Consider the following 113,901-nt stretch of genomic DNA (forward strand, 5'->3'; position numbering starts at 1 on the left):
AAACCAGCTGCACTGACACGCCAGTTGGGGGCAGTTTCCTCTAGTGGTTAGTCGGGGTCAGGGCACTGGAGTGCTTGGCGGGCGTGGGACGGCCACCCGCAGGATCCTGCCCAACCTTGTTCCTTCCCTTCGCATCCCTCCCTCGACTGGAGCTCCAGAGGTATCTGCCGACAGCTCCCATACCCAGCTCCCACCTGTACCCTGCTCCCAAATGATTGTGCTTCGTGACCAAGTCCTCTGGGGCCACGCACCCAGCTATGAACTTGCAGGGCAGGCACCCTGCAGGCTTCACGCTGGCTCCTCTGCCGCTATCTGTAGACTCCACACTAAGGTCTGGCTCTGGCACCTGCAGCGGCCATGACTGTCTTTTTAAAATTCAAGTTTCTCCCCATCCCAACACACCTTTTCAGCCTGCCACAGCCACTCTGAGCCGACTTGTCCATTTCCCCTTGGGTGGAGAGGTCTCATGATTTCCCGAGGCCTCCTGGACTCATCCCAGGGCTCGTGCAGAGGAAGTGACGGGCGGTGGACATCAGGATGCAGGAAGCAGAACCTGGCCACCACGGAGCTACAGCGTGAGGGGTCAGGAAAGGCAGCAGAGGGCAGACAGAAAGCAAGTCCAGTGACAGACAGGAGACATCTCCGGTGGTCAGGGGCCTGACTTCCCCACACGGCTATTAGGGGACTAGAGAGGTCTCGGGGCCCATGTGCAGGCTGCAGAGACAAGCTCAGATTCTCAGTATCCATGGTGCTGCAGCCCAGATTCCTGCAATGGGGCAGTGGGCTGCGTGTCTGAGTACCCCTGAATGATGCAGCTCTGGGGTCACATGCCTGCCAGAAGTGACAGGAGGAATGATGGGATCTGCTGTCTCCTCTGCGCCTCCCAGAAGATGAAGATGGCTCTGGTGGACTCGTTTCAGGTATACCTGTGCATCTGCTGGTTTCCCTCAGCATAGATCCCTGCCCCGTGGGTGCTCTCTTCCTTGCTTCTGGAGGCTGCTCAAAGTCTGCCACTGACTGAACCTGTGGCAGAGTTCAAGCCCCAGGAGCCAGACCAGGCTGGGGGGATGACACCCTCAACGGAGTCATTATCTTGGTATTCACGCTCAACTTGTCTCCAAGAGGAGGATCTGGATGCCCACCCTGCCTTTCCATCCTGGCAGGGGGTCAGGGAGACGGCAGCACGGTTGGTAGTCACAGCCTTGGAGGCTTGGCCTGAAGCCCACCAGCCTGTGGAGCTGAGCCCCCCTGCCATCCCCCAGCTTGCCCATTAGTCTCCTGGAACAGGATGTTTACCATCTCTGGGAGAGCTGGGGGGCCTTGCAGCCTCAGTGATTGAAATCTTCACCCCTCACTTCAAGGAAGATAGGATCATGACCCTTTTGTCACATCCTTTGTTCTCTGCTATGATACAGAGGACCCCACAGAAGGGGCATCATCACCCCTTAAAAATAGGATAGTAATCCCCTTGAATACGTTAACACAGGCTGTGAGCCTTTGGCAAGGCCAGGCTTGATCAAGGGAGGCTAAGGGAAACACATCCTGGGGAACCAGGGCTAGGGTTCAGGGGCAGCAGTTGGATGTAAAGGATGAGGCTGAGAGTTTAATTCCCAGCACAAGTGCGATCTCACAACCAAGTATTTGGAAGACTGTCCCCCTCCCTGCCCTGGTAACCTCAGCACGACCACCAAAGCTGGAGAGGCAGAAAGCTGCTGAATCTTCCAACAGCCTTGGGCAAGGGTGGGCAGTCTGCATCCTGCACGCCCACCTCAGGCACCTCCCTCTAGTCGGAAGTGTCTAAGCCTAGACTCCCGAGTTTGCAGGCTTGTTTCTGGCTTTATATAAAATGGCTCTGAGAGAACCCGGGGGGGGGGGGGGGTCCTGTTTGTTTCTGCCCCAGCACAACAGGATGAACAAGTCCTGGGTATGCCCCCACCCCACCCCACCCCAGGAGGGCTGCTGGGGAGGCTAATGACATAATGCAAGGGAAAGCCCTTTGAGAAGGCTCCAGGGAGACAAGCAGAAACATTCTTATGAATAATAGATGCCCAGGGGCTTTGCTGCACTGGAGTGGGGGTTTTGGGGGACTGTATGGGAAGCTCCATTATTTCACTTGCCAACAGTTCCAATATGAGGGAGGGGGCGGCAGTGGAGTGTATGGGGATTGAGGCCAAGAGCCGGCCCCTGGTCGGACAGTGCTCTGTGGCTTGGGAGCACTCGACTGCAGAGGAGGACCCTTAGCTGCCTCCTTTGCTCTTTCTTAGCACAAACCCAAACTCACATTTCCTCTTCCAGCAGACGTGCCAAAAATGTTTGGTACCAGTTTCCAGGTGAGTAGGCATTTAAGGGAAGCAACTACAGACCATTAGCTGCTAAATGTATCCCAAGTCACTGTCAATAACAGCCAAGAGTCCGGGAGCCTGGAACTAACGCTAGGCAGGGCCCCAGGCAGTAGGTGACACCACAGGGACATGAGTCCATGATGATGAAATTGCCTGCCCTGGAGATCAATGAGCGTCAGACTTTGTGATGGATGAATGGGGCAGATTCTGCGGGGGCTGAGGCTCACAGGGCACTTTTCTCCATACGCTCCCATTAGAGCCTCACTAATATCAATTAAGCCTCAGAACAGAAGCAGGGAAGTCCCTGACTATACCCACTGCAGAATGAAGCAGGGGTGTGAATGCTGAATGTGGGTAGGACAGACAGAGCTTAGGGCAGAGCCCTTACAACCAGAGCAAAAAGTGGTTCTGACGGGAGCAAGGTCAAGCCAGAAGTGAGCTCAAAACCTATGGTGTAGACAGAGTGTATTGGGTTCTGGTGTGGCTGAGCTTTCTCCAGGCCTGGCCTACCACTGAGGGGTTGGGGTGGGGGGCTTTCTTCACTGACTTTCACTGCTCTCCTAAATTTGGCTCAGCATAGGGCAAAAAGACCTTCAAAACTGATATTTTTGGGCCCAAGAATATGGCTTAATATGTGAGGCCATGTGTTTGATCCGCAAAACTGCAAAGGTGACCCCCAAACTCCCCAGCAACTGTAAGAAGGAGGGAAAGGAAGACTAGATTCACACTGCCTCTTTCTCCCTTCCTGGAGTTCTTTTTTTTTTTTTTTTTTTTTGGTTTTTGGGCCACACCCGGTAACGCTCAGGGGTTACTCCTGGCTATGTGCTCAGAAGTTGCTCCTGGCTTGGGGGACCATATGGGACACCGAGGGATCGAACCGTGTCCAAGGCTAGCGCAGGCAAGGCAGGCACCTTACCTTTAGCGCCACTGCCCGGCCCCCTTTCCTGGAGTTCTTAACACTCCCAGGTTAAGGCTTGAAAATGTCCTCAAAGGTTTTGTGTGCAGTTCTCCATTATCCAAACAATGAGAAGGGATGATGCCACTGGGATGGCTCTGAGGGAGGAACAGAACAGGACAAGAACCCAGTTGCCTGGCAGATGTCACCCTGGGAAGAGTCCTCCATGAGAAAGGGCCGGGTGACCTGCTGAGGGCCAGGTGCTCACCATACCAGCAACGAAGATGGTGAAATCAGACAGATAAAGCCTTGCTGGTTCCAGGGGCTTATGACCACTCACCATAGAAAGTATCTTCAGACACCACAGAAAAGTGAGAGATTCCCAACCCCACTCCTGTCTCACATGTCTTATGACAAACACTCAGTTCTTCAAGGCAAAGCAGAGATATAAGTCTTGAGGTGGATGTGGGAAGCAGAACTGGAAGAAAGGCGGCATGTCTTCCCAGATCTGGGCCTGCTCGAACTCCCTCTCTGGCTAGCTCCCTTCCCCTCCATTTCTCCCTCTAAAAAGTCAGGGTCAGGACACCCACACTTTGGCATCCACTCTGTGAGAGGATAAACAATAAGCCCAGGAGCTTATTAATATACAATATTTGCTCAGAACTATGGCTTGTTTCTAATCCTACCACTTGTGATCTTAGGGCCAGTCCTTCTATTCTCCTTGAAGCCTCTTCTGCACTGCTTGCTCTATCCACCTCTGAGGGGCAGCTGCCATCATAGCAGGCTGTATAAACATCAGGGCTTTCCTCCAGGTGACAGCCGAGCTTCAGTTCAGAAAAGGCTCACCATATCCATCTCTTGCCATCCAACAACAGTGCTTGGAGTTCCCTGGTCTCTTAAGAGCACTTACTACAGACTGACACAGACACACTGTGAGATGCAGCATAGCCATCCTCCCTCTCAGAAAGCATTTTCAAGCCTCAGGCAGACACACCCAGTCCCTCTGGCAACATGCAATCCTGGAAGGAGACACCCCACTCTCAGCCAGCCCCACCCAGAACACTGAAGCCATTTCCACAGTCTCCAGGGATCTATTCTGTAACCGAAGAGCTTTCAGCCAAAACATTATGGAGCACAAGGCTCACACAGGCTGCTACCACAGCCTCCTAATTACTTCTATCCCCTCTTCCTCCTCCTTTTACTGCTACCCAGGTCCCACCACGACTTTTAGGTTTGGCCGTCAGTGAGGCTAGGGCTGCCCCCCCCCCCCCCCAGTTCACTGGCCTCCTGTGGTGGGGGTGACATAGTGCTGAGAGGTGTGCTCAGGCAGCAGCATTCAGGTTTCAACTCCACATTTACTTTTTTCCACTCCTAGAATTCCTACAAGTCTGCGGCTGTTCTTGCTGTTATTCCCTACAATCTCTCTTAAATCCTCCCACTTTTTCCTCTCTTCTCTCATGTTTCTTTTATTACTGGGGCTGCATACTCCTGTTTTGCTTTGCTTTTGGTTCACTCCTGCTGTACTCAGGGCTTATGCCTGAGTAGGCTCAGAGATCACTCCTGACTGCTTAAGGAATCATATGCAATGCTGAGGATTGATCCTGGGTCTACTACCTTACTCACTGTACATTCCTCTGGCCCTAGGAGACACAAAAGTGACAGAGTACATGTGTTCATATGCATTCCCCAGGTCCACCAACACAAAGAAGCTACGGTGGATTCAGGGGCTGCTGACTGCTTGAGTGAATGACCACTTGCCACTTGTCCATTCACTTTTTTTTTCCTTTTGGTGAGTCACATCTGGTGGTACCCAGGGGTTACTCCTTGCACCGCTCAGGAAACACTTCTGTTGGGCTCAGGGCAACATATGGCATGCCAAAGAAAGAACCCAGGTTGGCTGTGTATATGACAAATGTCCTACCCATTGTACTATCACCCTGGTTCTATCTATTCACTCTAAAACCTGTCCCCGGTCCTGAGAACACAGAATAATATAGCCAACAATGCCTTGGGACAAAAGCACACAAAACAGACTTCAGATAAGGGGAACCCGATTCATTTTTCTGAAGAAGTTAGAATAGCTAGTGATCTAACTCTCAGCCTTTCCATGATGCCGTCAGTCTGCCCTCCTGCCTTAAGCACCCCAGAAAACACCTTCCCACAGCCTCATCTCAAAGCTCGATTCAAGGAAAGCAGGTGGGCTGCCCTTGAGGAAGCCCAGTCCACACCGAGGACCTGTCAAGGGAGCCCTGTCCACCTAGAGGACCTGTCAGTTTCTGAATCACAGGCACAGCATCTCCTGTGTCCTACACACCCCACAAGGGCCTGGCATGTTGGCAGGAGTGTTCTTGGTGCCCATCACCACACATCTCCATGTCTAGGGAAGATTCTCCTAGTCTTTGCTCCTAAATTTCATCCAGGCCACAACAGAGATGGGTCCAGCAGGGTGCCAAAAGCACTGGCCTGAGCACTTGGGAGCAGGTGAGAAGCAGGATTCTCTGTGCCTGGCAACCACTGACGTACATAAGGACACCAGAGCCCTGCCCAGGGGCCAGAGAGAAAGCATGGAGGCAAGGCGTTTGCCTCGCATGCAGAAGGATGGTGGTTTGAATCCCGGCATCCCATATGGGTCCCCTGAGCCTGCCAGAAGCGATTTCTGAGCGCAGAGTCAGGAGTGACCCGAGTACTGCCGGTGTGACCCAAAAACCAAAAAAAAAAAAAAAAAAAAAAAAAAAGGCCTGTCCACTTTAGGAGTCGGGTGGAAGAGGAGAGAAAAGAGTGTGGGGCCAGGCGGTGGCGCAAGAGGTAAGGTGCCTGCCTTGCCTGCGCTAGCCTTGGACGGACCACAGTTCGATCCCCCGGCGTCCCATATGGTCCCCTAAGCCAGGAGCAACTTCTGAGCGCATAGCCAGGAGTAACCCCTGAGCGTTACCGGGTGTGGCCCAAAACCAAAACAAAAAAAAAAAAAAAAAAGAAAAGAAAAGAAGAGTGTGAGCAGGCGGATGTTTGACCCAGGCCTGGCTAGTTACTAAGAGCCCAAATAGTACCACCAGGAGAGCAAAAGAGAATTCCAAGCCTTTCCTAAGCAGGATTATGGGCATTATAATTTTTATAAATATCTATTCTTATAAATATAATAATATATACTATATTATACATAATAATAATATATAATTTTTATAAATTATAAAAAAAACACTTTTTACAAATTTTTTAGTTTTGGGCCACACCAGGTGATGCTCAGGGGTTATTTGTGATTATGTGCTCAGAAATTGCTCCTGGCTTGGGGGACCATATGAGACGCCGGAGAGTAAACCCAGGTCAGTTGTGTGCAAGGCAAATGCCCTACTGCTGCACTATCACTTCGGCCCCAATAATAAAAAACTTTTTAACATGATGATAATAAGCGAGACCACAGTGGATGAAAGCAGACCTGCATCTTTAGTTCCCTCTGGGTTTTGTTTGGGGGCTGCACCTGGTGATGTTCAGGGCTTAGTTTTGGCTCTATGCACAGTTGGTGGGGTTGCACTCTTGGTGGGGCTTGGGGGACCATATGTGGGACAAGGAACTGAACCCAGGTTGGCTGTGGGCAAGGAAAGAATTCTACTCACTGTATTTCCTCTGTACTCTGTCTCTCTGGCCCTGCAGTCTGCTTTCATTTTTTTTAAACCATGAATCTGTCAACTTAGCTTCCTTCTTCTCCCAATCACCATATTAGATTGATAAGACTTGCAGGGAAAATATTTAAAATTCTGCCCAATATGAGCAAGACAGGCAGAGAAAAGTAAGAATTTTTCCTCCTTTCTTTCAACTTTACATTTTTGGTTTTTGGTTCACAACTGGCAGTGCTCAGGGGTTACTCGTGGCTCTGTGCTCAGAAATCGCTCCTGGCAGGCTTGGGGGACCATATGGGATACTGGGAATCGAACCGGGATCTGTCCTGGGTTGGCCACATGCAAGGCAAGCACCCTACCACTGTGCTATTGCTCTGGCCCCTCTTTAACTTTAAATAGCTAGGTTTAAAGCTATAGAAAGGTTTTTATTATATATTTCATTACAGAATTAGAAAATTTCAAAAAATAATTGTCTGGAACCACAAATAATTAAAATGATGCATAATAATAGGCCCCATAAAAAAAGCACTCTGGCATATGTTAAGTTTGCCAGTACTTTCTGTCAAATTATGAAATGCAGCTGTTTATGCTTTCCAATGATTATTATAATATCCATGGATTCCTAGGATTTCTGAATACTTTGACATGATTTCCTTATTTCCAAATCACTTCTTCTTCAAGATTTCGGTCATTTCAGGAACTACCTGCCAAAACAAAAGCCCAGAAAGATCACTCAGCACCATGAGCCTTCATCAAGGTTGGTTCACAATTTACAACGTGGTTTCACCCAAAACAGAGATTTCCCTGCTCATCATTCTGTTTCACATGGCTCAGGATAGGCCTTCTGTCCTTACTCCTCCACCCAGGGTCTGGTCTCTGTACTCAATAAAACTGCAGTTCTGACAGGCAGCTGGCTCTCTTACTTGACGAGTCAGAAAGTTAACCACAGGTAAGTTACCCTCTCAGCCTGTTTGGATCATTTCCTGTGGCAACCTCCGTTCCAGACCCATATTCTTGAGGTGGAATCATTGCCTGGGGAGCCTTTACAACTATGATACTGGCTTAGCTCCTTTGAAAGTCCATAGAGGAGGAGCAGGAGAACTTTTGCAAGGTACAAAGTGCTCCTGTCTTCCCCCCAGCTTGGCACTGCTCTGCTTTCCTGGAGTGTCTCCTGCTGCCAGCAGGAGTCCCCCACATCGCTAACGGAGGGCTGATAGCCCACTCAGTAACTGCAGATGAAGAGGAAGCCTGTTTTTTCTTGTCTGTGCTGCAGGCAACACGCTTTCTACTTTCCTGCTTCCCAGGACCTTCCTCCTGCTGCCTGCTTTACCTCCGACTCCACCCCAAAGCTCTCTGCCACAACTCTTGTCCACTTGCTCTAACGCTTCACTGAATAAACAGTAACTGCTATCTCAACATAGGCCAATAACTGGGTTTTTGTTTGTTTGGGGGCCACACCTGGCAATGCTCAGGGATCACCCTGGCTCTGCACTCCGGAATTACTCATGGAGAGGCTCAGGGTGGCCATCTGGGATGCGAGAGAGCAAACCTGGGTCTGCTACATGCAAGGCAAGCACCTTATCTCCTCCAACCTTAGGGCTTTATCTTTTGGCATAGAAGAATAAGCAGCAGGTTGGGGAGATCGCTCAAAGGGCTGGAGCAAAGGTGGGGGCCCAGGTTCAATGCCTGCTCCCCCAAGCACTACTTGGAATGACCATCTCCCTTGCTTTGAACAGTAGTCCCCAAGAATCTCTGGGTATGATCCCCAGACAAAACAAAACCTCCTTACATGTTATATATTTATTTATTTATTTATTTATTTTTTTTTTGGTTTTTGGGCCACACCCAGTAACGCTCAGGGGTTACTCCTGGCTATGTGCTCAGAAGTTGCTCCTGGCTTGGGGGACCATATGGGACACCGGGGGATCGAACCGCGGTCCGTCCAAGGTTAGCGCAGGCAAGGCAGGCACCTTACCTTTAGCGCCACCGCCCGGCCCCACATGTTATATATTTAGTGTTATCTCTCTTAAAATTTAGTTGGCAGATGAATAAGAAGCCTCAGCAAGAGGAAACTGTCCAAGCTGGCCCCAAATTCTTATCCTCCACCAGGTTACAGAAATCTTTTTGGGTTCTTGAGCCACACCTGGCGGTGCTCAGGGGCCACTTACAGAATTATCTGGGGAATGATCTGGTGCCAGAGTTAAAATCTGGTTCTCCAGCAGGCAAAGTCTGCTTCCTGCTCTTTGAATGCTCTCTGTAGTCCTGGCCCCATTTTCAAAATAATTCATTACTAAGGTTTATTCTTGGCACCTCAGTGGCAACGACTAGAGCTTTCACTAGAGTGGGGGCATTGCTCTGGCAGCCTCGCTAAAACAGGAGAGCTGTGTTTGGGAGTTGCCGAGAAATGTCACGTGGACAAAGCCCACCTGAAAACTAGCCAAGCCACTCGTGTAAAATATCAATTACAAAGGTTTCCAAGGGGCTGTCAACTGCCTAACTCACGAGGATCCCAGCTGAACTTACCACTGATGAATACAGCCTCTCAATTATTTAAAAGAGCTACATTTCCATTAGGTGGAAAAAATGTGTTCGTACAAAATTTATTAAGGAAATTGTTGACATGTTGTCTCTTCCCAATGTCACTTTGTCTCCTGCCTATTAAAAGGCGAATGTTTACCATGGAGCCAGCAGGCATTAGTTCAGGGCAGCCTTAAGTGCTGGCATTCCTTCACCCAGTTCTCCTCAGTGGAAGTCCATGACCTTGTGCCAGTCACACAGAAGGTATGCTGAAGTCTCACAGGGCTTTCGTGTTTCATAAGAAATCATCTACTACAACTTCTTTGAAGTAAACATTAGTTTGGTTTAGAATATATAATTTTTACTTTCTCTTTTCCTTGAGTTTTTGGACCACAGCCTTTGGTGCTTAGGGGACTATATATATATATATATGTGCTGGGGAATGAACTTTGGCTGGCAACATGCAAGTGATTAAACCCCTATACTCTCTCTCTCCAGCCCTTAGGGAATATGATTTTAAGTAGCCTTTCTCCAATACTCCACCAAGAGGGAAAAAAAAAAAAAAAGAAAGTGGTGGGGTCTCTCTCTTGTTTTTTTTTTCTTTTTAATTAGAGTCACAATCAACTTTCCAAACATACTATACAATGCCTTATATAGAGAAAATAAAATGCCTATTCGTACCCAAGTACCCAATAGCCTGAACATACCAAAATGTTTGGATTCTTTTTTCTATTCTATTTTAGCTACTGTGGAAACAGCTTCCCACATAAGAACAAAGGAGTATGAGGCCAACTACAGAAAATTTACTGATACAAATTGACTATCTTTCACTCTTAATGATAAGTACTGTGGCAGATAGAGAAGTTCAGGACTAATCCCTATCCATAAAAATGAAGCTAGGGAACAGGAGAGCTTTGAATCACTAATCAAAAATATACTTTCTACTGTAAGAGGATGAGAGGAGAGGCAACAAATGTTCCAAATTCAGAAGTGTTGAGAGATTAGCTGAGGATTAATAAAAACCAGAATATTAATATGGAGAATAAAAGGATTCTGGCCCCCAAAATGAGGTGACAAGATATAAACATGACAGGTTTCAAAGAGAATAAAAGATCTGATCCCAGGTACCCTGAGCACTTCTAGGGGGCACTCCTGTGCACCACCTTTGTGGCCCAAGAGTACCCCCTGAGCACCGTTCAGTGTGACCCAAAAACCAAAACCAAAAAAAAAAAAAAAAAAAAAAAAAAAAAGTCTGTCTACAGCCCCTGGCTGTTAAGACTCAAACCATTTCACTGTGGCTCTATGTAAGGGGTTCCCACACCAGTAAATCAATTTCACCCCAAGTTTGGCTGCTATTTCAGAATATCGATTTCTGCACAAATAATTACTGCTCAATGTTACTGCCTAGAGGGACAAAAAGACCAGGCTACATGTGAGTTATAACCTTTAAATGTAGGTAAATAATAGTTAGTACTCATCTATACCACCGGTTTCGCTCAAAGGGAGGGCAAGTACAGGGTGGTAGCAGGTAGAAAGAACACATTAGAAAAAGGGAAGACCAAGAGGGACGAGAAATAAATGTTATCTCTTATGCTTGTCCCCCAGGCAGCTCTGGAACTCTCAAACACATCAAGCAGAGAATCCTGGTTGAGTCAAAATAAGCTAGAGTGCACTATTCCTCTGAAAAATCTAGTGTATCTCAAATGAGGAGATTTGATATGAGTTAAGGGACCTGCTAAATATGGTACTAGGTTATGATCATGTGAATCACAAGCACTGTGTATTAATTTAGTACTTGTGATTTCACAAGCTATGTGTATAATATGTATATTATATACATATAAATATATATATTTTTGGTTTTGGGGCCACACCCAGTGGCGCCTCAGGGGTTTCTCCTGGCTCTGCGCTCATAAATCACTCCTGGTATGCTCAGGGGACCATACGGGATCTAGGGTTTGAACCCAGGTTCGTCTCAGGTCAGGCTAGTGTAAGGCAAATGCTCTACAGCTGTGCTATCATTCTGGCCCCTCAGATGTGTATATTTTAAAGTCAATGTGGCCTCCTTAATGCCTTGACATTAATTTCTTTCAACCTTTTTCTGACCCTCGTCTCCTTTTGATGTGTTTCCTTCCCACATTTTGATCCTGCTGGCTGGCCTCTCCACTAACATAATTTTCACCTGTGGTCTTCTTGGAATATTCTGGGGGTTTTGGTTGAGAAATACAGCTTAATATAAACGTGTCTTTTTTTTGGGGGGGCCACACCCGGAGGTGCTCAGGGGTTACTCCTGGCTGTCTGCTCAGAAATAGCTCCTTGCAGGCACGGGGGACCCTATGGGACACTGGGATTCGAACCAACCACCTTAGGTCCTGGATCGGCTGCTTGCAAGGCAAACACCGCTGTGCTATCTCTCTGGGCCCTATATAAACATGTCAAGACAATTCATTTTAAATAATTCAAGATATCTGTTTTTTTTGTTTGTTTGTTTTTTGGCTTTTGGGTCATACCCGGCGGGCGCTCAGGGGTTACTTCTGGCTCTGCACTCAGAAATCACAGGGGACCATTTGGGATGTCAGGACTCGAACCATCTTCTGTCCTAGATCGACTGTTTGCAAGGCAAATGCCCTATCACTGTGCTATCTCTCCAGCCCTAAACAATTCATCAAGATTGTACACATACATTTGTTGTACACAGAAAGATATAAAAACACAGTATTTTCGATCATAGCTTCCCTCTGACTATATCCAAGATTTTAACCTGGGATGATAACCTATCTAACAGTGCTCATGCTCCCAGCCACTTACCTTAAATAAGTCTGCAACTATCCCATAATCTGCCACTTGAAAAATTGGCGCTTCTGGGTCTTTGTTAATGGCCACAATTGTCTGGAAAATAGAAATTAGTCTTTTTTAAAAAGCCACGTAGATTGATAGTTCTATTTTAATTTCCCTAATGACAAGTACAACATCTTAAAAATGTCTATAAAAAAGATTCATATTATATTCAGTTGTGCCAATATTTTAACTTTATTAGGAATTTCTGTATTGGTAATGGCAATATCATCCCCAACTCCTATACCACTAGCTCATTACAATATTGAAAAAAGGTTCTAAGTCATTGAGGTTTTTTTTTTTTTTTTGCTCTGTTTGTTTTGGTTTTTGGGCCACACCCAGCACACCCAGTGGTGCTCAGGGATTGGTCCTGGATCTGTGTCCAGGAAGCATTCATTCCTGGAATACTTAGGAGACCATATGGGATGCTGGGTACCTGGCAGTGTGCAAGGCAAACACCCTACCTACTGTACTATTGCTCCAACTCCTATTGACTTATTTTTAAAATATAGTTAATTGTCTAAAACTCAAAGACGACTCTGGAGAAATGACAAAAAAAGAAAGCACCAAGAGTCTGACTCCACACCAAGACAATGACTGCACCGGCCCATCCGAAACATTCTAAGGGCTAGTGTAAACATTTAGGGAAATCGGGAGTCTGCTGAAGGCTTGCAATTTTGTATGGGAAGATATGCCGGTAAAAAAAATTGTTTAAAAAAAAAAACTGTGTTAAATCTCAGGTCTCTGTCCACTAGCAGCTTCTCATCTTCCACCCAACACTCAGCCTCTGTGCACAGGAACGATATATACATATAAACTATGTGTGAACAGGAACCGTGTGTACACAGAAACCATGTGTGTGCAAGAACTGTATGCACACAGAAAACTTGTAAACAGGAATCATATGCAGAGACACTGTTTACACTCAAGAACTGATGTACACAGGAACTGTTTGAACAGGATCTGCATGTACACAGGGACCATTTGTGAACAGAAACTGTATGTAATAGAAATCGTATGTGCATCAGGACCATTTATGGTTTTTTTTTTTGGTTTTTGGGCCACACCCGGCGGTGCTCAGGGGTTACTCCTGGCTGTCCGCTCAGAAATAGCTCCTGGCAGGCACGGGGACCATATGGGACACCGGGATTCGAACCAACCACCTTTGGTCCTGGATCGGCTGCTTGCAAGGAAAATGCCGCTGTGCTATCTCTCCGGGCCCCAGAACCATTTATGAACTAGGTTTATGCACAGGAGCTTTAATGGACACAGGAACCATTTGTGCACAGGAACTGTATGTTCACAGGAACAGTATGGACACAGCTTCCACATCAACTGTGAACTACAGCAAGGCAACAAGAATCCTGACCTTCGGATACTGGATCCTTTTTTTTCTAACTTTATTGATTGATTGGTTGTTGGGCCACACCCAGCGGTGCTCAGGGGTCACTCCTGGCTCTGTATTCAGAAATCATCCCTGGCAGGTCGGGGGACCATATGGGTGACGGGAATCGAACCGGGTCCCTCCCAGGTCAGGCGTATGTGAGGCGAACGCCCTACTGCTATTCAAGATCTCCGGTCCCTGGGGATCTGTTTTTGATTGTCAACTGTTTCATCTGATCACACACTATTGCATTAGCCTCAATTTCGCAATTTCTCTTTCCCCTCCTTTTATTTATTTATTTATTTATTTATTTATTTATTTATTTATTTATTTATTTATTTATTTATTTATTTAGTTTGGTTTTTGGGTCACACCTGGTGGCGCTCAGGGGTTACTCCTAGCACTATGCTCAAAAATCGCTCCTGGCAGGCTCGGGGACCATATGGGATGCCGGGATTGAAACCACTGTCCTTCTGCATGCAAGGCAAACACCCTACCTCCATGCTATCTCTCCGGTCCCTCTTACCCCCCCCCTTTAAAGGGAAAGATGGGGCATTGGGCCACACATTTAGTTGGACACCACCATTCCCCAAAACTAGTAAGACTTGAAATTACTGAACAACTGAAAGAATAAAAACTGAAGAAAGACAAGCAGGAAGTACAAAGAATAGTCCAAATCACAGAGACAGAGTAGGATTGTGCTGGTCAGATGGAAACTGGGATAGACAGTTAGATGTGGACAGTTTCATTTCCTAGAATGAAAGCATTCTGGGGATGGAGGTGATGACTGCACTGGGTGTGCCTGCAGTTGGCAGCACCGTGAAAAAGCACTTAAAAGCACCTGGCTTTTTACCAGGAGAAAACATTAAATGTGTTGGTTCTACTGCAAGTTACACTTCAATAATGTCTTGAAATAAAATGTAACTAAAATTTTTGTAGGACATTGAAAAAATGTTGGACACATAAAAACCCATCGATGAAAAATTAAATTACGTACTGTTTATCTACTATGTTTTTTTTTCTTTTAGTTTTTGGTTTTTGGGTCACACCTGGCAGCGCTCAGGGGTTACTCCCAGATCTGCGCTCAAAAGTTGCTCCTGGCAGGCTCTGGGGACCATATGGGATGCGGGTCATCTGTCCTGGGTCAGCTGCATGCAAGGCAAACACCCTACCGCTGTGCCATCTCTCCGGGCCCCATGTTTTTCTTTTTCTGTTTTTTGTTTTTATGCCATACCTGGCAGTGCTCAAGGATTGATTATTCCCAACTCTGCACTCAGGAATCACTCCTGCTGTGCTCAGGGGACCATATGGGATGCTGGAAATTGAGCCCAGGTCAGCCACATGCTAGGCAAGCATACTCCTCTGTACAACAGTACAACTGTAATTATTAATAGTAAGTAAGACTAAGTATTTACTATATTATATTAATATATATAAATATATATTACATTAATATATAAAATTATAAAATTACTCAGATCCCAATTTATATGGCCTTTCTGGCTTAAGCAATTTTTCCTGTATCTACTCTATTACATTTTATATTTTAAGATAACTATTCTGAGTCTACTGCAATGTAAAATTTAATTAACCTAGACAGGCTGTTATTAGAACTTTAAAATAAAAATTTATCTGGGGCTAAATGATAGCATAGGTAGGGCTTTTGCCTTACACAAGGCCTACCCAGGTTCGATCCCCGGCATCCCATACAGTCCTCCAAGCACTGCCAGGAATGACTCCTGAGCACAGAGCCAGGAGTAACCCGAGTAATGCTGGGTATGGCCTCAAAACAAAACAAATTATCGTATGTATGCAGTGTGTAAATGAAATAAAACAATTACTTTATTATTCAATACTTACCAAAAAGCTACTACATCTTCTATACAAATTTTGTGGGTTTTGTTTTGTTTAGTTTTGATTTGGGGCCATAGCTGGCAGTGCTCAGGGCTTATTCCAGGATCTGGAAGTATTCCTGGTGGGTCTCAGAGGACAATGTGTGATGTTGAGAATTAAACACAGGTTGGCAGTGTACAAGGCAAGTGCCCCACCTGTTGTACAAATGCTCCATCTTTTATACAAATTTTAAATGTGAAAGTCTATGTCAGATTAGCAACAGAGTAAGAAGAACTCATTCAAAAAGAGAGGCTGTGCTTATTTACCAATTATTCATTAGTATCAAATTTGCATAGTATAAATAGCTCAGTTTTCCCCACAATCACAGGCATTTCTAACACCAGTTAAGTAGAATAAGGTTTTTTTAACTCTAATGTTCTACTTGGGTGGGGGGAATTTGGGCCCGATGATGCCCATACCCCTGGAATGCCAGGGATGGAACCCAGGTTGGCCATGTGCAAGGCAAGTGCCCTACCTGCTATACTGTCACTCTGGCCCTAATATTTTATTATTTTGATAGGTCATATAATTCAAACCTCTAGAAGGAAAGTAATACTGCCCATTACTATCATGCAAATAGTTTTTTTTTTTTTTTTTTTGGTTTTTGGGCCACACCCGGCGATGCTCAGGGGTTTCTCCTGGCTGTCTGCTCAGAAATAGCTCCTGGCAGGCACGGGGGACCATATGGGACACTGGGATTCGAACCAACCACCTTAGGTCCTGGATCAGCTGCTTGCAAGGCAAACACCGCTGTGCTATCTCCCCAGTCCTGCAAATAGTTTTAAAGCATTTTTATCTTTCCAACAGAATATGGGCTAAAAATATACAATTCCCCTTTGAGGCTCTCAATAGTTCTCAGAGAAATGGGCAGAATATCCTAGACTATCTGCGACTGGATCACTATACTGCTAATGAGCAGAAGCCTGCTACATTCTATCCCTTCCTCCACACCCCAGGACATGTGCTCTGAGATAGGAGCAAAGGTTTTGGTAGAAGCCACCTGGGTGAGGATTTGAAATGACAAGCACTGACTTGCTTCTCTTCTGGGACTTGTAGCTTACTTCACTGCTACCAGCAGAGATTTTATTTAATTAACATAGTTGATGATTTTCCTGGAATCCACCTAGTCAAGCATCTGACAGTTTAATCACCTGAAAGCTTTCTCATTTCACTCTATAAAAGTCATTTTTAAAGAAAGAGCAGACACACAACTATGAGCCAGGAACTACTAACATTTACAAAAATGATCTAAGATCTGGGCTGGTGATATTTCATATTTTCTAAAAGAATATTCCTGAATTATAAGTCTTATAAAATCTTGTTTGTATCTAAAACTCTTACCACGGCTGTATTAATTTATGTTCACCCTACTTAAAGAGCTTTGAAAGCAGACTGCATTCAGCCACACCTAGCAAGGCTCAGGGCTTATTTTGGCTCTGCACTCAGAGATCACTCCTGGGGACTCAGTGGACCATACAGGGGTGCCCAGGATGGACATCAGGTGGGTCATGAGCAAGGCCAGGGTCCTGCATGCTCTCCTCTCTTCCTGGCCCTGACTATACATGTTACAGAATATGTAGCGCAGTTCAAAGAGTGAAACGATTTCACTGTATCAACTTCACTGAAATAACAATAACATTTTATATTCTTTCAATAATGCTAACACTGAAGCTTGTATCTAATGTAACTATCAGATAAGTAATCCTAATGACAACATCTTATTTTGTTCTGTTTCGTTTTGGCAGTGCTCAGGGGTTACCCCAGGCTCCGCACTTAGGAAATCACTCCTGGCAGGCTTGGGGGAGCCATACGAGATACCATGGATCGAATCCCAGCTGTCCACACATAAGTGAAGAACAAGCACAGGCTGTACTTTTTCTCTGGCCCTCATTATGCCTCTTAAAAATCTAACCAACGTTCTCACCAGACACTTGTTTCTCCTACACAACAGAGTGATGGTAGGGACGATGCTATTTTTGTTTAAGCAGCCCCAGCAGTACCTCGTACAAAGTACAGGTTTAATATATATTTGCTGACTTGTGAAATAGTCTTGACTCAAGTTTATTTTTATGGATTTCCCCCCAAAATTAATCTCTTTACTGCACCAACTACTCCTTTTCCCCTCTCATATATACTAGTCCATCACACCAATAATTCAGGTTTATTGGTGCTAAATGAAGATTTTTCAACAGTATCTTTGACAACCAGAATATTTTCTCTTAGAAAGGGAGAATTCTATTGAATATTTCCTCTGGCCTTCGATTACAACACTCAGGTTAGCAAACACAGGGGTGAGGGTGAGAAGTGAGAATGAAGAGCTGGATTAGAGGTTCTGGATTGGAAGTTCTTGGGGACTCTGTGGTGGGAATAACTTTGTACATCAAGATCATAAAAGTTAACTCCACTGGAACCTAAATCATAATTTTACAAAATATAGATCTGGAGAGAGTGCAGCAAGTAGGCTGTCTGCATTACAGGCTTCCAGCCTAGGTTCGATCCCTAGCTCCACATAGGGTCCCCCGAGCCTTGTTAGGCATGATCGCTGAGCATAGAACAAGGAGTAAGCCTTTAGCACCATTGAGTGGTTCCTTACAAAATAAAATTAAAAAGATGGAAAGTTGGGGCCGGAGAGAGAGCACAGCGGTGTTTGCCTGCAAGCAGCTGACCCAGGACCAAAGGTGGTTGGTTCGAATCCCGGCATCCCATATGGTCCCCCATGCCTGCCAGGAGTTATTTCTGAGCAGATAGCCAGGAGTATCCCCTGAGCACCACTGGGTGTGGCCCAAAAACAAAAAACAAAACAAAACAAAAAAGATAGGAAGTAGCACAAATATAGGCTAGTATATGGTTGGGTCTTGGATACATCATCTATATGAAAGACAGATATTAATGGTAGGATTAGTGCTGAAGTATTGTATGCCTAAAACTCAATTACTAATAACTATATAAGCCATGGATCTTTAAATAAAAAAAAAAAGACAGAAATACACCAAGTACATGAACTATGCCGACTAAGTATATCCATAGATACAGAGATTGAAGTTAGTAGAGCTCAAGGAGGGAGAATGATATGCACAGGGACTCTTGGTGTGATTAAAATGTTCTGAAATTAATTATGAACATACCAAAAACACTGAATTGTGCATTTTATAAGGGAGGAGAGCTTTTAATATGTGCTACATCATCACAAAGTGTTATTTTAAAAAAGAAAGAAAGAAATGTGGGCCAGAGAGATAGCAGAGAGGTAGGGCATTTGCCTTGCACACAGCCGATCCAGGACGAACAGTGGTTCGAATCCCGGCATCCCATATGGTCCCCCAGACTGCCAGGAGCAGGAGTAACCCTTGAGTAATGCCGGGTATAACCCACCCACCCAAAAAAAAAAAGAAAGAAAAAAATGCAGATTTCTAGATAAGTCTTAAACATTTTTTTTGAAACCTGCTAATGCCAATGTTTTTATTTTTTAATACAGTAGTAATATTTTCCTTCTGGTACTGCTGTTTTCACTGACCAGTCCAGAAACATGCCATCCAACTGTGAAATCAGATTGCTTTAGAGCCAATTCATTTAGATGTTCCAAGTTGGTAGTGTACACATTCTTCAGGCTTGAAGTCAAACCTGCTAAAAATTTTATTGCCCTTTTCTATCAGACTTCCACCTGGATGGCTAAAAGTGGAGTCAGAGGCATCTCTGAATTCATGAATGACGACGTTAATAATTCACACTACACAGTTAGGCACGAAATACATGTTCACAGGGTCATTACACAGGACTTCCAGATAGGGTCCAAGTAGCAAGCGACAAATCAAGTGCCTCTTCTCTCTGTAGCCTTTTTTTTTACAATGACTGAGGTACTGCCAACCCAGAATGTGACAGGAAAGGAGAATCTTGCTGATCTATTAGAAGAAATGAGTGCTGGGGGCACAGGACGAAGCACACAGAGAATCAGAGGTCAGACCATTGACAGGTTAGGTGTTAAAACCTCAGAGGATATGGTGTTTTGGTTTTGTTTTATTTTTGAGCCACACTTGGTGATGCTCAGGGGTTAATCCTGCCTCTGCACTCAGAAATCACTACTGGTTGGCTCAGGGAAACATATGGGATGCTAAGGATCAAAGTGAGGTCAGCCCAGGGCAAAACAAGTGTCCTATCTAAGGCAAAGTGCTATGCTATCACTCTGGCCCTCAGAGGATGTTCTTGCCCTCCACTGTCTACCCAGGAACTGTCAAAGGGATCTTGATGCTCACCCGGAACGAGTATTTTACAGCCAGAACTAAGGAGCAAACAGGACACACCCTGTAGTGACTATCAGTGGAGCTGCAAATCTAGTGCTGGGTTCTTTCCACACGCAATAGCACTGGATCTTTCAATGCTACGTTCGGCACTGAACAACAGTGTCCTTTCCTATCTTAGAAACACAATCGGGTGAATGGTTCAATTACATACACTGTAACCACATGAAAACATACTGTGAAAATCATCACAATTTAAAATACAAGATCTTTTCTTATTATTGCTTCTAGCTTCTATTGCTTACTTACCTTGCTGTCCTTCATCCCAGCTAAATGTTGGATGGCCCCCGATATTCCGACAGCAATGTAAAGTTCCTGAAACAAATGAAACATTATTAGTTTGCATTTTATTGTATTATATATGTTATAATTTTCAAATTTTTTATTATTAGCAATTTAAATGTTGAACAGGTTACATTCAATAAAAATAAAATAGTGCATTTATATTATTTATGCTTCCCTTTTTCCCTCATCTTGCTACCACAGTTCTCCTTCTCTTCAATGTCCTATAGTAGTGATATAATACGTGGATAAGTATCAAGGAATTAGCTCAATTGATATAGTACATGTCCAGGATGTGTGAGGCCCTGAGTGTGATCCCCAGCACTGTAAATTTCCACAGCAATGCTGGGTATGGTGCTGGTAGACTTGAGCACTGTGACCCCCTTCACCCTTTAGCACCCCGGACATGGCCTCTCTAAAAAGTAATGTGAATGAGAATCAAGTAGCAATAAGTAGGTGCCAATTACTGCTAGGCATGATACAACAACTATTTCACTTAATTTTTTGGGATGCAGCAATTCCTGTCTATAGTACTTGCTTGGTTCTTGTACTTCAGCTCATAGATACTGTTTCTGTCTCTTCACAGCATGCACATACTGCAGACTTACGCACGGATACATATACCCGCACATAATAAATATACTGTGACTTAGTTGGTTGCCTTTCACAAATGATTATTTGTTTAAATGATACTGCTAATGATATTTTTATTTAAGCATCATGATTACAAACATGTTTGTAATTGGGTTGTGTAAATGATAAGTAAATGTCTAAATGTGTCCGAAATAACAGAACATTGATTTAATAAACAATTAAAAGAATTTAGCCACCCCAGTCTATCTTCAAGGTATGAGTAACTTTTGACTGAAAAGCTTCTCCCTTCTACAACGAAGTAAGGTGCACATACTTTGTAGCCAGACTGACTTTTGGGGTTTATCATAATTAACAGTAGTTTTTCCTTGCTATGAAAAGAATGGGATGCACTGACAGGCTCTATCCCATGTCCACTCAAAGGCAGAGTGTTCAAATTAACGAAGGTCAAGTGGCTCTGCCTTACTTCAGCACTTCTCATGATCTAAGTTAACTACTGACTCTAAAAGAAGAGCATTTCAGTTAGGATCTGGAAATGACATCATTGCTACGATGCTATGATTTTCAAAACCACCTGCACACAAATCCATTTCCCTTTTCTTTCAGTTTCTAGCTGAAAACAGACTGTAACTCCTTCCTAAAAGTTCCTCCATTTCATCCAACGTGGAATCAGAGCTGAGAAACAGTGAAATAGATGATCCCTCAGTCAGTAATTTTAAATATATCAAGTTTGTTTTCTGATTCAATTTGTTTCATTGCAATCAACACAACTCTGCTTGATTTGGCTCACTAATCTGATATGGGTGAGGAGATCTACCACGCAAAGTTTCACAGAGCAGTTTCAACATTCCTTAGACAGAATGCTTGCAAGGAGGAGAAATTTCTTTTCTCTGCAAAAGCACCACCGTTTTCTAACATATACAAGTGCTGACAATGGATAACGTTAACATAATCTTAATTTACTCTAAGTAGCATTTTTATAAAAAATATTACTTGGGGCCGGGGAGGTGGCGCTAGAGGTAAGGTGTCTGCCTTGCAAGCGCTAGCATAGGACGGACAGCAGTTCGATCCCCCGGCGTCCCATATGGTCCCCCCATGCCAGGGGCGATTTCTGAGCGCATAGCCAGGAGTAACCCCTGAGTGTCAAACGGGTGTGGTCCAAACACCAAAAAAAAAAATATTACTTGAATTATTAAAATAAGGGCCCGGAGAGATAGCACAGCAGCGTTTGCCTTGCAAGCAGCCGATCCAGGACCAAAGGTGGTTGGTTCGAATCCCAGTGTCCCATATGGTCCCCCGTGCCTGCCAGGAGCTATTTCTGAGCAGATAGCCAGGAGTAACCCCTGAGCACCACCGGGTGTGACCCAAAAACCAAAAAAAAAAAAAAAGAATCATTAAAATAAAATACACTTAGAAAGTAAAGTTAGGTCACTGAATTTTTATGCAAAGATTTGTTTTGTTTTGTGGCCGCACCAGCAATGGTCAGGGATTACTCCTGGCAGTGCTCAAGGACTTATATGGGATGTAGGGGATTGAACCTGTGCCAGCCACATGCAAAACAAGCACCCTAACCGCTGGACTATCACTCCAGCTCTTAATGTAAATGTTTTATTTATTTATTTATTTATTTATTTATTTATTTGTTTTTGTTTTTGTTTTTGGGCCACACCCGGCAGCGCTCAGGGGTTACTCCTGGCTGTCTGCTCAGAAATAGCTCCTGGCAGGCACGGGGGACCATAAGGGACACCGGGATTTGAACCAACCACCTTTGGTCCTGGATCGGCTGCTTGCAAGGCAAACGCCGCTGTGCTATCTCTCCAGGCCCGTTTTATTTATTTTTTAATTTAGTTATTTATTTGGTTTCTGGGCCATACCCAGTAGCGCTCAGAGGTTACTCCTGGCTTTGTGCTCAGAAATCGCCCCTCGCTGGCTCAGGAGATTATAGGGGATGCTGGGAATCAAACCTGGGTCTGTTCCAGGTCGGCCTCCTGCAAGGCAAATGCCCTCCTGCTGTGCTATTGCTCCAGCCCCAATGTAAATGTTTTAAAAAGCAAACTTAGAAAACAGACATTGTCTCACTACTCTCTAAGCAGGGTTCTCAAAACAAGCATTGGAAAGCATCAATAGGTTTGTAAATGAATCTTTCTGACATAAATGTCTACATTAAAATTCAACAAGTCCTTGAAGCCCTCCGTGGCAGTACAGTATCAAATGCTAATTCACCCTGGCAATAAACAACTACATCAGTATAATACAAATGAAATTTACTTTACTGAGAAAGAAAGAAATGCTATTGGCTTTAACCATAAACTTCACCAAAAAAAAAAAATACAAAACCAGATTCTGGTACAAAGTGAATCAAAGGTAGTTGCTCTGGACTATTGTGCCCTTTGAGGACCATTTAAACAGTCTAAGTAGGTCCACATTGACCAACAGGGCCTTACTTTGTTGTCCTGCAAACATGGTTCTTTAAATAAGTATGAAAGCATTGAACAACAGTCCCAAATGAGTGGGATTTTGGCTGCTGTCTGAGATCTGATAGCACTCAGGCAGGAAGACAGGCTTTTCCCTTTTTTTTTGTTTTAATAATATGCACAAGTCAATTAGATTAATATCATAGGATGCTTCCTCATGATCCAGAAAGCATATTTTTGTGTTTCAATAATAATAATAATAATTAGTATGTATCAAACTCTTCACACACTAATTTATGGAGCACTTTAGACACAGTTTCACAACAGAACAAGGCAATCCCTGCCCTGAGGCACTTTCCTCTAAATAAGAAAGATAATCTAGAGAGAAAATTAAGAGGCACTTTGGAGGGGAGAATAGCAATTAGGAGTTCAAAAGAGATAGGATTCAAAAAGGGGTGGGATTAAAGGAAGGCACAGACACAGAAAGAAGAGTTCTGAAATAAAATCCTAACCTCTTTAGCAGTGGGCGAATGAATAGAAAAGAATGACACTAGATAAACCTTACAGTGGCTGAGGTAGTTTAGTTTGGACTAAACTTCAGGAGTTTGGAGTGGTGAGGAGTCAAGTCAGAGAAAGGAAGGAAAACCAGGTTATTCTGAAATAGAAGAAACAGCACTTGCTTCGATACAGACAAAGACTGGCCAGGCAGCACAAATCCTCTTTTGACAAAAACTAAAAAAAAGACTACACAGTTTTTCATCCAGAGATATTAGGGGCAAAGAGCTAAATGGTTTGACAAGGCGCTAAGCTGAAAACAGAAACAGGGCTGAGAAATGCTGTGGTAAAGGCCCTTAGAGAGCTTCACAAGAGAAGTGTATTTCTGGGCCTAAGTACCTATATTCTGAAGTAACAGGGCCGAAGCTGAATCCCAGTTCTTTTTCCTGATGCTCATGGACGGTGGACCAGTAGCCTCTCTGTTCCAGTCCTCAATGTGCATACCTGAAACACTATTCAGAATTTCTACACTTCACAGGGTTACCATGAAGGTTTAATCCTTAGCAGAATATCTGCTTTCCCAGGAAGCAGTATTATGGTGACCATAGGTCACCATAGGCATGCTGTTAGGCCCCAGAGTGACTAAGTGGACTCTTATGGTCCTAAAGCAATCACATAAAGCTGAGTAGGCATTAATCATCATCAGTCATTAGAGCATTGTTTTACTATAATAATTTCCAATGTTTTTTTCCTTATTCCATATAAAACAATTTGACAGACAAGCAGAATGGCTGGGTACCCTGAACCCCTATGATACAAATACGATGTAACTTCCTATTACCTTACTGTTGTGGATAATGTCATGGTACCTTACAGGCAAGAGAGATTTCATCTTTGTCTTGTGCCATCAAGATCCTCACCATTTAATAGAGATTAAAGTTAAAGTCATACATATCTGAAATTTAATACAGACAAAAGTAAAACCAGCCTACTAGAGTTCTGGCCTCTATGCAGTGTCCTACCCTCTGAGCCTTCCACTAAGATGTGATAAAAGGGAAGGTCTTTAGATGCAGGCAGTGGAGCAGGAGATGAGAGCCCATACCCATCATCAGCTCTACTCTGCCTGGCATGAGTCCACTCTCTCAGCTTATCCCGTCTGTCCTGCTTCCCTCTCACAAAAAAGTTAAGCTTTTGAAAGCAGGTCTTATTGGTCCTAACTTGACGACATAACTCCATGTCTGAGAAACAGGAAGGGGGCTGGAAAGGAACCTTAATACTTTCACAAAAATCTAATCAGCCCGTGGAATTATACATGCTCAATGTTCTCAGGAGGAGGAAAGGGATTTGGGCAGCATTATTCAGAGAACAACAAAAATGGAAGTCGCGCCTGGAATCCAAAAAGTCGTATTTGGGTCATGTTCTCCAGTGGATTTGAATGTAAAAATGAAGGAGAAAACCTTTATCTCTTGTTTACTTTTAAGAAATTTTGCTCCATGTAGTTGTTGCATCCAAAAGAGATGTAAAAAAATCTAATATAAGTCTCAGAACTAAAAACTTAGCCACATTAAATTATGTACAAAGAAACAGAGAAGACTGGGGCCGGAGCGGTGGCACAAGCAGTAGGGCATCTGCCTTGCATGTGCTAATCTAGTTTGATTCCCTGCTGTCCCATATGGCCCCCCCACAAGCCAGGAACAATTTCTGAGCACATAGTCAGGAGTGTCACCAGGTTTGCCCCCCCCCCAAAAAAAAACCAGAAAAAATTGATTCTAATATAAAACCTCAATTCTCCCCATTACAGGTCCCCAATGGCCACATGTGACTTGGCATGTCAAATCAGAATCATGGTAATTATAGAACTAAAAAAGGAAGACGAGACCTCCAAGGTGTCTCTCTCTCTCTCTCTCTCTCTCTCTCTCTCTCTCTCTCTCGCTCGCTCTCTCTCTCCCCCCCCTCAGTTTATGCTTGCTTCGCTTATACCAACTCCAAAAAAGATCATTTAGACAGTTAGAGTGCTTTTGCCACCACTCTGGTCCCAATTTTCTCTCTATCTCTTCCTCTCTCTCTCTCAAAAGAGGCATATATGGCTGGCGTGAAATTGCAGCAGTAGGGATTAGAGGCAGAAGACAACTATTACATCAATCCACCATAAGAGGATATCAACACCTGGAGTAATTCCTAAGTACAGAGTCAGGAGTAACCTTGATTACAAGTTACACTTATTTTCAGATAATGTACACTTATTTTCAGATAATGTATTGGGAAATTTTCATTGATATTTGTAGCTTCCCTTTTTCATTGAATACCAATTATAAACTTAAAATCTCTTGCAACTATAACTGTCAGACATCACAGGCTGACCTAAGATGCTGAGGAAATTTCTCTACGTAATTTCAACACAATTTCCACAGCAATACATTTCCTAGATATAGGTACCACGACATATCAATGGTCACATTAAAAAAAAAATAAACATGAGCTTACTTAAGTTTATGCTATAAACACATATACTGATTTTATTCTGGAACTGGAACAATATTCTGCCTGCAGAAACTTCAAATCTGATTTAACTTTAAACATAGAAAGGAAATATTTCAACATTTACTTTTTGTTTACATGAAATATGAATGTAAGTAAGAGTTGTTAAATCTGCAGCTTTCAAAGCAGAAAAACTAAGCCAGTGTTGCTTCCTCTTTTAAAAAACCAGGCTTGAAATTCCTTTATTCCCAGAAGAACTACCTTCTAGATCAGGGGTCTCAAACTCAATTTACATGGGGGCCGCAGAAGGCAAAGTCAGGGTGAGGCAGGGCCACATAAGGGATTTCACAAAAAAAAAAAAGTCCTCAAATGTCATTATTAACAGTTTTAATTATTTCTTCTGAACATGAATAGAATATTGAGTGAAGATCATGAACAGTTCTTCTGAACATGGCATCTTTTGCCTATTCCTTGCTGCCAGAGACTTGACAGCGCTTCTTCTCACAAATCTGAACCACATTTGGCTTTAGTGAGGAAGCAGTTGAGACCCTCAGTATGGCTTGAAGATGATCATCATTAAGTCTAGACCTGTACTTTGACTTATTGAAGTTTAATGTGGAGAATAACTTTTCACACAAATATGTGCTCCCAAAAAGGCACATTGAACATTCGGGAAAGCTCAGGGAAGCTGGGGGGCAATTCTCTCAAAAGTTGCCCATGCATGTCTGCTTTTCCACTACTCTCTCTGAACTTGGCTTTGAAATCAGAGTTGCATTGCAGGTCAATGAGCTCCATTTGAAGCACAGGAGGGGTATCTTGCACATCAAAGGAAAAGGGGTCCACAACAATTTGGAAAGTGGCTCTGTGCTTTTTGAAGGCTGCATATCTGTGATCAAATTCCTTCTCTAGCTTAAAAATAGCATCAACATATTTCTCACCACTGAATGGTATGCCTGCACCCACAGATTCCTTGCATGCTGGGAAATGGCAAAGGTTTGTCTGAGAGAGCTGGGATTTCCATAACACAAGTTTTGTGGAGAATGCTCTCACGTTGTCATAGGCAGCACTGATAAGCTGCCCCGGGCCTTGTAACATCTTGTGTAGTACATTCAGCTTATGTGTGATGTCAACAAGAAAAGTTAAGTCCATGAGCCATTTGTGATCACTCAACTCAGAAGCAGCATTCCCATCCTTCTCCACGAAGGCTTTCACTTCTTCTCTCAACTGAAAAAATCTTTTCAGGACATTTCCCCTGCTGAGCCAACGTACCTCGGTAAAATAGAGCACATCTCCATATTCTGACTCCATGTCCTCTAAAAAAGCATGGAACCTCCTGTGCTTTAAGCCCCTGGATCTGATTTGGCTGATGCATTTCACAACAGACATCACATTGTCACACGGCAGGCATTTACTGCAAAGGGCCTGCTGATGGATAGTGCAGTGAAGAGCAGTGGCCTTCTCTACACCCTCCTCTTCAAGTTTTTTTTGAACAAGTGCCACCAGTCCATTTTTCCTCCCTGTCATCAATAGTGCTCCATCGATTATTATTCCAACAAACCTCTTCCATGGCAAACCTGCATTCTCAATGGCATCACACAGATGCTGAAATATCTCATTAGCGGTGGTCTGGCCATGCATTGGAATTATTGTGAGCGGCTCCTCTGTCAATTCAAAATTGCAATCAACACCACGGACATAATTTTTGAGCTGCGCAGTGTCTGTTATATATGTGCCCTCGTCAAGAGCAACTGAGTATGCATCAAAACATTTGGCTTTCTCACACAGTTGATGATAAATGTCACTTGACATGTCAGAAATGCATTCTGCCACAGTGTTGGCAGAAAGGCTGATTTTGCTAAACTGACCTTTCTTTTCCGGACAGATGATACTTGCAGCCTGTAACATGCATTTTTTTTTTTTAAACAAACTCTCCTTCTGTGAATGGTTTCCCTGCCTTAGCAATCATCTCACTAACCATGTAACTAGCTTCGACTGATGCCACATTCTCTTTGGTTGCTTTCTTGAAGAAATCTTGTTGCCTCATTAGACATGCTTTAAGACTGGCAACCTGCTAGGCTCTCATTTCCTTGAAATTCTGAACATTCCTCAGCATGTTTAGTTGAATAACGGTGTTTCAAGTTGTATTCCTTGTGCACTGCAACTTTCTCTGAGCAAATAAGACATGTGGGGATGCCCCTGTGCTCAACAAAGAAATGCGGCGTCTCCCACTTTTCCTAAAATTGTCTGCGCTCGTCATCAATCTTTCTCTTCACTGCAGGCTTTGATGAAGTCATGATGAAGGTATGACACCCCTGAGCGTCAAATGGGTGTGGCCCGAAAAACCAAAAAAAAAAAATGACAACTGTTTACTTAGGTCTCTTTACTCAAAGACCTTCAAAACACACACACACCAAAATAAGTAGTGGAATTTATAGGATTTATCATATAATACAATGAATGTCTCTTTGTGAAGTATACTGAAATACATTTTCTGATTTTTATTTAATATTTTGGTTTTACTGGCCACCCAGTGATGCTTAAGGGTTACTCCTGGCTATGTGCTCAGAAATCTCTCCTGGCTTGGGGAACCATATGGGACGCTGGGGGATCAAACTGTGGTCCGTCCTAGGCTAGTGCCTTACTGCTCTGCACCACTGCTCCGGTCCCACATTTTCTAGTTTCTTTACCAGATAGACATATCTATTGGTACTAGGTTTGGATTCCTTATCCCAAGCAGTGAGGCAGTCTATTATTTTTCAAGTTTTCTAACAACTACCTGCATGTCACCTGCCTGTCCTTAAAACTTGTCTTGGGGGCCGGGCGGTGGCGCTAAAGGTAAGGTGCCTGCCTTGCCTGCGCTAGCCTTGGACGGACCACGGTTCGATCCCCCGTTGTCCCATATGGTCCCCCAAGCCAGGAGCAACTTCTGAGCACATAGCCAGGAGTAACCCCTGAGCGTTACCGGGTGTGGCCCAAAAAACAAAAAAATAAAAAATTAAAAAAAAAATAAAACTTGTCTTGACAGACCAGAGCAATAGTACAGCAGGTAAGGTGTTTACCTTGCATGCAGCCAACCAGAGTTCCATTCCCAGCATCCCATATGGTCCTGAGCACTGTCAGGAGTGCAGAGCCAGGAGTAAGCCCTGAACACTGTCAGCTATAACCCAGAAACCAAAAGATAAATAATATTAAACAGATCTTACACACACATGGGAGAATAACTTACAGAAGAACAAGCCTGAGGAATTTACTTCTTGCTTGTTATTTATTATTAATATTTGTTTCAGTATATCTGATCTGAACAGAAAGCTAGCTAATACTTTTGGATCAAAACTTTGATCTGGTTTTCAATTAAGTCAGTATTTTGTTCCAAAGAACTGTGAAATTTTCAGAGTACTGACTTACAGAAGTGATGCGGAAGTCCTCATCTGATCCACTGAAAGCTCCTTACATGAAAGGACATCCTACAGTTCAGTTGATACTGGACTGTTTATTAGACAGAGAATATGTAGCTTGAAGTTTTCTGTCAAAGATTCTTTGAAATCCTAAATTCACCCCTAAGTATAAATTCCTCCATGTAGTCCCTACTGAATCATACCCCACCCCCCAAAAAGGAAAATATTATCTTCATAACTATTCTAGATAAAATATGCTCCTGACTGGAGAGATAAGGTGCTTACCTGGCCTGTAGCTGAACCTGGTTCTATCCTTAAAAACAGCTGGGGGTAACTCCTGAACCAGGAATAGGTACTGAGCACCTCCTAATGCAGTCTCCATATTCAGTCCGCCAAATTTGTCCAAATCAGGTGGCAATTTATACTACTATATATATCTACATATATATATCTACCAATGTGTACCTCTTTTTTTTTTTTTTTTTGTTTTGTGGTTTTTGGGTCACACCCGGCAGTGCTCAGGGGTTATTCCTGGCTCCAGGCTCAGAAATTGCTCCTGGCAGGCACGGGGGACCATATGGGGCACCGAGATTCGAACCGATGACCTCCTGCATGAAAGGCAAATGCCTTACCTCCATGCTATCTCTCCGGCCCCGTGTACCTCTTCTTTTCATTCAAATATAAATCTAGTCACATAGTTTTTCAAATACAAAGGTAAAATATTTTCTTAAGAATTCACTAACGGGGCCAGTGAGGTGGCGCTAGAGGTAAGGTGTCTGTCTGCCTTGCAAGCACTAGCCAAGGAAGGACCACGGTTCAATCCCCCGGCGTCCCGTAGGGTCCCCCCAAGCCAGGGGCAATTTCTGAGCGCTTAGCCAAGAGTAACCCCTGAGCATCAAATGGGTGTGCCCCCCCCAAAAAAATAGAATTCACTAACAAGGGTTTGGAGCAATAGTAGAGTGGGTAGGATGCCCCCCACACACACACACGTGCTACTGAGGAGCCCAGCAACCTCTGCTCAAACCCAACATCAGCAGAAAAACGGCCCAGCTCCCTACCAAGCTCCAAAAGACAATTAAAGATGATCAATGCTTCCCAGGTACTTTGGATCTTTTCTCAGAATGGGTGGGGGCAAACTGCCCTTCCTGCATGAAGCCACATCAGCCCTTGCCACACCCTCCACCCTCCATCAGAAACAGCCCAGCTCCATTTCATCTTATCAAACTTCCAAGCCACCAAATTTATTTCAGATCTCTAGATCCTTGACAGCGGCAACCACTTGCACACCTCAAAATTCCATAGTAGTGGGGCCGAAGAGATAGCATGGAGGTAAGGCGTTTGCCTTTCATGCAGGAGGTCATCAGTTCTAATCCCGGCGCCCCATATGGTCCCCTGTGCCTGCCAGGAGCAGTTCCTGAGCCTGGAGCCAGAAATAACCCCTGAGCACTGCCGGGTGTGACCCAAAAACCACAAAAAAAAAAAAAAAAAATCCATAGTAGTGTCAGCCCAAAAGCATCACAGAAAATCTGATGGGAAAGTTGCATAAAAATCTACCAAGCTCAGTGAGCCTAAACAAATAATAGAGAAGGCTCAACTAGCACCAACCACAGCCCAATAAATCCTTAGAAACTAACCTTAGTAACACCATGGAGAGATGTAACAATTATTTCAAATTGACCCTGTTAATCTAAGTTTTGATAATTCATCACTTGCCTTTGTAACAAACAATAGAAAGTGAATTTGTGCCTGCAACGGTGCAGGCTAGGATGGTGGGTAGGAAAGTGGGACACTGGGGAAGGGAAGGTCGCATCAGTAGTAGGATTAGCTATTGAATATTTAATGCCAGAAATGACTGTATTATGAACAAGTTTGGTAAATCGCAGTGTTATAATAAAAAATTAAAAATCTATATAACATGGGGCCAGAGCACAGTGGTAGGGCGTTTGCTTGCACGCGGCTGACCTAGGACAGACCTCAGTTCAATTCCCGGTATCACACGTGGTCCCCTGAGCCTGCCAAGAGCGATTTCTTTGTGCAGAGCCAGGAGTAACCCCTGAGCACCACCGGGTATGGCCCCAAAACAAACAAATCAAATTATGTGGGATGTGGGCTGTATCTGTGGAAGAGTGCATTTCTTGCATGACTGAAGCCCTGCATTTGTACACAAAGCTTAAAACAATGTGTAAGAGGCTAGAGGAGTAGTACAGTGGGTAGGGCGTTTGCCTTGCTTCCTACAAGACCCAGCACCCCACACAGTTCCTGCGCTCGTCGGGAGTGATCCCTGAGTGTGGAGCCTGGTGTAAGTCCTGACCATCACCAGGTATGGCTAAAACGGAAAAAGAACAATTTGTGTAGGAATTTATAGGAAAGAGGTGGTGGGGCCGGAGCGATAATGCAGCAATCAGGCGTTTACCTCGCACGAAGCTGCCCAGGATGGACCTCAGTTGGATCCCCGGCATCCCATATAGTCCCCTGAGCCATGAGCGACTTCTGAGCGCATAGCAGGAGTAACCACTGAGCATCAACTACAGTGTAGCCCCAAAACAAGAAAATGCTACAACATGAATTACAAAAACGTGCTAAATGAAAAGAACCAGAGGGCATTTTATAATTACATGTTTATAAAATACCTGGAGTGGGCACGCAGAGATTTGATATAGAGATTTGTAATTACCAGAGGCTATTCATGGGTATGTATATGTTGATGAGAGTTGTGATAAATTCTCTATCAAGACAGTGATGATTATGCAATATTGTGAATATAATGCTACTGAATTATACTCTTAAAACAGCTATCATACAAAAGGCAAAAAAGTTAAAATGACTAATTTGGTTATATTTTACCACAACAAGAAGTTACTAAACAGCTATGGCCTTATCAGAAATGATCAAACAATTCTTTATCTTCAAAAAATGCAAGCACCTTGTGGTTCTGGCAGGTCTCCAAAATAAACATGTCAGCACATTTGCTCCCTGGGTCTATGCGTCCACATGTGCTACCTGACCATAGCTCCCTCTTGAGATGTAGATTTTCCTTCTTCCCTAGGTGGTTGTGCTCTCTTGGGCTCATTACTCTCTTTCTTATCCTTTCCCTCCCTTACCTCTGTACCTCCAAATAAAACCTGTTTTTACTTCAGAAAATAAAATCATAGCTCCCATATGATCCAGCTATACCACTCCTAGGAATACACCCTAGGAACACAAAAATACAATACAAAAAAATCCCTTCCTTACACCTATATTCCTTGCAGCACTATTTACCATAGCCAGACTCTGGAAACAGCCAAGATGCCCTTCAACAGATGAATGGCTAAAGAAACGGTGGTACATATACACAATGGAATACTATGCAGCCGTCAGGAGAGATGAAGTCATGAAATTTTCCTATACACGGATGTACATGGAATCTATTATGCTGAGTGAAATAAGTCAGAGGAAGAGAGAAAGACGCAGAATGGCCTCACTTATCTATGGGTTTTAAGAAAAATGAAAGACATTCTTGCAATAATTTTCAGAGACAAAAGAGAGAAGGGCTAGAAGTTCCAGCTCACTTCATCATGACAAAGAGTGATGAGTGTAGTTAGAGAAATAGCTACTTTGAGAACTATCCTAACAATGAGAATGCACGAGGGAAGTAGAAAGCCTGTCTCGAGTACAGGCGGGGGTGGGGTGGGGAGGAGGGAAGTTTGGGGCATTGGTGATGGGAATCTTGCACTGGTGAAGGGGGGTGTTCTTTACGTGACTGAAACCCAACCATAATCATGTTTGTAATCAAGGTGTTTAAATAAAGATATTAATTAAAAAAAAGAAAATCATGTTAAAAAATATAAGCAAGCATATAAACATATGTGAAACCAGGTACAAATGTGTGGGAATTCTCACTACATAGTTTATCAATAAATCTAAAACTGTCTAAAAGAAAACATTAAAAATAAGAGCAGCCAGAGTTGTACAGTTCAATCCAAGTTACTAAAAGACTCCTTAAAGCAGCTTATAGTTTTTAGAAGAACTTGAAAAATAAAAAAGGGAGAGGGGCCAGAGCAATAGCACAGCGGGTAGGGCATTTGTCTTGCACATGGCCTACACAGGTTTGATCCCCAGCATCCCATATAATCACACAAACCTACCAGGAGTAATTTCTGTGCACAGAGCCAGGAGTAACCCCTGAGGATTTCTGGGTGTGGCCCCCCAAAAATAACAAAAAGGGGGGAAGGGGGCTGGAGTGATGGTATAACAGGTGCAGAGCTGACTTGCATGCAGATAACCTGGGTTTGATCCCCAGCACCTTATACTGATCCTCTGACCACTATCATCATTCCTGAGCAGAGTCCTAAGCACTGCCAGGTGTAGCCCTACTTTCTCCCCCACCCTGCAAAAAATAATTTGAGAAGTAATAACGTAGAAAAGAGTATCTGTAAGCAATAACAAACTAGAGACAACTTAAATAAGTCAGGGGTGGAAGCTTTTCTCTACTCAGGGCTCTCTGGATACTATGACATCATTAAGGGGTCATATAATAGCAATGAGCAGCAGGCATGCATTCATGTTTGTCCTGGTCTATAAGGGTCAGACCACATGATTTTACAGGCCATTATAAGGTCTAAGGGCCCAACATTGCTTTCTCCTATTCTAAGTAATCTCACATTTTTAAAGAATGGAATACAGTCCCTTGCCCCAATACCACTTACCAAATCTCTTTTAAGACTATCTAGTTAATACTGATATGATCACATTAAACTAAGTTACTTAAATATTCATTTGTATAAGATTTTAATCATATTTTTAGTTCTGAAATGAATACAAAGGTGGAAATACAGGTTAAATAATCAATTATTCACTGAATAAATATTACCTTGAATAAATAAAATATTACATTGAATAATAGTGCAGAACCTTAATTCCTCAGATTTATGTGTATGTTTAGCAAATCTCAGTTACATAACAGAAAATTAGTTTTATATGAAAGAATGAAAACTATAGCTACAATTAGAACAAAAATTTAGAATATTTTTTTCTTCTGAACAACCATAGCAAGATAGTTAAAGATTTGCTCTCTATTCTTATTGATTCTCGAGTCAGTTCTTAAATTATAAGATCAACTATAAGACAAATCAATTTATCCTTTTAGTAGTAAAATCAATTTATCCTTTTAAAACAGTCACAATATGTAGAAAGAATTCAACAGTCTCCAATTTTTTTTTTTTTGTTTTTGGGCCACACCCTGCGGTGCTCAGGGGTTACTCCTGGCTGTCTGCTCAGAAACAGCTCCTGGCAGGCACGGGGGACAATATGGGACACCGGGATTCGAACCAACCACCTTTGGTCCTGGATCGACTGCTTGTCAGGCAAACGCCGCTGTGCTATCTCTCCGGGCCCCAGTTTCCAAAATTTAAGTTTTCAACTTAGGGGGTTATTGAGATAGCTCATAAGGCTGGGCATGTACTTGACAGGCAGAGGCCCATGACTTGAACTCAAGTACCGCTAGGGCTGCCCATGCACCAAGTTGGGAGTAATCCAATCCCCAAGCACTGCCAGGTATAGTCCAAAAAACAAAGACAAAATTCCAACTTTATATATAAAATGGTAAGAGATAAAAAAAAAAAATCTTCTTAATATTGGTTCAGAATACACAGCTCAAGAAAATAGCTGAAACTCAAAGATACAAACAGGAATAAGTTTTTAGTCAGTTTTTAACTATCATACAACCAATTCATGCACCCAAAGTACAGTTTATAAATTGTGTAACTTCTTGGTCCTTTTCAGCGGTCAAGGGCCGTGGTCATCTAGGCCATGTAATTACCTCTACGAAGCATGTTTAGGGTGCTTGCTGGACTGCAGGCCTAGACAGTATTTCTTCTTATTCTCTTGGGAACAGAACATCAATTGCTTTCAGCTAAATGCACTTAGATATGAATATTTCAGTACAACTTAATGCTTCTGTATCAACCCCATAGGAATAAAGCATCCATTTGTGAACATGGTTCTCCTGAAGTTAAAAGCTAAGCTGGATAATGCAGTAAGAAATCTTTAGCTTTTTAGCAAGTCAGAAAAGCAGGCCACAAATTCAGCCCCAGATGCATACAAAGAACTATAGTTTGTTCTTACACAGACTTCCCAACATTAGGGAATTTCCAAAGGAGAACCCAGAAACAAAATTTATTCTCTGAGTAAATTCTCCCCAAATGGATTCTTAATCTGGTCTCAACACTATAAGTGGAACAGTAATCTCTAGTAAAATACCAACGTATAAGTCATTTACTTTCACTAAGAAGCCATACTACGTATAAAAAGGCATTAAAAATTCTTTAATGATTGTAATATGTTTATGTTATATGCTCAGGTGACTATTCTAATAAAGTTATTAACAGGGCCTCTAAAAGGCAATTTAAAAAAAATGAAAAATTATAAAGTCACAACTAAGTATGTCTGGCTTCAAAAGTCCTGGGAAGTCACAAACGTAGGCATCAGTCTGTACCTGGTCAGCTCCAGACGCAATCTTTTCTTGAGATATAAACCAAGTTGCGGAAAGTCATGGGAATACTGGCCACATGGATGAAAGCTGGCAATCTTGGGAGCAGGTGGGACAACTTCCTGCCCTGCTCAAGCCATGCCTGCTGTACCTATCAACCACAATGGCTATTTTGCCTATGGCCCTGCTTCACCACTCCTCATGGCTCTCTGCAGACACCAATCTGACCAAAACTCTAGGTATGCTGGTATTTGGACTGACATCACCAGGACTATTTTTGAATACAGGCACCCTCCCACTTGTACTTCCAAGGAGACATGGAAACCAAAAAAACACATCTCCACAAAAGCTGCAGCATCAGCAATGATGCTTTGGATTCCTGGATCGCGAAGCCACGACAACTTACTTTTCTTTAAACTGTCAAACTGTCACCCCTATAGGAATACACCAAGTTAGATGCCAATGTGTAGATGAAGTCACTTAACATTCAGAAACAAATGAAGTAACAGAATGGTTATAGCTAGCAATAAGAACTTACTAAACCTTCTTTTTTTTTTTTTTTTTGTGGTTTTTGGGTCACACCCGGCAGTGCTCAGGGGTTACTCCTGGCTCCATGCTCAGAAATTGCTCCTGGCAGGCACGGGGGACCATATGGGACGCCGGGATTCGAACCGATGACCTTCTGCATGAAAGGCAAACGCCTTACCTCCATGCTATCTCTCCGGCCCCTTACTAAACCTTCTGACAATGACTTGATGATCCCATCGAAGATACAATAATTTTCACAAATTTGCTTGTCACTGGTATTATTCAATTTTCCCTCTTTTTTTTTTTTTGGTTTTTGGGTCACACCTGGCAGCACTCTGGGGTTCCTCCTGGCTCTACACTCAGAAATTGCTCTTGGCAGGCTCAGGGGACCATATGGGATGCCAGGATTCAAACCACCGTTCTTCTGCATACAAGGCAAAAACGCCTTTTCTCCATGCTATCTCTAAAAAGGAAGGGGCCCCTTTCCCCTCTTTTTTTTTTTTTTTTTTTTTTTTGTTTTTGGGTCACACCCAGCAGCGCTCAGGGGTTACTCCTGGCTCTACGCTCAGAAATAGATCCTGGCTCACTCGGGGGAACATAGGGGATGCCGGGATTTGAACCACCGTCCTTCTGCATGCAAAGCAAATGCCTTATCGCTGTGCTATCTCTCCGGCCCTTCCCCTCTTCTTTTTAAAAATAATTTTTGTTCTCACTTATCTAGAAACAAATGTATCACGATCAACTATGTCTATTTAGTGATACATGCTCTTTAAATAATTAAACAAAAAATTATGCCTGGAACCCAGTGTCAGTCCTATGCCAGAAAACTTCAGGGATAAGGTCTCTTTGTATTTAGGCTCAGGCTCTTTTTTTTTTTTAACCCAAATTTTGCTGTGCCAATGCAAACAACAATTGCCACTCTCACACCATTATTACTGTATTTTTTTTAACTCATTCTTTTTTATTTAAGTGCTTACTAAACTTTCTGCTGCTGCTTCAATAAATTTATTTTGAGTCAATAATTTTCAAAAATATTCTTTCCTTTTTCTTCCATCTCTTTAGTTTTTCTTTCAATTTTCTTTTTTTAAAAAAATGTTGCTTTTGGTCTCCCTAAAAAATGTATTATCAGTTATGTCAACTATGTAATGCATTTTCTTTAAATATATTTAAAAAATAAACGGGGGAGTAAAGGGCACTAGAAAGATAGTACAAGGGTTAAGATCCTTGTCTTGCAAAGTGGCCAACCCTGGTTCAATTTCCAGTACCATAGTAGGTGCCTAGAGTACAACCAGGTATCCCTCTGAGCAAAGACCCAGGAATAACTCCTGAGCACCACAGAGTGTGATCCAAATCTCTCCTCCACTAAAAAGCTAAATTCTGTAACAACATAAATCTGATACTGTTAAGCTAAACAACAATTAATGTGCATAGAAAAGCCAATAATTGCCAGGCATCAGTTTAAATAATAGTTAAGACTACAATACTGTGAATAATTTCAAAGGAAAAAAAATCTCTCTCAGCAAATGAATATTTTTAATTCTAATTGCAAAAATATTAACACATAGGACTTGTACCAAATATACTAGGCAAAGTTTACTATATGTCATTTTTAGAACATTTAACAAAGATCATTAAAATTAGCATTATGGGGGCCGGAGAGATAGCATGGAGGTAAGGCGTTTGCTTTTCACGCAGGAGGTCATCAGTTCAAATTCCGGCATCCCTTATGGTCCCCCGTGTCTGCCAGGAGCAATTTCTGAGCATGAAGCCAGGAATAACCCGAGCACTGCCGTGTGTGACCCAAAAACCACACACACACACACACACACACACACACACACACACACACACACACACACACACACACACACACACACACACAAATTAGCATTATGTAGTTCAAAAGCTGATTAAGAAATGATGTGTCGGGGCCAGAGAGGTAGCGCAAGGTAGGGCGTTTGCCTTGCACATGCTAATCTAGGACGGACAGTGGTTCGATCCCCCAGCGTCCGATGTGGTCCCCCTAGCCAGGAGCAATTTCTGAGCACATGGCCAGGAGTAACCCCTGAGTGTCACCAGGTTTAGCCCAAAATAAAAAATAAAAAAAAAAGGAAAGGAAAAAGAAATGATGTTTCCAAGTCACAGGGAAAGTAAACATAAAGAGCTGAATCCCTGCAAAGTACTAGAAAGTTTGAACTTTATCAATAAATTTAGCTAAATGACACTGTCTATTGAATCAAACTTTTTTATCTGCTAAAGATATTCTATCTAGTGATACAACATACCTATATCATACCTACTAATACAACACTAGAATTTATTTTAAAGAGCCAAAATGTTTATCATCCTCTCTTCTATTAACAATGTTCACTTAGCCATCACTGACCCAATTAAGTGTAACATAAAAATACCCACTTCGGGGCCTGCTCTACTTATAGTCAACTCACTCAGGTTCAATGACCAGCTTCCTAATTACCTGGTCCCTTGAGCACCAAGAGTGATTCCTGAGTGCAGCACCAGAAATAAGCCTAAGTGCCACTAGGTCTGGCCCAACCCCCATAATTATGGTCGTAATTCAAAGATATGAACTCTTCCCAAATTAATCTGCACATTCAAGTCCCCCTACTTGAAGAATTTTTGCTATCTGAAGTCACTACTCCAAATCTTTAAAAACTGTTATAAATTTTCATTAGTACGACAGCTAAAGTACCCATGAATCAGAGACACTGTCCCTTCTATATAGCAGCTATTTCTCAGTTGTTTTCTTGACAAGATCGCAGCTTATGTTCTAGGGAACATACAGAGCTAACCAGTTTTAGATTTTTTTTTTCACCTCACTGTGTATTAATCTAAAATCTTTGAACCACGATTCAGACCTATTGTTCTGGAGTACCAGAACCCACGAGAAAAGACATAACTTCATGGTATCTTGCTCTGAGCCACCAAAGAGCTTCCTCAACTTCCCTCTGAACAGATTGGCAATTACTGCCTGCTTTCCCACTTTCATCCAGGCAAACCCTTGATAGGTAAAATGTGTTTAATTAACTTTGGTTATTAGCTAAGCTTATTTGCATTTATATGCATCTTTAGAGATTTTTTTTTTTTTTTTGGTTTTTGAGTCACACCCAGCGGTGCTCAGGGGTTACTCCTGGCAGGCACGGGGGACCATATGGGACGCCAGGATTCGAACCAACCACCTTAGGTTCTAGATCGGCTGCTTGCAAGGCAAACGCCACTGTGCTCTCTCTCCGGCCCCACATCTTTAGAGATTTTTACATCATGTATTGATATTAGCACGTGTTTAGAGCATTTTAAAAGAAATCAGTACTGTCCAGTGTGTCCACTGTGTTCATAAAAATAAGCTAACAAATGTGAATAACTGGTATTTGAAATACTTTATATGTGCATTTATTATTAGGGGAAATGAATGATTTGAGATGTATTGGAAACCATTATTAATAAAATACATGGGGCCTGAGCAATAGCACAGCAGGTGCCTTGCACGCTGCTGACTCAGGTTCTATCACCAGCATCCCATATGGTCCTCCGAGCCTGCCAGGAGTGATTTGTAGCGCAGAGCTAGCCAGGAGTAGCACCTAAGTAATGCTGGGTATGGCCCAAACAAATAAAATAGAATTGGGTTCTATGAAGCTTAAGTAGCTACACAATGTCAGAAACAGACTAAATTGTGGCAGGCAGGCCAACATTTAAAAAATAGTATCCAGAACATAACTAGAGATATTAATATTAAGAAAAAGATCTATGGGGCCAGAGAGATGGTATGGAGGTAGGGCGCTTGCCTTTCATACAGAAGGATGGTGGTTTGAGTCCCAGCATCCCATATGGTCCCCTGAGCCTGCCAGGTGCAATTTCTGAGCATAGAGCCTGGAGTAACCCCTGAGCGATGCTGAGTGTGACCCCAAAATAAACAAAAAAAAAAAAGAAAAGGATCTATTTGATAAATATAGATCCATTGGGTTTTCAGTTTGCATCATTATGCTTTTTGAAGTGGGCTTAATGGTCCCCCTCTGTTCCACCAGGAGTGATTTGAGCTCTACTAGGTGTAGCCCAAAAGTCAAAAGGAAAAAGGGGTGATAATTCACTTCGAATTATCAGTATACGAAAAGGGCAAAATAAAAATTCAGTTCAGGGGCCGGAGAGGTAGTGCTAGAGGTAAGGTGTCTGCCTTGCAAGCGCTAGCCAAGGAACGGACTGTGGTCCGATCCCCCGGCGTCCCATATGGTTCCCCCAAGCCAGGGGCGATTTCTGAGTGCTTAGCCAGGAGTAACCCCTGAGCATCAAAATGGGTGTAGTCCCCCCAAAAAAATTCAGTTCAGGTGAATTTGTGGAAAACTGTCTAAGGCTGTGAAATCCAACCCATATTTTCTAAAGAATAACTTGTTCATTTGTTTTTGGTTCATTTTTGCTTTGGGGCCACATCCAGAGGTGCTCAGGGGTCAGTCCTGGCAGTGACAGACCATATAGTATCAGAAATTGAATTGGGGTCAGCTCTTACAAGAAAAGTGCCTGGGGCCGGGAAGGTGGCGCTAGAGGTAAGGTGTCTGCCTTACAAGCGCGCCAAGGAACGGACCGACCGCGGTTCGATCCCCCGGCGTCCCATATGGTCCCCCCAAGCCAGGGGCGATTTCTGAGCACATAGCCAGGAGTAACCCCTGAGAGTCAAACGGATGTGGCCCAAAAACCAAAAAAAAAAAAAAAAAAAAAAAAAAAAAGAAAAGTGCCTAACCTCTGTAAGTCTTTCCATTTTTTTAACTAAATAAATGGCTTTTATTTTATTTATTTAAAACCAAGGACTGGCCTAAGTTGGCCGTGTACAAGGAAATGCCCTGCCACTGTGCTATAGCTCTGGACCCATATAAATGGCTTTTAAAACGTTTCAGGACCTACAGACATCCCATAGCCATGAACATATCAGCTCACAGAGCAGGCCAACTCCAAAGATTCATGTTATTCCTGGAAGACATGTCAAGCTAGATACAAAAATGCCCAGGCACACTATTCTTATGACTGAAAATTCTGGGGCACCCTCAGGAAGGGGATCAGGCCATGTTCTCAGCCTACCAAAGCTCTGGGAGTCACACTCACACCCTACAGCCACAGCCCTGCCAATGGTCCAACTTAACTGCTCCACCATAATCTCTGCAGAGACACCTAACTCTCAAGTTATGACAGTGTTGGAGCTGAAAACTCTGGGGTCTTCTCAAGAGCGGGGACTGAAAGCCTTCTCCTATCCCTCCATTTTTCCAGAAGTCCTGTCAGCCACAGCCACATCCCACAGACACCGACATGTAAACTCATTGACCCGGCTCAGATCCAGAAATTCCTGGAGTATGTGCCCATGTAACACCCCCAAATTCCTCAATACTGACATCTCAGGAGATATGCACTAAGTTAAATATGAAAGCATAAAAGCCACCTAAACTCAACGAACAAGAATGACTAACAAAAACGGCTTCGTAAACTTTTAAATAATGATTTAAGGACTCCACTATAAGATTAAAACTTTTGACAAATTTTGTTGCTGAAATGTTTTCTATAATTCCATTACGATTTAGTTATGACAAGCAATATGAAGTAAATTATTTTGTGCCTGCCAAGCTGGAATGCTTGAAAGTAGGTGAGAACACGGAGACAATGAAGGAGAGACTATTACACTGGTGTTGGGTGTAACACACCAGTTTCTGGAAGGCCAGAAACAACTGTATTGTGAACAACTTTGTAAATCAATGTTTAAATAAAGTAATAAAAATTTTTTTTCTCATTCAAGGTCATTTATAACATCATCTGGAAGCAATCCTCTACCAGGGAAGACCCTACCACTGCTCTGACATTGACCTGCTCAAAAGAGACTTCCCTCAACACTAAGAAGACTTGACAACAACGTCCTGCTTACAGGACAGAGCTCTCTGCATTGCTCTTTTATTGTGAGGTGATACTAGAGGATGCTCTACACCATCCTGACTTCAATTTAGGATATGCAGATTCCAGGATCTTTAATACAAAAACATGATACCAACAACAGACTGTGAAAAATAAAAGTGTATTGGCACTATAGACAATGACTTGGATTGGACAAACTAGTTTGCCTGGAACCTAGAGTTGGTCTTCTACCAGGAAACTTCAGGGGTAGGGTCTCCTTGTATTTAGGCCAAGGCTTTCCTTTCCATGTCCCTCATATTTTGGTGGGCCTATGCAAACAATAACTGCAACTCTAATACCATTTTTACGGTGCTCCTTTGACTCTAATCCTTAAAAAAAAATACCCACTTAAACTTTTGAGGTTAACTTACACCAATATGCATGTGCAAGGAAATGTAAGAAAATGCTATGCCTTCAATGTTTAAGGAGTTACGTAAGCTTTATGGCCTTAGATTGCTTTGTGTACTGCTAAGAAATGTTATAATGTACTACAATCTGGGGACTTGAGGGACAAAGTAATTGTACATGGGTTCTGTTTTATTTTTCTTAATGTTCTTTGGCTGAAAGTTCAAAATTAAGGCATCAGCAAGGGGTTTTCTTCTAAGAATTCTGTTTATGGGTGATTGTCCTTCCACTGTAACTTTACCTTTTCCTCTTTCTTTGCATCTTTGTTCTCATAATTAAAAATAAAAAATAAATTCTTTAAAAAAAATGTTCCTGACTGTGAGTCACTTTTCTGAGATACCAGAGACTCTGCAAAGTAGAGACAGAGAAAGAGCTTAGTAACATTCTTAGTACACTACCTCATATCTCCATTTTGGATGGGGCTTCCTGATAAAGATTTCATTGGAGAAAAATTCTGTAATGAACTCACTAGTCAGAAATTTATCCTAGAATAAGCCAGAATAGCAAACCCAAAGAAAAAAACCTTGGCTCCTCAGAAAAAGGCACTAAAATATTAGGCAAGGATTGACAAGCAGTCATATATGAAAAGCAGTCCTATGAAACCACTATCTAGAATAAAGACATTGCAAGATTGTCGATCAATAGTCTTGATTTAAGGGCTCAGGAGATACATGTATTTCCCTGATCTTGATGTTGGGCCAAATTATGCATACCCTGTGCAATGTTTGTTTGCACCTTGGGGAAACTGTTCATCAGGACACAAATCTTGTTTTCCTAATATGACCTGGCACCTAGTGCCAAATTTTCAGTCTACATCTAGTAAATGAACAGTTTATTCTTTCAGTTCTCTTAGTTTCAGTATAAAAATATTCAACTTTTGTTTACCCTTCTTTTTTTTTTTTTTTTTTTTTGGTGTTTGGGCCACACTGTTTGCCGCTCAGGGGTTACTCCTGGCTATGCGCTCAGAAATCGCCCCTGGCTTGGGGGACCATATGGGACGCCAGGGGATCAAACCGCAGTCCATCCTACGCTAGCGCTTGCAAGGCAGACACCTTATCTCTAGCGCCACCTTCCCGGTCCCTTTTGTTTACCCTTCTACCTGAATTTTCTCCAGTTCCAATAGAAATAAAAGGCAGGGCTTGGCTGCAAAAAGTAGGAGCTTTGGGGAATAGCAAAAGAAACATTAAGAAAGCTCTGCCGTGAGTCCCAGATACAAAGGGCCTCCCCCGAGTCTGAGGCTAAACGTGAGCCAACTTAATACAATATTTCATCCTAACTTGGATTCTGTCCTGAGATAGGAAAGAACTACATTTAAGAGTCATGATGTTATGGTAAAAATAGTTCAGAAAATAAATATGCAAATACATACACAAATGTGGTACTTTAAAAATGACAACTTTATGGTAAAAATAGTTCAGAAAATAAATATGCAAATACATACACAAATGTGGTACTTTAAAAATGACAACTTTGTTAAATTTGGTATTTCCAAACAAGGCTAATTAAAAACTAAAGAGTCTTTACTTCACTAATAAATTGTTAACTTACTGTATTTTTTCTCATCATTAGAATCACTGAGCCTGTATTATTGTAGTGAGAATAAATCAGCAAATAGTTCCATGCGTATACATGCATTCAGTGATCTTCCTTATATATCTGTAAACTACTGTGATGAGCAAATAAAAATGTATCTAAGGGGCTGGAGAGGTGGCGCTAGAGGTAAGGTGTCTGCCTTGCAAGCGCTAGCGTAGGATGGACCACGGTTCGATCCCCCGGCGTCCCATATGGTCCCCAAGCCAGGAGCGATTTCTGAGCGTGAGGTAAATTATTTTTATAAGAATGACAGAATTGGGCCCGGAGAGAGAGCACAGCGGTGTTTGCCTTGCAAGCAGCCGATCCAGGACATAAGGTGGTTGGTTCAAATCCCAGTGTCCCATATGGTCCCCGTGCCTGCCAGGAGCTATTTCTGAGCAGACAGCCAGGAGTAACCCCTGAGCACCACCGGGTGTGGCCCAAAAACCAAAAAAAAGAAGCATAGAGCCACATTTAGTAAAGATAAAGTGTCTTTATCTTTATATCTTTATAAAGAAGTGCTCGCTTCGGCAGCACATATACTAAAATTGGAACGATACAGAGAAGATTAGCATGGCCCCTGCGCAAGGATGACACGCAAATTCATGAAGCGTTCCATATTTTTAAAAAACAAAACAAAACAAAAAAGAAACACTGCATTATTACTAGACAAGGAAGACAGTTCCAATGGTGCATGGGGTGGGGGTGGGGGGCAAAACAGAGGGATTTCATATAGCCACAAATATAATATGGGCAATACAATGCCAAGAGTGAGATACAGCTGCCAAAAGGCTAATAAAATATCAAGTTGTATTAATTAAAATAATACTTAAGATAGTAATGATAAAACTTGGTACCAGTCACAATACACGTAAGGTAATGCACTCAGTTTGGAACTCAGAACTCTTGCTTATGACCCTAAGGGCTCTGATTCTCCTATAAAGAAAAATTGTAAACCTGGCTAAAATCCAAATAGCAACTGTTTAAATACATTAGAGATCAATCAGAGAAGACAGGTTTCTGTGGGAATTGGAGCCTAGGTACTGGGGAAAAAGCATAATGTAGTGAACCTACCATTCACTTCTACTTTCTCCCTCGTTGTATTTGTAGGCCTCCCACAAGATCAGTTATTCTGGATAGAAAGGAAGGCAATGTTTCCAGAGAGAATTAGTGAGAAAAATCACAAACTTTGCATATTTATTTGGCTCAAAGTTCTGGGTGAGCCTACACTAGACATGTCAAGTGGACACTGAATGAACTGATGAGGGTAATAAAATGGATTCTAGGGTTCTGGTTCAGCCAAGTTAATACTGGCTAAAACAAATTATGATATTCTTAATAGGCTTATAAATGAATCCATAATCTCTATAGCTTACTCAAAGTCTATAATACAATACAAAAGCACTAAAAACTGATCTCAAAATATGAGAGGTACAGATGCCATAAATCTTTTCAGGGTTTCTAGTTCAATACTAATTTCATGGTAACACTAAAACATATCCGCCCTTTCATTTCTCTTATTATAAACATTCAGTGTTTTTCAGAACCTACGTGCTTGAGGAATTCATCACCCTGAAACATACACACCTGTATTTTCATCTCCTAAAAAAGTTTCAAGGTTGTAGGGTTGGAGAAACAGGACAGGCCGATAAGGCACTTTTCACTGCAAGAGGCTGACACAAGTCCCGTCCCTGGTAACATCCCATATGATCTCCTGAGCACTGCCAGATGTGATCCCTAAGCACAGAGCCAGGGGTAGCTCCTGAGCAATGCTAAGTATGACACAAAATCTGGACCCTTCCAAAATATATATAAGAATTTAGTTTCAAATATAATTTCTTTTTTTTTTTTTTTTTTTTTTTGGTTTTTTGGGCCACACTCAACGTTGCTCAGGGGTTACTCCTGGCTGTCTGCTCAGAAATAGCTCCTGGCAGGCACGGGGGACCATATGGGACACCGGGATTCGAACCAACCACCTTTGGTCCAGGATCTGCTGTTTGCAGGGCAAACACCGCTGTGCTATCTCTCCGGGCCCTCAAATATAATTTCTATGTTTGGAGATATTCCGTTTTTTTCTCAGCCAGATGACTATTTGTGTTCTTATAAGTTGTTTATTGATGTAATTTGTATAGCCTCATGTATACAAAATATAAAGATTCATTTTGTTATTCTTTTGTTATTCTAACATGTCAATAACATTTGAGAATTTTTGAAATTTTCATATGCATATTAAATTTTATCTGAAATTTATTTTCTTTTAATGGTATTTATAATAAAAAACAGGAGGTTCATTTCTTAGCCTGGCTCTTCAACAACTACATCTAATAATGCTGAAAGAGATGGAACTGGTTGGAATTCTCTAATATATGGACACACAACTATTCTGAAAGATAATGCATAAAACACTGAGCCACTAAAAAATTACTAAAAACAAAATAAGAAAAGAGGAGGGCAGGGGGAAAAAGCAGACAAAAACAAGAAAAAAGATTACAGAAATAATGAATGATTGACCTAAATCAACCATTTCACTCCAGACCAAGCTAGAAGTTTACCATTAAGTCTGAAACCCTAAAACAACTGGACAAAATTTCATAAACACCCTCTGAAACGATCTGAAGAGCAAAGCTCTCTAAATGAGGAGAAGGAAGCAAGACCCTGTGATTGCTCCACCTCACTAACTGCAGTGGATTTCCAGGCTTCAGTACAGATAGGATACCTAAACGGAGTTTAATGATGTCTAAATTTAGAAGAAGCTGGAAATCTGGAGAGCCAATATGGCTGGAACCTGTGAGGAAGAGAATAAAGAGGAGGGAATACTAGTAAGAGAGCCCTGAATAATTCATCCCTCTAATCTGTCTACAAGGGAGCACTACAGAGCTACAGAGAGTCCCCCTCAACCTTTAATGAGTACTCATTAGCACAAGGCTATAAGGAAACTACTCAAGGCTAAGGGAAGAGCAATCAGAAGAAAACAAGAAACATCCCCAGGGCACACACAAACCCAGAAATAGTTCATGTTCCTACCCATCAGAGTGAAAAGCCTCATAATTCATGAGACATTGTGCAAAAGCACTCAGAAAAGCGCTGTCTCAGTCCTAGATTACAGAGTGCTTCTCTCTCTTTCCACATAACAAAAATCAAAAGCAAACTTCAAGAGGCTCAAACTATTTCCAAACAACTCCCAGAATCTCAGAATAAAGTTCAAGAATATTTGTAGTTACACAAAACCAGATTTTAAAACAATTTTTAAAAAATATTCTCAAAAAACAAAAAGAAAAAAATATTCTCAAATCAAACCCACATGAAACAGAATTTTCTGAATTTCAGGCAGCTAAACAAACTCCAGAAATAAACGAGGTGTTCATTAAAATATGAGTATAGGCCGGAGTGATAGCACAGCAGTAAGCAAATGTTTGCCTTGAATGTCACCAACCCTGGACAGATCCCGGTTTGATTCCTGGCAAACCATATGGTCCCCCGAGTTGCCAGGACCGATTTCTGAGCGTAGAGCCAGGAGTAACCCCTGAGTGCTGTCGAGTGTGACCCAAAAACAACAACAACAACAACAACAAAATGCTAATCTGAATCTATATATATGCCATTTTACCAATTTTCACTTGGTGATGTTATATGAATTTAATAAAGTAGCTCTGCTTTAAAGATTTTTTGTTTTTAGAGTACCAGTGGTTCTCAAGGCTAATCCTGGTTCTGCACTCAGGAATCACTCCTGGGGGCTCTGGTCACCATCTGGTATATTGGGGATTGAACATAGGTCAGCCATATATAAGGCAAGTACCCCCTACCTACTGTACTATTGCTCCAGCCCCTTAATATTTAGAAAAAATAAGAAATGTAAGAACTACTAAGCATTTTATTAACACAAAAAAATTTCCTTAGGGTTGAAGCAATGGTACAGCAATAGGGCGTTTGCCTTGCAAGCGGCTGACCCATGACGGACCATGGTTCAATCCCTGGCATCCGATATGGTCCCCCAAGCCAGGAGCAATTTCTGAGCGCATAGGCAGGAATAATCCCTGAGCGTCACTGGGTATGGCCCAAAAATCAAAAAAATGAAAAAGAAAAAGACGTTTCTCGAGGCCGGAGTGGTGGCGCAGGGGTAGGGCATTTGCCGTGCATGCAGCTGACCTAGGACAGACTGTGGTTTGATCCTCCAGCATGGTCCCCTGAGCCAGAAGCGGTTTCTGAGTGCATAGCCAGAAGTAACCCCTGAGTGTCACAGATTGTGCCTCCCCCCCCCCCAAAAAAAAAGCCTCATAACTTATTAGACAGACTCATTCACTATGGTAGATGACTATTAGGTATACTAAACAACATAAATCACTGAGATTACTTTTACTTTTTGGCAAATATACATTGTTCTTATCCCTAAAGAATTCCACATACACAGTTTATTGTAATACTTACTGGTGCTACTATTTTTCCTGTCTGTCCAACTTGCATATCATTGGGAACAAAGCCAGCATCAACTGCAGCCCGAGAAGCACCAACTAAAGGGGAGAAAATGTTAGATTTAAAAGTCTTATTTTCAGCTCATTGGAATATTTACTGATAACTAAAAAAAAAAAAAAAAAGCACACACAACTATAATACAGTTAGAAATTCATTTTATCAAGGTCTTTTCTAACAACTAAGTATGAATTCATTTTATTACTAAGTTTTTATTCTTCTTTATGCTTACTATTTATACTCAACGATTTAAGACTTTAAATTTGTATTCCCTTCTTGGTTTATGAGAAAGACATGCAGACATTCATAAAACCTCCAGAACATTGTATGCCATGTGGTACCTTCACAATTTTAAGGTTGTAATAAAAACTGCCTCTATTATAGCATTACCAGATAAAGCAAAAAGTCAAATATAACATGAGATAAAAAGTTTAGTCATATTTTCTATTTAAGATTTGTTTTTTAATTTAACACTGAGCAGGAGTCAATAAGGATCCTGACACTGGAGTGCAATCATCTCTCCTGCAGGAGTTAAGAATGAGCTTCAGGGGCCGGGAAGGTGGCGCTAGAGGTAAGGTGTCTACCTTGCAAGCCCTAGCATAGGACGGACCCGCGGTTCGATTCCCCGGCGTCCCATATGGTCCCCCCAAGCCAGGGGTGATTTCTGAGCGCATAGCCAGGAGTAACCCCTGAGTGTCAAACGGGTGTGGCCAAAAAAAAAAAAAAAAAAAAAATTGAGCCTCATGGGCCCAGAGAGATAGCACAGCAGTGTTTGCCTTGCAAGCAACCGATCCAGGACATAAGGTGGTTGGTTCGAATCCCGGCCTCCCATATGGTCCCCCGTGCCTGCCAGGAGCTATTTCTGAGCAGACAGCCAGGAGTAACCCCTGAGCATCGCCGGGTGTGGCCCAAAAAAAAAAAAAAAAAAAAAAAGCTCTATATTATTAGTCATCTATCTGGGAAATGTGAATCAAAACAGCAATGAAATATCTCACTTCACTGAGACTGGCACACATCACAAAGAACAAGAACAACCAATGCTGATGTGGATGTGGGGAGAAAGGGATTCTTATTCATTACTGGTGGAAATGCAGTCTGGACCAGTCTTTCTGGGAAACATACGGATATTCCTCAAAAAGCTGGAAATTGAGCTTCCATGCAATACCACTCGTAAGGATATACCCTAGGAACACAAAAACACAATACAAAAACAAAAACAAACAAACAAAAAAAACTCTGCACTCCTATGTCCATAACTCCTATAAGTTAAGACATAAAATTAAGGATCTAGAAGAAGTACTCGTCAAAGATTATCTAGGTGACCCTAAATTCATATGCATCCTTATAAGGAGGACACAGAGGAAAAGTCAACACAGATTTCAAGAGCATAAGTGATTATGAAGACAAAAGCAGAGACTAGAGTAATGCAGCCATAAATCCAGAAATGATGACTACAAAGGAATCTAATAAAGTTTGGTTCCACTGAAACAGAAATGTAACTTCATTGAGGGCAGAGATTTTTGCTAATTTTTGTCATTGTTGTACACCAGATTAAAAAATAATCTGTCCAATAAAAGTAAGATTAAACCACACTAAATCTCACCATAGAGTCCAGATCAAATCTTTATTCAAACTGAACTATTATTCTTTCTATATGTACATGCATATTAAAAATATTAGTGTACAAAACATCTAGAAGTTAGAAGCAAAACTCTTAAAAGAGGAAAAAACAAAATTGATATTTATGTTTCAATATATTTACATAGCAATTATGTAATTTTAAAATAAAATACTCTAAATTTTCTTATTTTAAAAAACATGCATTCATTAATGCAATTAACAAATTCTTTATGTCCTACAAATGGTTAAATACAATGAAAGAAATAAGATTAAATGCATTCTATGTGTATGAGAGATTTATATCAGACCTGCAATAAAGAGAAAAAACAAGGGCATTTCAGAATCTGTAGCAGGTACTTATGCTGACACTTAATATTTTAAAAAAAAAAGTCATTAATATTTGACAATTTTTGTCTCGGTGTCACTTAAATGCTAAAATGGAAGGAAGCTGTCCTCTATTCACATATATTACATTTACTTGGAGGCCAAAATGAAAAATGATTTCAGAGAGCAAAATTATTTCAGAAAACAAGTTTCAGCCTACATAGGAATGAAATAATCTTAAAGGAAAAGTACTTACAATGAAAAGGAAAATAATTTTACCTGCAGCATGTAGTTGGTCTGCCAGGTCATATAACAGCTTAAAGTTCTCTCCACTCTTCAACCCCCGACCTCATTAAGTGGAGAAAAAATAAAGTAAGCAGCCATAATTCTATTAAAACGTCATTACTTTATATATAAGTGAACCTTACTTTTAAACTTTCAGAACTGCCACATTAAATACAGCACCCACTCACTTCTAGGACACCTATGAACTCCCTGACAAAGCATCCAACAATACTATTGCTAATTAGGTAACTAAGTGTAGAATTAGTCTTTTTTGGGCGGGTTGGGGACGTCTCCTGGTGATGCTCAGGGTTACTCCTAGCTTTGCATCAGAAATTGCTCCTGGCAGGCTCAGGAGACCATATGGGTGCCGGGGATCAGACCAGAGTCGGTACCAGGTCAGATTCGTGCAAGGCAAATGCTCTACCGCTGAGCTATCACTCTGATGTCTAGCGTAAGTCTTTAACAATAGTCTTCTTCATTAGAATAAAGCTCTAACTACAAGACCCATATCTACGCAGGTCACTGTTCAAACCACAGTATTTAAAACAAGTTTCATTGAATGCAGCTGACCTGGGATGGATCTGGGTTCAATCCCTGGCATTCCATCCCAAACCTGGCAGGACCGATTTCTGAGCGCAGAGCCAGGAGTAACTCCTGACTGCCGCTGCCAGGTGTGCCCCAAAAACCAACTCAACAAAAATGTTTCATTAAATGAGTGAAATTATTTATATGAAAGTCATTCCACAAGTCTTAACATCCCTTAAGAGCAAGCAGTTAGGGCCGAGTGATAGTATAACAGGTAGGGCACTTACCTTATACATAGCAAACCCATTCCGACCCCTGTATCCCATGATAGCCATGATATTAAAGTTGCTGAAACTTCCAGAGGTCTCCACAGAGACCCAGACAACCCTCCAATTATTTTTCTGACATAGTAGCCAACAATACTCTTCAGAATAACATAGAAGTCCTTCAACATAGTAAAAGCAGCAAAACTGAGATTTGCACCATTTTCCCTCTGGTGCCAGTGATTCCGATTTGCAAAAGTAAGCTAAATTTTATATTAAGTCCATAATTTTATTTTCCTACTTGGTAAAATTAGAATAGTTCTACTATTTTACCTACTTCTAATGTTTGAAAAATATTCATGGCTTCTCTAAAAGAATCATTCTTTTTATTTATTTATTTATTTATTTTGGTTTTTGGGTCACACCTGGCGCTCTGGGGTTACTCCTGGCTCTAAAGAATTTTTAAGTTTTGCCCTTTAAAATAAATTATAATGTTTTACTTACCACCAGACACCACCACTTTGGCACCTGTAAGCTCTGGGCGATCACTTTTTGTTAATTTCTGATCAAGCCATTCTGATATCCCAGCAGGAGAAGTACTTGATGCTGCATATATTGAGGTGGAGATATATATATCATATTTTATTATTGATCCATAAATATATATTTATATTCTATGTATTTGACTACTATGTATATGTATATGACTGTATAATGTAAAATACTGTATAATTACATGTACAATGACTGCAAGTTCTAGTTGCTTGATGATTATTTTGAGAAAAAATTTAAAAGTTAATTCCATAAAATTTAAGTTTGGCAGTTCTATGTTCCTAATTTCATTCTCTAATTTTAGAAAGACAAAAAAGGACTACTTTCCAGTCTTCATGCTATAAATTATATGATTTTTAAGAAGACACTAAAATCTGTTTACCTATAAAATTCTTTTTTTGTTTTTTGTTTTGTTTTCGCTTTTGGATCACACTCAGCAGCGCTCAGGGGTTACTCCTGGCTCTACGCTCAGAAATTACTCCTGGCTCGAGGGATCACATGGGATGCCGAGATTCAAACCACCATCCTTCTGCATGCAAAGCAAATGCCCTACCACCATGCTATCTCTCTGGCTCCTAAAATTCTTTTTGTTCAAATAAGGTATTATATATTCTAAGATACTATATATGTTAAATATAACACCCTCTAAGCATAGTTTAATTATTATGCTTCTCTATAGCACTGTATCTCCAAAGATAACAGGAAACAATAATAGCAAAACCCTTAAGAGTACTCAGGGTTTTAGAGTAGTACTAAGAGTAGCACCAAGCTCTTTTTATTTTTTAAGCCAGTCAAATTGAGCAGTGGGGGGGGGTTATATACCAACTTTTGTGATACTAACGTTAATAAGTTCTGATTAACTACTGCCATTGAACCAGCCAGCACCAAGCTCTTGCCTTGCAGTGATAGGCCAAAAATTTGGTACCTAATGTACCCGACATGGACCAAACATAGTGCTGGAGGTTCTGTTACTTGGAATCTCCAGTGTCATAATGAAGGAAGCAATGTCTGGTCCACAGTCAGATGAGTTTGAAGACTCACCTGTAAACCCCAGAGGTCCACTGGGATGGACCACCAGCAAACCCAGCAGGAGAATAAAAATTAGGAGAGAAGGGAGATAGATACAACCAACTCAGACTCACTCTCTGGAATGACATGGCATCTTGGGTAACCATGGGGCACCTCAGCATAGCAAGGCCCAAGTAGCACCACATCCTTGAGCCCTATCACAGAGCCATTGTCCTGCTTAGCCAAGGATAGCTGAGTGTGGCCCCTGGGCTTGCTGAGCATTTACTAGGAGATTCCTACCCCCAAAGGGATGAAAAAATTAAGTTAAAAATTTCAGGGATAGCATGGAGGTAAGGTGTTTGCCTTGCATGCAGAAGGATGGTAGTTTGAATCCCAGCATCCCATATGGTCCCCTGAGCCTGCCAGGAGCAATTTCTGAGCATAGGGCCAGGAGTAACCCCTGAGTGCTTCCGGGTGTGAGCCAAAAAACAAAATACAACAACAAAAATTTAATTCAATATGAATCTAATAGGATCAATCTTAATGAACTCTCTCCCATTGCCACCAAAGCAACTATTCTAGTACCAAAAATGACAGAAAGACAAGCTTAAGGGTATAATTTATTTAGCTTGAGATCTCAAATACCATACTATAAAATTTAAAGAGGCCACTCTTATCTTAATTATAACTATGTACTAAAAGGCAAGAAATAAACAAACTCCAAAATGAACACTCACCCTTTTCTGAACTGGCACTACCTCCACTTGTTGCTGCAGCTTCAAAAGATGTTCCTCGAACAGAAAACACTTTCACCTTTTCATCACACTTCACTGTACAGACAGCATTTCCTGAAATACCATTTTTAAAAAGCAATTATCAAAGGCAAGAAGAGAAGCACTCTTTTAAGGTTCAGAATTTACTTCAAAGCCAGAGAAATAACTGTTTTTTAGGAATAGGAAAAAGGATCAAAACACAAAAGAAACCTATTATAGATCCTTGTATAACTCTGTCTTTAAAATAGGACAGGTACTGACTTGCCTATAAGCAAGAAAGGGGACTAAGTGTTTAGACTAGCAAAGTATGTTCTTCCTACATATATAAACAAGAGCTCCTCCCATTCTCGTCCCCAATAAAACACCCCACCATCACTACCCATCAGAAAACCCAACAATATCAACTGGAACAAATAAGTATGAAGCGACTGTGTATGCTGAAAGAAGAAATTAAGTAAAAACATGATCAGGAATAAAGAACACAAAATGTGATGGTGCCAAGATTTTAAAAGGATTTGAGACATTTCTTATGGATTAGCAATCACATTTAGAGTTAGCTAAACTATCTTCAAATACTTCCCTTCACATAATACTAACGATGAAAGGTCTGATTTGAAAATTGATCATTTCCACTGAAACATACAACTTTAATCAGAGAGAACAAAGAGTTCAGTGCCTTACCAAAGACCCACTGAGAGCAGTTTGCTTTAGCAAAAGATCAATCAACTAAAAGAGATACTGAAATGCATTTCTTAATGCAGATGGAATAGGAGAAACAAAGAAGATTAGGAGTACTATTTTTAAAAACTAAAAAGTTTTGCTTTTCCAGGTGCCTTTTAGGAAATGTATTGAATAATGAATCTAATTTTTATTGATGACTGGAAATTTTTTACTCAATAAAATGATGTAGCAACTGGAAAAAAACTATATTCTGAATCTATTACAAAATCATGTCACAGTCTACCAGCAATTTCAAACTAAGATTCTTTTCCCCAGAAATCTTTAAGATGGTCCACTGAAAGCAACTGAAAAACTTAAAAAAAAATTTTTTTTTAATCTTCAAGATTAATTTACTAATTTAACAGGTTATTTTGGGTGAGAGTACTAACCTGCATAGATAGTTCTCACAAAAGTGTCAGGTGACTTGATCTCAATGATGTCAGAAATTGGGGCAACATCGAGTTTGGCTGCTAGTCGGGGCAAAAGATTCTAAAAGCAAAGTACAGTCTGTGTTACAAATACACAGGCTATGAGCAATAACATTCTACCAAAATTTTAATGCAAATATTTTGTACTTCTCATGCCTCTTCAGACAAACACAACTTTAAGCACATTTGGGAAGTGCTTGAAATTTAAGTGAGTCTACAATTACAGTAACCACATGAATCTTATGAGTTTTACAGTAATATACTAGTTAAACTCAAGATGCTAAATCATGAAATATAATATTTACTTTAGTTAACATCAAAACTGGAGAGATGTAGATCAATGAACATAATTTCTTTAAATAATATAGAATTAACTTTTTTTTTTTTGGCTTTGAGTCACACTCGGCGGCGCTCAGGGGTTCCTCCTGGCTCTATGCTCAGAAATCGCTCCTGGCAGGCTCATATGGGACCATTGGGATGTCGGAATTCGAACCACTGTCATGCATGCAAGGCAAACACCTTACCTCCATGCTATCTCTCTGGCCCCATAAGTAACTTCTTTTTTTTTTCTTTTTCTTTTTCTTTTTTTTTGTGGTTTTTGGGTCACAACCGGCAGTGCTCAGGGGTTACTCCTGGCTCTATGCTCAGAAATTGCTCCTGGCAGGCACGGGGGACCATATGGGATGCTGGGATTCGAACCGATGACCTCCTGCATGAGAGGCAAACGCCTTACCTCCATGATATCTCTCCGGCCCCATTAATAACTTCTTTAACAGTTTTCTGAACTTTAACTGTTCAGGAAATACTGAAAACAGTTTTCTGAACATAAGTTCTCAATTACTGAAATAAATTTTGTAGAACTTACATGAAAGAAAATATTTCAAAGCAAATATTTTTACCCTTTTTGTTTTGTTTTGTTTTGTTTTTTGGGTCACACTCGGCAGTACTCAGGGCTTACTCCTGGTTCTGTGCTCAGAAATCGCTCCTAGCAGGCTCGGGAAACCACATGGGATGCCAGGAATCGAACCACTGTCAGTCCTGGGTCAGCCGCCTGCAAGGCAAATGCCCTTCCGCTGTGCTAGCTCTCAGGCCCCTATTTTTACCTTTTCAAAAACTGACACTACATGGGGAAAAAAAAACCTAAAGATACATCAACACGATGTATCGTTTTATTAATTATATTTACTATTTATAATTCCTTAATATAATAGAAATTAATTAAAATAACTAAAATTAACTAAATATTAACTAAAAAAGGCAAAAAAAGGTTCTATAGACAGTACAGTCTACATAAAAAAAAAAGAATAAAAATGGGGTCCAGAGAGATAATACAGACAGCAGTGCACTTTCCTTGCATACCACTGACCTGGGTTTGACTCTGGCACCTTATATGGGCCCTGAGCACTGCTAGGAATGGTCCCTAGTACAGAATCGAGAGTGACCTGAGCACAAAACCAAATCCAAAAGAAAACCAACCTTTCCCTTGTATGTGCAGATAAGATATCTAGACCAGACATGTGATAGAAAATTGTCTTCATTAGCAGGGATCACAGGGAAAGACATAGAATCCCCAGATCACCTCATTTCTCAATGAGAGAATCACGCTGTGACTAAGGGCTCTAAAATTTGTGACCTGAGGGCTCTAAACAGAGGGGTGTATACTCATGAGGACTAAATTCAAAAGTTGTTCCACAGGATGACATCACCTCAGTGTAATTACAAAAGCCAAGTATTGCTTTTGTTACATAAAGGGCAAAGCTAAATTCTATACTGCTTTCTACAGTTTATGCCAAGGCATCATTGGTTCCATCAGTGGAGGTCTCACTATGCCAGTATTCTAGGTCCCTCTCCTGATTCTATCCCAAAATTCTCTCAGTTCTTTAAGAATTTTTCCAGGATTGATGTCTAATTATTCTTTTATTTTGCATTCTCCCACATGCATGTGCAATTTAATTATTTAACTGCAATTAGGATATTTCCTTCTATATTCATTTAAATATACATATTAAATGACCTTAGTTAAATGTACAGCACCAGTGTTTCCTGCCTTCTACTTCAGGTGTCCTACCCCATTTCTAATAAATAGTTCTATGTAAGTGGGCGCTAACAAATGCTGACAGCCTACGTCCATTTCCCTCTTAAATTTCCAAGATTTCCTAATTTTCGATTTGTTATTACCCATTTTACAGTAATCTTTCAACTACAATAGGTTACTGAAAAGTTTCAGTTTATAAAACCACAATTAGAAAAGCTGAAGAGCTTAGAAGATAAAGGTTCTGTGCAAATAAAAGTGCATTAAACACGGCCCGGAGAGATAGCACAGCGGCGTTTGCCTTGCAAGCAGCCGATCCAGGACCAAAGGTGGTTGGTTCGAATCCCGGTGTTCCATAGGGTCCCCCGTGCCTGCCAGGAGCTATTTCTGAGCAGACAGCCAGGAGTGACCCCTGAGCACTACCAGGTGTGGCCCAATAACAAACAAACAAAAAAAAAGTGCATTAAACAGTCCTCACTTGATAAAAGAAGACATTTATTTATAAACCAAAGTAAATACGTTGGTATGTAAAGCCTGATTGCTAAGTAACCTAGTTGCCTAGATTATATTCTTTTACTTCCAAGTAGTCCTGAAATATTATCCTTACTGAGCAGATTCCTATACAAATTTTACCATGCAAAGTCTGCCTTTGAAAAATTGCTTGAAACTTAATATCCTCTAATTCCACTATCCCTTGATTTATTTTAGCATATCTTAAAATATATAAACCACTTAAAGTGTCTATGTTTTTCTGATCTTGCATCTAAGTGTCCTAAGAGGGGAAACGTTAAGTAAATATGTCTCTACACTGACCCACAGGAAGCCACGCTTTCAGAAAGAAGAAATACCCAAAAATGGCAGAAACGTAAGTGTTCTTTATTTAGAAAAGTAGTTCTCTAACCCACTCTGGAGCTTCCCATGCCTTTTAAGAGAGGCAAGTCAGATGCTTTGTTATGGACTTGTTATGATTTCTTATGGTTTGTTACTGTTAAGAGCTGAGATTTTGGGTTTTGTGAATCGAGTGGTTTAAAGAGTTCTTGTCCTGCTTGCCTCTTAGCTTTATGTGTTGTGAGAACTAAAAATCTGTCTTCTCTTTCTGTTTGTTTCTAAGCAACAATAACTGGCAGTTCTCAGGGTTTACTCCTGGCTCTGTGCTCAGGGATTATTTCTGGTGTGTGTTAAGAAGCATATGGGGTACTGGGGATTGAACACGGGTGGACATTGTGCAAGATAAGAGCCCTACCCGCTGTGTTCTCTCCATGAATTCTGTCTTCTGTGTTCTAAGTAGAAAAATCCAAAGCAGCAAATACCGGTAGTTGTTCTAAGCTGCAAAAGATCTAAGGCTTAACACAAACTGTTAATATGCTGATTTTTTTTCTTTTATTCTGTATTATGGTTTGTGAACTTTTTTTTTTTTTTTTTTTTGGCCATTCTTGGCAGTGCTCAGTGCTAATCCAGCAGTGCTCAGGGCGTACTCCTGGCTCTATGCTCAGGAATCACGCCTGACAGCACTGTGGGACCATACAGGGTATCAGATATTGAATCCTCACCAGCTACATACAGACAAATGCTCTACCTGCAGCTATACTACCGCTCCGGCCTTGCTGAATGAACTTTTGGATCTTTTGGACAAGCAAGAAATTGTTGATCTGTTGGATCATAATTCAGTTAGAAGATTTCTAAATCAGTACTGGACATCTGAAAAAAATTGGCATTTTCAATTAAACTTCTTATTGGGAAACTATTAAATGGATTGTAAAGATAAGTAGATAAGAGGCCAGAAACAGAGGCTATAAGATGCCTGACTTCTAAGCAGCTAGCTCCAGTTTGATCTCCAGCACCACACTGGTCCTTTATCACAGCCAGGAGTGACCCTGATCACAGAGACAGGAAAGGCCCCTGAACACCACCAGATGTGCCTTCTCCAACCACACTAAAATAACTAAAACTATCACAGTAATTAAAATGACTCTTTAAGACTTGAGATTGTATTTTTTTTTTTTTGGTTTTGGGCCACACCCGTTTGATGCTCAGGGGTTCCTCCTGGCTAAGCGCTCAGAAATCGCCCCTGGCTTGGGGGAACCATATGGGGGATCGAACCGTGGGTCTTTCTTGGCTAGCGCTTGCAAGGCAGACGCCTTACCTCTAGCACCACCTCACCGGCCCCTATAGCATGTACTTTTTAAATACAGAATTCAAATCCTCAGACCTGGCTTTCGAAGGCTCCAGCTTTATTTCCCTCTATATTCTAAGTACTAAACCTTACCTCTAGCGCCACCTTCCCGGCCCCAGAGATTGTTATTTTAAGAACCAAAAATACCTCTTTAGGTTTCAGTGGCCTCCAAGAGACTCTCTTAAGCACATTTTTGTCTGTAGTTGTATCACAATCATATGATTATATTACAGATTTCTTAACCTGTCGGTTGTCTTCAAGACCACAAAGCCCTTTTATCAAATACCCATGTATTTCTGGCCTTTCTAAGCATTCACCAGTCACCCAAATAAGCTACTTCTTAAGTTACCACAACATTACCACACACATATGTAAACACAGAGTTGAGTATTATTTACAAAGAAGTAAAATTTTAAAAAAAAAATACAGCCTCAAATTTTCACCATTAAAAAGTTGCCTTTCGTTTCCTTTAATGTATAAATTATATAAATTAATAATAATTAATAAAAATAATGTATAAATATTGTACAATGTTTTCTCCCTACATAATTGTATCCGCCACACTTACTGCATTAAAAGTACTTTTACTTATTTGTTTTGGACAGTAATAATATAAGTAAATATACAGTTACTGTTTTATATATGTATGCTGTAAATGTGCTACTCTTCAGAATGACCAATAAACAACTGACAAGGGCATTAAAAAATTGTTTTAGGTAGGAATATAATAAAATATGCTTTAAAGAAGAGAACTATTGCTAAAAAAAATTTAAGTCTAGAAACAAATCAGCTATCTATTTTGTTGTTGTTGTTTTTGGATCACACCCGGCAGCGCTCAGGGGTTACTCCTGGCTTTGCACTCAGAACTCGCTCCAGGCAGGCACAGAGGACCACATCAGTATCAGAACCACCATCCATCCAGGCTCAGCTTCGTGCAAGGCAAGCGACCTACTGTTGTGCTATTTCTCTAGCCCAGATCTGCTATCTAAGCAAAAACGATTGTACAGTTCTGCCCCCAGAAATCTAACCCTTCCTAGGAGTGACATCAAGTTCCATGTTCTCAATCTTCTCACCTTTCCAAAGGCAGATGCTCCAGCACAGATGTGTGTGTAATTGAACTGCTTCTGAGTTGCCAAGATCAGTGGTGTCAGCTCCTCTGAGAATTAAAGACATTAAGTAAGCACGATTCATAATATTTTCACACTCATGTAGTCAAGCATAAATTTAGTCATTACATTTATCATAGTAAAACATCACCTGGAAGGAGGCCTTTGTATGCATCATGCTGGGCTACCAGAACTTTCGCTACACCTGCTACTTTGCAGAGATCTTGTGCCACCTATGAATAAAGAAGTTTGAAATTCATCAGTGATATATCACTCATATGTGATATTTAGGATAACTACAAAAAAGTATAACGATTTGAAAGGGGATTGTGAAGAACACTCTAAGCCCCAGAGTAAGAAGAAAGAAACTGAGTAGAGGAGGAGAAAGACAAATATGAAAGGACAGAGGAGAGGGGCCAAGGGTCTCAGGTGCATTCGTGGTGCTAAGAAAGGACAGAACTAAATATCCACGCCAGAATTAACAAAATAAAACCATGAGACCCAAACTAACAACCAAAATTTAAAATGGACCTGTTCTGCTGGCAGGCTGGGCCATGGGGTAGCATGAGAACACTGGTGGAAGGAGGTTGACAATGGTGGTGGGATTGGTCTTGAAACATATTGTATATCTAAAACCCATCTATGAATAACTGTAAATCACAATGGCTTAACTAAAAAGTTAAAAAATTATCAATGATGCTAACAGAGAAACTATAAATACCAAAAGAACATAAAGTATTAATAACTATGAATAATTTTTATGACAGTGAAGACCACACGTTAGTGCTCAGGATTCCTGGCTTCGCTCAGGGAACATACCTGCTAGGCTTCAGGAGGCGCATTTTGGGAAATCAAGCTGAACCAGAGTTGACGGCAAGGCAGGTAAATTTTTTTTTTTTTTTTTGGTTTTTGGGCCACACCCGGTGACGCTCAGGGGTTACTCCTGGCTATGCGCTCAGAAGTCGCTCCTGGCTTGGGGGACCATATGGGACGCCGTGGGATCGAACCGCGGTCCGTCCAAGGCTAGCGCAGGCAAGGCAGGCACCTTACCTCTTGCGCCACCGCCCGACCCCGCAGGTAAATATTTTAACCTTTGTATTATCTCTCTGGCTCCTAAAAGTCATTCTTATTATAAAATGGAATACTTATAAAAAGAAATTATTAGAGGATAAAGCAAATCTTTTTTTTGTTTGTTTTTGTTTGTTTGTTTTTTTGTTTGTTTGTTTGTTTGTTTTTGAGTCCCACCAGTAATGCTTAGGGCTTACTCCTGATTCTGCACTCAAGAAATTATTCCTTGCGGTTCTTGGGAGATCAAATGGGACACCAAGGATCAAATCCTGGTCGACTGCATCCAAGATTATCACCCTCCTCACTGCTCTACACTAAGCAAATCTTATGCTAACTGATCTCACTGACTGAGTTTACTACTAAGGATTTTCAACAAAAATTCCTACTTTGAAAAATAAAATTATTAATTGATAAACCAAAATTTAGATTCAGTTATAAACAGTACCTTACTTTTTTGTTCAATCTAAATTTCAGGTGTAGATAAAACTAAATCCAGTTAGATTGTGCTTCTGACCTTTTGCTCAAAGTTTTTTTTTGTTTGTTTGTTTGTTTGTTTTTAATTTTGGGGTCATACCCAGAGTCACTCAGGGTAATCCTGTCTCTGCACTCAGAAATCGCTCCTGGCAGGCTCAGGGGACCATATGGAATGCCGGGATTCGAATCACTGTCTGTCCTGGATTGGCTGCGTGCAAAACAAATGCGCTATCACTGTGCTATCTCTCCAGCACCGTTGTTCAAAGTTTTATAAGTGATGAAAATAAATTAATGATTAAGTTCTTCATCCATCTCTTAAAATAACTTATAATCAATACAGCTTGGAATACATCAGGATACATAGTACAGTTCAGTGTACTAAAAGACTTTACAAACCATTGTACTGTATTTGGAAATACAGTTTCTGAGGTATTACAGAACCTGGGCAATAAAACTTAACAATAAATCTAGGCAGCACAGCCTATTGTAAACCACTGAGTTTAAATATATGTACTATCCATGTACATATATTTTTGTTTTGTTTGTTTGTTTTTGGGTCACACCCGGCAGTGCTCACAGATTACTCCTGGCTCTAGACTCAGAAATCGCCCCTGGCAGGCAGAGGGGACCATATGGGATACTGGGATTTGAACCACCGTTCTTCCACATGCAAGGCAAATGCCTTACCTCCATGCTATTTCTCTGGCCCCACGTACATATATTTCTATATAATAAAGCAAAATGTTTTTATTTTAGCTCCTCGGATTTCCTGTTTGGAATTAGGATTGGGGAAGCTTTAGGACAATTTAGATTTCCCATATGCAGAAGACAATTAATATTCCCCCCCCCCATTTAAAATCTCAAGAATTATAGCATGACTGGTTTTCACTTTAGCAGAAACACAGCCATCTTATTATTACCGTTTTGTCAGTACTGTTCACTATCATGCTGATTCACTGAAGATGGTACATAAAAGGACATGCCTCCTGTCTCCTTGATTGGACAGCAAGGATAAAATAGCATACATTGAAGAGATAACACAGCATTAAGTAATCAGGACCAAATGATCCGAATGTGCTACCAAAGTTTTTTTTTTTTCAGTGGCAAAAACTTCGGATACAACACAAAAAAGCCACTTACAGTTTAGCATAAGGAGCTGCAATCAAATCATGGAGGGCCAGAGAGAGAGCAGCAGTAGGGTGTTTGTCTTGCAGGCAGCTGACCCAGGACCTATGGCGTTTCGACTCCCAGCTTCCCATATAGTCCTCCAAGCTTATCAGGGGCAATTTCTGAGCAGAGCCAGGAGGAACCCCTGAGTGTTGCCAGTGTGACCCCAAAAAATAAATAAATGAATAAATAAAATTTTAAAAAGTTAAAAAAAACAAAAACATCAAATCATGAGGCCAGAGAGATAGCACAGTGGTAGGGTGTTTGCCTTGCATGTGGCCAACCTGGGACAGACTCAGGTTCAATTCCCAGCAAACCATATGCTCCCCCAAGCCTGGCAGGAATAATTTCTGAGCACAGAGCCAGGAGTAACCCCTGTGCACCACTAGGTGTGGCCCCAAAACAAAAACAAAATAAAAATCAAATCATGAGGTCCAGGGATAATTGGGTGATAGAGCTCTGTAAACTTGAGGCTGCCAAGTTGCTCCCCAGTACCACTCTACATGCCAAACGCCATCTCAGCAACACAGTCATTTATGGTCCTGGGTGCCACAACCAAGTGGGCAAACAAATGTGTACAGAACACACCTTAAAGCCCTCCTCCATTTATCGATGCAGTAGCAACAACAACGAACAGAAAGGGGGGTTGTAATGAGGGCTACTGAGAGAGTTCAAAGGGATACAACACTTCCATAAAATGCAGAAGGCTCAAGTTCGATCCCCAGCATCTCATACTCCACCACCACCAAGCGCCACACCAGGAGTGGCCACTGAGCACCACCTCTTTTCTTTTTTTTTCTTGGTTTTTGGGCCCCACCCATTTGACGCTGAGGGGTTACTCCTGGCTATGCACTCAAATGCAAGGCAGACACCTTACCTCTAGCGCTACCTCTCCGGCCCCATGCCAGGAGCAATTTCTGAGCACAAAGCCAGTTGTGTGCAAGGCAAACACCCTGCCACTGTGCTATAGCTCTGGCTCCTGGATTATGTAAAATCAAAGAAAAATAAAATCAGGGGGCCAGCGAGTTGGCGCTAGAGGTAAGGTGTCTGCTTTGCAAGCACTAGCCAAGGAAGGACCGTGGTTCGATAACCGGGCGTCCCATATGGTCCCCCCAAGCCAGGGGCGATTTCTGAGTGCTTAGCCAGGAGTAGCCCCTGAGCATCAAACGGGTGTGGCCCGAAAACAAACAAACAAACAAATAAATAAATAAAAATAAAATCAGAGCTTGTGTATCTGAAGCAAAGAAAGCAAAACAGATACCTTAGCCATGACATCAAACTATGGCTAATATCAACAGTATGAATATAAGTGGCATAAAATCAATAATGTAAGACTCAACAGCTGTTACCAGAATTGAGGTGAAGATTTCATGTAATCTAAGAATTTATGGTAGAGAGGTAGTAGAAGGGGCTGTGGGGGTAAAGATAAAGGAGCCCAGTCACTCAGGGGAGTGGGCATACATAAAGCAATAATAAAAGTTCTATATCAAAACAAAAATAATTCAGGGGCTGGAACAATAGTGCAGTAGGGATGCACTTGTCTTGCACATGACTAACCCAGAGTTGAACCTCAATATCCTTATACAGTTCCCTGAGCCCACCAGAAATAATCACTGAGAAAGGATAAAGCCCTGTGCACCCCCAAAACAAAAACAAAGATCATTAGAGAAAAGAAAAGAACTTCATATAATTTAACTCTAAACTTCACAGACATCATTCTTTTTTATTTATTTATTCATTTATTTATTTTGGTTTTTGGGTCACCCGGCAGTGCTCAGGGGTTACTCCTGGCTCTATGCTCAGAAGTCACCCTTGGCAGGCACGGGGGACCCTATGGGAAGCCGGGATTCGAACGACCATGCTTCTGCATCGAAGGCAAACTTCCCACTGTGCTATCTCTCCGGCCCCAGATATCATTGTTTTAAAGTACATATTTCAGAGGCTGAAAAGATACTACAGGCATGAAGGTGCTGGCCCTGCATGCAGGTTTGATCCCTGGCACCACATGGTCTATTCAGCGCCACCGGGACAGCCCTAGAGGTCTCCAGTGGGTTTGTCCGAGCACCACCACATTCTCGGGCCATCCCAATGCACTGCCGGTCCAGCTGGTCAAGAATCACACGTGGCCTCTGCATATCCTACACACAGCTTGTGAAACTCAAAATGTAATACTAATTTGTTTAATTTTTTGTTTGTTTTGGGGCCAAACCCGGTGGTGCTCAGGGGTTATTCCTGGCTCTGTGCTCAGAAATCACTCCTGGCAGGCTCAGGGAACCATATGGGAATTGAACCCAGGTCAATCCTGGGTTGGCTACATGCAAGACAAATGCCCTACCGGTGTGCTATCTCTCCAGCCCAACTTTTTTGTTTGTTTGTTTGTTTGTTTGTTTTGTTTTGGGGCCACATCTGGCAGTGCTCAGGGGTTACTCCTGGCTCTGTGCTCAGAAATCACTCCTGGCAGGCTCAGGGGACCATATGGGATGCCAGGAATCGAATGACTGTCCTTCCTGGGTATGCAAGGTAAACAATCTACTGCTGCGTTATCTCTCCGGTCCCAATTTTTTTTAATGTTTTTAAGATACTGATTTCATACAAAGAAATTAGACCAAAGTGATTATCATCATCCTGAATCTACCTCTGTCAAAGCTATGCACCCATCATTTGATTTTTTTGAAAACTGTAAGTAAAATACTGTGAATATATAAAATGCACTGTATGTAAGCAAACTTTTCTCCAGAGTTCTTCCTCTGAAATACAAGTACCCAATTATAGCCACAGAAATTCCCAACTGTGTGAGAAGGACCTGGAAGCTCAAACTAGATAAACCTGCTTGAAGGAAGCCAGATTTCGACACCACAGCTGGTAGCACAGAATACCTTCTAGGAGGTTAATTTACAAAGCTGTCAATATCTCACTGCAATAACAAAACCAAGATCATCTTGTTTTGTTTAGTTCACCATCTCGCTAGACTCAGGGATTACTCCTGGCAAGGCGTGGAGAACCACGTGCAGTGTTAATCAAACCTAAGTCAGCCACATATAAGGCCATACTCTCTCTCCACCACCAACATTATCTCTTCATACCAGCAATACAGAGTTTGGAAAGCCCAGGACCTACATTTTAATTCTTACACTAATTTAAAATTAGTATCTCTGATATTCTATTCAGCGTTAACCACTTTTGTGCTCGCTTCGGCAGCACATATACTAAAATTGGAACGATACGGAGAATATTAGCAAGGCCCCTTCGCAGTTAACCACTTTCAAGAATTAAAAGCAATTAGTGAGTATATTCATCAATACTAAAAAGGATCAGCAATTAACCTCTAAGGAGATTCAAATATTATCATTCTACTTGGTACCTGATGGCATATAATAGTGCCAGTGAAACTAAATCAAGTAATCTACCTCATTTCCAAAGATAAAATGCTTACTAAGCAAACCTTTTAGTTCCTTTTTCATGTGGAGTAACAACTGTACCACCACTATGTAATGAGGATTAGGGCCCAGTTTGGGTTACAGTCCTTTGCATAATTCTCATGTCACCATCTTCCTTGTCTCTTGATAGAGATTATATTTGCTGTGTTTGACCTTAAATATTTCTCACCTTGTCACATTTGGTTCCAGCTACTAAGCAAGACACGTCGCCTCCAAGACGCTTGGCTGCAGTGATGGTATTTAAGGTAATGGGTGCTAAGGCATCATTTGCATGCTCAGCTATTACCAAGGTACTCTGAAATCGTAGCAATGAGGCCTAAACAGGAAAAACAAAATGAAAGAGATTACACAAATACATCATTTTATTCTTTTTATTAAGCACATGTATGTTAAAGAGCATTGCACAGAATACTCAATCCAATAAATGCACTTATAAAATGCTTTCACATTATCAAAATCTGGACATTTTGTATTATTACTCTATTATTAACATTCTTACAAACAAAAATTTTAAATTAGGAGCCAAAGTATTAGTACAGCAGGTATGGTATTTTTCCCTTGCACGTGGCAAAGCTAAATCCAATCCCCAGCACCTTACAGGGACCCCCAAGACTGCTAAGAATCATGCCTGGGCATAAAGCAAGAAATAAATAAACCCAGAGCACCATCACGTGTTACCCCAAGAAAAATTTAAATTAAATATTACTGTTACATTAAAAAAAAGTCTTAGAGCCTGGAGAGATGGCATGGAGGTAGGGCATTTGCCTCTCATGCAGAAGGATGGTGGTTCGAATCCTGGCATCCCATATGGTCCCCCGAGCCTGCTAGGAGCGATTTCTGAGCATAGAGCCAGGAGGAACCCCTGAGCACTGCTGGGTGTGACCCAAAAACAAAAACAAAAAAAAAATTCTCAACAGGGGCCAGAGCGGTGGGGCAAGGGGTAAGGCGTCTGCCTTGCCCATGCTAGTCTAGGACGGACTGCGCTTTGATTCCCTGGCATCCCATAGCCAGGAGCTATTTCTGAGCACCTAGCCAGGAATAACCCCTGAGCATCACCGGGTGTGACCCAAAAACCAAAAATATGATTCTCAACTTCCAATAATCTACATTCAATTAAAAAAAAACATATTTTGAGACTAGATTAATAGCACAGCAGACAGGGCATTTGGCTTATGCACAGCAGACCCGGCTGCAAACCCCGTCATCAGATATGGTCCCTGAGCTCAGCCAGGAGGAACCCCTGAGTGCCACTGGGTGTGGCCCAAAAACCAAACCAAACAAACAAAAATTCATATACAAATTTAAAAGACTTTGACCAAACATAACAAATTTCAAACTAGGAATTAAATGACAACCAATTATATTCAGTTGCAGAATTCTGCTTAAAAGTTCAATATATGGGGCCGGGCGGTGGCGCTGGAGGTAAGGTGCCTGCCTTGCCTGCTCTAGCCTAGGACGGACCGCGGTTCGATCCCCCGGTGTCCCATATGGTCCCCCAAGCCAGGAGCAACTTCTGAGTGCATAGCCAGGAGTAACCCCTGAGCGTCACCGGGTGTGGCCCAAAAACCAAAAAAAAAAAAAAAAAAAGTTCAATATATTAGAAATACTGGGTTGAAAACGCATTATTAAAACATTTCTAAAAAAAAAACATTTCTAGAGCCGGAGAGATAGTTCGGGGACTGAGTTGCTTACCTTGCATCCATCCCACTGACCCTAGTTAAAACCCCAGAACCATGTTCTGTCCCCACAACACTGCTAGGAGTCTAGAGCCAGGAATAGCCCCTTAGCACTGCCAGATATGGCCAACCAAGTTTGATCCCCAGCATCCCATATGGTACCGAGTCTACCAGGAGTGATTTTAGAGCATAGTGTCAGGTATAATCCCTGGGCGGGTGTGGCCCCAAAACTAAAAAACAAATTACAGAAAGATGGTAAGCAGATAGGGTGCTTGCCCTGTAAGTGCTGCCCTGACCCTGTTTGATCCCCACAATCCCATATGGTCCTCCACGCACCACCAGAAGTAATTCCTGAATATAGAACCAGGAGTAAGCCCTGAGCTGGCAGGTGTGGCCCCAAACCAAATGATGATAAAAGGAGTATCAGGCTGAAGCAATAGTACAGAGTATAGGACGCTTGCCATACATGGAGCCAACCTAGGTCCAGTCACTGGCATCCCACAAGTCCCTCAAGCATCGCCAGGAGTCATTCCTGAGTGCAGAGCCAGGAGTAAGACCTGAGTATCATGAGGTGTAGCTAAAAAAATATTTTTTATTGTGCAACGTTGTATAGTGACTTACTGTGGTTTCAAATGTTCAAAAATGCTTCTTAATTTTAAACAGTTTATAGAACTAACTGATATTCACGCATATCTACAGTGAACGATCAAGAAACCAACAGCCAATGTCATCAGAAATGACTAACTTTAGAAGTATGAAGTATTATTCCTATGTTCAAAGATCTTAAGGGAAAAATAAGACTTGTTCACCTGCAGCTACACCACTGAGTCATGCCAGACCCCTATAACATTAACAGGTTTTGTGTGCGTGAAGGTGCAAATGCAAGGCCTCACACAGCCAGGCCAGTACGCTAACACTAAGCAACATTCCTCGCCCAAGAATGCAAATCATGAAGTTCAGAATCAAGAAGAAAAAAAGAATAGGGGTTCCTGTCATGTGAAAAGATGACCACCTCACACCAGAAACTGGCATTCATCAAAAATAACCACCACCACCACCAGTGCTGGCATGGATTCTGGGGAAAGTAGACCCTCTTTTGCTGCTGGTGGCAATGTTGACTGGTCCAGCCTTTTTGAAAGATAATAAGTACATTCCTCAAAAAACTAAGAATTGGGGCCGGAGAGACAGGAAGCAGCCGACCCAGGACCTAAGGTGATTGGTTCAAATCCGGGCGTCCCATATGGTCCCCGTGCCTGCCAGGAGCTATTTCTTTTTTTTTTTTTTTTTTTGGTTTTTTTTTGGGCCACACCCGGTGACGCTCAGGGGTTACTCCTGGCTATGCGCTCAGAAGTCGCTCCTGGCTTGGGGGACCATATGGGACGCCGGGGGATCGAACTGCGGTCCGTCCTAGGCTAGCGCAGGCAAGGCAGGCACCTTACCTCCAGCGCCACCGCCCGGCCCCCCAGGAGCTATTTCTAAGCAGATAGCCAGGAGTAACCCCTGAGCACCGCTGGGTGTGGCCCCAAAAACCAAAGAAAAAAAAAAAAAACAAACAAACACTAAGAATTAAACTTCCTTAAGACTCAACAATTTCACTCCTGGAAATATATTCCAAAGGCCTAAAAACACAATGCAGAAAAGGCTTCTGCACTCTTATGTTCATTGCAGCACTATTCACAATACCCAGAATCTGGAAACAACCCAGGTGCCCAAGAATAGATGAGTGGATAAAGCTGTGGTATCTATCCATAATGGAATACTACTCAACTGTCAGAAAAAATGAAGTCATGCAATTTGCCTGGATGAATCTGGAGAGTATCATGCTGAGTGAAATGTGTCAGAGGAAAGGAAAAACGTAAAATGATCTCTCATGTGTGAGATATAAAGAAACATAGTAGAGGAATATCCAAAGCCAAAAGGCAAGAGAAAAGAAGAGTCAAAGAACTGGTCCTTAGTAAGAAGTTTGTAACTAGGGGAAGGAGAGGGGGAAAGTTATGATTGAGGGAAATGGTCACTGTGACCAAGGACTAGATGCTGAAAGGAGGTAACGTGACATGCATGATACCCTATCAGTAACAGTACAGTAAAACAGAATGCCTATAAAGCGGTAGGAGAAAGAAAAAGAAAGTAATGTCTTGGGGGTTGGGATAGGAAAATGGGACAATGGCGGAGGGAAGTGGACATAGGTGAAGGGATTGGTGTTTTGGAATATTATATGCTGCAACTCAATCATGAATATCTTTGTAATTTATGGTGATTACATTTAAAAAATAATTTAAAGATGAACACAGAAAAGGAAGCAGTGGTCAAAAAGACCCAACTTCATATAAAGGAGTAAACTTCATATAAAGTTGGTATAAAGGAGTGGTAGAGCTAAATACCCAAATCACAGAGTAAAATCACACACTTTAAAGAAGAGATCAAGTTTAGATCTTGAACAACCAAAATTTAAAATGTTCTGGTCAAGGTGACAGACTGGGGATGGGATCTAGGGGTGGAAGGGACTGAGGAACCCTGTAGAGCAAGGGTCTCAAACTCAATTTACCTGGGGGCCGCAGGAGGCAAAGTCGGGGTGATCCTTGAGTGCAAAGTCAGTAGTAAGCCTTGAACATTGGGGGTGTGTGACCCAAACAACTAAAACAGAACCAAACAAAAAAAGATTCCTCTAGGGCAGGGCCACAAAATGTTGTACGGAGGGCCGCAAATGGCCTGCGGGCCGTGAGTTTGAGATCCCTGCTGTAGAGGAAAAATAGGCACTGAAAGTAGGATTGGTGCTGGAAAGGTGCTTAAATAAAGATAGGATTTAATTAAAAAACTAAAGAAAAAAAAACAAAACAACTATGAATAACTTTGATATTCATGGCGCATTCATTAAAAATCTTTTAAAGATGATAACTACATTTGGCCAAAGCTATATTACAGAAGGCATTTGGCCTTGCACAAGGCCAACCCAACTTCGATCCCCAGCATCTGATAAGGTCCCCTGGGCCCACCAGGAGATATTCCAGAGTAGAGTCAGGAGTGAGTCTTGAGCACTGTCAGGTGTGGCCCAAAAACAAAAGAACAAACAGTGATGTACACCACTATAGGCATGAAGAAAAACAAAAAAACGTTGAAACTATTCTGGTGAACAGTGAGAAAAAGCAGCAACGAGGATGAAAATGCATAGTCTATTTGATTCAGCAAGAATACTTATAGCTGGAGTTGGAGAAAAGGAAGCATAGTCTGGGACTAAGAACAATGGCTCAAAGAGCTGGAGGAAACTCAATCCCAAGAAGCACATGTTTCAAATTATCATCAAAATCAACCCTCAGACACCAAACTCAGAACTTCAGACCCCAGCATCACTAGGGATAGCCTAAAAAAAATAAAATACATTGTAAAATTTTCCCAGAGGTGAAAATTTGCAACAATGCATGAATGGAAACCAGGCAAGAATTGTAATAATCCAAATTTATGGATAAGAACATCTTTTCTTCATGTAATTATATTGAAACAATTGCTAATTTTTATATGCTTCATTTTTTATCATTGTATATGAGCATAGCAGTTTAACTAGTAGCTTCATAATCTTTTGGGGTATTGATAATTTCTGTATTACTATAAATGATACAGAGAAGGTGTCCTTGTAGCAAGATCTTTGTATTCATCCTGTTCCTTTCAGCCTACTCTTCCGACTGACAACAGCCAAAATGTTCCTGACTTCTCTGATTTCATAGAAGACTAAGCCAGACGGCATAATCTCTAAACTTCTTACCTCCAATAACATTGTATCCGAGCAGGAGTGATAGCACAGTGGTAAGGCATTTGCCTTGCCAACACAGGATGGACCGGTTACCGGTTCAAATCTCGGCATCCCACAATGTTCCCTGAGCCTGCCAGGAGCAACTTCTGAGCACAGAGCCATGAGTAACCCCTGAACACCTCAGGGTGTGAACCAAAACAAACAAACAAACAAAAAACCCAATAACATTGTAACTGTAAACTCTTATAAAGAACTCTGTAATAGGGGCCGGGCGGTGGCGCTGGAGGTAAGGTGCCTGCCTTGCCTGCGCTAGCCTAGGACGGACCGCGGTTCGATCCTCCGGCGTCCCATATGGTCCCCCAAGCCAGGAGTGACTTCTGAGCGCATAGCCAGGAGTAACCCCTGAGCGTCACCGGGTGTGGCCCAAAAACCAAAAAAAAAAAAAAAAAAAAAAAAAAGAACTCTGTAATAAAGACCCAATGGTATAACTTATGACTTAAATCACATCTCAAAAGAATTGCTAGTAACGAACTATTACCTATATATATATATATCATATTTTATAATTTTTATTACATTTCACACCTTTCATTTACCATAAAAATTATAGGACTGGGCTGAAGCGATTGCACAGCAGTCCCTTGCCTTGCATGTGGTCAACATGGGACGAACTCAGGTTCAATTTCCAGCATCCCATATAGTCCCAGAGCCTGCCAGGAGTGATTTCTGAGTGCAGAGCCAGGAGTAACCCAAGTGCTGGCAGGTTTGACCCAAAAACAAATAAACAAAAAAAATCATAGGACTTCCATCACCATTTGAAGAATAAATCAAGGATTTAGTGGCAGAAGGTCCATATTTGTTGTAAATTCTATGATAAGATAAATTGGGTAAGTCTCCTAAGGAATTGTCAGGTTTTTGGGGTTTTTTTGTTTGTTTTTTCCAGAACTTCCAGGGATTATATAAGCACATTTAAAAGAAGTGCTCAAAATTAGACTGATAAAAGAACAAAATACATTAAATCAACTAAGAACAAATTCAAAACAGCCATAAAGGACCAGAGAGGTAATACAGCAGTAGGGCATTTGTCCAACCTGGGTTCAAACCCCAGACTACCCTGGTGTAGTCATCCAAGGACTGTCAGGAGTCATGCCTGAGCACCATCAGTGAGCCCCCTTACCCCTCAAAAGAATAGGTACAAATGGACCAGAGAAACAGTATAGCAATTAAGGTGCTTGCCATGGGGCCGGGCGGTGGCGGTAAAGGTAAGGTGCCTGTCTTGCCTGCGCTAGCCTTGGATGGATCGCAGTTCGAAAACCCGGTGTCCCATATGGTCCCCCAAGCCAGGAGCAACTTCTGGGCACATAGCCAGGAGTAACCCCTGAGCGTTACCGGGTGTGGCCCAAAAAACAAAAAAACAAACAACAACAAAAAAAAAAAACAAAAAAAATGTACATAAGGGCCAACAGTGCACCAAAAATATCTAGATGGTTAATAAACAGACAGAAAGAAATTCATTATCAGGTCATTAGGGAACTACCAATTAAGTAACACGGCTCCACACCTATTACTATTAGAAGAGCAAAAACCCAAAACACTGATATGTGCTAGTAAGGATCTAGATAAGAACAACAGGAAGTCTAGTGGCAATTCAAAACAGCCAGTTTGGTAGTTTTTCTCAAAATTCAGTACATTCTTATTCAATGATTAAAAACTCGCTCTCTCTGATGAGAGAGTTGCTGAGTTTATATCAGTACAAAAACCTACGCAGGTATGGATATAAGCAAACAAACATTGGCAGCAAACAAAATGTCCTTCCATAAATCAACAGATAAACTGTGGTGCTCAAGGGGCCAGAGAAAGAGTACAACAGGTAGGTACTTGCCTCACACATGGCCAACTCACAAGTTCAATCTCTGACATCTCTATGGTCTCCTGAGCCCTGCCAGGAGTGATTCATGAGAACAGAGCCAGCAATAAACCCTGAGCAATGCCAGGTGTGGTGCCAGAACAAAATAAAACAAAAACCTGTGATGTTGTAGTAAATAGAATACTTGTCATTAAAAATATAAAAGCAGGGCCCGGAGAGATAGCACAGCGGTGTTTGCCTTGCAAGCAGCCGATCCAGGACCAAAGGTGGTTGGTTCGAATCCCGGTGTCCCATATGGTCCCCCGTGCCTGCCAGGAGCTATTTCTGAGCAGACAGCCAGGAGTAACCCCTGAGCACCGCCGGGTGTGGCCCAAAAACAAAAAATATAAAAGCAGAGAAGAACCTTAAATGAGTTGCTAAGTGACAAAGGGATGATCCCGAAAGAGATATACTGTATGGTTCCATCTATATGGCATACGAAGACATGATGGGGAAGGCACTGGGCTTGGGGTCAGAGGCTTTCATTGATGAGGACTCAAGTTCCATCCTTGACACCGCATAGCCCTCCGACCACCACTGGATGTAGCCAGCTCCCAAGCACTGTCAGATATAGAATCCTGGCACCACAGGGTAAAAGCAGCATCACATTCTCAGGCCCTCGCATTGAGCCACCCAACATGGTTAGCCAAGTATTGCCAGGAGATACTTGATGGGGCAAGAGACTTCTTAACAGCAAGCTTTACAAGGCTTATCATTCTCCATCCATTCAAAGCCAGTTCCTTAATAGCAAGGTCGACAAACACCAGCTCTACTGTTCCATGGTCTCCTCCTGTGTTCACAGCATCTTGTGTTCCACGGCTACAACAGGGCAGAACCCTTTAGTCTCAGTCACCAACTACCAAGTCACAGCTAAGTGCAACAATCCTGATGATCCTCTTAGTTTGACACAAAGAGCCAAAATTTTAAACTGTGAGAGTCAGAGAGCCACACCAAGTAGTGACCTGCCAAAACAGACAAACACTCCCACAAAAGCATCTCATTTTAACAACAATCTATGAAACACATATTGCATTTTGCCATTTGGAGAGAGGGTCAAAATCCTGCAGTGATGGTGAGGGTGTGCTGCATCCTCCACACTAAGAACCACCGGCAAAAGGGACCGGAGAGATAGCATGAAGATAAGGTGCATGCCTCGCATGCAGAAGGTCGGTGGTTCGAATCCCTGCATCCCATATGGTCCCCTGAGCCTGCCAGGACTGATTTCTGAGCATAGAGCCAGGAGTAACCCCTGAGTGCTGCCGGGTGTGACCCAAAGAACTACTGGCAAGATGTGACACAACATGTGACACACGGGTCCCCCTGCAGTGGTTTCCGAGGGATGGGAGACGGGATGACACAGCCTGGGGGCGAGACTACGCTCAGAGGTCCCTCCTCAGAAGTAGCACAAAAAATTCCAAACTTGGCAGAGCTGCAGTACACAAAATCATGAGAAGAGGCAAAGAGCAGCATTCATTTTGGCCGGAGCCACATGCAGCTCAAGAGCCGAGTGTTCGCCACCCCTGCTCTTACTCAACCTTAATCGTCTGACACTGCCTTTGCTTTACAGGCCTTTTAAGGGGAAACTTTTAATGTTGCGCTTCTGCTGTGCCTATGTGAACAACTCTATGTTCAGGAAGTTAATCACCTGCAAGTGTTAAAAGGGAAAAGAAAAAGTTGGATCTAAAGCCAGAGCCATAGTACAGCAGGTAGAGTACTTGCTTTGCATGCAATTGACTCAGGTTCAATCCCTGGCATCCTATATGGTTCCCCCAAACCTGCCAGGAGTAACATCTGAGCACTGAGAGCTGTGGACCAAAACTAAAAAGAAAAATAGGGGCCGGCGCGGTGGCACTAGAGGTAAGGTGTCTGCCTTGCCAGCGCTAGCCTAGGACGGACCACAGTTCGATTCCCCGTCGTCCCATATGGTCCCCCAAGCCAGGAGTGACTTCTGAGCACATAGCCAGGAGTAACCCCTGAGCGTCACCGGGTGTGGCCCAAAAACCAAAAAAAGAAAAAAAAAAAAAAAGAAAAAAAAGAAAATTGAAAACATATACAAACAAAAAAAAAGTAGTAATTTTAATAGATTGTCCCCAATCTTCTTGGAAAAACTTTGTGGGTTAAGAAAAACGAGTAGAGATATGAGGATCTTTTTGCTTAACTAAAAAAAGGAAAAAGAAAAACCTGCTACTGCAAAAAATAAGTCAGAGGGGCCAGAGAGATAGCATGGAAGTAGGGCGTTTGCCTTGCAGGCGGAAGGTCAGTGGTTTGAATCCCAGCATCTCATATGGTCACCAGAGCCTGCCAGGAGCGATTTCTGAGCATAGAGCCAGGAGGAACCCCTGAGCGCTGCTGGGTGTGACCCCCCCCCAAAAAAAAGAAAAGAAATAAAAAAATAAGCCAGAGAATATTTCCAACTTTTCTACTCAAAAAATAACATAATTAAAGTCATCTATTCCTATTTTAACACACATTCTGTAATAAATTGTACATTACATTTCTGCACTTAAGCTAAATAACTTACTTTGACCTCATAATAAAATAGGGAAGCTTTTAATCATGTCTAAAAGTGTTATGTGACATTGATTAGAATATTAAAAACAGCCTCTTTGCCTCACTTTTAAAAACAAAGACCCTTGAAGAGACACAGAGGCAGGCAGCATAATTTTTACAGAATTTACTTCATACAATAAATCTTTCAGAACCACATTCAAAGTGGACACCCTTTCTTCATTCAAATCTGCATATAAATTACAGCATTCACTCTCATTTATCATAGCTAGGCAGTGGGGGTAGGGGGAAGCTAGGCCAGGAATTTTGAAAACTATCATGCCCCTTCATATTAGTTTCACAGTTCACAAATTAGAGAGTCTTGTCTGGCAAGAAGGCAAGAATGCACAAATGACCTTGAGAAGTATTGCTTCACTTTCCTATTTTTGTTCATATATTCTCATAGCCAAAAAATCTATTTCAATGGCTAATTACTAAAATATAAATATTCAGATTAATAGTCCTGGGCCTGGAGAGATAGGACCAAAGGTGGTTGGTTCGAATCCCGGTGTCCCATATGGTCCCCCGTGCCTGCCAGGAGCTATTTCTGAGCAGACAGCCAGGAGTAACCCCTGAGAACCGCTGGGTATGACCCAAAAACCAAAAAAAAAAAAAAAAAGAACAGATTAATAGTCCTGCACAAATTTGACTACATATACCTACCTATTTTTCTAAGCCAGTCTCTATCTCTTTATGGTGGATGGAAAACACCACCTTTCTTAACAAAAGACAATGAGGAACTCATCAAAGTTAGGACTTTGTTACATAGCAGAAATCACTCAAAAATGGAAACAGCTACATCCCAGATATAACTGATTTAACTTACAGTCCAACAAATACAACTTATAGTACATGGAATATTTTCAATTAAACCAAAGAAAAAACCAATACCCCACAAACTTAAAATTTATCACCTTTACTTTTTTTTAAGTGTTATTTAGTACTGTTAACTATATTCATTTCCATTGTTAAATCAATAGCTTAACACAATCTTTTGATAGGTTTAACTTGAAGTTTTTTCCAATGAAGCAAAAGCATTTAATTGATGCATCAGTAAAATGTGAGGGGGCAGAGAAAAACATGAACTATCCTGAGGCCAGAGAGCTAATAGTTAAGGAGGATTAGTTAAGGTGCTTGCTTTGAGCCCCTCTATCAAACAGAAGTTCCCAGAACACCCCAAGGAATGACCCCTGAGCACAGTCAGGGGTTAACTCCTGAGTAACAAGAGATATGATCCAAGAAACAAAAAGCGAGTGCACACACAGCCGGAGAGAGTGCATGGAGGTAAGGCGTTTGCCTTGCATGTAGAAGGATGGTGTTTCAAATCGCAGAAGGAAGGTGGTTCGAATCCCGGCATCCCATAGGGTCCCTCGAGCCTGCCAGGAGCAATTTCTGAGTGTGGAGCCAGGAGTAGCCCCTGAGTGCTGCCGGGTGTGACCCCAAAACAAAAACAAACAAAAAAATCTAGCTTTCTAAATTCATTCCTGCTTTGCTACAGAAATTTTTTTTCTTTCAAAAGTGGGAATTTCAGATAAGCTATTCTGACTTTATAAGATCATAAATAGAAGGGCCGGGAAGGTGGCGCTAGAGGTAAGGTGTCTGCCTTACAAGCGCTAGCCAAGGAACGGACCGCGGTTCGATCCCCCGGCGTCCCATATGGTCCCCCCAAGCCAGGGGCGATTTCTGAGCACATAGCCAGGAGTAACCCCTGAGCGTCAAACGGGTGTGGCCCAAAAACCAAAAAAAAAAAAGGATCATAAATAGAAGAGAACAGGGGCCAAATTGAGACTTCTACGTTAGAAATATGGAAGAAGTGAGAGCCAGCTATAAAGCACAGGCTTCAAGGCTATTTACTGCCTTGCATGCAGGCAATCCTGGTGGAATCCCGCCGGGATCCCAGCACTACAAATGACCAATGACCTGATACAGAGCCAAAAGTAGTCCCTGAGAACCAGTAGATATAGTCCAACAACGCCACACCTCCCCGCACCCAATTAAACAACGGTAGCACTAGAAAAGTGGCAGTGTTTTGCATTTATTAAACCTCTTTTGGTTCGTTTTTGTTTTTCGTTTTGGTTTTTTTTTTTTGGTTTTTGGGCCACACCCGGCGGTGCTCAGGGGTTACTCCTGGCTGTCTGCTCAGAAATAGCTCCTGGCAGGCACGGGGGACCATATGGGACACCGGGATTCGAACCAACCACCTTTGGTCCTGGATCGGCTGCTTGCAAGGCAAACACCGCTGTGCTATCTTTCCGGGCCCTCGTTTTTGTTTTTTTAAGGGGAGGCCTCCCAATGGGGCTGAGAGCCACAAGGAAATCATGTTGAGTAAGAGATCAAATCCTGGACAGGACCTATGCAGATCGGGCATGCTCCCAGCCCTTTGCAATATCCTTGCCCCCAGAGTTTCATATTTATATGGATTGTCTAACTCCTAAAGAAGAAACCATGAATACATAAAATATATAATTTATCAAGAACGTTGTTCATTATAGGTGAATGCAAATAAATGTAAGAAAAGACGTGAAATTAAAAAAACTGCCATCCTAGTAATCAGTTCTCAGGCAAGAATCATCAGCACAATGTTTATTTATTTTAGTGGGTGCAAAAGTCTAACAAGAAACAGGAATTACCCAGTCTCCATGCCTCTCTGACTTGTGAAGCTAATTAAATGTCACAAGCAAGGGAGGAGCGATTTAAAAGGAGAGAAACCTGGTGAACAACACTGTGTGTGAAGCAAGTAGTAGTTACAATTACCCTCATCAATAAGGAGATTCAAGCAACATTACAACTTGCTTAACAAGATGCATTAAAAACACAATTAACACTTAGTGAGAAGTATCTGGCCGGAATCTAACTCTGAAGAAACACCAGGCAAAACTACCATCTGCCAGAAAGCTAAGGACAGGTAAGAAGCTTGTCTCACAGATGACAGAGCTGGGTTCAATCCTTGGCACCCCATAGGCTCCCTAGAGCCCTGTCAGGAGTGATTTCTGAGTGCAGAGCCAGGAGTAATTCCTGAGCACCTCCAAGAATGTTCCCAAAACTTCTCAACAAAGTCAATACTAGGAAAGCCAAAAAAATAAATCAATAAAAATAGAAAAGTTTTCTAATAGACTACTAAAAGGATATGAAACCAAATCAAAAAGGATCACCCTGGATTTACCTAAACCAGAGTAAGAGAAAATGTTATGAGAATGGGAAACATTAATAACACCTGTAGATGACGTAGCATTGCAGCACCAAATTTTATGCTTTATCAATTATATTGAGCTCTGAAAGTGAACCACCTATTCATAGCAAACACACACTGAATTATTGAGGAGTAAAGGGCACATAAGCAACACTCAAATGATTCATAAAGCTTGGTAAAATTCTCAACATCTGGTGCTTTCATTTGTTTAAGAAAAGGGAACTGATTTAAAAAATAGGGTATGGGGGAGATAACTGGGTTTTTTTAAACAGAACAAGGAATACGAGTAATGTATGAAAATAAGTCAAATATGCCAACTGGTAACAGCTGGTGAAACTCAGCAAAGAGTTGTAAGAGTTCTTTATAACATTGTTGTACTTTCCTTGGGCCAGAGAGATGGCACAGTGGGTAGGGTGTTTGCCTTGCACGAAGCCAACCTGGGTTCAATCCCAGTCATGCCCTGTGGTCCCGAAAGCCAAAAACAGTGTTGTACTTTGCTGTATAAAATGATTTCAAATTTTAAAAAGCTTTAAAGATGTACACTTACATATCCATCCTACAAAGTGTTCCGTGTTTGAATGTCCAATGTCTCAAGTATTTCTTAATGACTTTAGAATTGCTTCTCTTCTTAGCCTGACTTCACATACTGAGAGTGTCAAGGGCATGTCCTTGGCAAGCCACAGTCAAGATTTGGAAATTTGGAAATTATGCCTATGCATGTAGACTGGCAAACTGCAAAACAATAAAAAACTACTCAGGCTAATCATTTCTTTTCTTCTGCTAACTCCTACATGACCCAAGTGCATAGGTAGCACTTTATTCGTGTTTGGCTCTAACACCTGGAATTTCTCCCAAAAAATCTGGTGCTTTAATTTGTTTAAGAGCCTTGAAGAGAAAAAAAAAAAAAAGAAAGTTCTCTTGAGTGAAAGAACACTTGACCTAAATAAAATGGGACGGGTTCGAATGGAAGAAGCTAAGAAGTGGGATTTCTTTGTAACAGAGCAAGGAATACACAACCTGACAGAATTTCAGAAAGATTGGCAGCTGTGTCCTACAAAGAAAATCCCAGAGTAAGATGGGAAACACTGTGTGTGTTTGTTTGTGTGTGTGTCTCTGTCTGTGTGTGTCTCTATCTGTCTCTCTGTGTGTCTCTGTGTGTGTGTCTCTCTCTGTGTGTGTGTCTGTCTGTGTCTCTGTGTGTGTGTCTCTCTGTGTGTCTGTGTGTCTCTATCTGTCTGTGTGTCTGTCTGTGTCTCTGTGTGTGTCTCTGTGTGTGTGTCTCTGTGTGTGTGTCTGTCTGTGTGTCTGTCTGTGTGTTTCTCTGTGTATGTGTCTGTGTGTGTCTCTGTGTGTGTGTCTCTCTGTCTGTGTGTGTCTCTGTCTGTGTGTGTGTGTCTGTCTGTCTGTCTGTGTCTCAGTACAGAAACACGGAGAAAGTTTCTGATCCCACTTTCAGTGTCCTGTCTTCCTGGTGCAAGATCCCGCTCCAACTGAGTTTTAAGCCGGAGGAAAGCATGTGCAGACTCTTCCCCCCCAAATGCACAAGCGCAGTCAGTGCCGCGCTTGGGACTGGGGCTGACTCGACTCCTGGGTGGGCTGGAGCCTGAGCGCCGGCCACGGCGGCGGCTGCTTCGGGGCCGCGCCTGCGCCTGCGCAGGGCCGACTCTCCCGCCGCCTTGACCTTGAGCCCGGCGGGGCGCGACCCCGAGGGCGCCGCGCGACCGAACTGCGCAAGCCCAGACCGCTCCCGCCCGCGCGGCCGCCCGCACTCACCGCCCGCCGGAGCCGCCCGGGCGCCGCCACTCGGAACATGCTGCCTGCGCTTCGCTCCCCGCCGCGGCGTCCGCCGGTTCCCTCGGAGCGCCCGCAGCAGCCCCCGCCGCCCCCAACGCTCGCGAGACCCGGAGCGGGACCGGGGCGGGGCGGGACGAGGCGGCCGCCCGTTGGGCAGAGCGCGACGGGGCGGGGCCGGGAGCTGGGCCGAAGGGGCGCGGAGAGGAGCCGAGCCGAGCCGAGCGGGGCCGAGCGGGGCCGAGCGGAGCCGAGCGGACCCGAGCGGACCCGAGCGCGGAGCCGAGCGCAGCCGATCGCGGAGCCGAGCGCAGCCGAGCGCGGACCCGAGCGGACCCGAGTGGAGCCGAGCGGAGCCGAGCGGCCCCGAGCGGCCCCGAACGGACCCGAGCGGCCTCGTGGCCCGCTCGACCTCTTGGCCCGGCTCTCGCCCCCAGCGCGACGCAAACGACCTTGCGACTCCTTGAACTGGCCGAGAGGCTCCTGCAGCTCCAGGGCTTCGCCTTCCACTCTGGCCTGGCGCGAAACGCTCCTCCTTGGGGACTTTGGCGACTCTTTCCCTTACTTGGTTCGAGGCTCTGCGCAAAACCAGCTTCTCAGAGCAAGCTCCCACTCCAGGCACTCTTGTCATCTGGTTGACCATTTTTCCCCTTGGCACTTACTACCCATGAACAAGACACACATTTATGTGTATGCCAACGGCTATCTGTTTATTTGTCTACTAATGACCTCCCCAGTTAGAAATGCAAAACTTCCCTAGAACAAGCTCTTGGAGGCCACAAACATTCTCCAGGCACTGACTGTGCTCTGCTTTGGCTTGCGCTCTTAAAATTCCCCTTCCCAGAGGCCTAGTCTACCTGTCAATACATGTCCATGACATTTCTGCTGTTCTCTAAGATGGCTGATTCCTTTCCCTCACTATTGCTCTGGGTGAACAAAGAGGAGGAAACCCAACTGGACTCGAAATTGTGTGGCTTTAGATACGTATATACCGACATGGTAGACTGCAGTCATGCTTATCCCCATCCCCATAAATCTGTATGGAGAGATTTATTTCTTTGTGAGAAAAACAACTTATTTTGTTTCTCACTATACTTGCCTTTCAGCTTAGCACCTCACTGGATTTATATCCAAGCCCTACAACATTGAAAGCAAGAGGGTTATGTTATTTAAAAACAACAATATAGGCACCTGAACGAAATTACAATGGTAGGGCATTTACCCTGCGTATGTCCGACCCAGGTTTGACCCCCAGCATCCTATATGGTTCCCCAAGCCCTCCCAGGAGTAATTCCTGAGCAGAGAACCAGGGCTAAACCCTGAGCACCCCTGCCTGTGCACCCCAAAAACCAGAAACACATATATATTCAAAAGCACGTGAAATAGGGCAATAGCACAGCGGCAAGGCATTTGCCTTGCACACGGCCAACACAGGACAGACCTGGTTCAAATCCCAGCATCCTATATGGCCCCCCCTCCCCTAAGCCTGCCAGGAGTAACTCCTGAGCGCTGTTGGGTGTGACCCAAAAACAACAACAACAAGAAAGCACATGAAATAATCTTATTCCCTGCCTCCTAACTATAGAAAGCAAAGCTCAAAGGTGAGAGATGCTTCTCTAGCCCTATAGCCACCCTCACCAAACAGCTTTGGCATCTCCAAAGCCAAATGAATCAGCAATAGCAGTCATGCCAGCAGAGGAGTCATGCCCATGAAACAGAGTGATCGATGGCAAGCTGAACCAAAGCAGAGAAAGAAACAGAAAACTTCCTGGGTCTGAGAAAACTGCCTAACTGCTCATGAGCATATATGAGATGTCCTCTAGACTTGGGGAAGATGCATCAGAGGGTTCATATTTACAAGAGGTTCATTATCACCAAAATGACATGTACTAAAACATAGCTTAGATGATTTCCCTAGAGATATTTGAGAGTCTCTTTTCTGCTTAGTAATGAGGTGCTTTGCTCGCTGAATATTATTTTTAGCATCAGCCCATACAAAAGGGTATTTAGAGAGCATTATACATAGGAATATTTATCCAAAGGGAAAAGGAAAGAAGAAAGGAGTGGGAGTAGGACTGGAACATTAACATAGTGAATCCTTGCATTCTTAATCCATCCCAGCAGGGAAAAATTGTCCCCTGTCTTTCCTCTTCATGACTCCAGTTCAAGAATAGCTCCTCCAGAATTCCTGGTGCATACCATCAAGCTTGAAATGAAATATCAAGGTCTTGGGGCTGGGGAGATAGTACAGGGGTTCAGGTATTTACCTTGCATATAACTGATCTGAATTCTGTCTCCAGCATTCTCTATAGTCTCCCAAAGCTTGCCAGAAGTGATCCCTGAGTATAATAGAGCCAGGAGTGAGTTGTGAGCACTGAAGGGTATGGCAAAATAAATAAATAAATAAATAAATAAATAAAAATAATGACTAGTCAAATTGAGCTTATTTGTAACAGTAAAAGAATTGCAAGACAGGACAAGCAAAATATGGCAAACCATCGACCCATGAGCCTAAGGAAGGACTGGATTTTATTAGGCTTTTAGAAGACATGGAAGAGGGGTGTTAGGGATGAAAGTTCATCGGAATCTAGGGTTCTTGTGGTTTCTCAGTGACAATAAGTGATGAGCAGCTTGTGTCTGGGCAGGAGCTTCCTGTCTGTGACAAGAAGGGATCATGCATGAGAGCATTCTCGCCTAACTGCTCACTTTCTCCTTGAATATTTTCCTTTATTTCTTCTCTTGAAACTTAGAATAGGAAAGTTAGTGAGATGAACTATGCTCTCTCCCAAAGGGTGCTACAATCCGTGTATCACCACAGATACTAATTATCTTCCTTGCTATTCATCCTATGTTCCCTTAGCATCTACTATGGTCTCAGAAGCTTGGTTTAGGATCTGAGCCCCTGACCACCTGACCTGTCTCAGGTCAAGCTTGCTGTAGTTGTTTGTTTATTGTTATAGTTGAGCAAGAGAGTACTAAGTAGCATGGGCCTGCTGTACTATCTCCCCAACCCTTACATAAAATATGTTGAACTAGTTGTTAGCCATTGTCTCCCAGTGTCAATGGCAAATACTTTCATTCTAGGCACCATTGTCAGAAGCTACCTACCACAGAGTAGTCTGACTATACTGCGCTGGTAAGGTCTTATGGCAACTTCTAAGCTCACAATCTAGATTGAAATTATATTCAAATATTGATAACAGTTGAATTTATGACAGTCTCACACTTGAAATAACTCAAATACTTATGAACTGGCTAATATATTAACTGGTTAATATAGTCATGCTCTACTATATTTTATTGTAGGGACAAAATTGGTCCCTTAAGTTTTAATCACCCAGTATGATGGTGTTTAAAGATAGGGCCTTTGGGAGAATTCAGGTTTACAAGAGGTCATGAAAGCGGTGCCTCCAGGTGGAATTCCTTCTCTCAGGTGAGGATGGAGAGGAGCAAACTGTCTACAAGCCAGGACAAGTATTCTCAAGACCTGGCCATGCCAGTCTCCTGATCTCAAAGTTTGAGAACTGTGAGAAAATGTTGTATATACCGCCTAGTCTATGGGGTTTTATTCTAGTGACCTGTGATAAAAATGTTATTATATTTGTATTCTTATAAAATTCATTGTATTTTATATTGTAATCTTATATTCTTGTATTCATTATAATCTTATAAAACAATAAAGAAAGATACCCTATAATTACATACAACAACATGAGTCAATCTCTAAATCATTATGCTAAGTGAAAGAACCCAGAAACAAATGACATATAATTCTATTTACATAATTGTCCAAAAACAACAAAATTATATGAACAAGAAGTAAGTATTTGGCTGCTAGAACCTAGGGGTGGAGAATGTGGATGGATAGCAAACATCCCAAGGGAACTCTCTGGGAGATAAAAATATTCTATAACTATATAAATTTCATAGAAACTATATTTCATAACTATATAAATGTATCAAAACTTGGGAAATGTTCTTGCATGTATACTTTGCCTTAGTAAAGTCATTTAAAACATATCTACATACAAACATACATAGCAACCATTTATAGTTTGTCCTTTCAAAAGATGTTATCAAGAAAAAAAATTCACAGAATGGGAAAAATATTTTCAAGTTGTGTATCCGACAAGAAATTTATGTGCAGAATGATGCTCTCTAACTTTATTAAACAGACCACTGGTATAAATGGAAAAAGTCTGAACAGACTTTGTTCCCATAAAGCATGTACAAATAAGACTGGAGAGACAGGGGGCTGGAGAGAGAGCATGGAGGTAAGACATTTGCCTTGCATGCAGAAGGTCAGTGGTTAGAATCCCGGCATCCCATATGGTCCCCTGAGCCTGCCAGGAGCGATTTCTGAGAGTAGAGCCAGGAGGAACCCCTGAGTGCCGCCCAAAAATCAAAAACCAAAAAAAATAAATAAAAGACTGTAGAGACAATACATAAGGTAGGACATTTGCCTTGCACATGGCCAACCCAGGTTCAAACCCCAGCACCCCATGTGGTCCCCTGAGCTCCTGTGGGAGTGAGTCCTGAGCAGAGAGCCAGCAGTAAGCCCTGTGCACTGCTGTGTGTCACTCTAAAAACAGAAAATATACACACCCGGCAGTGCTCAAGGGGACCATATGGGACGCCGGGATTCGAACCGATGACCTTCTGCATGAAAGGTAAACGCATTACCTCCATGCTATCTCGCCAGACCCTAAATAATTGTTAAATGTGCAAATTGCATGGTACATACAGAGAGATCACAAGGGTATGTCCTTTCAATTATTTTTTTTGTTAAAAACAAATAAACAGGGTCAGAAAGATAGCACAGTGGTAGGGCATTTGCCTTGCACACAGCCCATCCAGGATAGAATGTGATTCGAATTCCATCATCCCATATGATCCCCCATGCCTGCCAGGAGCGATTTCTGAGCACAGAGCCAGGAGTAGCCCCTGAGCGCTGCCAGGTGTGGCCCAAAACTTAAAAAAAATAAGTTGATTAATAAAAAAAAATTTGAAAGGGTGGAGAAATATTACAGCTGGTGGGGTGTTTGCCATGCATGTCGCTGGGTACATTTCTGGCACCACCTATTCCCTAAGCCCTCCTGAAATGATCCCTGAGTGCAGAGTTTACAGCAATGAGTAAGTCCTGAGAACAGCAGTTTATAACCCTCCTATTAAAATTATTTGAAAATATACAGGGCTGGAGCGATAGCACAGCAGGAGGGTGTTTGCCTTACACGTAGACAACCTGGGATAGACCTGGGTTTGATCCCTGGCATCCATGTGGCCCCCGAGCCTGCCAGGAGTGACTTCTGAGTGCAGAGCCAGGAGTAAGCCCTGAGCGCAGCTGGGTGTGACACACCCCCCACCAGTAAAAAAAAAAAAACCATAGAATTATTTGAAAATACAGTAATTTAATTTATAATTTCATTCTCTAAAATATGGGTCTTTGTACAAAACCTACCCACCTCTTTTCTTCACCATTTCTGGACTCTGGATGAAAGTCTGCTTTACTCAAACTTAGCACCTTGAACACCCTTCAATGCACCTTCTAGGGCTGCTACAGAATAATGGAAGTTTGGGTTAAAGTTTGTTTAGACAGGTAAGGATCCTGAGGGTTTGCTCTGAAACTGAGTTTACACAGTGAATCTACTATGTCACTGAAAGTGTGAATGAATTGGGGGTTGTTGAAGATTGGCCCTCCAGGGCTTGCTTGTGGCAGTCCCTTCTCTGCTTCAAAGAGGATCTTCTAGAAATGAGTGGAGTTGGAGAGCTATCTTAAAAGTTAAAGAACCTGTCTTGTACATGACAATTCTGGTTCAATCTCCATTACCACGTAAGATCCCAAAACTACCACCAGGAATAAAGAAAGAAAAGGAGGAAGAAAGGAAGGAAAGAGGGAAGGAAGGAAGGAAGGAAGGAAGGAAGGAAGGAAGGAAGGAAGGAAGGAAGGAAGGAAGGAAGGAAGGAAGGAAGGAAGGAAGGAAGGAAGGAAGGAAAGGAAGAAGGGAGAGTGGGATGCAGTGAGGGAGGGAGAGAAGGAAGGAGGGAGGAAAGAAAGGAAGGGAGGAAGGGAAGCATAAAAAAAGGAAGGAAGCATTAAAAAAGGATGGAAGGAGGGCCCAGAGAGATAGCACAGCGGCGTCTGCCTTGCAAGCAGCCGATCCAGGACCAAAGGTGGTTGTTTCGAATCCTGGTGTCCCATATGGTCCCCCGTGCCTGCCAGGAGCTATTTCTGAGCAGACAGCCAGGAGTCACCCCTGAGCAATGCCGGGTGTGGCCCAAAAAAAAAAAAAAAAAAAAAAAAAAAAAAAAAAAAGGATGGAAGGAAAAGAAAGGGTTAAATCGTTTTTGATTGTCTTGTTTCTGTTTTGGGGCCCCAAAATCAGACCCATTGATGTTCAGGTCTTACTCTTGGCTGCATCAGGAAAATCTTCTGGCAGTGCTAGGGGACCAAATGAAAATCCAGGGGTTGAACCCTGGATTAGTCACATGCAAAGCACATACCCAATAGCTGTGCTGTCTCTTAGGCCCAAGACCTTGAGTCTTAAAACTGGTTTCATATTGTTGAAGCATGTTCCACATTCTCAACAGAGAAATTACCCTTTGTGTGTGTGTGTGTGTGTGTGTGTGTGTGTGTGTGTGTGTGTGTGTGTGTGTCACACCCGGCAGCGCTCAGGGGTCACTCCTGGCTCCAAGCTCAGAAATCGCTCCTGGCAGGCTCCGAGGACCATATGGGATGCCGGGATTCGAACCAATGGCCCTCTGCATGAAAGGCAAAACGCCTTACCTCCATGCTAGCTCTTCAGCCCCGAGAAATTATCTTTTAATAACATTCTACCTTTCTAAGCACAGACCAAAAACATACCTACTTTTCTAGCAATGTCTGCCAACAGAACTTTTTTTTGTGCTAAAAATACTTGCAGATGGTTTTAACTGCACCAATTTTAGACACTCCTTTCAACTTATCTGTTTTTCCCCTGATGTTGTCATTTCCTTGTTTGAAAGTCATGACCGTGAAACCTCTAAAATTTATGGGTTATGCAAACAGCTTCTTTTAGTATATTTTTAATAATTACTGGTCCTATTATTACCAGATGTTGAAATCCCAGATGATACCAGAGTGACAGGTTTTAAGGGTAAGATTATTGGGTAAGAGAAATGTAATATTTTTAATCTTTACAAGAGAGCAGGTGTCTGACATGAGTTTATGTCCTGAATAGTGTATTTTTTCCATTTTTAATTGAGATATTCCTTCATTTCACTGGTTGTTTTTTAATGTCTTCATTGGTCAAAGAGTACTGCTAGCACCTTCCTGGTGATATAATGGTAAAATTATTTGTGGTACTCATTAAACATGTCTATCTGAGAAATTACCTCTAAGCTGTAGCCGCCTAAAATAACACTTTAGTGATTTGTTTTGTTGAAATTTTTCACTCTTTCGGTGACGCCTCCAGTGGTATTCAGGCATTAATACTAGCTCTGTGCTCAGAGATTACTCCTGGTGAGGATCAGGACCTCAGGCTCAGGGGTGGCTTTTTGTGCAGTGAATACGCTGTGTCACTGGTTTTGCTAAATATATGAACATTAGACGATGCTGACAAAATTCACTCTAAAGGCAAAGTCAAGGAAGCATATGGATTGGATCATACAAAGATCATACTAACATTATTCTGTTCCAAAGTATCTCCAACTATAAGTAATCAGTAAAATGAAAAACTGTTAGGAAGCTGATGAAGTTTGTTGTATAGGTGTTCTTTTGGGGAAAATTGCTTTCAAATATTCAGGGGTATACAGCTGGTAGGTCATTTGACTTGCATGTGCCCAGCCTATTTTGATATCTCAGATGGTCGCCAGAAGTGAGCCCTGAGCTCAGAGCTCTAAGAAGTAAGACCTGAGCATAGCAGGGCATGTTATTTATTACCAGATTACAACATATACTGTGGGGTATTTTTAGTTTATACATATATATTGCAGTCTTATTTTAAGCTTAATAAAATATGTATATGTAGATCTTTCCAACATAGTCAAGGACGCTGGAACTTTTGCTGATGCAGAACCTGCAACTGCCCAAGGGATTCCCACTGAAATCCCACAGGACAGTTGTTCTCATCTCTAATGCCTGTTAGAAACTGGTCTCTAAATGGAACCAGTCTTTCCATCTACCCAAGATTCAATGGCTTGGCAGCTTTCTGCTAAGCTTGCAGCCTCACCAGTGTTGTAGATGTTGTACAGGAGAGTGGCACCTTCTCTTGTCTAATGGATTTCATGACATATTTGTCCCAGAGTGTCCTTTTTCATGAAAAGGAGCAGAGATTACATCTGCATAATTGTAATCACATTCTTAATGCTTAGGTAAGGGATTTCAAGCCACTTTACTAAAGTCCTTGAGAATTAAATTGTCTCCTGGCCCCTCGACATCTTCATTCTCTTCATACACCCACAGGTAGACATGACACAATAATGAAAATAGTGGGACTGAGCAGTGGGACCAGATTGTCCACTATACAGGTTTGGGGCTCATTCCTGTCGCCTAACCTTGCTTCTGGAGTTTGATGCTTTGTCCTCACATCTAAGACTTCAGCCCAGTAGTTCCTATTTTGTTGTCCTAATGAAGTTTTTAGCATTTTGCAGCCAGATGAGAAAAATAAAAGACTGCAATAGTTTTTCCACCAAGTTCAATGAAAAAGTGCTTTGAATTTTTTTCTGAAATCTCTCTTTGCTTTTTGGGTATCACTATATTACTGGTATAAAATGAAAACATTGTTTTATTACTTTTTATTTTTTGTGGGGGACATACTGCTTTCTCCTGGTTCTGTGTTTAGGTGATCATATGTAGTCCAGGGATCAAATTTAGGTAAGCTGTGTGCAAGGAATGGACATCTCTCCAGCTGGGTTGCATTATTTTATTTATTTATTTATTTATTTATTTATTTATTTATTTATTTATTTATTTATTTATGTATTTTTGGGTTTTGGGCTACACCCAGTGAGGCTCAGGGTTTACTTCTGGCCATGCACTCAGAAATCACTCCTGGCTTGGGGGACCATATGGAACATCAGGGGATCATCCGTCCTAGGTCAGCTGCATGCAAGGCAAATGCTCTATTGCTGCACCACCTCTCCAGCCTTCGGTTGCATTACTTTTTTTATCTTACTTTGTGTCATAGGACACTGGTAGCCCTATGACAAATCCTATTTTTTTCTCTTGGTTCTTGAAGACCAATGAGAATGTAGTACTGAAGACACTTTTATTTCAGTTCATCAGAAAGACTTTGAGCATGTCTAGGTGAGTTGAGCCCCAGGATTTGGAGTTACAGATGAGATTGTAGATTACTGCCATCATTTTGAAAAATATTATAGATTTTCCTTAGGAAACTAAAAATGGATGCACACAAGTGGTAAAGCACAAGTTTAATATGTGATCCTCCTCATGGTACCCTGGAATATTGTCAGAAGAAAGCCCTGATAATCCCTGAGCTTCACTGGGTGGCTCTTATATTTATATATACTAATATATATACTAATAATATAGTATATATATTAGTATATATACTAATATATACTAATAATATAATATATAAATATTTTATATAATATATAAAAATATACATCCCAATGTTTATTGCAGTGTTATTTACTCCAGCTAAAATGTCGAAGCAATATGGGGCTGGAAAGATAGTACAGCAGGTAGGGTGTTTGACTTCCATGTAGCCAAGCGGAGTTGGGTCTTTGGCACTCCATCATCCCTGACCTTGTCAGGAGTGATCCCTGGGTACAGGACTAGGAACAAGCCCTGAGCACAGTTGGGTGTGTCCCAACATCCTCCCCAAATGCATTTTGAGAGACTTTTGGATAAATAAGTGTGGGACATTTATTATTTGAATACAATTCAACTATAAAAAGATTAAATTGGGGGGACTTGGTAAATAAATCAATAGGCAGGGTGCCTGCTTTGCATGTGGATGACCTGGTGCTTGATCCCCAGAACCTGATATTGTTCCCTAAACCCTGTCAGAGCTCAGAGCCATGAGTAAGCCCTGGGCACCATTAGATATGTCCCCAAAACAAAAAGAACACAAAAGATAAATTGCAATTGCAACCAAGTAGAAGGAGCTCTAGAGAATTATGCCAAGTGAAATTAGTCAGAAAAAAATAAGTATTGAAAGATTTCACCTATGTGCTCAATATAAAGACTTTTAAAAAATAACAAATAGGTGCTAGGAGATAGCATGATGATTAGGGTACATGCTTGTCTTGCTCCCAATTGGGTTTAGTTCCTGGCACCATGTGGTTCCCCAAACATCATCAGATGCAGGTCCAGAAGCACCCAAGCACTGCCAACTGTGACCCTGGAACCCCCATCACTGCTAGGTGGAGGGTCCTCCTACATTGCAAAGCCCAGCAGCTTTTTACCCTTGGGTTGCACTGAAACAGTGATTCAATTGACCAAGCATCATTAGTGGCCCCCTGGACTATGGAGCACCTTTTGGAACTCCCCTCTACCCCCCCCACCAATACTTTCTAGTAACACAACAAAATAAGGAGTAGACATTGACAATTGCAATGGAATTACTGACAAGAAGAGGTTCAGGGAGGGGAGTTAGGGTAGGAGGCTTTAAAAATATTTTTTGATTTTTTTTTTTTTGAAGGGGGTCACACCCGCCTGCTATATATATATATATATATATATATATATACATACATACATACATACATGTATATGTATATACATACATATATGTATATGTATATGTATATACATATATGTATATGTATGTGTATATGTATATATGTATGTATGTGTATACTACTATTGTAGGCTCTGGGGAACCATATGGGACGTTGGGATTCGAATCCTGGTCTGGCCTCTTGCAAAGCAAGCCCCATGCCTGCTATACAATCTCACCAGTCCCTTATTTGAATCCTTAATACATAAAGGCTTTGAGGGTATCAACCTCTTATTTATCATAAATAATAAATAGATATTGTAATTTCACATAGTCATAGCTATCTTTATTCTTTCTTCCCTTTCTTCTTTCTGTCCTTTGCCTGCCTTCCTTTTCCTTTCTTTCCTTCTTTCTTTCCTTTTTTTTTTCTTTTTGTTGTTGTTTTTGGGCCACACCTGATAATGCTCAGGTATTACTACTGGCTATGCACTCAAAGATCTCTCCTGGCTTGGGGCTCTATATGATACCAGGTCCATTCTGGGTCAAAACAACCTACCACTGTGCTATCGCTCCGGCCCCATCCTTTCTCTTTCTTTCTTTCTTTCTTTCTTTCTTTCTTTTCTTTCTTTTCTTTCTTTCTTTCTTTCTTTCTTTCTTTCTTTCTTTCTTTCTTTCTTTCTTTCTTTCTTTCTTTCTTTCTTTCTTTCTTTCTTTCTTTCTTTCTTTCTTTCTTTCTTTCTCTTTTTCTTTCTTCCTTCCTTCTTTCTTTTTCTTTTCTTCCTTCTTTCCTTTCTTTCTTTCTTTCTTTCTTTCATTCTTTCTTTTTTCTGTCTTTCATTCTTTCTGTCTTTCTTTTTCTTTCTTTCTTTTTCTTTCTTTCCTTCCTTCCTTTTTCTTTCTTTCTCTCTTTCTCTCTCTTTTCTTTCTTTCTTCCTCTCTTTTCTCTTTCTTTCTTTCTTTCTTCTTTCTTTCTTTCTTTCTTTCTCTTTTTCTTTCTTCCTTCCTTCTTTCTTTTTCTTTTCTTCCTTTCTTCCTTCCTTTCTTCCTTCCTTTCTTCCTTCCTTCCTTCCTTCCTTCCTTCCTTCCTTCCTTCCTTCCTTCCTTCCTTCCTTCCTTCCTTCCTTCCTTCCTTCCTTCCTTCCTTCCTTCCTTCCTTCCTTCCTTCCTTCCTTCCTTCCTTTCTTTCTTCTTTCTTTCCTTCTTTCCTCTTTCCTATACCCCTCAGTGCTTAGGGTTTACACCTGACTCTGTGTTCAGGGTGGGTTCTGAGGACTATATAGGGTTTCAGAAATCAAGCCAAGGGCAGCCTTGTATGAACAAGTACCTTATCTGCTCTACTATCTCTGGCACTTAGTCACATACTTTTCATCTAGTATCCCTGTGGCTTTGTCTTTACATTTAAGTCTTTAATCACTCTCAGCCCGCGGGTTGTTTCCGGCCCTCCATACAACATTTTGTGGCCCTGCCCTAGAGGAATCTTTTTTTGTTTTGTTTTGTTTTAGTTGTTTGGGTCACACACACCCCCCCAATGTTCAAGGCTTACTACTGACTTTGCACTCAGGGATCACCCTGACTTTGCCTCCTGCGGCCCCCAGGTAAATTGAGTTTGAGACCCCTGAAAGGAAGTTCTTATATCTGGGGTGAGTCAGAGAAGTCAAACTTGATTCTCAAATTTACCAACAATGTCTATGGAATAGCATTTGCTTTCCCATGAAATTTATATCAAATCCAAAAATCTAACTTTGGCCTTCTTAATTTGTCATTTAGCTCTTAACACATTATTCTACATTATCAGAATGTGTAATGAATTTGAACACCTAATAGGGAAATCCATACTTTACTTTTTATTAAAATGTTATTGAAGCACGGTATTTAACTAAAGATATTATTTATTTTTTTTTGTTTTTGTTTTTTTTTGGGGGGGGCCACACCCAGCAATGCTCAGGGGTTACTCCTGGCTGCTCAGAAATAGCTCCTGGCAGGCACAGGGGACTATATGGGACACAGGGATTTGAACCAACCACCTTTGGACCTGGATCATCTGCTTGCAAGGCAAACGCCGCTATGCTATCTCTCCGGGCCTAAGAGATATTATTTATTAAAAAATAAAATGTTATTGATTTACAACATTTTTCCTCCATTATAAACTTTTCTCACTATTCTTATACATTTTTTGTTTCTCTTAGATTATATTTGCACTGCTTTAAATTATCTACACAGTTTTACATGTTTTTTTTTGGGGGGGGGGCACACCCGGCAGCGTTCAGAGTTACTCCTAGCTATCTGCTCAGAAATAGCTCCTGGCAGGCACGGGGGACCATATGGGACACCAGGATTCGAACCAACCACCTTAGGTCCTGGATCGGCTGCTTGCAAGGCAAACACCGCTGTGCTATCTCTCCGGGCCCACAGTTTTACATGTTATAACTATTGGTATTAAAGATGTGGGGACGAAGTGGTGGTGCAGTGGTAGGGGGTTTGCCTTGCACATGCTAACCTAGGACGGATTTCGGTTCTATCCCCCGGCGTCCCATATGGTCCCCAAGCCAGGAGTAATTTCTGAGCGAATAGCCAGGAGTAACCCTTGAGCATCACCGGGTGTGGTCCAAAAGAACAACAACAACAAAAAAGATGTGGCTCAAGAAGCAATGTACATGCCTATTGTCTGTAATATCTTGGGTTTGATCCCAATGCCTCATGGAATTACACATGTCACTGGGTGTGTCATGGTGGCCCCTGAACATCCTTGCTTCAAACAAGGTGTGGCTCCACAATCATTCTTAAAGATGAAAGCAGGTAGATTAACTAAAGATAGGCAGATAATTAATTGAAAACTCATAATTCTATGCCAGAACATGTTTTGTTACTTTATATACATGCTCTCTTTTGCATGACTCTAGTAAAGGTAGCTTTATTTATACAGATCTTGCACATTTTGAGAGGTTGAATTAGACACAAGATTTAAAATATTTTTACTTAAAATAGAATAACTTACCTTGGGAGCACACTCAAGACTTTCTCTTGGCTCTCCCTCCACTCAGGTTTTACTTCTGGTGCGGATCAGGGACCATAGGGGTTGCCAGAGACTGATCTCAGGTCAGCTACCTTCAAGGCAAGTTGTTACCCGCTATTAGTATCCCTATTCTAGAAAACTTTTCTATTAAATGTTCACTGCTAGATGATACAAAAGATAGTCGTGTTGTTCACTTACAGTAACATAAGCTTGCAAGAACACAAAAATAAATAAAAACATTTTGTAATAGTCAACTGTTTCGGTGAAATTTATAACATGAAGTACTGTACGTTTAATTATTATTTGTTCTTTCTTTTGCTATGCTTTCTTTAGATCAATAAAATGTACAATATACCTATATGAGGTGAGGTGAGACGTACATGTGAAGGCTGAATAAACTGAAACTATAAATAAATTCTCTTGCCTCTAATTGGTTCAGGACTTGACAGACTTAAGTTTGAATCCCGGAAGCAGATAAGAAAAGGAGGCAATGATGTCTCAAACCCCTGACTTGTGGATCTGCCCTGCTCATGCTAGTCTGAGTCCTTTTTTTTTTTTATTTATGCTGTTTGAACTGAACTTTGTGATAGAATCTAGCCAGTCCTTGGGTATAAATGTGACATGAAGTTCTGGCCAATTACCAGGCTAGGACAGCTGCTCAGGAAGTGACAGAGCCTTCTTTCCTTGCATAGATTTCAGTCTTTGGGCCCGGAGAGGTAGCACAGCGGTGTTTGCCTTGCAAGCAGTTGATCCAGAACCTAAGGTGGTTGGTTCGAATCCCGGTGTCCCATATGGTCCCCCGTGCCTGCCAGGAGCTATTTCTGAGCAGACAGCCAGGAGTAACCCCTGAGCACCGCTGGGTGTGACCCAAAAACCAAAAAAAAAAAAAAAAAAAAAGCTTCTTTGAGATTGACTCATCCAACTCTCACATACTGTTTTCTGAGACTGTGCTTTCCTTGATCTGGGCCTATCTCCTCTTTTTTTTTGGCCACACCCAGCGGTGCTCAGGGGTTACTCCTGGCTGTCTGCTCAGAAATAGCTCCTGGCAGGCACGGGGGACCATATGGGACACCGGGATTCGAACCAACCACCTTTGGTCCTGGATCGGCTGCTTGCAAGGCAAACGCCGCTGTGCTATCTCTCTGGGCCGGCCTATCTCCTCTTACAGAGGAAAACTGCCCAAGTCTTGGACAGGTTGTTCAGATCCACCGGCCCCCTCTGCTGGCTCCACTCAGCCTCTGGCTCTCTGTAACATCTCAGTGCTCAATGAACTTGCTAGTCTTTTATCTGCACTTCCTCTTGCCTTATTTTTATATACTGTAGAGGCCGGAACACAGTTGAATGAGACACTTAAAAATATCAAGAGGAGTGTTATTATTTTGTTCTGTAGACCTTTACAAGAGTAAGACATGTCAAAGTGGCTATAAATAATTTGTATTGTCCATAACTCAAGCTGATCAAAACAGACCTCATCACAGTGATGCGGCAAAATCTGGTACAAGCTGATTTTCTGCTGCCTCCAAACCAATTACCCATCTAGAGAAGATGAAATTCTGACTGGATCCCCTCCTGAATCAGATTAATGCCCCATCCTCAATCACATTAATCACAATCTGTCTGTGACTATACGTCAGATAATCCCATTGGACAGGAGGTGACAACCCAGATTCTATTATCTCATTTATGAGTTATTTTTATGAATCTGCCAGGAACTCTATCCTCAGAAGATGATTTTCTGTGAAAGAGAATGGTAAAGTGTTACAACTCTTTTAGAATTTGTCTAGCAGGCTTCCTGGTTGCTACCAGAAGCCTCCACCCCCTACTCCACCCGCCCAAAACACGCTAAAAGATTTTCTTGAAAAAAAAAAAAAAACATCACTTGGTGAATTTTTGACATTTCATATAATTTATGATTCCTATTTTGTTACATGGGAGATGAATAAACAAAATAGGTTCTAGCAAAGATTAAAATATTGCTTTTAATGAATGTGTATTTGGGAAAAAGCATATCTTTTTAAATCTTTAAAAGGTTATGACAGGACTGTAAATATAATATGTTAAGGTGCTTATTCTGCATGCAGTTGACCACAAATAATCTGCCAAGCACTTCCAGGAGTCACAAAGTCAGGAATAGCCCATGTAGCCCCAAGTCTTTCCCCAACTATATGGCAATAACTTTATGAAGAAGCAGCCTCACCTTAAGAGAGATCTCTGGTGCATTACTTCCATTTCTTTCCATTTGGTAAGGGCAAAAATCTAAACCTGAGCACAACTATTCAGGAGAAAGGAACTTAGTACAATATTGTGTCTTCTAGCTGGAAAGTTACATAGAAAATAGACATGTCTTGGGGGCCGGCAAGGTGGCGCTAGAGGTAAGGTATCTGCCTTGCGGAGTCCGGAGAGATAGCACAGCGGGCGTTTGCCTTTCAAGCAGCCGATCCAGGACCAAAGGTGGTTGGTTCGGTCCCCTGGCGTCCCATATGGTCCCCCCAAGCCAGGGGCAATTTCTGAGCGCTTAGCCAGGAGTAACCCCTGAGCATTAAACGGGTGTGGTCCAAAAAAAAAAATAAAAGAAATGTCTTGGGCAGAAGCAATAGCACAGCGATAAGGCATTTGCCTTGCACGCAGCCAACACTGATGGGGCCCAGTTTGATTCCTGGCACTCCATGTAGTCCCCGGAGCCTTCCAGGAGTGATTTCTGAGTGCCGAGCCAGGAGTAATCCTTGAGTGCCACCGCGTGTCACCCAAACACAAGTAAAAAAAGGAAAGAAACATGTCTGAGTCACACTGAATGCTGTTACTCTGATTTTCTTGCTGACAGAACATATGAAGAAAAGGAAACTCAAGCACACCAGGAGTCCTGCCATCCCCACCCCTTGCCCATGTGCATGGACTTTGTGGGCTCTGAGTTACAGTCCAGCATAGAAAAAGTCTTCCTTCCGGGGGACCTAATCTATCAGGAAAAATATTTTGCCAGGACAAGGGAGACGATCTCGATTGAGATGTAATTTATAATGGCTTGAACTTTTCTTGTCTCTGGATAACAAATTGAAATCCCTCTCTTCACCCGCTGTACATGATTTCTTCAGTTTCCAGTGAGGTTACTTCTCAAGAGAAAACAAAGTAATGCAAAGATATACTGAAAAGCGGGGAGAGGGGTGGGAGATATACTGAGAAGCCCAAAGAGATAGCTCAAGCGACATGCCCAATTTGATTCCCTAAGTTTGACTCCCAAAGTACCTCTGCCTACAACCCTGGTGGCCACAAACTTCAGGCTCATATTGCCCTGCTAAACGTTTCTTAGTGTGGCACTTATTAAATGACAGAGCCAGAGAGAGAGAGAGAGAGAGAGAGAGAGAGAGAGAGAGAGAGAGAGAGAGAGAGAGAGTCCGAAAGTAAGATGCTTGCCTTACATGCAGCTTATCAAGATTTGTTCCCAAGCATCACAAATAGTCCCTAAATCCCAACTGGGAGTGACTTCCGAGTGCAGAACCTTGATACTGCTAGGTTGTAGCACAAAAACAAATGTATGAAAAAATGGCTTTGAGGAGATAGGTAACTAACTCAAAGGGCTGGAGTGTTGCTTCATATATGAGAACCCAGGGTTTAATTCTCAGCATCACATGGTCCTTCAAGCACCAAGCCAAGTGTGATAACCCCTCCCAAGCAAGTCACACTGACTACATCTCACCTGTCATTTATCATATCCTAGACTACTTTTTACTTGCTTGGAACATTTCTTCTAACCTACCTGGGCAATTATCTTAAGTTTCATCTCAAGTGTAATTGCCTCCCTTTTCTTAGCAAGAGCAGAAGACATAGATTGATGATCTACACAGCTAATGTGAAAACATAATATCTAATAAATGCAGGCCCCTGTACAATAGTGCTGTGTCCCTCAAGATTGCACAGTTAACCGAGTTATACTCATATCCACAGCTAACTGAGGATTACCCTCACATCACCAGGAAATATTCTTTGCCTCCTGCCAATTCCAGAAAAGATCAACATTCAAGTACTGAAGTCTGGTTTCTACTGAGCATGCATTTGTACCATAATATAATTGAAAAAAGTTCCTTAAACCATCCAGAGTTGAAAATTATCTGTATGTGATTGAGCATCCTTGACCTCTGTCCACCTGCTCCCAAAAACCAGCCTTCCGCCTGATATTCCACCTGACATTGCCTGGTCATACCGTATATCATCGGAATTCCCTTTTCACTACAGCATGTAGCTAACTCTGATTTTATTCCTAGCATCACATATGGTTCTTGAGAACTACTGGATGTGGTCCCAAGACTCAAGAATGAAAAAATGAATAAATAGATACATTTAAAAATTGAGCAGAATAGTGGTCTTTGCTACTCATATTGGTTTACTCGGTCTTTTTGTGCAAGGCGACCTCCTACTCTTTCAACAGGCTCTGATTTCACATGTTGTCTGGAATAAATTGTAAATTATTTGGTAGCCTTGTTTCTCTCAGGCTGGCATTTTAAGGGACAATAGGATTTTTCTAGGGATGTAGTCCTCATATTTTATAAATGATACCAATGTTTTGTTCAAATATGCATAGGCAAAGGCTCAGACAGAGTTGAGTAGGGGGTAAGAGGAGTCTGACTAGATTTTGGTTAAGGAGAAATTTTGTCCTCTACCATCATCTTCCTCACCTTCTTAATGAGCTGCCTATTTTAAGAAAAGTTACTGTGTCCAGCTAGAGCCTCATTCTAAGTTAATCCACTTCTGCAAAACATCAATTTAATTTTGGCATAGTGGGAGTTTATTTTCTCCATCTGGGCAGCGCCCAGGTACATTCAAGACTTACTCCTGGCTCTGTGCTCAGAAATGACCTCCTGAAAGCTCATCTGGTGGAAAGATAGTTCTGGAAGATAACCAGAAATCCCAGAGCCCTTGACCAAACTTCTGAGCCCTCCCAGGCTATTTGGAGCCTATAGGGGTCTCCCTTCTGGCAAGACAGAGAAAATAAGCCTTTTCTCAATGCTACCAGTCATACTCCTTCCCGAGAACCCTTTTCCTCTTAAGATCTGGCTATAGTGTCTAATCCCAACAGCAACCTCAGGATGTAGCTGGGGAAGAAACAAAATTTTCTTTCAAAAAGCGAGGGGTGAGGGAGAAATAGCATGGAGGTAGGGCATTTGCTTTGCATGCAGAAGGACAGTGGTTCGAATCCCGGCATCCCATATGGTCCTCAGAGCCTGCCAGGAGAGATCTCTGAGCATAGGGCCAGGAGTAACCCCTGAGTGCTGCCGGGTGTGACCCAAAAACCAAAAGAAGAAGAAGGAGGAGGAGGAGGAGGAAGAGGAGGAAGAGGTGTATACCTTGTACACCTGGTTGATCCAGGTTCTATCCCCAACATTCCATATGGTCCCCTGAGCCTGCCAGGATTAATTCTTGAGTGTAAAACCAGGAATAACCTCTGAGTACCACTAGGTGTAGCCCCAAAATGAAAACAAACAAAGGATCATCTTTCTCATTCTTCTGTGGTTAGTCTTTGGAACCCCCTGGGAGAGAAATACTAAAATTTGTGGGTTCCTTATTACACAGTAACCTTGACACATGAATACAATGAACAAAGCAACAAACAAATTAATAAGCGTCAATAGCAGGGGCCGGCAAGGTGGCGCCAGAGGTAAGGTGTCTGCCTTGCAAGCACTAGCCAAGGAAGGACTGAGGTTCGATCCCCTGGCGTCCCATATGGTCCCCCAAGCCAGGGGCAATTTCTGAGCGCTTAGCCAGGAGTAACCCCTGAGCATCAAATGGGTGTGGCCTGAAAAACAAAACAAAACAAAAAAAGAGTCAGTAGCACAGAGCACCTACATCCCATGAGTGAGACACGGGTCCAATTAAAGAAAGTAGATTTTTTGTTTGTTTGTTTGTTTTTGGGCCACACCCGTTTAATGCTCAGGGGTTACTCCTGGCTATGTGCTCAGAAATCGCCCCTGGCTTGGGGGGACCATATGGGACGCCGGGGGGATCGAACCGCGGTCCTTCCTTGGCTAGCGCTTGCAAGGCAGACACCTTACCTCCAGCGCCACCTACCCGGCCCCGAGAAAGTAGATTTTTTGCAGTTGGGCAGACTCAAGCTACACAAATTCCTAATTGTCTCCATAGGAGTTCATTGCTTGGGATTGACTCTCAGTCCCACTTCCTAGGAGTGTTGTCTTGCAAGTGTTTTTAATGTGTATTAGTCCAAGCAGCTGAAAGATGATTCTGAAACTTGCCTCCAAGACTCAGAGGCAGGGTGCTCTTGATACAGACAACCAGCCTATGTGTCATAAAGCCCTGTGTTTTAGAAAGTCCCAGTACTTGATTTAATGTTTTGTCATCTGGAAATCCTCAAGCTGTTTTTAGCAAGGGACCTATATATTTATTTTGCACCAGTAACCATATCTTATAAAACTTTATTGATTGATTGATTGATTGATTGGTTTGGGGGCCACATCCAGTGCTCAGAGGTCACTCTTGGCCCTGCACTCAGAAATCACCCCTGGCAGGCTGGGGAACCATATGGGATGCCGGGGATCGAACCTGGATCCATCCCGGGTCAGCCACATGCAAGGCAAGCACCTACTGCTGCGCTGACCAGTAACCATATCTTATATATCTCATTCTGCTTTGTTGGAAATTTTAGATGTAACTTTATATGATTGTTTTGTTTAGGGCCTAGTCTATAGCAAATTCTCAAGTTTATAGAGAGGGAAAGGGACTCAGAGTCCAGTAGTGTCATTAGGAACCTCTTTGATCAAAGATAGCATTAAATCCAGCTGAATTGGGGAAAGAACCAAGTCCTATGGATCAGGAGTAAGAGAGGGATAAAGGACAGGTCTGGTCCATTTATAGTGATAGAGGAGACAATGATAGAACTCCATCCCTGTGATATCTATAGACACCAGCAGGAAAAGTCCTGATCTAGGCCAAGTACCCTGCTTCCAGCTCCAACTCTACCCTGGGGGACAGGACCTTGGGCATTTGTTCTCAAATATTCTTCTCCAATATTCATCGTGAGGATTAATTGCCAATCACAAAAAATACCTTTCTATGTTCCTATGACATATCCTTGGTGAGCGATCCAGAAGCAAGATGGAGTTTTTTTCCATAATCACTCCCGAGGGGCAGAGAAATTAAAAATCTCAGTTTCACTGATAATATAACCAGGGACAAACTATGTAACTAATTTCAAACTACCCTGCTTGTCTGGGTCCCCCATTTGTGAGATAGGAATGCTTTTAAAACAATATAAGTCCCGGGGCTGGAGAGATAGCACAGCGGTAAGGCATTTGCCTTGCATACAGAAGGATGGTGGTTCAAATCCCAGCATCCCATATGGTCCCCCAAGCCTTCCGGGGATGATTTCTGAGCATAGAGCCAGGAGTAACCCCCTGAAAGCTGCCGGGTGTGACCCAAAAACAAAAACAAAAACAAAAAAAAAAAAACAAAAAAACAAAAACAAAAAAAAAACAATATAAGTCCCATGGAATCAACCTATATGTTCAACCATAGATGGAGGGGCCAGCGAGGTGGCGGTAGAGGTAAGGTGTCTGCCTTGCAAGCACTAGCCAAGGAAAGACCGTGGTTCGATCCCCCGGCGTCCCGTATGATCCCCCCAAGCCAGGGGCAATTTCTGAGCGCTTAGCCAGGAGTAACCCCTGAGCACAAATGAGTGTGGCCCGAAAAACAAAAAACAAAACAAAACAAAACAAAACATAGATGGATTTATTATGAAGATGTGGTGTGTATATGCACAATGGAATACAATTTAATGCAGCTGCAAGGAACAATGAAATTATGCAATTTGCTAGAGACTGAAAGGAACTGGAAGTTATTCTATTGAATAAAGACAATCTAGATCATCCTAGATCCCAAAGCTTAGGGAGAAGGACAGAGAAGGAAAGACATCAAGGCAGGAGGGAAGAAGAAGAGAAAGGGAAGTAACAGGAGAACAGGGCTTAATTTATATCGGTGTTGTGGGAGAGTGGTATAACTATACATCCAAAATACAGACTCAACAACACTGAGAAAATAAAATCTAAGTTGCTATGACAGAGATTTATACTGCTGTTAAGGTGACAGGTAGGTGGTGGGAGTGGGTGGTGAGAGATAAACTCAGCACTGGCCATGAGAATTGACACAGTTAAGGGATTTGTGTTGAAATATTAGATGCCTAAAACTCAACGTGGAAGAAAAAGTCTTCCAAAGCTTTTCTAAATTTCTGGTTTTAACCAGGGAAAGAAAGGGAGAGATGGGAGGACTAATAAAGACAAATTGTAAGAGAATAAAAAAAGTTTGCTTTTGCTCACCTGCATGGCTTTAATGGTCTGCTCCTATCTCTCATCTTTTCCTGTTCTTTCTCTTCTCCTGTTCTTAGTTCAGGGGCTGCCCTTACTTGAATTTCAATGACCACCTGTTTTGTTTTCTCAGGGTCTTTGCTCAGTAAGCCTATCCTTTAGGGCAGGGGGTCTCAAACTTGCCGCCCGAGGGGCTGTTTGCAGCCCTGGCCCTCTGTACATTTTGTGGCCCTGCCCTAGAGGAATCTTTTTTTGTTTTGTTTTGTTTCAGTTGTTTGGGCCACACCCCCCAATGTTCAAGGCTTATTACTGACTTTGCATTCAAGAATCACCCCGACTTTGCCTCCTGCGGCCCCCAGGTAAATTGAGCTTGAGACCCCTGCTTTAGGGGAAGCCTGAGCAGATAATGTTAGACAGCTGCAATGAGATTGGTGGGGGAGGTTTAAGGAGAAAAATAACTTCTAGCCGGCCAGACCGATAGTGCAGCAGGTAGGGCACTTGTCTTGCATGCTACTCACTGGTTTTGAATATGGCATCCCACCTCCCTGAAGCACAGCCAGGAGTAATTGCTCAGTGCAGATCACGGAGCATCACTTGGGTGGAGCCCCAAAACCAAAAAAAGAAAAAAAGAAAGAAGACCTTTTTTCCTTTTTTTGGTTTTTTGGGCCACACCCGTTTGATGCTCAGGGGTTACTCCTGGCTCAGGGGTTACTCCTGGCTACGCGCTCAGAAATTGCCCCTGGCTTGGGGGGACCCTATGGGATGCCGGGGGATTGAACCTCGGTCCTTCCTTGGCTAGCGCTTGCAAGGCAGACACCTTACCTCTAGCGCCACCTCACCGGAGCCAAGAAGTAACCCCTGAGCACTGCCGAGTATAGCCCCAAAACAAAAACTAACAACAATAAGAACCCAGTAACTAATGAAAATAATGAAACTAGAAAAAAGTAATGAGAAAAAAACTTACCCAACTTTATATTTCATGAATATGTACAGGTGTGGACTGAATTGCTAAAGACAATACAAGTTCATATCAATATTCATACATATTCAATTGGAGAGATAGCTCAGTGAACCCTTCCAGCACAACTAAAACAAACAAAAGTGCTAGAGAAGAAATACTACAGGTCAGGTAGGGGCTGAAGCGATAGCACAGCAGTATGGCATTCGCCTTTCGCACAACCAACACAGGACACGTGGTGGTTTGAATTTCGGCATCCCATGTGGTCCTCTGAGCCTGCCAGGGGTGATTTCTGAGCACAGAGCCAGGAGCACTGCTGGCCTGAGCACTGCTGGGTGTGACCCCCTCCTCCCCTCCCAAAAAACAAAACAAAACAAAACAGGTAAGGTATTTGTTGTACATACAACTGACCTAGCTTTGATCCTTAACAATGCAATGTATTTAAAAAAACAAACAACAACAACAACAAAACCACAATGCAATAATGCATTTGTTCCCAAAGTGAAACCAAGAGACCTGAGCACAGCCTGGTGTGGCTTCCACACGAAAAGAAAAATAAAACAACAACAAAATAAACCAGCAAAAAAAAAAAAAAGTTTAGAAATAAGTTATGCAATTGAAAGTTTTGAATTTGGCGCATTTTAATTAGAATTTTAGTATTTAAATCAAAATTTAGTATTTTGTTTATTTATTTATTTATTTTGGGCCACACCCGTTTGATGCTCAGGGGTTACTCCTGGCTATGGGCTGGGGGGGGGACCATATGGGACGCTGGGGGATTGAACTGAGGTCCGTCCTAGGCTGGAGCTTGCAAGGCAGACACCTTACCTCTAGTGCCACCTCGCCCTGAAAGAAGACTTTTTAATGCTCTGTCCCCAGGTGACCACACTGGGCGAATCTGGAAATGGGTTCTTCCAGAGCAGTGAAGGCTGAGAGCTGAAAAACCATGCTTACTGGTTACGCAATAGTGCAAAGGCTAGGGCATTGTATTGGCTTTGCTTGCATCTCTGACATCCCCTGAGAGCAGAATCAAGGAGTTGAATGACTCAGGTGCTCCCCCATCTCCTAGCATTGTGAAGACCTAGGAGATCTCAGGGCTGGTTCACATCCTGGAGGCCAAATACCAATATTTGAGCTGGCTCCCTGGGATCCCAGCAGAAGCGATAATGATCATGCCCCCTTCCTGGACCTTTATAAGAGGATGGCAAAGGACTGGGCTTTCCTTCCCATTTGTTGAGGAGGATTTCGCATTGCCCCTCTACCCCAGTGTTAAAAGACTGGGTCAAGGATTCCTGCCCCAATCTGCCCCCTTCTGGTTACTTGTACCCCTGAGTTGATTTGCTTGCTCCTGGTCAGTGCTGGAAATCAAGCCAGACTCTGGGCTGACTCAGCAGGAGGCTCACACCCAGCTAAGTGCCTCTCTTTGTTCACTGAGGAGCATATTTATCCTCCATCCCCACCCCGACACACACCTTTTGACACTGCATCCATCCACATCCACAGACACAAACACGCTCTGAGCACTCTTTTCTACACATCCTCTCCCCACTTCTACAGTAGACACAGAGCAAGCAGTCATACACAAAGAAAGCATCAGAGTTCACACACATCACTCTCCGTCTGCTCCCCTCCAGAGCAAGACTGGGCACTTCGGAAAGCCAACGCAGAGTAGACCCCGGCACAGATTCAGCCCCAGTATCTATCAGCTTGATTCAGTTGTTCTGCAAAAGCACACTTAATAAATCCTAGGCTATCTTCAGGTCTTCAGAACCTTTTCCAGCGAAGAACCGGTTTAATCTGTTTAATCCTTAGAGCAGGACTGAAGAGACAGCATGTGTGTGGGGGGGGGTAAGGCCTTGATGTGGCTGCCCCAGTCCCATAATGGCATCCTACTTTTTACCAGGAACGATCCCTGGTCACAGAGCCATCAGTGAACTCTTTGCATCTCCAGATGTCTTCTCCAAACAAACACAAAATTGTTACAGTAGTGGAATTACCTATGGTTTTTAACCTATTTCCCATAAAGTTAAAACAAGATGCCTGAGCTCACAGAGTGTCGTGGTGTAGACACCTACTTGACCCCTAGTCTCTGGGCCTCGCTTAACTGCTTGTACCATTCAGACACAGCGATGTCCCCCTTCTCTGTATCAACTCTCTCTCTCTCTCTCTCTCTCTCTCTCTCTCTCTCTCTCTCTCTCTCTCTCTCTCTCTCTCTCTCTCTCTCTCTCTCTGTTGAGGAAGACAGTAAGAATTGAGCGTTCTTGAGAAATAGTCCAGCAGATAGGATAGGGCACTTGCCTTGCACGCGACCCACCGTGTTCCATTCCCCGAGTACCGTCTGAGCACAGAACACGGGGGAAATCCTGAGCATCACTGGGTGTTCCCCCAAACCTAACAAAACAAGGGGAAGGGCGCGGGGACTCCAAAGCAGAGGCCCCACGAAGGATGCTCACTGGTCACCCGGAGGACTACCTCCCCGGAGGGATCTTGGTGCCCTGGCAGCCTGCTCCTCTCCTCCCGGCCCGCGGAGACCCCGCCTGCGCCTGGGGTTCGGGTGGAGACGTTTATTCCCAGGCGCGCTCTGGGTTCTCGGCATGTCTTTTAGTGGGTGTGCAAACAGCCACCGCGGCCGGATAAATAGCATTTATAATTCATGGGGGGCAGCGTTTGAACCCTTTCAAACAAAGCCACAACAAGTTCTTTGAAAGAAATCCGGCCCGAAAAGAAAGCCGCGGGTTTTCGAAGCACTGGCGGAGCGGAACGAACCCTTCTGCGCCACTTTCGAGTCTCATTTGCCCAAGTCGGGGGTCGGTGAAACGAAACGCAAGAGTTGGTTTCTCCAAACCGTTTGCTCCGAAAATGGGGCGCGCACTCGAGCCCGGTAGAGTGGGCAGAAGGAGCCCGGCCATTCAGGTGCGGGGAAGGCTGGGGAGAAGAAGTCCGGGTTGGAGTACTGTCCCCCCTCATCTCCATGGCCGCAGCCACGCGCGCCCCGTTGCTCAAGCCAAGACTCGGATCCGGCCTCCCAATTCTCACCACCGGCTGCGTTCTTTACTCTGACTGTATAGAAAGAGGAGGGACAGTGAACGCGCCCCATATAGAGCTCAACACAGGCCTGGTCTGTAGTGTGAACTGGGGACCAAAAGGAAAAGACTTGGAGAGCCGTCGAATTCTGCGTCCTGGCGCACCTACCTAGTGTTTGGACTGGAACACAAGTTTTCCAAAAGGAGGCGGGCGGGGGCTCCGGGGGGTCTATCCAAACCTGTCCAAGCCTCGGGGGTCATGCCCCAAAGCCTTTTCCCTAGCTGGGACCCCGGTCGCGAAGGCCAAAGGCGATGGGCGCGCCAGTGCGGGTCGTGCGCAAGGGGACCCCCGGCCCCAAAGACCCCGTTCCAGTGGGGAGCGTGGGTTGGTGAGGACTAGTTTTGTCTTCCGCAGAAGACCCAAGGCGCTCCCCGCGCTTCCAAACCCTGCTCGGGCGCACCTACAGAGATCTCCCCGAAGCTCCGGAGGAAGTTGAGCGCCTCCAGCCCCCGCAGCCCCAGCTCGGCGGAGACGCGGAATCGATCCAGCCCGGAGAGTGGATCCCTGGATTTCGGGGCGGGGGGCTGCGCCCCATTGTCCACTCCGGGCCAATCAGGGTCCGCCCACCTCCTCGCAGCCAATCCCCCGGCGCCCCTCGACCCCCCGCCCCGCGCCCATCCAGCCCCGAGACCCCGTCGCCTGCCTCTCGTCCCGGGAGTTGGGGGTCCGCCTCGTGACGTCACAGGCCCCGCCCCGGGCCCGGGCGAGTGCGTGCTGACGTCATGCCGGTGCGGAATCGCTCCCTCAAGTCGGCGGGGTCGGAGTTAGTTGTTCGCAAAGAGCCGAGGCCGGGCGCGCGACCCTCCTCCTCCGGGCCCCGGCCGCACTTTGCGCACCGCTGCGTTCTGCATGGTGGATATTCTTTTTCCTTATCCTTTTCTGGGTGCTATGGGGGATCATCCCAAGAGTAAGTCTTCCTCGGGGCGTGTGTGTGTGTGTCTGTGTGTGTGTGTGTGTGTGTGTGTCTGTGTGTGTGTCTCTGTGTGTGTGTGTGCCTGCTCAATAGGCGACATTTCCGATGCAGAAGAATGTTTTGCGGATCCTACAAGTGGCTCGCCTCTGACAGGGCGACAGGGTAAAAGGCGCAGAACGAAATGCGTCTTTCCCGCAGGACCTCTCGTCCGCGGACACCCCCGTGGTGTGCGTTTCTAGCTGAGCCCCGTTTCTCAAGCCTCCTGGGCTGACCTCGGGCTGTGAAATCCGCTTCTGTTTTTGCGCCTGGACGAGGCAGCTCGGTTCTCGATTTCAAGCTGTTGGCTTTCTGTTTGCTTGTCTTTAAGATACGGACCGTCTCCCTGGCGTGATCTGGAATACTTAGGCTGAGAAAGGGCAGAGGGGAGGACTGCTGAGAGCTGGTGTGTCTGTGTTGGGGAAGGAGGGAGTCGCAGTGTGTGGACGGAAATGCCAGAGCATCCCTGTTCAGCAGCGATGCAGCGGTCCCCGCAATGCTTAGCAGTCTGTTTTTCTCACCAACATGCTAGCTTTAAACTACCAGCTGCATCGGTAAAATACCTGTGTCCAATAGAATGTTACAGCAAAAAAAAAAAAAAATAATATATATAATTGGGGGTGGGAGAGACAAAACACTTCAGCCAAATTATAGGATGGTTTATAAGATGGAAACCTCACGTCCACCTACCCTTTGCTTGTGGTCGCAGTTCTGGCGAGAGAGCGAGCCGGTTGGGTTGGGGCTGGCATGGCTGCGCCACCCAGGGCGCTCGGGACAGCCAGGCCTGACCGGGGGGGCCCGCGTCCTTCTTCGGCAGAGAAGCCCGGGACGGCCATGTGCGTGGGCTGCGGGAGTCAGATCCACGACCAGTTCATCCTGCGGGTGTCCCCCGACCTCGAGTGGCACGCGGCCTGCCTCAAGTGCGCCGAGTGCAGCCAGTACCTGGACGAGACGTGCACCTGCTTCGTGAGAGACGGGAAGACCTACTGCAAGCGGGACTACGTCAGGTGAGCCCTGGGGGCCGGAGGAGAAGGCCAGGCCGTCCGGAACCCCTGGAACCCCTGGACCCAGGAACCCCTGGCACCCCGAGGGTCCCTCTGCGCCTCTCGGAGGGCCCCGGGAGGCCTCCGGGGAAGCCAGGCCGTGCTGACGCGCTCGCCTTGGGCCCCGCAGGCTGTTCGGCATCAAGTGCGCCAAGTGCCAGGTGGGCTTCAGCAGCAGCGACCTGGTGATGCGGGCGCGGGACAGCGTGTACCACATCGAGTGCTTCCGCTGCTCCGTGTGCAGCCGCCAGCTGCTGCCCGGCGACGAGTTCTCTCTGCGGGAGCACGAGCTGCTGTGCCGCGCGGACCACGGCCTTCTGCTCGAGCGCTCCGCGGCCGGCAGTCCCCGCAGCCCCGGCCCGCTCCCCGGCGCCCGAGGCCTGCACCTGCCAGGTGAGTGAGACCCGCGCAGGGCACCGCGCGCACGCTCAGGGAATGGCAGTTTGGGGCGCCTACTTGGGTTCCAATACAAGATGCCGCTGGCGCGGGATCGAGCCTAGGATGGTGGGCATGCCCCAAGATCTGTTGGCAGCACGGCCCGGCACGCGTTCGCGTGTGCGGGGCCAACGCGGGTCACTGTGAGTGGATGCGGACTTTATGCGGCGACGCAGGATGCGTGGGCCGGATGGGATGGGGAGAGCTGGCGGGAGAATAAGTGGGACTCTGAAATGGTGGCTACTTGGGGGGCTTGAGAGGAAGCCAGAGAGGAAGCAGCAGTGGACCTGGCTGGCCTGTGCGGTGTGCGGAAGGATGACAGGGCTCCTCCTCGGAATGGACCTGCCCAGAGGCCGCCAGGAAAGACGACCTCGCCGACCTGTCTCTCAACAAAGAGCGGCTCTCCGCGTTGGGAGGCCGTGTGGATGAATGGCTTAGCCCAGTGCTTCCCTGGGGACTTGGAGAGCTTTCAGACCTATACACCCTAATCAGGGGAGCCCAGACCGGGGAGTGAGTGAGTCTCCAAGTGCGGAGACAGCTGGCGCGATGGTGCCCGACTGAGTAGCACTGTCCACGCAGCCATTGAGGAGCAGCATCCTAGGATCAGCTGCGTCTCAGAGGCCCTCCCCGCGTCCTTGCAGTGCGCTCCTCCATTTTTTCCCCTATAGAGGAGGGAACTGGATGTGGAAGATAGAAAAATTTCAGAGAACAGATGGGCTATTTTTTTTTATTTTTATTTTTTTTAGCTTTTTGGGTCACACCCGGCGGTGCTCAGGGGTGACTCCTGGCTGTCTGCTCAGAAATAGCTCCTGGCAGGCACGGGGGACCCTATGGGACACCGGGATTCGAACCAACCACCTTTGGTCCTGGATCGGCTGCTGCAAGGCAAACGCCGCTGTGCTATCTCTCCGGGCCCAGATGGGCTATTTGTAAATATTTATCCAGGCTGAGCAATGCTGGTGGAGAACACAAATGGAAACCAAGCGGTCTCTACTTGAGGGATAGGAGACCCCTTCCAGGAGGGGGTGTGACACAGGAAGGAAGCCGGTCGGTGTGTACATCCAGCTCTTGCACGTTGAAGGGGTTCCCTTTTGTTTGGTGGTGTCTGAATTTCAGGGCTGCTGAATCAGACCCCGTTTCTCCCCTGGGTGGAGAGAAACACGGCTAACACCGGCCAAGGAGAACGTCAGCGTGGGGGTTCTAAGGGTGGGCGGCTACTTTACTAAAGTCTGATGGAGGCAGCCAGGGTCTTGAGATGGGAGGTCTAGTGGGAAGAAATTGTTTTAGGCCTTGGAGGACGTGCATGCTTCGTTGAGGGCCTCTAAAGGAGAAGTAAGGGACCTCATCAGGCGATGGAGCCAAAATCCTGAAGCAGCTGGGAGCTCCAGGTTCTAGTCTAGACGGTGAAGTTTCCAGGGTAGGCCAGGCAGGGTAGGCCCCTTTCTTTCCCTCGGTAACTCTGAGTTATTCGGAAGAGCTGCACAGTCCCCTGGGGTGGGTGCGTACTCCCTGAGGGTATGAAGAATGGAGGTAACACAAGCCAGAGCCTCCTGGAGCAGCCTAACCCAGAGTCCCCACGTCCAGCAGGCATCCCCTCCCTGGAGGGAACTCTGCAAAGGGCAAACTTGCTTGCCTAGGTCCGGGTGGGGCGAACGAACGAAGGGAAGAGAAGAGAGCCGAGCAAACATCCAAGGGAATAATAGCAGAAACGAAACCGGGAGCTCTCTCCCGGCCGAGCACCCTACGGGCTGGTTGGCGGCCTGTCATCGCTCTCTGCTCTCGTCCTCGCAGACCCGGGGTCCGGCCGGCAGCCACCTCTGCGCCCGCACGTGCACAAGCAGACGGAGAAGACGACCCGAGTGCGGACTGTGCTCAACGAGAAGCAGCTGCACACGCTGCGGACGTGCTACGCGGCGAACCCCCGGCCGGACGCGCTCATGAAGGAACAGTTGGTGGAGATGACCGGCCTGAGCCCGCGGGTCATCCGCGTCTGGTTCCAGAACAAGCGCTGCAAGGACAAGAAGAAATCCATCCTCATGAAACAGCTGCAGCAGCAGCAGCACAACGACAAGACGGTGAGGGGCGAGGGAGCTGCCACTGGCAGAGCTGGTTAGCAGGGCTTCGGGGTTGGAGTCTAGGAATGGGCCTGCGTTCTGCTGGGTGGGATCCAGGGACAGCCAGCCCTGAGAATCACAGGGTGACTGGACTCGGCAAAAGGAGACTTTCCTGCGTTGAAGGCTCACTAAAATTCTTCCGAGGTCAGGTCTCCTTGTCCCCAGTGGTAACCTTAAGTTCAGAGTCCAGGGTATGGCTTGGAACCTGTGCGAGCAAGTTTGTGAAGCTCCTCTGTGTGATTCGTTTGGAAAGCTTTGCCTCTGCCTATCTGACGGGAATGGACACACAGGCCTTCAGAAGGCTCTGAGCCCAGCTGGGCATCCTCGTGTGTGTGTGTGTGTGTGTGTGTGTGTGTGTGTGTGTGTGTGTGTGTAGCAATATCTCATTCCCTTCTCTTCCGCCCACAAATCTCACTGCAAGGTGAGACTAGCCTAGCTCATCCCTTCTCCCCACATAGCCTGACTGACACCTGGTGTCTGTCCTACAGAGCCTCCAGGGACTGACCGGGACGCCCCTGGTGGCCGGCAGCCCAATTCGCCACGAGAGTGCAGTGCAGGGCAGTGCTGTGGAAGTGCAGACCTACCAGCCACCTTGGAAAGCGCTCAGCGAGTTTGCTCTCCAGAGCGACCTGGACCAACCCGCATTCCAGCAGTTGGTGAGCCGTGTGTGTGTGTGTGTGTGTGTGTGTGTGTGTGTGTGTGTGTGTGTGTGTGTGTGTGTGTGTGTGGCGGTGGGATGGCGGTGGTGGTGATTAGCCAAATATCCAAGGTAGGCCCGTGTGTGTAAGGGGGAAGAAAGAGGGTCTCCTGGGCTATAGAGTGGGAACAGCTTCTGGCAATAGGGGTGGTGATTGCAACCAAAACCCAGGTTAGACTTCTCTCTAAACCCTATCTCCCTGAGTTTAAGTGCTTGTGGGGGAGTTCAGGGATGAAGCCCCCAGCCTTAACAATTTTGTGCACCAGGAGCCAGGCCCACTGCTCCGCGGGGTTTGTTCCCGCAGGGGCAGGGAGGGTGCGACCGTCCCTTAAGGGCGCCCCGGAGAGGAGCGAGGGGTGAGCCGCGACTGGCCCCAGCAGCGGGCCTTCCCCGCTCCATCCCGCTCCGTCTGCCACCAGGTCTCCTTCTCCGAGTCCGGCTCCCTGGGCAACTCCTCCAGCAGCGACGTGACTTCCCTGTCCTCGCAGCTCCCGGACACCCCCAACAGCATGGTGCCGAGTCCCGTGGAGACGTGAGGGGGACCCCGCCCGCCAGCCCAAGGACCTCGCATGCTCCCTGCATGAGACGCACCCAAGCTCAGGCCACTCCAGCTCCGAGAGCTCTCGTCTTTGCCATTATTCTTGTTATTATTTAAAGAGTGGAAGAGAGGACTGAGAGCAGCAGCCGGGTCGCCACCTGCATTCGCCAGAATGGAAAAGGCTGCCACGAGGATCTTTATTTTTGCAGCAGCAGCAGAACTTGGGGTGGCCTAGCGTTAGCTCTGCCCCTCTCCTCCCTCGCCCTCCCGCCCCACGTCCCCAAATCGACGTGGGGGGCAAAAAAGCCCCCGTGCGGGGGGCTCTGGGGTTGGAAGGAGGATCGGGACCACCCAAAGGAAGCGAGAGACCCAGGTCCCCAAGCGCAGGAGTGCCGGGGAGAGAAAGAGCGGGGAGGAAGGAGACTTTCCCCGGGACACGCGTTGCGCATCTCCAGTCCACGGAGGACGGGGGTGTGCGATGCGAG

At 43.3% G+C, this 113,901-nt stretch overlaps 2 protein-coding genes and 4 non-coding genes across 6 annotated transcripts; 5 read left to right on the top strand and 1 right to left on the bottom strand.

Moving 5' to 3' along the window:
- Nucleotides 1-7,255: 7,255 nt before the first annotated feature.
- On the bottom strand, nt 7,256-81,684 carry ETFA (electron transfer flavoprotein subunit alpha). The gene is made up of 12 exons (XM_049778238.1): nt 81,601-81,684; nt 66,933-67,079; nt 60,769-60,850; nt 60,585-60,667; nt 55,268-55,367; nt 54,123-54,233; nt 52,330-52,431; nt 51,032-51,100; nt 48,767-48,849; nt 20,022-20,087; nt 12,177-12,257; nt 7,256-7,555 (listed from the first exon to the last, which is right to left on the bottom strand). The coding sequence occupies exons 1-12, from the start codon at nt 81,637-81,639 to the stop codon at nt 7,517-7,519; spliced, it is 1,002 nt and encodes a 333-aa protein (XP_049634195.1). The 5' UTR covers nt 81,640-81,684; the 3' UTR covers nt 7,256-7,516.
- LOC125995850 (U6 spliceosomal RNA) lies at nt 44,860-44,966 on the top strand. Its single transcript, XR_007491176.1, has one exon. It is a non-coding gene; the product is annotated as a U6 spliceosomal RNA (small nuclear RNA).
- On the top strand, nt 66,509-66,610 carry LOC126029688 (U6 spliceosomal RNA). Its single transcript, XR_007503037.1, has one exon. It is a non-coding gene; the product is annotated as a U6 spliceosomal RNA (small nuclear RNA).
- A 15,364-nt stretch (nt 81,685-97,048) lies between the features above and the next one.
- LOC126030158 (U7 small nuclear RNA) lies at nt 97,049-97,109 on the top strand. Its single transcript, XR_007503081.1, has one exon. It is a non-coding gene; the product is annotated as a U7 small nuclear RNA (small nuclear RNA).
- Nucleotides 97,110-107,575: 10,466 nt separating this feature from the next.
- On the top strand, nt 107,576-107,701 carry LOC126032604 (small nucleolar RNA SNORA51). Its single transcript, XR_007503884.1, has one exon. It is a non-coding gene; the product is annotated as a small nucleolar RNA SNORA51 (small nucleolar RNA).
- A 788-nt stretch (nt 107,702-108,489) lies between these two features.
- Nucleotides 108,490-113,414, top strand: ISL2 (ISL LIM homeobox 2). Its single transcript, XM_049778271.1, has 6 exons — nt 108,490-108,547; nt 109,407-109,596; nt 109,763-110,025; nt 111,859-112,142; nt 112,670-112,837; nt 113,298-113,414. Exons 1-6 carry the CDS (start codon nt 108,490-108,492, stop codon nt 113,412-113,414), a joined length of 1,080 nt encoding a protein of 359 aa, XP_049634228.1.
- Nucleotides 113,415-113,901: the final 487 nt, after the last annotated feature.

Source organism: Suncus etruscus, chromosome 1 (assembly GCF_024139225.1).
Source record: "Suncus etruscus isolate mSunEtr1 chromosome 1, mSunEtr1.pri.cur, whole genome shotgun sequence".
NCBI lineage: Eukaryota > Metazoa > Chordata > Mammalia > Eulipotyphla > Soricidae > Suncus > Suncus etruscus.

What these genes read in the sequence shown, in the direction of transcription:
- ETFA (XM_049778238.1), bottom strand. Translation starts at nt 81,639, where the DNA reads ATGTTCCGAGTGGCGGCGCCCGGGCGGCTCCGGCGGGCG. An exon ending in CTGGAACCAAATGTGACAAG is followed by an intron (nt 60,851 to 66,932) that starts GTGAGAAATATT and finishes CTTTATTCATAG; the next exon opens with GTGGCACAAGATCTCTGCAA. An exon ending in CAGGAAAAATAGTAGCACCA is followed by an intron (nt 20,088 to 48,766) that starts GTAAGTATTACA and finishes CATTTGTTTCAG; the next exon opens with GAACTTTACATTGCTGTCGG.
- ISL2 (XM_049778271.1), top strand. Translation starts at nt 108,490, where the DNA reads ATGGTGGATATTCTTTTTCCTTATCCTTTTCTGGGTGCTATGGGGGAT. An exon ending in CCGAGGCCTGCACCTGCCAG is followed by an intron (nt 110,026 to 111,858) that starts GTGAGTGAGACC and finishes TCGTCCTCGCAG; the next exon opens with ACCCGGGGTCCGGCCGGCAG. An exon ending in AGCAGCACAACGACAAGACG is followed by an intron (nt 112,143 to 112,669) that starts GTGAGGGGCGAG and finishes TCTGTCCTACAG; the next exon opens with AGCCTCCAGGGACTGACCGG.